Genomic DNA, 137,224 nt, shown 5'->3' with positions numbered 1-137,224 from the left:
GCGAGGACGCCAAGCAAAGGGCCCCACCAGGTCCCGGTTGATGAGCAGTCGGGGCACCGAGCTCCGCACGGCCTCAGACAAGCTGGCAAAAGGTTCTACCTGAAAAATTGCCCAAAAGTGAGGAGCACAGTGCCCACCCTCTGAGCCCCTCGGGACACAGACTGACAGTAAGACCTCGGGTACAGGGAAAACTCACCACCTATTTCATTTCTTCCCGTCACACTGTCAGCTTAGTCTCCATGCTCGGGTTCCTCCCTTCCCGAGCCTCCCTCCTGCCCGCGTCCCTCTTTCTGCCTCCCACATGTCTTGGCCTCTGTGGGTCTCTCTGCCCAGGCACATCTGAGCTCCAGCAGCTATGCTCCACCTTACCCTCCTCCCAGCAGCATCTGGTTGGGCCACCCACGCTCCCTGGGAGCAAGGACCTGGCCCCACAGAGGGCTCCTGACATGCCCAGCAGAGAGGGTGCCCCACTTTTCCACAGCCCTCACCATCCAGACCTCCAGAGAGTCCTAACTCGGTGACTTTAGGCTTCTTCATGCTGCTTCCAAGTGAAATTTCCATTAGAAATTAGAAACAGATTATTAAATGGTATTGAGACTGGATCATTATCTGGGACAAAAATGCTCAACTCCTGCCTTCATTGAAAAAATTTCAAATGAGTGAAAGGTTTAAATGTAAACAAAATAGTTCTTAAAGAAAGTTTAGGGTTCATAAGTAAAGGTAGGGAAGGACTTTTCAGGCCTGATAGTGAAGTCAGATCAGACAAAGGAAACTCATGACAGGCCTGACTATGTAATACTGTCACATTATCATCTACACAAAAATACTATGCAGAAAAATAATTTTTTAAACTTTATCATCGTAAACAAACTGCAAAAATATTTACAACATGTGACAAATAGTTTATATTTCTAATTGCTAAACTAATTTATAAACATTTTATTTAATGAATTTATATTGCTAATTTATAGACCAACTAAGAAAATAATTTAATGAAAAATGGACAAGAGATACAAATATGCAATCCAACGAGAACACAGTCATCAATAAACATGAAAAGACGAACTTCACTCTTAATTACAGACATGTTAAATATCCCCTCCCTTTCTCTCTCTCTCACATACACACTTACTTCTTTCTAGCCAATCAGATGGATGAAAACTTAAAGACAGGTAATGTTTGTTGTCAGTGAGGATGTGGGAAAATGGCCCACATCTGTTGGTGGCAATGTAATTAGTGTATCTTTCTGGAAAGCAACTTCTCAATATTTCTTTGCTACAAAAGTACTCACATGAATGTGCAAATGTGTATACATGTGGTTATTCACTACATCATTCTTAATATAAAATCTACTATTTTTGTTGCCCATCAACAATAAATTTTGCCATACATCTGTCATCCCTATCTTAAAACTCTCAGGGCTCAGGGGCACCTGGGTGGCTCAGTCAGTTGAGCATCCAACTCTTAATTTCGGCTCAGGTCACGATCTCACAGTTCATGGGATCGAGCCTCACGTCAGGATCTGCACTGAGCATGGAACCTGTTTGAGTCTCTCTCTCTCTCTCTCTCTCTCTCTCTCTCTCTCTCTCTCTCCCCCCCCCCCCCCCCGCCTCTGCCCCTCTCCCACTTGTGTGCACTCTCTCTCCCTAAAGTAAAAAAAAAAAAAAAAAAAAAAGAAAACCTCTTGGATCTGGGTGTGTTCCAGAATTCAGAATATTTCACATTTTAGAAAACGTCACATGATTTATATACCATATATTATGTCACACCTCAGTGACATCCGGAGGGGTGATCCATAACCAAGTGCATTAATATTTCCTCCACGCGGCATATGAGATAAAGTCTAAGCCACACTGCAGATCGCTCAGGGCTTACAGACAAGCACTCTGCTTTGGGGCTCCCGACTGGAACCTTGTATCGGCATTTGTCAGGGACACTAGGGGTGCTGACAAGCTAGGTCTCTCTGCACTTCTGGTTAAGATCACCACATCTGTGCAGCGCAGAAGCCTGTGAGGACACAGCAAAACACTCACGGTGCTGGTAGAACAGAAGAGATTCTTTAATTCACTCTGCATCTCTACCTAATGTGTAAATTTTTAAAAACGAGCATGTGGTACTTTTAGAATCAAAGAGAAAGGCTATTCTCATTTCACTTAAAAAATACGGGAGGGCTGGTGGCCCCAATGTCCATCGCCAGTAGCCAGCACAGGGCAGCCAGACTCAGCACCACATGCCGCTGGCACCATGGCCCTGGCCCTCTGCCTGTCCCCTAGGCCCAGCCCTCCAACCAGGCCCAGGGTGGGCATCCGGCTGCTCACTGTGCCACCCCAGGTCATACCTCTGCTCCTTCCTGGACTCCAGATGCAGCAATCCACCCGCCCACCGCCCTCTTCCACTCAACAGCCCAAAACAGCCCTCGAATCGGTGTGCCGGAGGCCAAGATCCCCCAACCTGCCCACTAGGCTTCTCAGTCTCAGGAAACCAGCTCCATCCTTGTGGTCACTCAGGTCACAAGCCCGGAGCCCTGCGGGGGTCCACACTCTCCCACCCAGTGTTCCTTTAAACACCTGGGCGCCAATGCCCTCTGCAGCGTTACCTGGCCAACCACCGTCGCCACGTGGACACCACCTGCAGGGCCTCTACTGGCTCTCCCACCACCTCACTGTGCACCATGGCACACTCACGACACAGCACCCACAGGGTCGGGAGGTCAGACCTTTGTCACTGCTGGTCACGGGCAGTTTCCACCGCCAGACACCCTCAGCTGACACCTGCATCTCCCTGGCCTCAGCTCCAAGGTCACCTTCCTGACTCGGCCGTGCAAACCAACCACGTTGATATCACGACCAGCTCACAGCCCTTCCCAGCCTTCCTGTCCCATTTGTTACTTCTCCAGCTGCCGTCATCTAAAACTGTGTCACTTGCTTACACCATCTTACTGTGTCTGTCCAAAGCACTGGAACAGTGGGCACACCACTCTAGGCCTCTGTGGCTGCCCGGGCCCTGAATACGGGCCTTTCTGGCCCTTCTGGCCCTTGCTGCCCACATCCAATTAGGCAGAGCTCATTGCAGGGTCTCATTCTTGCTCTTGATCCCTTTACAAAGTTCCTGAGCCCCAGATCCAGATGCAGAATAGCTTCTGGAATGTGTCCATGAGTCTCTCCCAGGCACCTCAAACACACACGTGCAGAACTGAGCTCGGCACCCTCCCTCTAAATTCCTCCTTACCAACAAATGCCCTGAGGACCCACAGACAGCCAGACCACTCCCTCCCCTGTCCCTGGTGCAGCCAGTCCCTCTCCCTGCCCTCTCTCAGTCACGTGGTCGGACTGTGCCCACAGCCCTGCCTTCTTGAGGACTAGCCCTCCTGGACATCTTGCTTCAATCCCCATCCCACTCATCAACGATCTCTCTCTGACCCAAGAGGCACAAGCTATGTCCCTGGTCCAATCCTTTCAAGTCTATCACTGCTTCTAGCACAAAATTGGCCTCTGTGATGTGGCCTGGGAAGTCTGTCCCTCTCTATCTGTCCACACCCCTCCCTTCTCCCTTCCCTTCACATGCTGTGCCCCACCCACACTGACAGCACCTCCAAAGCTAAGCATCCTCCCTCCTCCCATTCTGCCCAGGCTTCCACTCCCTAGGCCGGGAATACCTCTGCTTCCGCACCAGATGAACCCATTCATCTTCTGAATCTGGGACACCAGGGGGCTCTGAGAGCATCTGGAGCTGGCCCATCAGCCCCACCTCTTCCACCCTATCTTCCTAGCCTCCTCCCCACATACTCAGCCCACCACTGGGCCTGTGGACAAACCTCCAGGGAGGTCCCGAGGATAAGCAGCACATCTGCCATGGGGAAATCAACCACATGTAGCAAGAACCTCTGGGGCAGTGTCTCCCCAAAGAACACGATGTCGGGCTTCACGATGCCAGTGCAGACTGGACAGCGGGGGATCCTGTCCACCATCACTTCATCCTGTGTAACACAAATAGAAAATGAACCAAGGAAGATATCACAACACACTTTAAGAGATGGCTCTTGGAGCGCCTGGGTGGCTCCGTCGGTTGAGCGTCTGACTTCAGCTCAGGTCATGATCTCACAGTCCGTGAGTTCAAGCCCCACGTCAGGCTCTGTGCTGACAGCTCAGAGCCTGGAGCCTGCTTCTGATTCTGTGTCTCCCTCTGTCTCTGCCCCTCCCCTGCTCATGCTCTGTCTCCAAAATAAATAAATTTTAAATAAATAAATAAATAAATAAATAAATAAATAAATAAATAAATAAATAAATAAAAGATGGCTCTTAGGGTGTCTGGGTGGCTCAGTTGGTGAAGCATCTGACTCCTGTTTTCAGCTCAGGTCATGATCTCACAGTTTGTGAGTTTGAGCCCTGCATTGGGCTCTATGCTGACAGCGTGGAGCCTGCTTGGGACTCTCTCTCTCTCTCTCTCTCTCTCTCTCTCTCTCTGCCTGCCTCCCTCCCTCCCTCCCTCCCTCCCTCCCTCTCTCTGCCTCTCCCCCAGTCATGTGTGCTCTCTCAAAATAAATAAATACATTTAAAACAAATAAATAAAAGATGGCTCTTAATAAAGGGAGAAAGAGGGGGGAGCAAGCCAAGAAACAGACTCTTGACTACAGAGAACACACTGATGGTTACCAGAGGGGAGGGGTTTGAGAGATGGGCTAAATAGGGGATGGGAATTAAGGAGGACATTCGTGTTGAGCAACAGGCGATGTATTGAAGTGTTTCATCACTATATTGCACACCTGAAACTAATATAACTCTGTGTGTTACCTAACCTGGATTTAAATAAAAACTTAAAAAAAAAAAAAAAAAGGAATCAAGACTGTGGCACTAGTGAAGGACCAGACCAGAAACCCTAGAAGCAGACTCACATAAGCACAGTCAACCAAATTTCTCCTCTTCAACAAACAGCTGAACATTATGAAAATTAATACCGGGAGACCTTGCTAATGTGGACTCAGGAGGCTGGAAGGAGCCATACCACTCACCATCAATCACACAAAGAAGTGTCAACTGTAGACCCAACAGAAGAACCCTCAACAGGAGAGAACCACCAATGACAGGCCCAACCAGGGAAGAAATGCACCACCTCCCCTACATCTAATCAACCACTCCAGTGACTCAGCGAGCAAGACAACATCAACTCCATGACCTGGTTCTCCAGCCCCTCCAAACTCCCTCCCTCCTCTCCATCAAATAATGTCCCTCTCCTTTGTTGGCTGGACTTGCCTACAGTTTTGTCATAGCTTGCTTGTCCCAAATAGCAATTTTCTACTATTCCTGAATAAACAAACCCATTTCGCTGGTAAAATAACTGGCAGATCTATTTTTAAGGAAAACATTACTAGGTGTCAGAAGTGGGATGCAGGCAGGACGCACACACACACCGCCCCCCCCCCCCCCAACCCCACCCAGCGACTGAGGCTGGTGAGCAAATAGGTGCCAGCACCCTCAGCGCCAGCTGGGCTCACTGTTTCCTAGCCAACCCTGGGGTTTGAATGTGAGTTTTTGCCTGGATTTGTGCTTCATTCTCTGTTTTGAGCTCTCCAGACTTTATTCAGGACCTGCTCTAAGGCTTCATCCTTTCAGAGAGTACTCATGTGGCCTTTGTCTGACTCCTTTCTAGAGCCCAGCCATTCCTACTGGGGCTGTGCTGTTCAGGAATTTTCCTCTTGGCTCTGGAGAAAAGCCTCTGGGAAATGGGATCCCAGTGATCAAAATGCTTTGAGGGTGCCCCTGCCCCCACTCTTCTGGGAGCCCCACTGGTTCCATGATTAAAAACTGTGCTCCCTCCTCACGTGCATTCTTATATGGACTAACTTAACAAAAAACAATTTACAACTTCAATGGCCTTTATGGGGAACTTTCGAGCTCCCCAAAATTCCCTTCCTCACAACTCAATCGGACAGCCATGGGCTCTAAAATTGTCAAAACTGAATTGGATGCTTATTTTCATTGATACCTTGAGGCTTCCAAACAGTTTTTGGATTCAAAGTCTGCCTTTTTGCAAAGTACTATTTGTAAACTAACCGAGGCAGGCAAACAATTGAAAGATGTCCACGTGGCTTCTGAGGCCTTGTCCCCTCCCCATCTTCTTTATCTCCTGACAGGTGGGGCGGCCTTGCGCTCAGGCCCCACCTCTGGCAGTTTCCCTCTCTTCTCTCCTCACTGTCCCCAACCCCCCTCTACCTATCTCTCATTCTAACCCTTTTGCTGAGCTTCCTTTTCCCTCCAAACTTCTCCTCACCCCTCCTCTCCCAAGCCTATTAATACCTACCCCTCTACAGTAAACTCTGCTGGGGGTCCCGAAGAACACTACATTGCTTACGTTGCCTGGATTAAGGCTGAGTTTTGAGCCATAGTGAAAGAGTTTCCTAAAGTGACTGAGACCCCATAAATTTGCTGAAGAATTTAACATAGTTATTCAAATTTGCTAATCTGAGTGCTCAGATTTATATCAATGGGTCCACATGCGTGTTGGTGAGGGTCGGGCCAAACACTGGATGAAAGCATCCTAATAGGAACATCCTGGAAGGGATTTAAAGAAACAGATGCCTAAGTTTTGGCAAGATGCTAGAATACTTGCAAGAAATCACCACTGAGTATTGGGGAAGGTCATCAAAAGACGAAACTGCCAGTTGACCTGTGGCCTGGACCCAGCACCTGGGAGCTCCTCACTCCCCCCTCCCCCGTCCTTGGAACGCGGGTTCCACTTGCCTTCCCCGTCCCAGAGACTGTTCGAGGACACAGCCTGGAGGTGGTGATGTGCACAGTAGACGTGACCGAGCCCAGTTAAGGCCTCATTATAAACCTGTCAGATGTGGAGGTGGGTGCAGGGATCTGGTTGTCTTGCTGCTGCCCAGGAGGAGCCTCGCACATAAGTTCTCTTACTTACTAAACTGCCACCTACAAACCTAGAGTGGCCACCTCTTTGGTCTCTCCCTGTCCTCCACAGATAAAGAATATCCTCCTCTGATAAAGGACTGCTATACAAAATACACAAAAAATTCTTAAAACTCAACAATAAGAAAATCAGCAACCTAATTAAAACATGGGCCAAAGAACTAAATACACAGCTTGCCAAAGACGATATACAGGTAGCAAGTGAGCATTTGAAAAAATATCCCATGGGGCGCCTACGTGACTCAGTCGACTGAGCATCAGACTCTTGATTTCGGCTCAGGTCATGATCCCAGGGTCGTGGGATCAAGCCCCACATCAAGCTCCACACTGCTGAGCACGGAGTCTGCTTAATATTCGCTCTGCCCCTCTCCTCACTTCATGCTCTCTCTCCAAAACAAAAACAATTTTTTTTTAAAGAAGAAATTCCATTACTTACGTCATCATGGAATTGCATAAGACGATACCATCGCACACCTATCGCAACAGCTAAACTCTAGAACTCTGACGACACCAGATGCTGCTCTCACATTGCTGGTGGAAATGCAAAATGGTACAGCCACACTGGAAGGCACTAAGCTAACATGCTCTTACAATACAATCCAGCAATCAGATTCCTTGGTATTTACCCACATGAGTTGAAAAACTTATATCCACACAAAAACCTGCACACAGATGTTTATAGCAGCTTTATTAATAAATGCCAAAACCTAGGAGCAACCAAAGTGCCCTTCAGTACATAAATGGATAAACTGTGGTCCATCTAGACAAGGGAATATTATTCAGCACTAAAAAGAAATGAGCTATGAAGCCATGAAAAGACAAGGAGGAAATGTAAATGCATCTTAGTAAGTGCAGGAAGTCAGTCTGAAAAGGCTGCTCACTGTATGATTCCAACTCTGACATTCTGGAAAAGGCAAAACCACGGAGACAATAAACGGATCAGTGGTTGCCAGGGATTGTGCTGGGAAGCGTTGACTGAGTAGTGGGTAAAGGGTTTTCCTTTAGGGTGATGAAAATGTTCTGGAATCAGAGGTGGTGTTTGCACGACACTGTGAATATATTAAATGCCAATGAATTACATACTTTAAAATGTTTAATTTTACGGGGGCGCCTGGGTGGCTCAGTTGGTTAAACATCCAACTTCAGCTCAGGTCATGATCTCACAGTTTGTGAGTTCGAGCCCCACATCAGGTTCTGTGCACACAACTCAGAGCCTGGAGCCTGCTTTGGATTCTGTGTCTCCCTCTCCCTCTGCCCCTCCCCTGTTCTTGCTCTCTCTCTCTCTCTTAAAAAGAAATAAACTTAAAAAAAAAAAAACAGGTTTAAAAATGTTTAATTTTACGGTTATGTGAATTTCACATCATTGAAAAGTAAAAGACAAGGCCCTATACCTCATCAATATTTCAGACCTTCATCTTTATTTAAAATTTTCCAGCTTGTCCTATTGCACTTTGAGAAACCCATCCTACAGAAATATTGCCAGAAGTACACAAGGGTATAAGCATCAGTGTCACTGATGCATTATTTTTAATAGTAAAAATCACAAACATCAAAAAATGTCCCACAGTAGGTGAATGGCTAAATGTATTACTCTAGTTACTAAAAACAGTAAGCGGAGCTGTGGTTATTGACACGATAAATCCATGAAATTTTGTTCTGTAACAGAGCAGGTTGTAGATTAAGGTTAATAATCCTATAGCTAAAAAAAAAAAAAAAAAAAAAAAAAAAATTTGTCACTGTGTGTTGTAGGTACATAGATATGGTCATGTATGTTTATATATACCTTTTTTTTATTTTTTTAAAGCTTATTTATTTATTTTGTGAGAGAGAAAGAGGGAGAGAGAGGAGTGGGGGAGGGGCAGAGAGAAAGGGAGAGAGAGAATCCCAAGGAGGCTCCACACGGAGCCTGACAAGGGGCTTGAACTCATGAACCATGAGATCATGGCCTAAGCCCAAATCAAGAGTCAGTCTCTTAATCGACTGAGCCACCCAGGTGCCACGCCCCTCCCCTTTTTTTAAAAGGCTTGTCACATTACATACCAAACTGTTAAAGTGGGCTATAGGAATCGGCTGAAGGGAAATACATTTTCCCCATTTCCCTACATATGCCTTATCTCCCCACATATCTCCTAATTTTTGACAGGCATATATTACTTTTCCAATTTAAAAATAAAGAAAAACATTTCACACCATTACTGTTCTGTTGTTCTTCTAATACAATGCTTATAAAACGTCACTTCTCCAGATCACTCCCACCGCAGAGTGCAGAAGGGAGAGAACTGTGAGCATGACAACTCACCCAAACGTCCTTCCCTGGGAAGGGCCTTCGGCAGACAGTGCACGTGGCAGAGGCAAAGGATCCGTGAGCTTCAACCAGCTTGGAGGCAGGGATGCCAGCCGCTGAAATTCAAGCCAAAGCAAAGTGCTGCTGGCTCTGGGGTGGGTGCACAGGCCCCCAAGCATGGCTCCGAGCCTGGCAGGTCCCCAGAGGCAGTCACAGCCCTCGTGCAAGCCTGGTGTCCCTGCCTCCACCACCTCCAGATGACGCCCCACTGACCAGAATGAGCACCGATGGAGCCAAACCAAGGTTAAAATGAGGCCTGTCAACAAGCTTGATGTAAGTTCAGATAAAATTATATTTAATAACTAGGAAAACATTTTCTATTCTACAGATACCCAGTAAAAGTGAAAAAACAGTACAAAGACAGTTTCCAAAAAACTATAGAAAAACGGAGGTAACTTATCATGACAGTTGTCTGTTCCCACTGTCAGCTTCTGGGCTGTGGGTGGACAGACAGTCCCAGCTGCAAGTGGCTTCCGCTATCCCCGCCATGGTCATAAATCTCCATACGCTACAGCCCACAAGCCAGAGCTCGCGCCTTCGCACGGGCCTGCCTGCGGCAACTCCAGAAGAGGTCGCCCCCACAGGGGTTCCACTGCTGCCTGTGGGGCTGCAAGCTGCAGAATCCTTCTGGCAAGGAATTATTTTCCTGGAGTTGAGCAGACTACTTTCCTCAAATCACCAGATGTCTGCAGCCTGGCTGAGCGGATGCTGGCTTACTAAGAGTCAGCACTCGTTGGAATCTGCCCATAAGAGAAGGCTCAGCCATGCTTCTCTAAGATGCGGTCAGCAGCCAGCACGATCTGTGAATCACTGGTTGTGGCCGCCCTCGGGACACTCAGGAAATCATTACACACAGAGTTTGGTAATTCTAAGGCATTAATAGTGATTTCCTTGATATCGTAGTTATGATTTTTAAATCTTCATTTTCAAGAGTTACCCACTGAAGTACTTACAGATTGTTTACAGATTAAGTTTATGATGTGAGGGATCTGCTCAAAATAACGGGGTGAGAGAAAAGGTGGGGGAAAGAAGACACAGATGAAGTGAGGACTGGCTGTGAGGAGGACGTGAGGGCTCGTTACGTTCTCCCTACTTTTCTGTGCTCAAAACATCTCACAATAAATTTCTTGAAAAATAAATCATCACTGGAGCTCCTGGGTGGCTCAGTCGGTTGAGCGTCCGACTTCGGCTCAGGTCACGATCTCGGGGCTCATGAGTTTGAGCCCCGCGTCGGGCTCTGTGCTGCCAGCTCGGAGCCTGGAGCCCACTTCGGATTCTGTGTCTCCCGCTCTCTCTGCCCCTCCCCCACTCACGCTCTGTCTCTGTCTCAAAAATAAATAAACATTGACAAAAATTTTTTAATTAAAAAAAAAAGAAATCGTCATATCAGATTAGCAAACTAAAGCTCTCAATTGTCACCTTTAGCTCTGTCCAAAACTCATAGCCCAACAAGTATGCCAAGACATCAGGTCCACCAACGACGTCCCGACAGCGGCCCTTAAACACACAGTGGACATTTCTGTCAGGGATGAAGGCAAAACAAGCCGGCTTGAAACGAGTCACAGGGGAGGGGAGAAGCGGTCCCTGCAGAAGAAGGGGCGTGGACAGGTGGAGAGCTCACCTCTCTCGAGCCCATCGATGTTCTGTGTGTAGAGCCGCAGAAGCAGCCCCTTGTCGTGGAGCAGGCGGAGGAAATAGTGTATGACATTGGGCCTGTAGCTCCCGGGGTGCAGCTCCTTGGCCAGAGCGAAAAAGGGCTTGGGGTTGTGATGGAAGAAAGTGAGCTCGAAAATGGCCTCAGGGTATGGGAGGTCGTACCGCTGCAGGTTGCTGTACAGGCCGCTCCTTGGAGACCTGCAAGGAGGGGCGAGACGCCCTGAGCCCCGTGAGGCGGGCCGTGCAGCGGACCAGGGTGGTGAGGGAGGATCTAGCTAGGCACTGCAGGGCACCTGAAGTCCGGAATGCCGCTGGGCGTGCTGACGCCGGCCCCCACCATGACCACTGCCTTCCGGCAGGCTCCGGCTCGAATCAGCTCAGCTAGGTCCTGGAGAAAAAGCTTCTCCTTGCCGTTGCCTCCGCCTCCAAAGATGCTTGAGGCACTAGCAGAAGAAGATACAGGTCTTCTTCCACCTGTAATGCTGACAGAAAAGGAGAGTGGCCAGGTGACTGTGACAGTCAAGCTCATGCTAGCCCTGCCATGACCCCCACCATGGAGAATGACCATACACTTCCCTCCTGTCCCCCCAGATGGTCACTTCCTCATCATCGATGGCTACTGGGCTGAAAGAGAAAGAAGTCTCAACTTAAAAATCAAAACTTCTTTGGGAGCAAAAAAAATCAGGTCAGACCTGTGCAAACAAGGAATGCGTCACGTCTTAACTCCTGTTACCCAATGCCAGTGCGAAAAGAAGAGGGTTGCTCACCAGAGGTGTGGGGGCTCTGTGGGGGGCTCCGGACATGCTCTCTGCAGAGCCATACACTGTAGCACACCCGAGATGTGACAAACAGGCAGTGACCTTTAAAGAAGGCTAAATGTCCCAGGCTTTACACCGAATCTTATCAGGAGGAAAAGCGGTTCTAGAGACCATTCCAGAAAGAAACATGCCCTGGCAGCTAGGGATGCACACCGCCACAGAGACTTGATCTTCAACGTCTGCAGCTGTTCAGGAACCTGCTCATATTATGCAGCTGCCAAAGGAACCCCACAACCAAGGTAAGGGGGTGGGCACACTCAGCCCAGGCTCTCTCTGCAAAGCACCGGAAGACTTCTCAAGTCACCCGCAGAAGCCAGGAGCCAAAACACTCACAGGGCCAAGTCTCAGGAATAGGAGATGGTCTGCCATAGGAAAAAAGAGCCAGACACAATAAACAAATCACAGGCTCCAGCGAGGCCTCAGGACTTGGACGCTCAGAAAGCAACAGGAAGGAAAAAAAAAGCAATACAACTAACACAAAGCCGGTAGCACGGTCTGAACACATCCCACTGAGGCGAGGCTGCAGCTGTGGGAAATATGGGGCACCAGAGCCGCACCTCACATGGGCCTGGTGAGGCCTCCTGGGTTTACTGATCTGCCGCTCAGGCCCCTGCTTGGCGTCTAACAGAGCTGCATGACTCCTACATCTCCTGGCAACTCACCCAGAGTTCAGGGCTGCCAGCCCCACTGCACAGGACGCCTTTCTCACACCCCAAAGGCTGGCGGCCACCGCGTCTGTTCTTCCAGGGGAAGGCCCTTGATGACCCTTCCCCGGGACATCTCTGACTTCCGTATAGAGACTCCTCCACCCTGATGGGAAAAGAGATTCAACAGATGGAACCGACAACCCTCCCCAAACGAGTGATGAGTCTAAAGTGAATACAGACATAAAAACAGGAAACTGAGAGTGTTTCTTTTACTCTTTTGTGATACAGGCAAGAAATAAGCACCCTAAAAGCACATCTCAGATACACATCAGGACAATGCAGAGTGTATCTTCTAGGAGTGTGGCCCTAACTTACTCTCCTGCGTGTTGTCTTTGTGTTCTTTTGCCCCTTACGAAACCAATTCAGGTCTCCCCTGAAGCTCTGTTCCCCACCCTAGCACAGCATACCCACCCCAGTGACACTTTCAGCCCCCACTATGCCCTCTTATATACCACCCGCCCCCCCCGTTTCAGCCAAACAACCGACTCCCTAGCTCTTGTATATGCCCTAAAATCAGCTCCTGCCTGAATGACCTTTCTCCACCTCAGCATGTCCAAATCTCCCACAGCAAGGCCAGGACCAAATGTCAGGCTCCTTCATGAAGCCACTGCTGGACCCCAGTGAGCAATCACTTTGCCCTCGTCGGGCTCCTGCTCCTTTTAGGGAGACTGACACCCCTTCCTCTCCTGCAGTGACCCTGTGCTGCCTTGCACACTCCACTCTGGGGTCAGGGGTTTGTTTGCTGCTCACGGTCCACTTGCCTCTGTGTCGTTGCCTCTCCCAGCATACAAAGCATCATCTTGGTTTTCAAAAGAACACATTTCTAAAAGGTAAGTAAAGGGAACGAGGAACATGACAAAGGAAAGCGTGCAGAGCTGAGGGCACCCAAAGGAGAATCAGAGCCCTGGCTCTGATGTCCCATCATCACTCAAACACCCTGAGCCTCAGAGGCTCAAGTCAAGAGCAGGAAATGATTCTTTACAATCTTGCTTATTAAGAAGATCTATAGCAGATCTTTCCCGGCAGAAAGTACAGAAAATACAGTAGAGAACACAGTGCTTCCCCTCCTCCCCACACTCCTGCAGAGATGCCCACAGACCCTAAAGGACGGTCTGGTGCATCAGAGACTTGCATGAAAGCACCTGTCAAGCAGTTCTTCTGAGTGCAAGTTGAGGAGGTTTCCAAAGGAAATTTTCTAAAGAAAACTGGCCAGATGGTCAGGAGGAAAAGAAAATCATCTGGCTCAAGCTCTACCTATTAAACACCCCACTTTACACAGCATCTAAAACAATTCTTCCCCTACAGTCTTCCTTCAAAAAATTTACTACATTCCTCCCAAATGCAACTTATTATAAGAAATACGAAAGGAATTTAAAAAGTTGTAATATGGGGCGCCTGGGTGGCTCAGTCGGTTGGGCATCTGACTTTGGCTCAGGTCATGATCTCGCTGGGTTTGTAGCTTCGAGACCCACGTCGGGCTCTGTGCTAACAGCTCAGAGCCTGGAGCCTCCTTCAGGTTCTGTGTCTCCTCCTCTCTCTGCCCCTCCCATGCTCGTGCTCTGTCTCTCTCTGTCTCTCAATAATAAATAAACGTTAAAAAAATTTTTTTAAAGTTGTAACATTGTGATTTATAATAAATATGTTTTTTGGTCTTCATCCCCAAACTCTTGGAGTCTCTAAGAGAAAAGGGAACATCTTTTGTTACAACAGTTGGTCTCCCATCCTCAGTTCCTGAAGTCCCTTCGGAGCCATGAGGGTGAAGTGGGTGTCTTGTTCCGCATAAACAGCCCCTTTACACCACAACTGGGTTTGTGTCCATGAGGAGACTTTTGGAAGAGCCCTAAGGATGGGGGCTGGGTGCCAGGAGGAGCCAACTATGATTAGAGGGTTTGGAGCCTCCGTAAAAACGCAAAAGGAGGGGGTCCTGAGGGCTTCCAGGTTGGTGACTCACGCGCAGAAGGGTCCAGGGACCCTTGCACACCTCACCCTATGTATCTCTACATCTGGCCGTTCATTCATATCCTTTAATATTCTTTGTAATAGACTTGCAATCTAGTAAGTCAACTTGTCTTCCAAGTTCTGTGAGCTGCTCTAGCAAATTAACAGAACCAGAGGAGGGGGTCATGGAAACCAATTAATAGCTGGTGAGTCAGAAGCACAGGAGACAACCTGGATTGGCGTCTGAACTGGGGGCGGGCTGTGGGACCGAGTCCTTCACCTGTGGTGCTTTCTTCAGGCAGGTAGAGTCAGAACTGAGTTACTTTGGTGGAACACCTGGCCAGTACAATAAAGGTTTCTTGGATAAACGAAAAACCCCTGGGTATCTATTAAACTCCTCACCAACATTTAGTAGCTGTGTAAGGTTGCATCAAGTAGATGTACCATTACTTAAGTATTAATTCATTATTGGGCATTTAAGTTAGTTTCTTAACACCTGTGGGCCTTTAAGACATTCCCATATGTATATTCAATTTCTAGGCAATGATGTAAAGGAAACCTGACTGACACGCGGTGGAGACCAACAGGAGGAGCTCTCACACGCACCCCTCACTTCCCCCCTCCCCACCCCCTCACTTCCCCCCCACCCCACCCCCTCACTCCCCGCAGCCCTTTGCATTCCCAATGGGGAAAAAAAAAACTGGGCTTCACAGCCCCTGGTGAGGAAGGAGGGTTTTTCTCCCCTCCCTCTCCCCCAACAACCCAGCCAATGAGGGACCATCACAGCCCAGCCAATGAGAAGCACTACATTCCAGCTCCCAGTTTATTTCGGAGGACTTTTTGCTTGTAACAGACTTCCCAAGCCCCATCCCCCTTCCTCTGTAAAACACCATTTCTCTCCTCTGTGCCTAGGACTTGCCTATGGTTTTGCCACAGCTTTCTAGTCTTCATTTGGAGTTCTCTGCTATTCCTGAATAAATCCATTTTGCTGGCAATAACTAACATTTTATTTTTAAGGTTAACAGCAAAGATCCCAAAATGTACAATTACTGCATAGGGAACAATAAAAATGTATATATCTTTAGACCCAGGATTTCCACTACTAGGAGTTTATCCAAAAAGTGAGTACAAACAATGAACCTCGGCATTATTCCTAATAACTGAATATTACAAACTACTTAAATAAGAAAATTATTAAATACATTATGAAGCATCAATAGAATGGAATTCTACAGATCCCACCCCCAACCCAGCGCAGGGCGGTGCATCCTCAGTTTCCCCAGCAGGGACAGGCAGTGGGAGGAATCTGAATGGTCACCAAGAAGCGGAGGCTAGATCTTGACCTCCCTCTGTGGGGACAGGAGCAACAGTTCCCTCCTCCTTGACCCTAAGCCCTTTCTTGTAAGGCGCGACAGGGCCTGGGGAGCTCTTCGTTGGGGCAGATCTGGTGGTTCCAATAAAAAGTCATACAAAAAAACAGAAACAAAAACAAATAAAAAAAAGGAATTCTACAGATCAGTATAAAAGACTGAGAAAGCGTTTATGTGTGAGATGAAAGTAACTCCCAAGACATATTGCTAAATATAAAAGGCAAGGTACAAAGTGTCAACTATGAACATACAAGTGTTGCTTATACACATCAAAACTACCCAGGAGAAGGGGCGCCTGGGTGGTTCAGTTGGTTAAGCATCTGACTTTGGCAAAGGTCATGGTCTTGCCATTGGTGAGTTCGAGCCCGGCATCAGGCTCTGTGCTGACAGCTCCGAACCTGGCGCCTGCTTCGGATTCTGTGTCTCTATCTCTGCCCCTCCCCTAATCGCAAGCGCTCGCGCTCGCTCGCGCGCGCTCTCTCTCTCTCTCTCTCTCTCTCTCTCTCTCTCTCTCTCAAAAATAAATAAACATTAAAAAAGAATTTTTTTAATCCCGTGAGAAGAAACAAGAAACATGCCACGGCGGCCTCTGGAATATCCACTGAGCTGCGTGAACAGGAACTTGACATTTCAGGTTCTGCAGTGCCCCGCCGCGCACGCAGGGAAAGCACGACGCCCGCGCTCGCCGGGCACTGAACCGCAGCCACTCGCCTGCGCGGAGTGCTCGTCCCCACCCTGGGCCCTGCCCGCCGCGCCCCACCCCAGAGGCTGCCGGCCCGCGCCCACCGACCGACGCCCACTCACCTGCCGGGCCCCAGAGCCTGAGGGCGCAAAGAGCAGGCCGAACCCACCGTGCCATGTCCCAGCTGCTCCGCCGCCCGCTCGCGACCTTGTCCCCGAGGGCCACGTGTCCGCCTCCGCCGCGCGCCCCTCCCCGCGAGCCCAGGTTGGGATGGACGCCAGGTGGGGGCGGCTTCCTAGCCTGCTGAGCTCCCGCCTCTGGCCCTGGACACCAAACCAGGAGCCTGCATTTCTCTAACCTGCTGTCCCGCCGTTTTCAATCAGGAGAGTGATGGTAACACTTGGCGAGCGCTTACTACCTCCAGGAGTTACATTTACACTTAGTCCAGGAAGTTACTGTTATTATGGTCCCCGTTTGAGACGAGAAACTGCTGGTCACAAAGGCCGAGGCCACAAAGCCTGTCGATGGCCCTCCATCACAGGGCCACCAGGCCCTCGTACTCAAGGGCCACACAGCCAGCTGCGCGGGAAATCCGGCACAAACCCTGCAGAGAATTTCTTCCAAAGCAAGGGCGCGGTTACCCTGACAACCAGCGGGCGCCGCAGGCCGCGGGGACGCTCCCGGCCTGCCTCGCGCGACGCGGCGCCGGAAGTGAGTGAGCATTTCCGGTGGCCATCCCCGCGGCGCTGACACCTCCGAAGTGCGGCTGTCCCAGGGTCTTCCTGCCGTCATGAAGGACGTACCTGGCTTTCTGCAGCAGAGCCAGAGCTCCGGGCCCGGCCAGGCCGCCGTGTGGCACCGTCTGGAGGAGCTCTACACGAAGAAGTGAGCGCCCAGCCGAGGGGCCCCGGGCCCCAGTGCTGGGAGAGCGAGGGGGCTGCCGGGGAGGGGCGGGACCTTGTGGACTGAGGGTGCCCAGACCCGTGTGGGGAGAGTGGGGGCAGGCTAGGCCGGGGAGGTGCGCCGAGGAGCCCGGGGCGGCAAGGCTGTGGAGGAGGACGGAGTGACAGCCCCCGAGGACTGAGGAGCAGAGCCATAGGCACAGTGTTGGGGCCTAGGGTTCCCTGCCTTCCTGACTCAGGGGCTGGGACTTGGGTTTCTGAACTCCCTTCCCCTGCTCTTATGAAAAGGGTTCAGGGCTTTGAAGGCTTTCCGCCCTTGATTCCAGTCAAACAAGCAAACACCGTTTCAGGGTCAGGCTGCCATCCGTGCCGAATAACAGATCCTGGTGTCTTGCACTTGCCCCGTATAGTCGACGGCCTCCGTGCCGTTTCTCAGCGGTCTGCAGCGGATAAACCGGAAACAAGTGCACTTTTAGTTTTTTCCCCTTTTGATTCTGCAAGTGGTTACACTCTGCTTTCAGCCGCTTCTCCCCATTGTGCCATTGCACTTCATCTTGGGCTTTGTGCCCCTAAGAAGAGCTCTGAGTTTGAGTTTTATAACGAGATGAGTTTTATGACAAATTCTCTGTTGCTCAGCACTGACCTCTTAAGTGGCTAGAATAATTTGCTAGCATTGTTCCACAGGAGAGCACACTTGCTGTGATAACTTCCCTGTTAAGAACCCTAGCGTTGAGCATAATGCCTTTTACGTAGAAAATGAATACATGTTTGCATGATGTTCAGTGGCCTTCTGCTATTAGCGTTTTTGAGAGAAAATTCTTAGTGTTTGGCAAATAATTGCACTTTGTATTTTTCAAAGCTTTTTTTTTTCTTTTTTTCCTTTTTTTGTGCATTCTTAAAAATTAGAGTTTGGTTTCGAATGTACTGTCGTTTTTCCAGAGGGTTTATTGATTTGCCCATTTGCTTTTTAATTTTTTTTAAGTTTATTTATTTTGAGAGAGAGAGAGAACACAAGCGGGGGAGGAACAGAGGGAGAATCCCAAGCAGGCTCTGCATTGTCAGCACAGAGCCCAATGTGATGCTTGAACTCACGAACCCTGAGATCATGACCTGAGCCGAAATCCAGAGTCGGACGCTTAATCAGCTGAGCCACCCAGGTGCCCTTCAGTTGCCCATTTAATCCTTCATTCATCCCATTTACAGGGGAGGAAACAATTTCACCTAAACTCCTTCCCTGAGATGCTCAACTACTTAGTAGAAGAGCCAGGATTTCAGCTTATATATGTGTGATCCCAAATTCTTGTTTTCAGTCAAAGCTCACAATAACTCTTTGAGGTAATCTAAGATATTCTCCAGGGTGACATCACCATTGAACAGCAGAACCAAGAGAGGAACTCAGGTTTAGTAGCATCTGTGTTAGCTGTCTTCCTGTTACAAATAGAAACCAGTTAATATGTGTTATGTGATAGGACCATCAAGGCTGAAGGTGTCTGTGACTGGATATTGGTTCATAGGTCTTAAGAGCCTTATGTTTTTCAGGTTGTGGCATCAACTGACACTTCAGGTGCTTGATTTTGTGCAGGACCCATGCTTTGCCCAAGGAGATGGCCTCATTAAGGTAAATGATCTGCCATGCTAGGTCAGACTATGTAAACTTGCTCAAGGACTTTTAAAAATAATAGGTGGGCTTTGTAGTAATAACACACTATAACTATTCAGCAGTCACTGTACGTCGGGTAGTCTCATAAGGACTTTGTACGTTTACTCGTTTATTCCTCCTGACAACTTGGGAGATAATCCTACTTACTTGATGTAGAAGCTAACACTAAGGGATTGAGTAATTTGCCAGATATCACAGCTAACAAGTGGTAGAAGAGGCTTCAAACGCAGTCTCGCTTCTTCTGAAATCCCAGCTTAAAATGCCGTCTTATAGCATAGCATGCCCTGTATCTTACTGTGCTTTTGGAAACTTATTCAGAAATAGAAAGTTCCGAATCATTTGGGGGTAGGGTAGGACGTAGTGGAAGATAACCGCAGGAATCTTACGGGTAACGGTTGATTGCACCTCTTCCTCCACTCCCACTGATTCTGCTTGCTTGCCCAGAGGCTTTCTCTTGGGTAGTGTGGAAGATCGAGCCCCTTTCCTGCTTCACTTGGAGGTGGGGAGGTTTGGGGGGAATCCTCTGTAGTGTAGCACTTTTAGCATTTGACAACAGAAAAAGGAAAGAAAAATATTCTCTGCCCCAGCCTTCCCCACACTCCCTGACAAACCCCCACCAGTTGTTCACTGGTAGTTTCTTCCTCTTGGAAATCTCTCGCTGACATCTTTCTCTTTGATGCCTTTCTCTTGGATTCTGAAAGAATCCGAGATTTACGCCTGCATGGAAACCAAAAGGTAGTTCGTGATAACTTGAGTTATTTGCCCTGGATACATTACTTTATATGTGTTTACAGTGAAGCTTACCACCTTCTTACTCCACGACTGGGGATCTAAAGATTTTCCTGTGTTTTATATCTGCCAATTGGACATTTTACTACTCAAAGGAACTTATATTCATCTGTAAACCTAAAGATTTTGCTGGGCATTCTGTCTTCTGGATTATGTGGAAAAAATGATAAATTAGAGCTATCTTACAATTTGTTTCCTAAGGTTCGATATCATAGCAATGGACATTCATGATTATTCCTCTCCAACCTTTGCTTTCTTGTCTTTAAATCACTTTCTACCCGGAGCAAAATATTTCCTCAACCCCATGGTAACGTAACACTTAGGTCAGCAGATTTGAGTTTACTATTTCAGTGGGCAAGTAAACCTTTAAAAATTGTTGGGACCCAGCCCAGCTAATTTTCAGAGAGCTAGTATTCATGAATTTGCAGTCACCAGTAGTAATTTTGAGTTTCTTTTTTCTTTGGAGGGGTTTGTGGTTTAGGTGATTCCATAAATTAAAATGGGTATCAGAAAAGTTGAAAATACTCTCTTATTGGAGAAGATATCTTTAAAATAGTCCTTTGTAATGAAAAAGCCATTTTATTTAGATGGCTCTTTGCTGGGTGCCAGATTTGAATAACTCACTGGCTGCTTCAGGGACATTTCCCACCCACACACACATACCCCCCGCACCAGGTTTTATTGAGAAATAATTGGCATATTGCTCTTTATTATTAAGGTATACAACGTGATGATTTGGTATATGTTTATATGGAAAATAACCACAGTGAGTCTACTAAACATCCATCTCACACTTTTTTTCTCCTTGTGATGACATTTTTTAAGTTTATTTACTTTGAGAGCGAGAGAGCACAAACGAGGAAGGGGCAGAAAGAGGGAGAGAACCCCACGCAGGCTGCATGCTATCAGCACACAGCCTGACACGGGGCTCGATTCCACAAACTGTGAGATCAAGACCTAAGCCAAAATCGAGAGTTAGATGCTCAACCTGCTGAGCCACCCAGGCACCCCATGTGATGGCTGCTGTTGTGATCTGCTTTTCTTAGTAACTTTCAAACGTACAACACAGTGTTATTAACTATAGTTACAATACTATAAGTTATATCCCCAGGAATTCTCTTATAACTGGAAGTTTGTACCTTTTGACCACCTTCACACCCATTTCTTGCACCCCCCGACCCCCTGCCTCTGTCAACCACCAATCTGTTCTCTATCTATGAGGTCAGTTTTTTAATATTCCACTTAGAAGTGGGTCATACAGTATTTGTCTCTAATTTATTTCACTAAGCAAAACACCCTCCAGTTTCATTCATGTTGTCACAAATGGCAGGATTTCCTTCTTTTTATGGCTGAATAATATCCCACAGTGTGTGGGCATATACCCACATTTTCTTTCACGGGGACATTTCCATCTTTCTGTCTTCATAACCCAGAGGAACTGTGGACTCTACTTATCCAAGTTGACCTCATCTTGAGGCTCCCTCTTCCCACTTTGCCCACATGGGGTGCTCCGTTTGCCCAGTTACCCAGCCATAGATAGCTCAGAAGTCATTTAGCTCCCCTTCCCTGTGACCAGCAAACCTCTCAGACCCTCTGTCCACCCTAACTGCCGTTGCTCCCTCACTCTGTTCCCTCCCTCCCCCCGCCTTCCCCCCAGTCTTGTTATAAAGCAGAAGTGTGATCGTGTGTTTCCACTGGTTCAGGTTTGACCTCAGGGCAAGGACAAGCCCCAGTGCCTTCCATTCTGTGTCCATCAGAGTGCTGCTAACACATGCGCAGTGTTTTCTTCAGTGCTTCTACACGTTTGTTCCTGCTGGAATGTTCTCCCAACTGCCTCCTCCCCCGTACCAAATCCGTTCACCTGTCTAACTGCTCTTCCTTCCCTAAAACTCAGTTATCACCATTTCTGGAATAACTTTTGGAACCTCTCCTTTGGGTCGGTCCGCCTGTGTGCTGTTTTTTTCCTCGCTTGTAAACTCACAGTATTGCCAGTTCTTTGTTTACGAGTCTGCTCTCCTCAGCCAGAAATCCTTGAAAGCCTGTCTTTTATTTTACATATTCTGTGTTTGCAGTACCTGGCAAAAGGTCTGAGTAAGTGATCAAGTGTTTGCTGAATGGCTTGTAAATTTGGCAATATAGCCTAAAATCTTCTAAAATCTGAAAGTTAGTGAATCTTTTAAACAGATAGTTTGTTTTGCTTAGAGTACTTTGGAGAAAGAATATAGGAATTGGTCTTTATGAGATCCTTATAGGTCAGGTATCTAATGCCAAAAAAAAAAGCACAGCTGTCTTCAGTAATCCATTCGTGATTAATAAGCCCAAATATGGGTCTCCTATCAACTCGCAAACATTTCTGCAACGCCTGCTATATGGTGGGCATTTTGGTTGTTTGATTTTGCAGAATGAAAGACATCCTGTAATTACTCTGCATGTTTTGGTTCCACAGCTTTATGAAAACTTCATCAGTGAATTTGAACACAGGTAAAATACCTTTGTCAGTTTTTGACTTTGAACATGGAAACATTGATACTACTGACACTCAAAAACCGGTGGTTTTTATTTCAGGGTGAATCCTTTGTCCCTGGTAGAAATCATTCTTCATGTAGTTAGACAGATGACTGGTGAGTCTGACTTTATTTCATAAAGGAGCAGATCCAAGTGGTAATTCAAATTATTTTGAAATGTAAGTTAATTGAACTTTTACATTTTGATAGAAAATACCAGATTCTAAGTTAGGTTTTTATTATATTTATGGTCTAACCGTAAAGGTTATCCTACCTAAGTGTCCTCACTGGTAGGAACCGGTCTCTAAAGATACTATGATGGTGGTTCTTCTGACATTGTTCTGCCTTTTCTAGATCCCAACGTGGCTCTTACTTTTCTGGAAAAGACTCGTGAAAAGGTAAATGTGAAGCCTGGGCCAAGACTTTTAGAATACGTGTGACTTACAGCTTGTGTCTGTGGTCGCTGTGCACACCTTTTAGAGACTACTGTGTCTCTGATCATGTCAGTTAAGCCAGTACGCAGATGGCCTTGCTTTGTTAGTCTCCTGCCCACACTTCTCAGGTCCTTTTGTTTCTGACGTCTTCAGGTGAAAAGCAGTGATGAGGCAGTGATCCTGTGTAAAACCGCAATCGGAGCTCTGAAATTAAACATCGGGGACCTACAGGTTACAAAGGTAAGGTTGCCATAAGAGATTCCCTTGGGTTTAAAAAGTTGTTTAGAAGGGCACCAGGGTGGCTCAGTCGGTTGAGCGTCCGACTTGGGCTCAGGTCTCATGGTTCGTGAGTCTGAGCCCCACATCGGGCTGTCTGCTAAAAGCACGGAGCCTGCTTTGGATCCTCTGTCTCCCTCTCTTTCTGTCCCTGCTGTGCTCACCTTCTCTCAAAAATTAATAAACATTTAAAATAAATAAATAAAAAGTTGTTTGGAGCTATAGGAGAAAAATCCTTTTTTTCCATTTTAACTTTTAAAGTAACTTTAAATTCTAGAAAAGTTGCAAAAATAGCACGAAGAACTTTCCTATACCCCTCCCTCACACTCCCATTGTGGACATTTCACTTCTTTGCCCTATTACTCTGTGTGTGTAGTTTTTGTTTTTCAAAACTATTGAGGGTAACTTGCTGGTACGAGGCCTGTTCCCCTTGAAAGAGCACTGTCCTGGGTGAGCACAGCCGTCAGCAGGACGCATCCAGACAGCCTCAGACTGTCCCCGGCACCCAGGTTCTCACTATCCGGGTGTCGGCCCACTTACCATGACAGGTCATATCGTACGCTGCTCCTCCACCCTCTCTGCCTCCTCATCATTGTTAAGTTTCCCGTCTCTTTTTTATTTTAATTTTAGTGCAATTTGGGAGACAGATGTGGATAGGAGTGGCAGTAAGACCAACTTATGTTGTCAGTCCTCTTTGTTGAACCAGAGACTACATGTGTTTATTTTGGTCTTGGTTTGGGGTTTTTTGGTAACCACAATATTAAAGAAAATATCAGGGTAAGTGTTAATGTTCTCATTGCCCTAAAATAATACTACTTATTGTTTCTTTTTTTTTTTAATTTTTTTTCAATGTTTATTTATTATTGAGAGACAGAGAGTGAGCAGGGGAGGGGCAGAGAGAGAGGGAGACACAGAATCTGAAGCAGGTTCCAGGCTCTGAGCTGTCAGCACAGAGCCCGATGCGGGGCTCGAACCCACGAGCCACCAGATTGTGACCTGAGCCGAAGTCGGAGGCTTAACCGACTGAGCCACCCAGGTGTCTCTGTACTTACTGTTTCTTATTCCTGCCCAGTCCTAGCCTGCATTCATACTTACTACATTTTGCTTGGAAATATTTAAGGCATGTTGAAATCCATAAAGTACTATAAAGAATGCTGTCGTGGGCATCCACGTGCCCTGCCCAGCCAGGGAGTGAAGCAACCTGGGAATGGAGCTGCTGGGCCCCCGTGCACGCTCCTGCACCAGCAGTGCTCCCGCACACGTGCTTGGTGTTCCTCGTACTTGTGTGTTTCCTGATGCTCACTAGATGGGGATGTGCAGGTCTAAGTGATGTGTAGTATTGTTTTCAGTTGGTGGCTCAGTGTGAGGTTTGAGTCATCGTGTTGGTGCCTGGGACCAGTTCGTTTTTACTGTTTGGTATCTCACTGTGTAACTGTCTCATAGCCTGCATATCCAGTCTCCTTCCTATGGAAGGGATTCAAGGTTCTCTTTTCTACTGCGAATAGTGATGTTAATTATCAGCATTTCTATGCCTGGTTCCTTGTGTACATGGGCAGAATCTCACCGGGACATATGCCTGGAGGTGAGGCTACAGGTATAAGGTGTATACCCTCCACTTTTACTAGATGTTGCCAAACTTTTCTCCAAGATAGCTCGCACTCCCCTAGCACCGTATGAGCACTTGCAGAGCTCCGTATTTTCGACACTTGGTATTTTCAGACCACTTAATTCTCGGCGATCTGATGGAGGTGAAATGCCATCTCATTGGGGGTTTAATTTGCATTTCTTGATTGCTGGTAGTTTATTGACCACTCCATTCATGTCTCCACTTCTGTAAATTGCCATTAACATCTTTTCTTTTGCTCATTTTTTCTGTGTTGCTTGCCACTTGTTGTTTTGTAAGAGTTCTTTATATAACTTTGGCCATATGCCCTCGTGGGTTTCGCGTGCAGTAAATATCTTTTCCCAGTCTATAGCTTGTCTTTGTTCTTTTTTCTGTGTTTTAGGTGAACTGAAGTTTTCCATTTTAATGTACTCAAATCTATCGATCTTTGTGGCTTATGCTTTTCATCTCGTCATACATTTCTTTAAAAATGTCTTAAGTTACAAAGAAAGGTAATCTTGTTTCCTGCATGTAGGAGACAATTGAAGACGTTGAAGAGATGCTCAACAACCTCCCTGGCGTGACATCAGTTCACAGTCGTTTCTACGATCTCTCTAGTAAATACTATCAAACAATCGGAAACCACGCATCCTACTACAAAGATGCTCTGCGGTTTCTAGGCTGTGTCGACATCAAGGATCTTCCAGGTAACATGGGGCCGTTAGAGTCCGTGTCGTGGGAGCTCACTCTCGGGGCGTGGTAGCAGGCCTCAGAAATTCCTCCAGTGTATCTATCCCTCGTTGAGGAAAGCCCACGTGGTGATAGGCTGGAAAGAGCCATGAGAGCGTTAGTTTTTACAGGTGTCTGCCTTCAGCGTTGAGTTGAGATGAGCCTGCACCCTATAGCCCTTCACCGCCCCTTCCCCAGTCTTCCCGGCTCTCTGAGTCAGAGGCCTTGGTGAGAAGTGCAGCAATGCAAGTCCCTCGACCCCTACAGCACGAAGGGCGCGCTGCCACCCTGTACCTGAGAGTCGTGTTCCAAAAACCGCACAAGACCCAGGGGAATAACTTACTTACGAAAATCACTCGCAAAGCAAAATGAACAATGAGTTTTGGGAAAAGTGCGAGGAGTATGTGTTTAAAGAAGAAATTTGAGCCTCTTGGGTGTTTCTCACAGTACACCATTGAAGCTGTGGAGACCAGCGACGCCTAAAGATGTTAGTGCAGTTTTTAGATGCAGTTCCTGCAGCTCAAGAAAAATATATTGGAAAGCACAGCTAATGTGGTCAAGAGAATAGGGAGTTGTTGTATGGGAAAGGAAGATTGTAGTCTGAAAAGAGGCTGAATGAGGGGACTTTAAGATAAATGAGAGGTATCACTTCCATAGGAAACAAGAGGCATAAGGAACCTGCTACTCCAGGAAGTAGATGAGCTGAAAATGTAAATCGATTCACTTATTTAAGTAGAAATAAGTGAATGAATGTCTTTCCCACAAAACCTGTGTATGCGGTTCCAGGTATAACTTGAGTTGATACGGTACTTTAAAAGAGACGACTAACGTTAAGGCTTTGTGATATAACCATTACAGGGAATGGTTTCTTTACTTTTTCATGAGAGTTTTAAAGCCAAGCAGGACTGATTCTTGTAACTGGGGTGTCACTGGAGATGTGTTGTTGCCGTAGTGTCTGAGCAGCAGGAGAGAGCTTTCACGCTGGGACTAGCAGGACTTCTTGGCGAGGGAGTTTTTAACTTTGGAGAACTCGTAAGTGGACCCTGGTCACAGATTTCTTAACAAGGGGGAGACTGATTTCTTTGCCAGCTAACTGTCTCGTCCTCACAGCTCATGCACCCCGTGCTGGAATCACTGAGGAACACCGACCGCCAGTGGCTGATTGACACCCTTTATGCCTTTAACAGTGGCAACGTAGAGAGATTCCAGACCCTGAAGACCTCGTGGGGCCAGCAGGTCAGCCATGGGAAGGACAGCTGAGCACTCCTACATGCTCCTGGCTCTCCTTCCTTGCGTCTGTTTATTTAACAGATGTTGACTTGCACCTTCTACACGCCAGCCGCTGGGGAGACGGGAGACTAAGACGAGCCAGATGATTAAGCAGATGGTTAAGTGGCTAGTTAGAGTAGTAACTCAGCTACTCTGATAGAATAGGGGAGTGTCATCTGGGCGAAAGGGCTATCACAGAGGACTGCCCCGAAGAAGCCACGCTCTGTGTCTGACCTTAGGTGTGAGTGGAATTTAGCCAAGGGAAGAATATGAGAAGAGTATATTCAGCAGAGGAAAAGGAAGCTTTTAGCATGTTGCTGAATTGCAGTAGGGTATGTGAGGCTCAAGTGAGTGAATGATGAGAGTCGGGGAGAGCCCAGGGTGAGGGAAGGCAGGACGGTCTGCGCAGGGCAGAAGCAGTTGATGGGAGGAAGGGGTCAGTGCAGGGGATGGCGGGGCAGTCAATGCAGAGGAAAAGAGGTAGCAGGGGAGAGGGCGCCGGGCAAGGATTGGAGCCTCTGGGAGGTGTGAATTAGGGAGGAGAGGTGTTTAACAAGGACCTGAGCTTTAATAGTAAGTTTATTCTTTTTCAAATGAAACTGTGAGAAGCAAAATTACTAAAATGTTCATAGTGATAGGGATCATGGTTGTATTACTGTTCCGTACTTTTCTAAAGCTTCAGTTTTCTCAAAGTTCAAAATAAACTTGTAGAATTCACACATAACAGAGCCGAGTAGATACAAACGGACTGTGAAGAGGCAGAAAGCAAGTCCAGTCGATCCTAACTGTAGTCTGTATTTTGATCTCTGAAAGAAAAAATTGTGCCGCTTGGAAAGAAAGATGGCTAGCCGTAGAAAGTTAAGAAAACTAGAGCCGTGTGCCTGCGGCACCTGTCTAGGTAGCAAGAGCCCATCTGGGGCGAGTGGGCTCTTTCTGAAGAGCCTGACCTGTCCAGTTCCCTGCTGGCTCTGCCTGTGTTGGGGTGTGAGTTCCTAAATGTTTGAATCCGGTAACCCCTTCTCCTTTCTTGTCTCTGTGCTCAGCAGTGACCTGTGACCTACCTGTAGGGTGACTACAGGTCACGCAGAGGGCATGGTTCTCATGATAAGGCCGGTTTTCATTATAAATTAATAACCTGCTCTTTCAGTTCAGAGCAAGCCCCTGGAGCGTAAGGAGTGTGTTCCTCAGAGGCTCCCCTTACACAGAGCTGACGGAGCAGGCAGTACACTTGGACCTGCTCAGGCACAGGATGGGTCCTTCCCTGCCTTTCTTTGTGCCAAGTCACCTGGTGTCTGTAAACCAGGTGCCCCCTGGTGTCTGTAAACCTCGTAAATGCCTTGTGTGGGAGCATGACATTTCCGGGGTGCACCTTCTAATGGTTTCCTAAGAAAAGTGAGCCTCCGTGATCTTCAGCGTAAGGTGTTTGGACCTGCAAAGATTCTTTGTGTTCGCTCTGTTGTAGAATTTCAAAGCCCAGGTTGGGTAACTGATGCTTTCTACTTTACAGCCTGACTTGGCAGCCAATGAAGCCCAGCTTCTGAGGAAAATTCAGCTGTTGTGCCTCATGGAGGTAAGCAGGCTGTGTGAACGACTGCCGTAAGCTAAGTGTGGAAAGCGTGTTCTTAATGAGATACACAACTAACATAAAGGAAGAGTTTAGTGTGTGGTTCACTAATAAGATCTAGGTTTTCAGAGCAAGTATTGACAAAAACGTTCCTATCAATCAGTTCTCTGACAATTTCTATTTGGAAAAGTAGTTAACAAGCAAAAATTTTTTTTCAGATGACTTTCACACGACCTGCCAATCACAGACAACTCACTTTTGAAGAAATTGCCAAAAGTGCTAAAATCACCGTGAACGAGGTACAGGTTGTTGGACTCAGGATGGTCCAGTGGTACAGCTGCTACCTGGACGGGTCAGGGCTCCTGTGAGCACGGCTCCCTACACTCCAGACCACAAAAGACAGTATCTTGTTCCCCCATATTTCAGGGCCGGCTGGTGTGTACTCGCAGGCCTCGGGGTGTCTTACACGAGCCCCTCTCTGCACAGGTGGAGTTGCTGGTGATGAAGGCGCTCTCAGTGGGGCTGGTGAAAGGCAGTATTGATGAAGTGGATAAGCGGGTTCACATGACCTGGGTGCAGCCCCGCGTGTTGGATTTGCAACAGGTAATGTGATTGGAATACATAGTTCACCTTTGTGGGTGTTTTGGATTGTGTCTGTGCTGTCTTAGTTTCGCTTGGATGGCAGCCATTTAGGAAGAAAGCGGTATTGACAAAGGGATTTCAGAGAATATCTTACTGCTGTAGGGACTGAGGGTTTTTCAAAGAACCTAATTTAGTGCAAGCCTGGGGTTTGAACCCTGCACTTAAAAGCTTATCGTAATAACAGGGCTGGTTGTGCTGATGCTGCCTTTTAATCCTCAAATTGGTGCTCTGATCAAATGCGTTCCTAGTTCTGTGGTTTGAGCTCAGATCCATCTTGTTCGTATTTGCTTTAAATTTAATCCTGTGGATTTCCTCTATTCTTGCCTGTTTTCTTTCATGCAAGTTTTTTTTAATGTCCTGGTGATAAGAACTGACTGGGATAAGCCCGTCTCACGTAGCCCACTCCCCCAGCTTCGATGCCCTGTTTATTAGTGCTGCCCTAAAGAACTGGCTGGAAACGTACAGCTGCCCCATCGGGTGCTGTGATTCCCAAGTGTCCTAACACTGTGTGGTCCTGGTTTGCCTCAGATCGCGGGCATGAAGGACCGCCTGGAGTTCTGGTGCACCGACGTCAGGAGCATGGAGATGCTGGTGGAGCACCAGGCCCACGACATCCTCACCTAGCGCCCCCACCTGGCCCGTGTGTGGCAGCTGAGGCCATCTGCATTTAATGGGGGTGGGGGGTGGGGTTGTGTTTCTGGAACGGGAACTGTTCTTCCTGCTGTGAGAACAGGACTGTCACCGATGGGGTGCACGGCCACAGATAGAAGCCTCCTTTGTGGAGGTCTCCTGTAGCCCGCAGTGGGGAGGGGTCACCAGTCTCTGGTGACCAGGCAGGCGCGAGCGTGCACGTGCCCCGAGGAGCGAGAAGGCGCCACCCTGAGTGCGTGGGGACACCACTCAGAAGTTCGTCTCCATCCCATCCACCTGTGTGAATATCTCTGGTGTCGTTTGAGAATGTTCCTGTAATAAACGCACTTGTTTTGTCCTTTTTGTGGTTCTCTTTTCCTCGGTCTTAGCTTTGATGTCAAGCCTGGGCCTGGAGAGATTAAAACGCGGGAGATGGGAGATAGGGCTCGGTGGGGAGTGGGCCTCGGCCCCCCCACTCCTGCCCTGGGCAAGGGGCGTCTCTGCACACACAGGGCACAGGGCAGAGCCAGGTGCAGAGGGCTGTGGGCCCCGTGGCCAAGAGAGCAAGTCCTGTCTGCTGTGGCTCAGACATGGTGTTCACCCGATGCCCACCCAGCCAGCCCTCAGCCCCGTGCTGAGTGTGCAGGGGGCGGGGGTGCTCGTACACAAAGAAGAATCACCAGTGACCACTAGGTGAAGGGAAGGGTTTAATGCGATCTTTCATCCTGTGCCTGGAGCTGGAACCACAGAGCCTTCATGCTGCCGAGCTTCTCTTGTAGCTCTCCAGGTGGTGTAAGACCCAGCCTGCAGGAATCAGGAAGCTGAGGAACATCACCGAGAGCCCGATGGCTTGCTCCTGGGTGAGGGAAGCACGGGTGAGTGCACTGGGCCGTTACCAGGGTCGTTCCCAGGTCATCGAGGAAGGCCATTACCTGCCCGGGTCCTAACCAGAGCAGCAGGTCCAGAGTTACAGGCATCCTGCCCCGCCCCCTCTGCTCCGGTGGGACCCTTGGCCCAGCCCCAGACTTCCTGTGCGTCAGATGGAAAAAGCCTGCGGGGTGCCAGCAGTGACCACTGTAGTCATCAGTTTGGACAGCTGCTGCGGAGACCAGGCTAGCAGCCCTGGGCTCCAGTCTCTGTGGAGCGGGACCTCTCATCTTAGCCCCCTTCCCCCTCACCAAGAGCCTGCCTGGCCAGGCCATGTGTCCCTCGACCTTGAACTCCTTCTGACCTTGCGTGACAAGCACCCTCACTTCCAGTTACCAGGAGACAGGAGCATGTCCGGTGCTGTGCAGGATGGAAGAGGTTCGGATTGTGTAAACAACTGCAGGGCCCTTTTCCCTAAATGGTGGTCCTGCTCAGAAGCCTGGATGGAGGAGAGGGGACCCCTTGCGCTCAGTGTGCAGGTGTGTGCACGCACACCTGGAGCCAGGTTCTGGAGAACCAGCCATATGTCCCCTTCACTTGGTTTCCTCCGGAAGGAGAGCCTGAGCCCAGTCATCGCTCCCTGTTCCTAAAACAGAGTCAGATGCCGGGCTGGACTCTTCCCTCTTCGCTTCACTCCCAGCAGCCTCAGCGACGCTAGCCCAGAGCTGGGCCCTTAGGCTACACCCACGGTCTGACCTTGGGCAGATGACCTTCCAGACCTTGGTTTATTGACGCTGAAAACAGGTCGTTGTCTGCTCTCCTGCAGCCCCAGGGTGACTGGGGTGCATGTTTCCCCTTGTGCTTCCTGACCCTCCGGGCAGCCCACTCTTCCCCTTCAGTAGTGGTGAAGCCAGAGTAGACACTGAGCGCCCTTCAAGCTCAGCGGTTAGCACCCCTCATTTGACAGGAGGCGAGTTGGGGCCTGAGAACAAACCCTCCCCTAACTAACTCCGCTGACTGCTTTGGGAGCCTGGCCTTCAGGTAGTGACCGCAAGGACCCTTCCTGGAGTGGGGACACTGTCCCAGACACGGACTGAGTTCTAGCACCAGGATCACCTCCAGAAGCTGCACCCCTGAGAGGACATTCCCCCTCTCTTTTACCAGCCTGGCCTTCTGTGCCCTGCCCCCAAACCTATCTCATCTTCACAACAGCGCAGGACTGCCCACTCCACCTGCTCGGGTCAGCCCCCCTGCTGCCCTGGAGGTTCTTACCATGGGAGAAGTGGGTGTTCTGGCTGGCTTAGCGGAGACGTGTGCCTTGGGAAGCACCCAGCCGCTCCGGGGGGCTGGCAGCAGCCTGCTGGCGGAGGCTAACCTCAGCATGGCCGTTGAGCCGAGCTCCTCGTGTCCAGCAAAGTTCTGCACTTCTGCTCGGCGTGTCCTCTGCTCACTTGGGTGTTGGGGCTTTTTATAGCTCTGGGGGAGGGGGCAGGGAGCACTGCAGCTGTCCCCTCCCGTCGTGGTGCTTTGGCAGAAAGCACACCCGCTCAGAAGTGGGGAGAGCCAGCACGCAGACCGGCAGCTGCCAGCACTGCCCCTGCCGTGGCCCCCGAGGTCTTTGGGCCCTGTGTAGTGCAGGCAGACATCACCTGGAGAAGGCCTTCATTCCTCTGAGAAAGGTGCTCGGAGAAGCAGGGCCAGGGAAGTCAGGGAATTTGGGAGCGCAAGAATGGAAACGTGACATCATTTCAGAGTGAGCCTTAAATATCTGGGGTGTCAGCTGGCAGGACGGTGCATAGAGCTATTTTTAAGTTCTCTTAACTTGGGAGTTCCCGGCGGAGCTGCCCAGCCTCCTCGTCCGTGACCGATGCAGCCCCACTCCACCTGCGCGCGGCACTGGTGGGTCAGAGCAGCCTGGCTGCTGATTTCAGTGGCGTTGTCACTAATGCTGACAGCTTTGTTCCGAGACTAGACAGTCACCATTGCACCATCATTGCACTAGTCATGGCACACGGTAGATCAGCAGATACTTTGTGCACGCCAGTTCGGGGACGGGGAGGTGGCGTGGGGGCGGGGGGTGGGCAACACTCAGGCCCTTGCCTCCTGGCCCACATGCAGGTAAAGGCTCCCAGGGCCAAATGTCCTGGGTCCACGCTGCCCACCAACCCTGGGGTAGTGGGCCTGTAACCCACCCACAAGCCCTGTGTGAGCTCAGAGCCTCCCTGCCTCCCTTCCCTTCTACAGAGAATAGGTCACTCGTTTCTTCCCACAGCAAACATCTCCTGGCAAATCTGTTCTACTGAGAGATTGCTTCACACCTTCTCTCTGTACAAACCCTCCCCCCTCACTGGAGACCCTGCTGCTGATTCCGAGAGAACAGAAGTGACCAGATACGACCCGCTGCTCAACCCCACTTCCAGTCGCCCAGGAGTGCCGTGGCCCTGAGCCCCAGGGGGTCACATGCCAAGGTCAAGTCCCCAGCGGCCTCTCCAGCCCTTCTCTCCTAGGTTGCTGGATGCTGAGCCTCTGCTCTTCCTTCCACCTTGTCCGGATCTTGCGTGACCCCTGACAGCCCCAGGACTTTCGCTGTCTCTCCACCCACCTTCACGCCTCATCTGGCCTTGTACCCCGGCAGCTTATCAGTCACGATATTTAGGATGTACCGACACAAACCCTTACCCCCTCTTTGGTGGGGTTCCTGAGGCTCTACAGTGAGTGCCCCACCCTGTCCCTTCCCAGCTGCTCAGCCCAAATGTCTGAGCACCACCCTTGTTTCCCTCAGGTGCTCACGCTCCCACCAGGTCACCAACATCACCACACCCCACCCTCCCCCCGTACAAACTTGAATGTGTCCTCTGAGACTGTCCCACACAGTGGCCAGGACAGCCCTTCAGGAACAACCAGGGCCTGCCACTGCCACTGCTCAGCGCCGCCCCCCCCCCCAGAGACTCCACCCACTTCCTTCTCATGGCCTCCAAGGCCTGAAGGGTCTGACCACTGCCTGCCTGGTCCCAGCCACACCTCACTCCCACCCACACTGGTGCCTCAGCCTCATGTTTCCAAATTAGTCAGGCCCTGTTCAAACGACCTCTCCTCAGACACATCTTATTGGTTGGTGGTCTCCTTATGTAGCTGGAATACAAGCCCGATAAGGGCAAGGACTTTGTTGGGCTCATCACAGAACTGTTGGGGCCTGGCAGATTTCCAGTCAATGTTGGAAGGATAGGTTGGGGTGTGGAAAGGAGGGATGGGAGCGGGGCCTGGATGGATGGGGTCGGGAGGACAGGTGTAGTTCTCATGTCACAGCCGGCATCGGCTTGGATTGAGAGGGGAAACTGCAGGGCTTTACTCTACTGTCAGCAGGACCTTGATTACTGTGGACGGCAGTAAAGGTCACAGCCCAGACCTGATCAGTGTGGGCACAGGCCAGTCGCCGAGAAGCAGCAGGCCATCTGACCACATCGGTCCCTCAGCCCCCAGACTCGGCTGCGGTCACCGTCCTCACCAGGTATGATGACACCCCAATCCGCTTGTCTACAAACGGTGGGTTGATGATCCTAATACATCGCATGAGGATCCTAGTTTCGCTTTTGTCCTTCCCTGGAAACCACCCTCGTTCCAACTGTGGGGCTCTTTTCTGGGCGCCCCACCCCGCCTCCCACTGTCTCCCTGTGCCTTGGTTTCCAGTGAGGAGCCAAGTCCCTGGAGGCTGGAGGCGGGCGTGTGTCCTGAATGTTATCTCCAGCAGCTGGGTCCCGATGTCAGCCTTAGGCCGTGGGGGGCTCTGCCCCTCCTCTAGAGTAATCCCTTCCACCTAAACCTTTAATTATAGGTCCAGTCAGGAATAAGGCTGCGGGTCAGATGATCAATCATCCAGCCTACGGTGTTTCTTTTTTCACAGAAAAGACCTGCTGTCCCCAACCATCCAGGCGTGGTTGTAAGGAAGGCCTTCTCCGTCCTTCCCAGCTCAGGAGGCAGGGGTGTAAGGGCGGGGGGGGGGGGGGGAGAGGGGGCGTGTGCTACTGTGCTGCAGGACGGCAGCCCAGCACCAGATGAGAAAGGCCCTGGTGAGGGCTGGGACAGGGGAGCTGGGGCTACCCTCCAAGGGAGAGAGATGTCCTCAAACTTTTATGCTACACCAGCTTTCGCCGTCAGCTCCTTTCCATCCATACCCTCCATGCCTAACCTTCCCAGCCTTCCCGAGCACAAACCTGCCTCCCTCGCTTCTGTGTTCACGCAGCTTCCGGGGAGTCCACCACCTGTAGTGGTGGGCTTCAGGCCTCAACCTTACTGGGTTTTTAGTCCCAAGAACCACCTGTTCAAAACAAACCCTGCACAGATCCCTGCCGCCCCGACCCCACACAGATGCTACCAGAGGTGGGGAGCCTGGCATGGCCTCTACCTTCATTGCTCTGTGGCCACAGTGCTTCTGCAGAGCACTGCCCTGTGTCCTGGGCTGCCTTCTTCCACCTGGAAGGAAATGAGACAACCCATGGAGAAGGGCGTGGTGGCCAAGTGGGGGGTCGTATTGAACAACAAAGTAAAAGGCTCTGAGGGCTGGAGGGTTGGATGAATCCCCTGTAACAGCAGGAGAAACCATGGCTTGAAGAGGGAGCGGGCCCAGGGTTCGGGACAAGCCAGGCCTGTCCCTGGCCTGTCCTGGACAGAAGTAGCATCAGGAAGAGCTCCCGAAGGCAACACAGAAGTACCTCTGTCTCCCGAATCCTCAGCCTCGTGTCCTGCATCCAGCCACATCCAGCATGTACCTATCTCTGCCCTCCACCTGTCCCTGCTGCCCCGGGGACACCCGTGCACACCCTCCCTCTCAAAGCTGCCAGGCCACCTGCAAGGTCTGGGGTAGACACTGTGGGCGCATGGCACCACCCTGTGTCCATACTCGGAACCACAGCAGCTGCTGGAGAAACCAGAGAGGCACTGACAGCGAGACAAAGGTTCTTAGCCTCAGGGACCCAGAAAAAAATGCACATGCACGCAAACATTTGCATATTGTTTTTCTTGCATTGGAAATCTATTTCATCACATAAAACAGTGGTTCTCAAAGTAAGGTCCCTGGACCAGCAGCATCAGCATCACCTGGGAACTTGTTAGAAATTCTAGGGGCACCTGGGTGGCTCAGTTGGTTGAGCGTCCGACTTCGGCTCAGGTCACGATCTCACGATTCATGGGTTCAGGCCCCCTGTCAGGCTCTGTGCTGACAGCTCAGAGCCTGGAGCCCGCTTCCGATTCGGTGTCCCCCCCTCTCTCTGCCTCTCCCCCATTTGCTCTCTCTCTCTCTCTCTCTCTCTCTCTCTCTCTCTGTCTCTTTCAAAAATAAACATAAAAAAAAAAAATTCTGTGATGGTCCCAGTGGCCTGTTACAATAATCTTCCCAGGAAATTCTGATGCACAGACAAGTTTGAGAACCATTTTATGTTATATAAAAACTGGACGCTTCATGCTATTCATTCGAAACTAAATGTACACCCCGCCGCCTGAGAGGGCTCAGTGGGGTAAGCATTCGACTTCGGCTCAGGTCATGATCTCACAGTCCGTGAGTTCCAGCCCCGTGTCGGGCTCTGTGCTGAAAGCTCAGGGCCTGGAGCCTGCTTCAGATTCTGTGTCTCCCTCTCTCTCTGCCCCTCCCCTGCTCGTGCTCTGTCTCTCAAAAATAAATAAACATTAAAGATTTTTTTAAATAAATCTCACCCAGGCTGCAAAACTCAGAACCCTTTCCTTTTACCTACAAAAACACACTTCCACTAAGTAAGTAGAGCAGGATTTGCTGAAAACTTGTAGTTCAGGGGTAGAGAATCTTGCGGGGACGGGGGGGGGGGGCAGCTGCCTCTTCCTACATCCCACTCTTGCACTCACTCCCCGGAAGCTCAGCTCTCAGGCCCACCCAATGCGGGATACACGCACAGAGACACTGGTGCTCAGCAGTCAGCAGCTCACACCCCCACAGTCCTTGGTGTGATCGCTCATTTTATGTGTCAGCTCAAGTGGGCCATGACGCCCAGATACCTGGTCCAACATTATTCTGGATGTCCCTGTGAAGGTGATTTTTGAGCGAGATTAACATTTAAATGGGTGGACTTTACGTAAAGCAGATTACTCTCCGTGGTGTGGGTGGGCCTCATCCAATCAATTTAAGGCCATGACAACAAAAACTGACCTTCCCAAGCAAGAAGGAACTGCCAGCAGATGGCCTTGGGACTCAAACTGCCAGCCCACCAGCACCGTTTGGATTTACCAAGTCTCCACAATCACAGGAGCCAATTTCTTAAAGTAAATCCTCCCCACCCCATCTCTCCCCCTACACACACACAAACCCTGTTGGTCCTGATTCCCAGGTAGAACCCTGACTAACACAGTCGGCAAAACTGTGCCAGAAGAGAAGCCCTTTAGGTGTTCTGTCCTTTCACCTTTGGCAGCGAAAATAAAACTTTATCACACTTTCTTTTCTCTAATGCACACCATATTAAGCGATGCCTAATGCAGCCCAGACACGTCATTGATGATGACAGCAGGAACATTTCATACCATCGTCCCCTGACATGTAAGTTTCTCTTGCCGTGTAACGAATCGTCACCAACCTGGCAGCTCAGGACAGGGCGCTCACTGTCTCCGTGTTTGCGGGGCCAGCTGTCCAGGTGTGGGTTGCTGGTCCTTCGCGCGGGTCTCACCAGCTGACATCAAGGGGTCACAGGGCCACGATTCCCGTCTGAGGCCCAGGGTCCTCCGCCGGGGTCACTGCTTGTTGGCAGGATCCAGATCCTTGCGGGGGTAGGGCTGAGGTCCTGACTGCTGGCCGGCTGCCGGCCGGAGACTGTCCTCACCGCCTAGAGGCCTCCCTCAGATCCTTGCCACATGACTCCCTCTGTAAGTACTTCACAACATCCTGTTTGCTACTTCAAGGTCAGCAAGAGAATCTCTCATTTCAAAATTTTCTGGCATTTTATTTATTTATTTTAAATATTTATTTACTTTTGAGAAAGAGAGAACAAGTGGATGAGAGGCAGAGAGAGAGAGAGAGAGAGAGAGAGAGAGATTGAGTCCCAAGCAGGCTCCACACTGTCAGCACAGAGCCCAAGTGGGGCTCAAACCCAAGAACCGTGAGATCATGACCTGGGCCGAAATCAAGAGTCAGATGCTTACCTGGCTGAGCCACCCAGGAACCCCTCAAATTGTTCTGGCATTTTAAAAGTAATTTTTTAAGAACAGTTTTAGATTTACAGAAAAATTCTGAAGATAGTACAGAGTTCCCATATAACCCACATCCAAGTCCCCCTATTATTAACATCTTACATGATGGTTACTTTTATGTCTCAACTTGAATGAGCAGTACAGTGACCAGACATTCAATCAAAGGTTTTTCCAAATGTGTCTCTGAGGGTGTTTCTAGATGAGATTGACATGTGAATCAGTGGACTGAATGAAGATAACTCTTCCCAGTGTGGGTGGGCCTCATCCAATCAGTTGAAGCCTTGTTTTGCTGTTTGTGCCGGTTTGTTTGTTTTGTTTTCTTTTTTGAGAGACAGAGAGAGAGCGCGCGAGCAGGTGAGCAGCAAAAGAAGCCAAGAGAGAGGGAGACACAGAATACAAAGCAGGCTCCAGGCTCTGAGCTGTCAGCACAGAGCCCAGAACACTTCACCGACTGAGCCACCCAGGACCCCCTGTGGGTTTCTTATTAATGCTGTCCCTTCCCTCCTCCTGCCTGACTGTTTGATCTGGGACATGGGTCTTTTCTTGCCTTCAGATACAAACTGAAACATCAGCTCTCTTAGGGTTACAAGCCTGCCGCTTTCAGAATGGAACTTCACCACCAGGTCCTGGGTCTCCCGCTTGTCGGCTACAGATCTTGGGGATTCTGTTTCCACAATCATGTGAGCCGGTCCTTTATAATAAATCTATATCTATAACCATCTATATCCTGTTAATTCTGTTTCCCTGGAGAACCCTGACACGATTGGTGCATCATCAGAAACTAAGTAAAGTCCACACTTTATTCAGATTTACTCAGTTTCCCTCTAATGTCCTTTTCCTATTCCAGGACTTCACCCTGGACCCTACCCAGGACCCCCATGACATTCAGTCGTCATGTCTCCTGTGGCCCCCCGGGGCTGTGACATCTTCTCAGACTTTCTTTGTTTTTGATGACCTTGACAGATTGGAGGACGACTGGTCAGGCATATTGTAGGATGCCCCAGTATTGGAATTTGTCTGTTTTCCTCGTGGTTAGGCTGGGGCTACGGGGTCTGGGAGGATGACCACAGAGGCAAAGTTCCATTTTCATCACATCATGTCAGAGGTACACAAGATCCACCTGACTTGCCACCGTGATGCTGACCCGGATTGCTGGGCTGCAGTGTGCTTGTCAGTTTCTCTACCGCGGTTTGCTCAGTGTCCCCCTCCCATCCTGTGCTTTCTTTGGAAGGAGGTCCCTCTGCACAGCCTGCACGTAAAGAGCGCCACCTCCTGAGGGTGGAGTATCTGCAGAAGTTATTTTTAATTCTTTTGCCTGGGATATTGTCTCCCACTTATTATTACTTTTTATTTTTATTCACTTGTTATTGTTTATTCGGTTATTTATATCAGTATGAACTCATGGGCTTTGTTTTATGTGTTGGATTATAATCAATACTTCTTTATTATGTTGCTCAAATTTTTCCAGGTTTGGCATTGAGAGTTCCTTCTTTTGGCTCCTGTGTCCTTTTAGCATACATAGCCTTATCAGTATGGAGCTTGCTCGTTTTTTTTTTTTTTTAATTTGTTTGTTCTGGATACTTCCTTACTTGCTCGCATGATAAAATGCTCCAGGCTCATCTTGCATATTTTTGCCCCAGTCCTGAAATAAGCCAAGAGCCCTGATCCCTTTTATTGGTTGACTAGCACTAGAAACCAAGACCTGGGCAGTCAGTGGACACATGACATGTACTTGTCAAAATTCATAGAACTTCACAGTACAGAGTGAACATTAATGTATGCAAATTTTATTTTTTTAAGCTTATTTATTTATTTATTTATTTATTTTCAGGGAGAGAGCATGAGTAGGGTAGAGGCAGAGAGAGAGGGAGAGAGAATTCTACGCAGGTCAGTGCAGAGCCTGACGCAGGGCTCAAACTCACGAACCATGAGATCATGACCTGAGCAGAGATTGAGTCGGATGCTTAACTAACTGAGCCACCCAGGTGCCCCTAACGTATGCAAATTTTAAAGTATCATTAGGATGTCAGGGACTCCCAGGACGGAATGCAGTATGTGACAGAAGAATCTAATCATATTCTACATATATGAAACAATCTCACTGAAGGGAGTGGGGAAAGGCACTGACCCCAGTAGAGTCTGTAAGAATAAAGGCAAAGAAACGGCAAACAGCATGGTGCTCTAGCTGGAAAAGTAGTTCCTCAGAGGGGTGCATGGGAGACAGATGTATATCCCCAAAGTATATAGCAATAGAAAGCCAACTCAACAGAAAATTCTAATGAGTAACGTAGCAAACTGCCTTCCTGGGTACACGGCTGGACTGCATTTCTGCCGGAGTCCAGCCCCAGCAGGTCCAGGGGTTCCCGAAGGATGAACGGCATCGGCGAGAATAACAAATGGACACGACAGCAGCGTGTCCGACTGGCCGCTTTACTGTGGCAAGCCTGGCGTTCTATTTGTTAGCGATTTCCTTGTAGCGTGCGTCACCTACGCTTCTCGGCTTTACCTAATTCTAAACACGTTCCTTTGTGTAATCGCCCATCAAGGAACCTCATGGTTATTTTCTTGTAACGTTCCCTCCTGGCCTTTGCTTATCGATTAATTTCTTCATATTATTTTCATTATGTATCTACGTTTATTTATAGTCTATAAAGCATTTGCTTTGCTATTTTCGTGAAAGGTCATCTAGCTCTCAACACCTCGAGTGGAACACGTTTACAGGGACATGACTTCTTAATTGTTCCTTTGAACTGTTTGCGGTAGAAGGAACAAAAGTATTCGCTTTGGTCTGGGGTGCCTGGAGGGAGCCAAGAGGGCTGGGAACCCACGCCTTATGCGCTCCCAGAGAGACAACGTATACCTGGGAACTAATGAACCATTCTGTACCTTAACCCACCAGGTCCAGTTACCATTTGGAATGCCTCCTGGGGGCCAAGTGGGCCTAGGGGTTGGAGCAACTCGTAGCCATAGAGACACTGCTTTGTTGCCGGAGTGGGGCTTTCGAACCCGTGTGCGCCCCTCCCTGGCTGGGAACATATGGGGCTATCCTTCCTTTAGGTAGGGGACGGGCAGGCGGGGGTGGCACCGGCTGGATATAAGGTTTCTTTTTTGTCCTGGGGGTCATCCCCAGAAAATATCCCCCAGTTTGCCCCCATGGGTTTCTTTTGAATCATCAGTGCCAATTGGACCATGGGGATGGCCATGATGAGTAAGAGGAGGGATACCAGTAGCTTCCCATTCGGAGGGTCCCTGTGCGTTGCCCTTCCGCCGGCTGCCCGGGCTGTGCCATCAGGAAGGATGGATGGATCGGCTCCCGGCACATTTCCCACCCCTTCCTGCTGTTAGGGTTGGCCACATGATTCTGAGTGGAAGTGACATGAATAAGCTCTTGACCTGACTGTACACATTTTCATGCATCGGGTTGTTTCATAGAGCAATGTCATAGTAGGGGAAGATGGGAATAATCCAGTTTTCATTAGCAGGGCACCGGTTAGGTAACTTGTGGTCATCTCTACAATGATGACAGTGAAAAGAATGAACTATATTTACATACACCAGCATGGAAAGATGTCCAAAACACATTGGTTATTAAATGAATAAAGCAAGTTAAAAAGCATACACCATATCACATCACAATGGGATACTACTCAGCAATAGAAAAGGAACAAACTACCAAGCCGCATTACCGCATGGACGAGTCTCACACACTGAGGAAAGGAGCCCAGCTGGGCGCCATAGACTGCATGCCATCTCAAGGGCTGACAAACTATGTACGGCCTGAGAAAACTCAGCCCACATCTTATTCTGGTATCTCCTGTGAGTAAAGAATGTTTATTTACATTTTTAAATGGTTGAAAGGAAAGGGAAAAGGGAAAAGGGAAAAGGGAAAAGGGAAAAGGGAAAAGGGAAAAGGGAGGGGAGGGGAGGAGAGGGGAGGGGAGGGGAGAGGAGGGAAGGTGAAAAGAGGGACACCTTGGTGGCTCAGATAGTTAAGCCTCCGACTTTAGCTCAGGTCATGACCTCATGGTCCGTGAGTTCGAGTCCTGCGTCAGGCTCTGTGCTGACAGCTTGGAGCCTGGAGCCTGCTTTGGATTCTGGGTCTCCCTCTCTCTCTCTCTCTGCCCCTCCCACACTCATGCTGTCTCTCTGTCAAAAATAAAGTAAACATAAAGAAAAGAAAAAGGATATATGAAAAACACATTTAAAAATAAATAATAGGGGCGCCTGGGTGGCTCAGTCAGTTAAGCGGCCGACTTCAGCTCAGGTCACGATCTCGCGGTCCGTGAGTTCGAGCCCCGCGTCGGGCTCTGGGCTGATGGCTCAGAGCCTGGAGCCTGCTTCCGATTCTGTGTGTCCCTCTCTCTCTGCCCCTGCCCCGTTCATGCTCTGTCTCTCTCTGTCTCAAAAATAAATAAAACGTTAAAAATAAAAAATAATGAAAAATAAAATATAATGAAAATACAGTATATGAAAACTTGTGAGATGTAGCTAACTCATGCCTTGAAGGAAATTTATGGTTTTAAATATATACATTAGAAAGGGAGAAAAACTGGGGCGCCTGGGTGGCTCAGCTGGTTGAGTGTCCAACTTCAGCTCAGGTCACGATCTCATGGTTCGTGGGTTCCAGCCCCATGTCAGGCTCTGTGCTGAAAATTCAGAGCCTGCAGCCGGCTTCCAGTTCTGTCTCCGGCTCTCTCTGCCCCTCCCCCACTTGTGCTCTGTCTCACTGTCTCTAAAATAAGTAAACATTAAAAAAAACTTTTAAATAAAAAAAGAAAAGGAGAAAAACTGAAAACCAATGATCTAAGAATTCCTCTCAACAATTTAGGTGGAAAAATAGCAAATTAAGCTCCAAGAAAGTAAAAGGAATAAAGAAATATATAAGACTAAAAAAATAAATGGACAAGAGAGGGTTAACAAAGCTAAAAACAATTCAGGTATAACTATTCAAGACAAAAGAAGACACAAATAATCAATTTCCATAATGAAAAATGATGAACACAGAAGCCTAAATCCTTCAAAACATAAATGCTAAGAAAATATTAGCAAACCAAAGTCAACAATACATTAAAAGGGCCACACACCACAACCAAGTGGGATTTATTCCAGGGCTGCCATGGTGGTTCACCATCCAAAATAAGCAGTACGGTACACCACTTTAACAAAATGAAAGATAAAAATTATATGATTATCTCAAAAAATGCAGAAAAAGCACTTGACAAAATTTAACCCCCACTTGAGATAAAAATTCTCAACACAGTGAGTAGCGAGGAAACATACCAACAGAAGAAAAATAAGAACAATTTTGAGGTTCCAATGGGTTCACCAGTGAATTCTACCTAAACCTTCGCGCAAGGACAACTCAAGTCCCAGCCCAATTCACTGGTGAATTTTGCCAAACTTCTGGGAAAGAAATAGTACTAACCTTGCTCAAACTTTCCCAGAGAATGCAAAAGCCATTTTTTTTTAGTGAAGCAAACACATCCTTGTTCATCAAACTCGACAAGGACATTGATTTAAAAACTTAAAAAGCACAGGCAAACCTCTCCCATGAACATAGACACGAAAATTCTCGGGAAAATACCAGCAAGTCACACCCAGCAATGGAGGACTAATCAGCTCTGAGAAGGACCGAGCTGCAGGTCACAGACACACGCGGACGAGCCGCGAAAGCGAAAGCGACAGCCGCCAACTCGGTAGACCGCAGCCCTCCCCCCACCGCGGCCTCCGCCTGCTGGAAACCACGGCGTGCGCGCTCCCGCGCTCGGACACGCGGCGTGCGCGCCTACTGCGTCTCGGGCCCCGTTCCAGACGCTCAGCACGCGTGCGCGGGACGGACCGTCCCAACGCGGGGCGACGAACGGAAGTGATTGCAGCAGTACTGAGGGATGCGGCGTGCTAGAGGGGGGTGTGGTCTGTGGGGGACACGTGGGGGACAGCGCCAGTGACCAGGGCCGGCCCGCAGGCAGGGTTTGGTCACTGAGAACGGGCGCTTGAGCAAAGGCGGAAGGAAGCGGGGGGGGGGGGGGGGGCGAGGGCGCGTACCCGTCTGAGAGGCCCGCTCGGGTGGGACTGCAGCGCGCAGGTCCGCGGAGGCGCCCGTAGATTCCATTCTGGGGCACGTGGGGGACCACGCCGAAGGGTATGGCCTCACGTGGGCTTTCACGAGCCCACTGTGGCTGGTGTGCGGGGGCTCCGGCAACAGGCCGCTGGAGTTAGGAAGGGCAGCGTGGGGGTCGGGCGGGGGGGGGGGGTCCTGGAACCGACAGAACGTCACGATGGGTTGGACACCGAGAGGGGTCCAGGGCGAAGCCGGGGCTCTGGCCCAGCGACCGGAACATCTGAGATGGCGAGGGTTACAGGTGAAGCACACTTTGGGAGGAAGACTCAGAATTCGCTTTGGGACACGACTGAAATTGCGGGACGCGGGGGTGGGCTGAGGTTGGAGTTTAGGAGAGAGGGTGGAGTTTGGGCGGAAACTCACGGGGGGGGGGGGGGGGGGGTCTGAGGAGTGAAAGTGGGGAGGGGCAGCCAGGGGAGAGGGCACAAAGCTGGAGGGGGGGCGAGCCTGGGGAGGTGGCCGGGAGGTACACAGAAGCTCCGCCTAGAGACTGGGGTGCAGGTGGGGTGCGGGGGGGGGGGGTTTGCAGCAGGGGGAGGAGCGAATCAGCAGAGCATCTGCCTGCTAGTGGGTGGCCCAGAAGAGCAAGGGGGTCAGAAAGGCTGCGGGAGCCCAGCCCTGGGGCAGGTGGGGATGTGACCACCGCAGCGGGTGAGGGTCGCAGGTGCACAGGGTCAGCACAAGTGAGGAGCCAGGGGCCAGTGAGCCACGAAGTGAGCTTTGTGGCCCTCAAGGCTCCTGGTCACTACGGTGAGTGGGGTCTATCCGAGCTTTAAACTAGATTACTTTTCAATAATTGCTCGGTGCTCAGTGGCACTGGCCAGACATGGGGTCAGTTACAGCTTTGCCGAATGAGAACCATGGGAGAAGAGGTCCAGGACTGTCGTGGGGTGTGAGCGTGGGGGGCGGGGAACACGAGGGGCAAGGGCTAGTGGCATAGGATTCATGGCACGGAGGTCCTGGTAGGTGAAGTAGTCCGTGGGGGGTGAACTGGCAGTGGGGACAGGGCTGGGAGGAGCCACCTGGGGATGGGGGAGGGCAGTGTGAGGGCCGTGGGGATAGGGGGTATTGTGAGGGTTGTGAAAAGGTGGGGGGGGGGGTGAGGGGTGCATTGTGAGGGTTGGGGGGTGGGGGAGGGACTGTGGGAGCAGCTGTGGGTTCCGTCTGAAGGTTACCAGGGACCTGAGGGCTGAGGGCCAAAGATGGGACCGTGGGAAGAGAGGTCAAAATGGTGGAGGAAAAGGCACTGGAAAGATGGTGTGCATTGACTTTGAAACAAAAGCTACACAGGAGTGAATTTGAGAAGACAGTGATCCAGCAGTTAAAATGTCAAAGAAGCAAAGGGGAAGGGCCTGAGATTAGTGGACCCTGGAAATAGGGTGGCAGGTGGTGTGCTGTGATGCACAAGTTCAGAGCTGGGCTATTTGGGAGAAGAGAGAAGCAAGGAGGTGGGTGTGGGACAGCAGACAGGCCCAGCTGTGCTATAGGGTGGCTGCTGAGGGTTCGGGGAGGGCTTCTGGGGACTGTCCCCCACCTCCACCAAGCTCCTGAGGAGAAGACATGCCCCTGTCATGCCCCTGTCATGCATGGCAGGTGTCAACTGAGAGCAGTGACAGCTCCTAGGGAAGCTAGGACCCTGCCATTCGCCCCCACAAGCGTTATGTCAAGCTTCACTTTCTGGGGTTTGCCAGATGGGTGGTTTTCCCCTGTTATGAATAGCATGGTGAAATGTTGACATAGCTTCTTCAAACTGCACATGTCCCCTTTCCCTGAGATTCTGCCCCTGACTTGGGAGAGCCAGACCCTCCTGGCAGGGGGTGGTAGCTGGGAAGGGCCTGTGGCCTCTGGGGAGTGTCATTTGAGCAGAGGAGGCAGAGAGTGCTGTACCTCTGTCCGCTGTGTGCTTGCTCGAGTCACATCGTGGGTCTTGTCGTGGGAGAGGAGAGGGTGAGCCATCCGCCCTTCACCGCAGGCAACATGTAATCCTTAGGTGGGGGCAGGGGCCCCTCACGGGAGGAGGCCAAGAGCTAGGCCTTGGGTGGGCTCCCCACGTGCAGCAGCTAAGCCCCAGGAACTTCCCTGTGTCTACCCCCTCCATGGCCTCAGCAGCCATGAAAGCTCTCAAGGAAGGGGTTCTTGCCTCTATGTTTCAGGGGTCACCCAGCTCTTTGCTTCTGCCAGGCCTCCTGTTCTCTTGGCAAAGGTGGGCACCCCCTCTCATCCCTCTGGTGAGGCAACGAAGTGGGGTCTGTCCCCTAGAACTGTGGGTCCAGGCCACCTTTCATAAGAAAGCTGTACCCCATCCATAACCCTCCACTCTCCACCAAACCCTGCCCACAGAAGGCCCCAGGGCAAGACCTCTCCGCCAGCAGAGATCAGCAGGAAACTGGGAGCCAGGCAAGAGTAGAAAGCTGCCTTTCCCTCCCCGAGGGGGGTGCTGTGGCCAAAGGTTGGGAGCCCCAGGCTGGTGGAAGGCGCCCCACTAGCTGTCAGCAAGGCAATGATTAATTAGGCCTGGGGAGGATTCCAGGGTTCTGACCAGCCCAGGCTCTGATGGGGGGGGGGGGGGTTGTGGGCGCGGGGCGGGTCTGGGGCAGGCACCTGGCAGACACCTGCTCTCTGAAGGTGGTAAGGGTCAGTGCGTGAAAAACCTGATAACATTTTATGGGCCCTATTCTGCCAAGGAGAGATAGCATTGCTATTCTCAAGGACCTGCTAACAGCCCTTCCCAGATCAACAGAGACCATGTTTCCTGACCCATCTGGGAGAATGTGCTAATAATTAATCGGATTATAGATACATTCACTTTCTTTGTCTTACTAAACTGTGATAAAATACACACAACATAAAAAGTACCGTCTTCACCGACTCCAGGCACCCAGCTCAGTGGCACTAAGCACATTCACACTGTTGTGACTCACCCACACAAAATGGGGCTCTGTTGATGGGGAAGAAGGGCAGAATGGGTCTTGAGCCAGCAGCTGGCAGGGCCTGCCACATCTGACTCCCTTTGGGGCTCCAGGAGGTCAATTGTGTCGGAAAGGTTGCTGGGAGGGGCGTCTGGAGGTGTGGTGATGCTGCGGCTTCTGTGCCGCCCCTCAAGAGAAATGTAGTCCAAGGACAGAGAGACCTAGCAGGGAAGGAGTGTGGGTATCAGCATGCAGGGGAGGGGGCAGTGAGAGGAGGGAGGGAGGGGCCGCAGAAGTGAACGGGACAGAACGGGTTCTGGGAGCCTCGGACAGGAGAGTGGAGGAGAGAGGACCAGAGGGGAATTTTCAGCTACTGCCCTGAGCTTAGAACTTCAGGCAGAGAGAGAAATTACCCAAAGAGTTTCTTCAAGAAAAAGGTTGCTCAGTGATGGGCATAAACCCTTGTGTTGCTCCTCCGGAGAAGCTGAAACACGGAACAACACTGTTTCTTGGAGGCTTCCAGGCTGAACTGATGGTTTCTGGACTGGGTGTGAGCCCTGAATCAGGAGGCTATTCAGATGAATGTGGGTCTTGTTAGGGGATTCTTGGAGAATTGAACCTAACTTAGATAACCCGAGGTACCTCGACCTGAAATCGTCCTGCACCTGAGCCAGGGAACACGGCACCAGCACGACCAGCTGCTGGATCTGGAGGCAATTCACCCAGCGTGAGCCATATCGGTCCCTGGATTACACTCAAGGTTGAGGGGAATAGTGGGTTGGAATCATAACTTTTTGGGAGAACAAACTTAGGATGGAGTGTGTTCAGTCATGAGATTTAGGCCGGGCACATGGCCCAAACTCCCCTATAGCTGAGTGTGGCCCCACGAGAAAGTGGCCCAGAGAGTGAGTGGCAGTGACACGTGCAAACCCTGGCCTCCCCCTTGGAGGGAGGGGACGTGCCCTCATGTTTCTCACTTCCCATGGGCTTGTGGTGACATGGTCTTTTAAGGTGGCTGTGGGAGGGGGCAGCCCTGCCACTCACTGCTCAGGCCTTGTTGGGATCCAACAAGCTGACGGGGTCCAGACAGAGCCAGGCTCACCCACACCACATGTGCTCACCAAACTAAGGCTGCTTAGAAGACCCCTTATGAGGTTGCAAACTGGAATTAATGTTTTTAAAACTTCTTCAGTGACATATAATTTATATACCATAAAATCCACCCATTTAACATGTATATAATCCAGTGGTCCTTAGTATGTTCATAGAGTTGTGCAAGCATCACCACAGTCCATTCTAGAACATTCTGTTGCTCCAAAAAGAAGTCCTTACCCATTAGCAGTCACTCCCAGTCTCCCCTAGCCCCTGGCCACCTCTAATCTACTTCTTATCTCTGTGGGTTTGCCTGTTCTGGACACTTCGTACAAGTAGAATCATACAATACTTGTCATTCTGTGTCTGGATTCTTTCACTGAGCAAGCAACATGTTTTCAAGGCACCTCCGTGTTGTAACATGAGATCATGACCTGAGCCAAAATCAAGAGTCGGATGCTTAACTGACTGAGCCACCCAGGTGCCCCTATGGTTCACTCTTGGCTGAAGATTCTGTGGGTTTGGATAAATGCATAATGTCATGTGTCTACCACGATAGTGTCACGCACCATAAAAATCTGTTCCCTCCTATTCATCCCTCCCTCCCCCCAACTCCTGGCAACCACTGGTCTTTTTACTGTCTCCATAGCTTTGCCTTTCCTAGAATGTCATAGAGTTGAAGTCATACTATGTAGCCTTTTCAGACTGACTGTTTTCACTTAGAAATACCCTTGAAGGTTCTCCCATGTCTTTTTATGGCTTGATATCTTGTTTCTTTTTATCACTGATTAACACTCAATTGTGTGGATGTCCCAGTGTTTGTTTATTCATTAGCCTATTGAAGAACAGATACTTCCACGTTTGGGCAATTATGAATAAAGATGCTATAAACATCTGTGTGCAGCTTCTGTGTGCACATAATCTTTCAACTCATACAGATCTTGTACATATTTTGTTAGATTTATACCTAAGTAGTTTACCTTTTTTGGTACTAATGTAAATGTTATGTTTTAATTTCAAATTCCAATTGTTCATTGCCGGTGTATAGGAAAGAAAGTGACTCATATATATTAACCTTGCATCCTGAAACCTCACAATAATTGCTTACTAGGTCCAGCAGTTTTGTTTTTTTTTTTTTAATTTTTTTTTTCAACGTTTATTTATTTTGGGGACAGAGAGAGACAGAGCATGAACGGGGGAGGGGCAGAAAGAGAGGGAGACACAGAATCGGAAACAGGCTCCAGGCTCCAAGCCATCAGCCCAGAGCCTGACGCGGGGCTCGAACTCACAGACCGCGAGATCGTGACCTGGCTGAAGTCGGACGCTTAACCGACTGCGCCACCCAGGCGCCCCCCAGCAGTTTTTTTTAATCTTTGGAATTTTCTACGTAATAATGTCATGTGTGGGGGAAAAAAAGAGTATATTTCTTCCTTCCCAATCTGTATACCCTTATTTTCTTTTGTGGTCTTATTGCATAAGCTAAGACTTCCTTGGTGGATTAGGAGTGGTGAGAGTTTCCTTGTCTCATTCCCAGTCTTAGAGGGAAAGCATCTGCTTTCTTACCATTAAGTAGGATATCAGTGGTAGGGTTTTTGGCAGATCTTTTTTTATTAAGTGAGGAAGTTCCCCTGTATTCCTAGTTTGCTGAAACTTTTTCTCATGAATTGGTGTTGGGTTTTATCAGATATTTTTTCCGTATTTGATGATGTGACATGATGATGTGATTTTTCTTTCTTAGCCTGTTGATGTAATAGATTACACTAATTGATTTTTTAATATTAAATCAGCCTTGCGTATGTGGATAAATCTTACTTGGTTGTGGTGTATAATTAATTTTACACATGTTGGATTAAATTTGATAATATTTAGTTGAAGATTTTTGCATCTATGTCTATGAGAGATTTGTTCAAAAAATATTTTTTGCAATGTCTTTGTCTGGTCTTGGTATTAAAACAATGCTGGCTTCATAGTATGGGCTAGGAAGTATTCCCTCTGCTTGTATTATCTGGAAGAGATTGTAGACCTGTTATCATTTCCTCTTTAAATGTTTAATAGATCACCAGTGAACACATCTGGGCCTTGCACTTTCTGTTTTGGAACATTCAACTTTTTTAGTAGATACACACATTAAAACAGTAGATACACACTAAAAAACTTTTTTAGTAGATACACACATTAAAACAGTAGATACACACTAAAAAACATTCAACTTTTTTAGTAGATACACACATAGTCATACTATCTACTTCTCCTTGTGTGAGTTCTGGTATATTGTGTCTTTCAAGGAATTGATCCATGTTATCTAAAATGGCAAATTTGTGAGCATAGAGTTGTTCATAATATTCCTTTATTATCCTTTTAATGTCCATAGGATCTGTAGTGATGGCCCTTTTTTATTTCTGATATTAATAATTTGTACATTATCTCTCTTTTTCTTCCTGGTTAGTCTTACTAGAGGCTTATGAGTTTTATTGACCTTTTCTAAGAAATAGCTTTTCATGGGGCGCCTGGGTGGCGCAGTCGGTTAAGTGTCTGACTTCAGCCATCATGGGGCGCCTGGGTGGCGCAGTCGGTTAAGCGTCTGACTTCAGCCAGGTCACGATCTCGCGGTCTGTGAGTTCGAGCCCCGCGTCAGGCTCTGGGCTGATGGCTCAGAGCCTGGAGCCTGCCTCCAATTCTGTGTCTCCCTCTCTCTGCCCCTCCCCCATTCATGCTCTGTCTCTCTCTGTCCCAAAAATAAATAAACATTGAAAAAAAAAAAAAAGAAATAGCTTCTCATTCTTTGATTGTTTTCCTACTAACTTCCTGCTTTCAGTTTCATTGATTTCTGCTCTAATTTTTACTATTTCTTTTTTTTTTCTGCTTACCTTGCATCTAATTTGCTTTTCTTTTTCTATTTTCTCAGGGTAGCAGCTTATATTATTGATTTTGGAACATTTTTCTTTTCTAATATATGCATGCAATGCTATAAATTTTCCTCTAAGCATGGATTTAGATGAATCTTGCAAATTTTAATAAGTTTTTTTTTTCATTTTCATTTAGGCAGCAATATTTTAAACACTCTCTTAAGACTTCTTGTTTGACCACTGTGTTATTGGGCAGTGTGTTGTTTAATTTCCAAATATTTGGAGATTTTATGGATAACTTTGTCTTATTGATTGCTATTTTAATTCCATTAAGGTATGTTTTATGGCCCAGAATGTGGTCTGTCTAGATGAATGTTTCACATGAGCTTGAGGAGAATGTGTGTTCTGTTGTTGTTGGTGGAAGCAGTCAATAGATGTCTACTATATCCAGTTGATTGATGGTGTTGAGTTCAACTATGGGTCTGTCCATTTCTGAGAGAGGGGTGTTGAAGTTTCCAAATGTAAAACTGGATTCATCTATTTCTCCTGAAATTCATTAGTTTCTTCCTCAGGTATCTGACACTCTTGTTAGGTGCCTACCCATCAAGGATTGTTATGTTTACTTGGAGAATTAACCCTTTTATCATTATGTATGTCCCTCTTTATCTCTGATGATTTTTCTTGTCCTAAAATCTGCTTTGTCTTAAGTTAATAAAACTACTCCAGTTTTCTCTCAGTTTTATTGAGATATAATTGACACACTTATAAACTGTATGTTAAAGGTGTACAGCATGATCATGTGATTTACATATATTGTGAAATGATCACCACATAAGTTTAGTTAAGATCCATCATCTCACATACATACAAAATAAGGGGGAAAAAAAGGAAAGAAAGAAAAGGGAAAAGAAAAGAAAAAAGAAAAGAAACCTTTTTCTTTGTGATGAGATCTCTTAGGGATTTATTCTCACCATTTTTTATATATGACATCCAGAAGTGTTCATGGTCACCATGTTGTACATTATACCCCTAGTGCTTGTTTATCTCATAACTGGAAATTTGGACCTTTGGCCACCTTCACCCACCCAGTTTCCTTTTGATTAGTGTTAGCCTGGTGTGCCTTTCTCTTTCCCTTTACTTTTAACCTATCTGTGTCTTTATATTTAATGTGGGCTTTTTGTGGACAACACAGGGTTGGGTCATGTTTTTTATCTACTCTGATAGTCTCTCTTTTAATAGGCATTTAGGTCATTTACATTTAAACTGATTATTGATATAGTTGAATTCGTATTTACCATATTTCTGACTGTCTGCTATTTTGATGCCTTTGTCTCTCTTTCTTGTTCTTTTTTCCTTCCACTCTCTTTCTGGCTTCTCAGGTTTTGAGTACTTTTATATTATTCTGATTTTTCTCTTCCTTTAGCATATCAATTATACTCTTTTAAAATGCTTTTGTGGTGGCCCTAGATTTTGCAATTTACCTTTACAGTTTATCTAAATCTGCTCTCATATATTTTCACAATACCACTTCACCAGTAGTGCAAGTATCTTACAACAAGGTATCCCTAATTCCGACCCACTCCCATCCCCTATAACGTTGCCATCACACATTTCCCTTACTCGAGAGCTATTTTCATCCAATATATTGCTATTGTTATCTTGAATAAACTGATAGATCAGTTAAGTATAAGAAAAATAAAATATTTTATTTTACCTTCATTTGTCCCTTCACCAATAGTCTTCATTTCTTTACGTAGAGCTGAATTGTGACCCATGTCCTTTTTCTTCTCTCTAAAGAACTTCTATTAACATTTCTTTCAAGGCTGGCCTTCTGGTGACAAATTTCCACAATTTTTGTTTATATGAGAAAGTCTTTATTTCTCCCTCACTTTTGAAATATAATGTCACTGGATACAGAATTCTAGGTAGGTGGATTTTTTTTTCTTTAAACAATTTAAATATTTCATTCCACTCTCCTCTTGCTTGCATGATTTCTAAGAGAGATCTGATGTAATTCATATCTTTGTTCTTCTTTTGGTAAGGTGAGTGTTTTCTTGCCCTCTGCCTTCTTTCAAAATTCTTCTTTGAGTGAGACAGGAAGGCTAGAGAGGGCTGGGGCTGGATATCTTCCTTCCCTCAGTAGGTGAGGATGTATTAAAATCTGTATTGGATTTTGCACATGGGAGACCATGTGAACACCCTGGAAGAAGACCACCACCTACAACCACCTACAAGTCTGAGAGAAATGCCTTAGAAGAAACCAGCCCTGCTGACTCCTTGGTCTTGATCTCGTAGCCACTAGACCTTCTGAAGGCTAAGAGACAGGACACCGCCAGAACCCCCAGCATCCAAGGGTATAAAAGGAACAGACTCACTGCAATGAGAACCCTCATCAGACAAAAGGGGAGTGAGAACCATCCAGGCTGCCTGGCCAGCTCCTATTGGGTGGGTACAGAGAGGACTCCCCTGTTACACTAATTGACTTTGGAATGTCAAGACAACCTCACACTACTGGGATAAGTTCCGCTTGGCCATGGTTTATAATTATTTTTATACATTGATGGTTCTATTTGCGAGGAGTTTGTTGGAGATTTTTTTTGTGTCTATATTTATCAGGGATATTGGTCTTTTAGTTTTCTTGCAATGTGTTTGCCTGGTTTGGTATCAGAGTAGTATGGCCTCACAGGATGGATTGGGAGGTATTCTTTTCTTTTCCTTATTTTATTTATTGGGGGGGGAGGGATATTCTTTTCATTTACATGTTTTGTTAGGGTTTGTGAAGGAGTGTTAGTAATGCTTTAAATATTTGACAGAATCGTTAGTGATGCCATCTGGGCCTGGCCTTCTCTTCGTGGGAATTTTTCTATATTATTAATTCAATCTCTTTACTTCTTATAGATCTATTCAGATTGTTTCTTTTGAGTCAGTGTGTTTGTGACTTTCTAAGAATCTGTCCATTTCATCCAAGTTATCTAATTTGTTGGCACAAGAGGAGGGGGTCAGCTATAGGTTCATTTTTTCCTCATCTTACCCATTCCTCCAGAAATGGTTCTTTCTGTGAGGTCAAGATATGAAGGGGAATGCTGAGAACAGGGAAGGAGGAAGCATTCTGCTGAGGGCACCAGTGCTCTAGAGCGAGGCTTTTCAAAGGCAGGAGAACTAAGGGGACAGGAGGCCCCGAAGAAGGAGTGGGCAGTGTGGGCAACTCCTGAGAGACCTCGTTCGCAGCTGCCGTGAGGACAAAATGTGGGAGTGAGGAAGAAATGATCAAAGGTTTCCTGGGTGGCAAAATCCCTGTGCGAGAGACCTTTGAGGAATTTCACAATGCAGTCTTAATTACTTGTTCAAGAGTTCAAAACTTGTGCCCTTGGGAGTGGCCCTGCTCAGCAGCTGAAGCTGGGGTGACACAGTCCAGTATCACTGCTGGCCACGCTGCCACCTGTATCTCCTTTTCTCACCTGCTTCTCCCTTTCTCTCTTGGCCTTCTCCACCCCCCATCTGCACCCGTACACCTGCTCCCAATGTCCCCTCCTCATCCCCATACTTCCGTGGCTCAGTTCGTGGCAAGGCTCCCTGATACCGGCTCCCATCATCAAAGCTTTTTCCAGGGCTGTTAGCAGCAGCAGCTGAGAGTTTATGGGGTACAGAGTGCACTCACGGAGGGTCCATCTTAGGGTATGGGGATGACCTTGACATCCCCAAATCAGCGGCCTCAGGGCCCTTCCCGTGCTGGTTATGGCAGATGCACACCCTCCCTCTGTCTGACATGCCCCCTCAGTTCCTCTGACAAAAGGAAAAGAGCATGCCTTTCAAGGAAGAGTTCACGGTCAGAACTGGAGTGGATTTAGAAATCGGGATGCTCTTGGTGACACAGAAAACTGTGAGGGGCCTTCCACAGAGGTGGTGATAGCCAGTGCCTAGAATGGGCTAGGCACCTGCCTTACAGCTTTCTCCTCTCTGCCCTCAGCACTGACGTGCCTTTACCATGCCATTCTACAGATGAGGAAACGGAAGCACAGAGAGGTTACGTAGTGTCCAAGGTCACCCAGCTATGGGATGGTGGAAGCAGGATTTGATCCTGACAGTCTGGCTAGGAGATTGTGCTCTTGATGGTGACACTTTCTGTCTGAAGTAATAATGAAAAGGAGAGAGTGCAGTTGTAGAGAACTTGCTTTTGAGAAATTATACTGTGGAGAGGGAAAGTGAATGTGCGTTTAGGGGAAACACAGCATGGGCCGATGTGGGACATCTCTCTCTGCCTGGAGGAACGTGTATGCAGTGCCTCAGGGTTGGAGTGGGGCTCAGTGAGGCGTCCACGAGGGGCACACTGGGGTCTTTGCCGGTGAGGCTGCAACCCAGGGCCCTGCAATGCCCACCGAGCTGTGCGGGGCCCGCAGTCTGTCCACAGGCCGGGACACACCCACACCTGCTGCTGTTTTGCCTGTGCAGAATCCCAGCACACTGCAGAAGCTAAGTCAGGAGCCCGCAGGTCAAGGGAGCTGGGACCCCATACAGAACTCATGACAGTCACACACACACACACACACACACACACACACACACACACCAACCTCTCCCAGAGCTGAGGCCGAACTCTGCTAAGGGCTTGTTCCCAGGACCCTGACCCCCAGGAGACCCAGTCCACTCCTCTGCTTTGCTGGCTGTTACCCACACCATGGTCCGGAGTGAGGGTCTTGTCCCTGCTTTGGGCTGGACCCGGTTGAGGCTGCTTCAACACAGAAGGCCTGGACACTGGCCCCACCTCTCTGGCTCTGTGGGAACAGTGAGATGTATTCATGTTCACAAACATCCTTTAAAAGCACAAAGTGCCACCCTCGTGTGCTGGCGGCAGCCCCTCCAGCCTCTCTGCTGCCAACCTCGCCCTGTCCAGGCAGCTGCCTGGTGTGGAGGGCAGTCAAAGGGGGAATTCAGGGAGTAGAAGAGAGGGAGGGGGTTACCTGGGGTAGATGTGAGTGTGGCTAAACAGATCCATACCTCTGAAAGCCTGAGCCCTCCTCATGGAGACGTGGGATCTATTTGTCTTAAATAGACCAAAAAAAAAAAAGTTAGGGCTAAATGGGCGCCTCTGTGGGTCCCCTCCTGGTGGAGGGGGCAGGGCAATAGAGGCTCCCAGGACTCTGGGCTCTCTCCCCAGGGAGCAGCTCTCAAGGCTCCTGTGGAAGCAGGACTGAACACAGGGATGGCTTATGGCAAATAAACATTAAAAAAAATTTTTTTTAAAGCGTGGCTTGGTTGGTCACGTGTCTGACTTCGACTCAGGTCGTGATCTTGTGGTTCTTGAGTTCAAGCCCTGCGTCAGGCTCTGTGCTGACAGCTCAGAGCCTGAAGCCTGTTTCAGATTCTGTCTCTCTCTCTACCCCCCTCCACTTGCCCTCTGCCTCTCTCTCTCTCTCTCTCTCTCTCTCTCTCTCTCTCTCTCTCTCCCCACCCCCCGCCAGAAATAAATAAACATTAAAAATTTTTTTTAATTAAAAACAATGGGTGGAAGGCAGTGAATATTCCAGAACACCTGTTCTTGCAGACAGTTTCACAGAAATGCTCAGAGAGATACTGTGTTCATTTTCTATGACTGCTCTAACAAGATACTACAAAGTTGGTGGCTTAAAACAACACACATTTATTCTCTCACAGCTCCAGAGTTCAGAAGTCCAAAATCAGTGTCACTGGGCTGAGTTCCCCGTGTTGGTTCAGCCACACTCCCTGTGGAGGCTCTAGAGGGTGTGTCCTCACCTCGAATTTCCAGCCTCCAGTGCTCTGTTCCTGGCGCTCCTAGGCTCATGGCGTCTTCCTCCAATTTCCAAGCCAGCAGTCCAGCATCTCGGTTCACAGTCACGTTGCCTTCTCCTGGGCCAAATCTCCCTCCGCCTCTATCGTGTGACACCTGAGATGACATTTACAGCCCACCTGGGTAGCCCAGGACGATCTTCCCATCTCTAGCCCCCGAGTTCAATCTGCAAAGCTGCTTTCGGCACGTGAGGGGACCTTCACAGATTCCGGGGGTTACGGCCTGATATCTTTGGGGCCTATTATTCAGCTGACCACAGATACATTCACTCAAACACAGTATAAAGTGGCCACATAGACAGACCCAGACACACACACACACACACACACACACTCCTCACCTCCAAACCTCTTCCCATCAGCCTGCTCAAGCCAGGCTTGGGAAGCCACACAACTCTTCCCTTTCCCCCATGACAGCTTCCTTTCCGATAACATTGTGCAAGTCCCTCCCTCGTTCCCAGTGTCCCTTCCATCTAAGAAGCCCTTCCTCACTCCTGCCTTCAGAATTTAACCTACCTTGAGCCCTCCAAGCTGAAGGCCTAGTTCTGAGCCAGCCCCTTTCTTCACACCATCCACCCTACTCTGCAGGTACCTGCTCACAGCCGTGCCTCACTGCCACGCCCTATGGGTTCTCAGAGAACACCAACTGAAACAAGGATTAGAGGAAAATCAAAGGTCAGCACGCAGAACTCTTAAAGGGGGAGTGCGTCCAGTGCCTGAGTCTGGGAGCTTGGTGACTGGTGGACTGACATCTGGGCGCTGGCTGAGCTAGGCCACTCGGGTCTGGGGCATGGGTGGGGCTGGACAGCTCCCCTAGAACACGGCTCTAATCAACCTAGGGAGAGATAAATAACCTCTCTGATCCCCACACCTGCCCCTCAGTGCCAGTCCTAAGGGCCGGACTCCATGGAGCAGCCAGAGGACTTCCAGTCCGGGTGAGTGCTGGCTTTCAGGGTGGTCACACGGGAAGCGGCTGGCCCCAGCCTGTGGGGGCCTCACCTCATTCTGCCCACTCCCTGGGGCTTCACACAGCTGGTCCACAGCTTTCCCCCAGTATCTCCCAGGCTCAGGATTCTAGGGACTCTATTCGCACAGAAGGCACCCTTGGTGTCTGTTCCCCACCAGGGACTCAGACTCAGCCCCTGCCTGGTGCAAGGCGCCCAGCCTGGGCCACCAAAGGGTGCAGTGAGATGGGTGTGATGGGGAACTCAGGCACGCAGAGTGGGCGGTGTGGGCGGTGAGTGTGGCTCTCCGCCCAGGCTCCCAAGGAAGGGAAGGGACAGAAGGGAGGAAAGGGCAGAGCACGGGCCCTTGTAGGCACCCTCATCTGAGGCTTTTGAGCCGGCCTGGCCAGGTGTGTGGAAGAACACAGGAAGGAGGGTGCAGGGCGGGAAGGCGGTCCCCCAGCGCTTGGGTCGGCGGTGGCCAGCGCCTGCCCCCAGTGACCTCTATCACAACCAGGGGCAGCGCCGTCAGAGGCAAAGCCTTGGGGCAGAGCACCGCCCGCCCCCACACTGCCCCCCCCCCCCCGCCCCCCGACCGAGGTCCTGGGAGGGAAGAACTTCTCTCCCGGCTGGGGGCCACCAAACGTGGGCCTGGAGTCAGCTGGGGAGATGGGGGCTCATCTGAGCCTTTGCCCGTCGTGGGTGCCCCGACGCCCGGGCCGAGGCTGTGGGGGGCGGCGGGGCAAGGCCGGGGTCACCGGCGCCGCAGATGTGCTGACCCCGCCCGACCGCGCCCAGCGCGGAGTTCCGTGCCGCCACAGCCCGAGAGCTGCTCCAGCGCGCGCTGGAGAGCCTGAGCCAGGAGCACCTGAAGCGCTTCCGCCACAAGCTGCGGGACGCGCAGCAGGATGGCCGCAGCATCCCGTGGGGGCGGCTGCAGGGCGCGGACGCGTTGAACCTCGTGGAGGAGCTGATCCAATTCTACGGGCCGGAGCCTGCGCTGGACGTGACCCGAAAGACTCTGAAGAGGGCTGACATCCGCGACGTGGCGGAGCGGCTCAAGGAGGACCGGCTGAAGCGTGAGCGCGGGGCGGAGGGTCGCCAGGGTCCCCGCGCCTCCGTTCGCTCCCGCCGGAGGCAGAGTCTGGGCCTCGGCCGCCATCCTTCCCGCTTCCCCAGAAAAGTCCCGGCGCGCCCCCCTCCCCCGCGCCCGAGAGCACGCCACCCACACATCCAGGGGCCGCAGGGCTCGGATCCGGGCGCTCTTGAGGGGTAGCCCCAACTCCCTACTGCGCCCCCCCCCCCAGCCCCCTGCACATTCGGCAGGGCCTCACCACAGCTCTCCCTTCCAGGGCTCGGCCCCAGCTCCTCCTCGCTGCTCTCCGTGTCCGGTAGGTCTCTGTCTGCGGGAAGCACAAGACCCAAGCTGTCGGCGGGCGGGGGCGGGGGTGGGGGGTGACCCCCAGGTTTGCAGCACGAGGGTGTTTTACACCGCTCAGAGATTCCCGACAGCCGGTCCCGGGGGAGAGTTGTGTGGCAAGGCTGGCTGGGGTGGGGGGGGGCGGTTGGGGGGGCTGAGACCTGAGCCCAGGGGGTTGGGGCGGCGGGCGGGCTGACACGCCCCCCCCCCCCCCCCCGCGCCAGAGTACAAGAAGAAGTACAGAGAGCACGTCCTGCAGCAGCATGCCAAGGTGAAGGAGAGGAACGCGCGCTCCGTGAAGATCAACAAGCGCTTCACCAAACTGCTCATCGCGCGCGAAGGCGCCGCGTCGGTGGACGGGGCGCTGGGGCCCGCGGACGAGCGGGAGACGCAGCGCGCGCGGCGCTCCGACACGCACACCTTCAACCGCCTGTTCGGCCGCGACGGAGAGGGCCAGCGGCCTCTGACGGTGCTGCTGCAGGGCCCGGCGGGCATCGGCAAGACCATGGCGGCCAAGAAAATCCTGTACGACTGGGCGGCGGGCAAGCTGTACCACGGCCAGGTGGACTTCGCCTTCTTCCTGCCCTGCCGCGAGCTGCTGGAGCGCCCGGGCACGTGCAGCCTGGCCGGCCTGATCCTCGACCAGTGCCCGGGTCGCAGCGCCCCCGTGCGGCTCCTGCTCGCCCGCGCCGAGCGCCTGCTCTTCATCCTGGACGGCGCGGACGAGCTGCCCCCGCCCGCGCCCGCCGACGCGGCGCCCTGCACCGACCCCTTCGAGGAGGCGGAGGGCGCGCGCGTGCTGAGCGGGCTGATGGGCAAGACGCTGCTGCCCGGGGCCCGCCTGCTGGTGACCGCCCGCGCCACGGCCCCCGGGAGGCTGCAGAGCCGCCTGTGCTCGCCGCAGTGCGCCGAGGTGTGCGGCTTCTCCGACAAAGACAAGAAGAAGTACTTCCACAAGTTCTTCCGGGAGGAGTGGCTGGCGGAGCAGGCCTACCGCTCGGTGAAGGAGAACGAGACGCTGTTCGCGCTGTGCTTCGTGCCCTTCGTGTGCTGGATCGTGTGCACGGTTCTGCGCCAGCAGCTCGACCTCGGCCAGGACCTGTCGCGCACCTCCAAGACCACCACGTCCGTGTACCTGTTCTTCGTCGCCAGCTTCCTGAGCTCGGCGCCCGCCGCCGACGGGCCCCAGGTGCAGGGCGAGCTGCGGAAGCTGTGCCGCCTGGCCCGCGAAGGCCTCCTCGGGCACAGGGCGCAGTTCGCGGAGAAGGACCTGGAAAGACTGCAACTTCGCGGCTCTAAAATCCAGAGGCTGTTTCTCAGCAAGAAAGAGCTGCCGGGCGTGCTGGAGACCGAGGTCACCTACCAGTTCATGGACCAGAGCTTCCAGGAATTCTTCGCCGCGCTGTCCTACCTGCTGGATGACAAGGGAGACCGGGCACCGGCTGACAGCGTCGGGGCGCTTCTGCGGGGCAACGCCGAGCTGCGCGGCCACCTCGCGCTCACCACGCGCTTCCTCTTCGGGCTGCTGAACACAGAGCGGATGCGCGACGTCGAGCGCCACTTCGGCTGCGTGGTTTCAGAGCGCGTGAAGCAGGACGTCCTGCGGTGGGTGCAGGACCAGGGCCACCAGAGGGCGGCACCGGAGGGGACCCAAGAGACGGAAGCGCCGGAGGGCAGGGAGGAGCTGGAAGAGGATGAGGGCGAGCTCAACTACGTGCTGGAGCTGCTGTACTGCCTGTACGAGACTCAGGAGGGCGCCTTTGTGAGCCAGGCCCTGCGTGGCCTCCCTGAGCTGGCGCTGGAGCGGGTGTGCTTAAGCCGCATGGATGTGGTGGTCCTGAGCTACTGCATAAGGTGCTGCCCCGAGGGGCAGGCCCTGCGGCTGGTTAGCTGTGGACTGGCCCCCGCACACGAGAAGAAAAAGAAGAAGAACCTGATGAAACGACTGCATGGCAGCCTGGGCGGAAGCTCGTGAGTCTACAGGGCAAGACTGTCCTGGTTCCCAGGCCCTGGGGGAGGGGGCGGGGCGGGGGCCGGGGGGCGCGTGTGCCAGTGCACCCGAGTCTCCGTCTGAGCAGGGGAAGCCTGTCCCCCAGAGGAGAGCAGGACTTCAGGGCTGGTTACGCCCACCCCCTTGCAAGGCGGCTCCCTATGTCCATCTTCCCCCGCCTGTCCTGCCATGCCAACCCCCAGCCATCCACATCCACACTCCTAGCATGGAATACACCACGCCGGCTGTGCCCTGAGCTTTTGCACCTGCTGTGTCGTGCACCCAGAACACTCTGTTTGCTGCCTATCCTCAATGCTTTCCCAGCCTCCCTCAGCTGGCCTGGGACCCCTTTGGCCCCAGAAGTGCCCCACTGACCACTGTATGCCATGATGTCTACCCTTCGCCAGATCCTGAGCTCCTTCAGGGCTAAGTCTTCTGTGTACTTAACTCCAACTCAGCACTTGACCCAGAGCTCAGCATCTGTTGAAATAATGAATGTCAGGATGCCGACGGGCCGGGGCTGGGGACGCCCACTGCAGGCGCAATCAGACCCACATGGGATGTGGGTGACATGCCCCCCACTGGACTCAGGCAGACTGCTTCAGCGGGGAGCTGCATGGGGCCACAGATGAGTGGTTTCACTCTGGGTTTGGAGCAAAGAGGGTGGAGGGGTCCTGGCTCAGCTTGAGGTGGAGAGCGGAGGCAGCTCTGACACTCAGGGCCACAGGAAAGAGGTGGGGACTGGGAGGGGACGAGTGGGCTTCACCTTGCTGTCTCTCCTGGCAGTTCACAAGCCACCATGAAAAAAACCCAGGCCTCTCCACTGCGTTCGCTCTTTGAGGCCATGACTGACCAACACTGCGGTCTGAGCAGCCTGACGTGAGTGACCAGGCCCCCACGGCCCCCCCTGGAGGGATGCAGAGCAGGGTACTTTGGGCAGGGGCAGAGGGGTAGCCCTGTCTGGACATGGCAGAGGGGACAGGCTGAGAGCCTGTGGCCTCTGGCGTCCTGTGCTGGGGCCAATGGGCTCTGCCCACGTAGCGCGGAGGAGCGAGGAGGCGGTGTGGCCCGGGGCTAGGAAGGAGGGTGTGAAGCAGGGTGCTGCTGAGTGTTCTGGGGGTGGGGAGGTAAAGAAGACCAGAATAAATTTTCCTTCCGAAGGAAGGCTACTAGTTGCTACTGGAAAGTGATGGGCAGTCCCTCTGGGCTCTTACAAGCAGTGGAGGGAGGTGTTGAGGGCACAGGCTCTGAAGTCCAGGCTGCCTGCCTCCGAGCCCTTGGGCGAGTCAGTCTGTCTGAACTCGTTTCCTCCTCTGTGGAATGGAAGGTTCCGCCTCAGAGGGCTGGTATGAGAGTTAACGTAGCGGTGGGTGCACAACACTGAGTATGTGACCTTATCACCAAGTAAGCAGAAGGTAAGAGAAATTGTAGGAGCTAGTGCCGGTGGGGCACAGTGAGATGGGCACAGCCTATGGCCACGGTGACACGGTCACCTCGCTTGGTATGACGTTCCAGCAACCTGGAGATAAACATTGGGAGCCAAGAAGGTGATCAGCGCGTTTGGCCCATCAATGCTGCCACTAAACTGAACGCGTGGTGTTCATCACAGCAGTATTTATAATGGCAACAAAGGTGGAAACAACACCCACTTCCCCATCGTCAGGGACCAGCTGGATGAACAAACCATGGCCACCTTAACCCGATGCTCAGCTACATGCAGTTAAACACGCTGACAGTAAGATCCGCATTGGCTCATCCAACAGCTGGTAGAGAATAGTGCCCTAAGGAAAAGTGGAGTGCAGTCCAGCATGCACAGGCACATGTGGCCAAGGCTCCCCAGGGACACGTGTGGTGGGTAACAAAGGACAGGGGAAACTTCCTGTCGAGCCAGCGCCTCTCCAGACAGAGCCTCAGCCGCCCAAGGAGCGGGCAGTTTGCAGAGGTGGGGACGGTAAAGCGGCCAAGGGGGCTGAAGACAGACACATGTGCTCTTGACCACAGGCTGTGCCGCTGCAAACTGTCTGACTCTGTCTGCCGAGACCTCTCTGAGGCCCTGCGGGCGGCCCCCGCCCTGACTGAGCTGGGCCTCCTGCAAAACGGGCTCAGTGAGGCCGGCCTGCGTGTGCTGAGTGAGGGCCTGGCCTGGCCCCAGTGCCGGGTGCGGAAGCTCAGGTGAGGGCCTGGCCTGGGGGGGGGGGGGGGCTAGGGGGAGGAACACGGTACGGTAGGGGGGCGGTTGGCAGCAGCCTCTGAGGGTGGCCGTCCCCCCCAGGGTGCAGCAGCCCACCCTCCAGGAGGCGCTTCATTACCTCATCGGCGCACTCAGCCAGAGCTCCGCGTTGACCGCCCTGGATCTAAGTGACTGCCAGCTGCCGGAACCCGTGGTAACCTACCTGTGTAGAGTCCTACAGCAGTCAGGATGCCGCCTACAGACCCTCAGGTAGACACAGGGGCGGAAAGGGGGATGGGGACTCGGCCTCTCAACGACTGGGCTGGGTGCCTGGGGACTTCCCCTAGACCCTGAAGAGTAACTCCTCCCGGGGCTCCCCGAGTGCCCACACTCAAACCCAGCCCCTGGAGACCCATGCTCCAAAAAGTCCTAGCCCCAGCCCTCGGCTTCAACCATTTTGCCAGACCAAATGTCCATCTGTCATCCGGGGCCCATGGCAAGTCTGGGCCAATGATCCCAACGCCTTTTTTACTCCCCCAAGGGCTCTGGCCCCCACCGCCTAACCTCTTTCCCCAACCTCTGACACCCCTGACTAACCACCTCCGTCACTGTGTGCCTTTGGCACAGCCCAGGCTGACAGCCCCATCACTGCCCCCACACTGCTCTCCTGTCACTGTCCCCCCAGCCCTGACCTCAGCTTCCCCAACCGACTCCCACTTCTGTCCATACACATGGCCGCAGTCTGACCTCTGTGAAGCTGAGTGCGCAGTCGCTGCAGGAGCTGCGGGAGGTGAAGAAGGCAAAGCCGGGTCTGGTCATCACACACCCACTGCTGGAAAGTCACCCCTAAGCCTCCCACGGGATTCAGCTGTGTCCTCTGAGGCCCTGAATGCCAGGGGGAGGACTGTGGTCAGCCCTGTGGAATAGATGTCCTCATCCCAAGGGCAGGAGGATGTTGCTCTCTGCTCCGGGCCGCCCTTTTGAGCCTGAGGGGCCCTGGGCAGGCAGGTGAGAGGCAAGGACACACATGGTCCCTTACCTGGTCGGGGACGGGTGTCCCAGAACATGCCTCTCCCCCCATACCCTGGGCACAGGTTCTGTCTCTGTTCTCTACACCCAGGGAGCCCTCTTGCCCCACCCCACCCCCCACCAACTGCTCCACCCGCCTACCTCTCCTGGGGCCCCCTAGCCATCAGATACCCCCGGCAACAATAATGCTGACAGCTCCCAGTCATCAAGTCTCTGCCACGTATTGGCCTTGACCTGGTGTGCTCAGTGCAGAGCCACTCCTTCACTGATCCCATCCCCATCTGCACTGTGGGCCTCACAGCCCCACAACTCTGCCCTTGGCCACAAGGGATCAAGCAGAAGCTGACCCCTGACCAAAGGCAGGCAGGTCACCATTCCTCCCCAGGAACTTGGGTCTTGGCATCGGAAGTGAAGCCATCCCCGAGGCTGTGTGGTGCCAGCCCAGTGGTGTCCATTCACTGCCTAGGTCTTCAGAGATGGAGACCAGGGGAGGGGGGAGACCACAGCAGACTGGACTCCAGGTAGGAGCTGTGGTGGAAGGGGCAGCAAGCAGCCTGTCCCCACGTCCATGTGCTGATAATACATTCTCCTTTGGATTCTTTGGTGTTGATTTGTGTTGCATGCGGCCAAGCATCCTAACGGGGGCTCACAATCTTTCCTTTGGTCCCAATCCATCTGTGTGGGGTGGGGTTGTGTTCCCCATTTCCCAGATGAGGAAACTGAGACTCAGGGCTACAGCCTACTACAGGGAGCTCTGAGGTGAGGCCTGTCTTTGATGGACAGGGCGAGCAGCAGACAGGCCCTGAATCTTCAGGTCTTCCCTGCTCAACACTGCAGGGCTTAGCCAGCTCCTGGGACCCCAGTCCAGGTGGGAAAGAAGCATGGGAGTCAGCCCCTTCACTTCTAGGGGAAATTTCCTTCCATAATCATAGTTCAAGTCCAGTCATTCATTCCACAAAACAGACAAAAATCCCTGCCTTCCTGAAACTGGCAGGAAGACAGATAGTAAACAGGTATAGATGGCCACCAACAAATGCTTGGAGGAAAGCAAAGCAGGGCAAAGTGGGAGGAGACCATGGAGTCAAGGGTTTCCCGTTACAAGGGAGGGATCTCTTATGGACAGGACAGGACAGGACAGGACGGAAGTGAGGCATCAAGCCCTGAGGGTACCTCGAAGGGAAGTGTTCCCGGCAAAGGAACAGTACAAAAGCCATGAAGAGGAGTGTCTTGGCCGACTCAGGCTGCTGGAAGACACCACAAACCGGGGGGCCTCCCAAACACAGAAATTCATTTCTCGGGAGGCTGGGATGTCCAAGGCCAAGGTGCCAGTCAACCCAGTGTCTGACAAGGACCCTCCTCCCGTCTGCAGAGCGCTCTCCTCTTGCTGTGTCCCCACATGGTGGAAAGAGCGGGCTAGGTCTCAGGCCTTTGCCCGTAGGGGCTCTAATCCCACTCTTGACAGCTCTTGATCTAATAATCTCCCCAAGGCCCCACTTCCAAAATGGTCGCACTGGGAATTAGATTTCAATGGATGATCTGGGGGCACGCAAACATTCAGTCCATAACAGGGCACATGCTTGGACTGTTGCAGAGGCAGCAAGGAAGCCACAGTGGCAGCAGTGGCCTAGCAGAGGTGTGAGGGGGGCCGGTGGGGAGCAGGTGGTCAGGGATGCTAGCTGGCCTGCCCTCTGGGTGGGGGCGGGCACCATTGCAGGCTTCTGAGCAGAAGGCACTCTCAGGGTGGCTGCGGCTGTGTTAACAAGGGCCATATAGGGCGGAGCATAAGTAGGGCATGTGGACTGTCCATCCAAGAGGAGGGCTTGCTCTCAGAGGTGGCCGGGTGGCAGTGGGGATGATGGAGCTGACAAGCCGTGAAAGTGGTGAACAACAGGATTTGTGGACAGAAGTGGAGAGGGTGGACCACGGGGCCTGAGCACCTGGACAGGTGGAGTCCCCATCGCCGACACTGGGGGAGGCCACAGGAAGAGCAGACTTCCAGGCACACGTTGGCTCTGAGTGTCTCCTGCTGGGCCCAGGGGTGGAGCACAGACATCTGGGTCAGGCGCGGGGCCAGAGAGGCTAGGAGACAGACCCGTGGCCCAGCCGCCTTAGAGCGCCCAGGCGGGGGATGCAGACTGGGGGTACGACGGGCTGGGCAGGGCATGAGGAAGAGCCGGAGCGAAGAGAAGGACTTCTGCAGGAGGAGGACCACCCGCGCCACTCCCCGGAAGGGGAGACCCGGGAGGGAGGAAGCCGCGGCCGCGAGGGGCGATCGCACACCAGAGGCCCCTGCCCCTCTCACAGCCGTCCCTCTACGCGTCCTTGAGGTCAGGGTTCAAACTGTGCGGGCTCGCGCGGCTTCCCCGGGAGGCCCGCCGGCGCGCCGGGGGCACCGGGTCGGCACACCGGCTGCTCCGCCCTGGGGCCCGGGGGCGGGGATCGCGGGGCCTTCCGGCCGAGACGGCTGCGCCCGCGACTTCTCCCTCCGGCCTGGAAGGGGCGGCGCCGAGCGAGCTGGGGCCTGGGGATACGCCGGCTGCGGTGTGGCCCAGAGACCCTCCTCCCCAGCCCGCTCCGCAGAGCTCTGGCCGCCTCCCCGCCCGGCGACGGCGCCCCTCCCCCAGGTCCGGAAGACTGAGGCCTCCGAGCTCCCCACTAACAGGTCCGGGCTTGTGGGGGCGCGGCTTGGAGAGAGCTGGCAGGGTTCGAATTGAAGTCTGAAGGTGGGAATCTGGGGACTCACTGGGTCTCTGGAGATCAGCATCAGGGATTTGAGCCTCTCTCAGGGTTGGAGGTGTTTCCAGGGGTGGCTCAAAAGTAAGGGCTATGGAAAATCAGGGCTGAGTGCGGGTGGCCCACACCCCTCCCACCAGCTGGAGGCATCCGCCAAGTTCCAGCGGGTGCCGGGGGGTTTACAGTCAGAAGAGGGAACAAGGCCGGCCAATTGTGGGGGCCCCTGACTCCCCCTTTTCCAGGCCAATCTGCTGAGCAAGCCTTTCCATGGAGGATGCCAGCGAGGACCCCACCGTATTCAGTGCCCATTCTCTGCCCGGTGACCCCCGGCTCTTCGCCACCGTGACCAACACATACTTGGGCACGCGTGTGTATCATGACACGCTGCATGTGAGCGGCGTGTACAATGGGGCTTGTGGGGACACACACCGGGCCATTCTGCCTAGTCCCCTCAACGTCCAGCTGGAGGCCCCTGCAGAGACCGGAAATCAGCTGACCAAGACCTTTGCCCTGGACACTAATACAGGTAGCCACCACTGTCCCGCTCCCCCACACCCGAGGTGAGTGCGGCCACCGACAGCAGTCCCATCCCAGCACCTCCTAACTCAGGATGCAGGCTCACAGAGAAGACGAGGGCTTCAGCCCTGCAGGCCTCCCGACCTGGCTGGCACTGGTGCCTGGGGCCGTCTGTGCAGCTGTAGCTTCCCAGATGGGGCAGCTGGGGCTCAGAGGGCGGATCCACCTTGCCGAGGGGCTGGTAGCTTGGTAACTGTCCTCGGGGGTCCTAAGTGGGGCGTGTGAGTTGCCCTGACCCCCTCTGGCCCTCCCCAGGCTCCTTTCTGCACACTCTAGAGGGCCCCAGCTTCCGGGCCTCCCAGCGCCTCTACGCCCACCGCACGCTGCCTCACGTCCTGGCTTTCAGTGTGTCCATCACCCGCATGGCCGGGGAGAGCCGACCCATTACGGTGCTGCTGCAGTCGACCTTCTCCCCAGAAAGCCCGGACCTTCACCTGCATCTGGGTCCTGACTTCCAGGGAGCCCGGTGAGGAGGCCGTCGGGGCTGGCCAGGTAGACCGAGGAGGGAGCTGGTCCCTTAGACATGGCCGCACTCTTGCAGGTACCTTTGTGGCCACACACTCACCCCAGAGCAACCTGGGGGGCCGCAGCAGGAGGTACACATGCTATGGACACCAGTGCCCCCAGCTCTGACCCTCGGGGAAAGCGAAGAAGACCGGACCTGGGAGTTCCTGACCGTGGTGGGAGGCAGCCAGGCGGAGGCCCAAGCCTGCCTCACGGAGGCCCTGCAGCTGCAGGCGGGGGCCGCTCTGTACCCTGCCCACGCCCAGGCCTGGGCCCAGCTCTGGGCTGGCTGTGGCCTGGACGTGGTGGGGCCCCTACCTCTGCGCCAGGCCCTGCGTGGTGCCCTCTATTACCTGCTCAGTGCGCTGCCCCAGCCGGGGGCCCCAGGGTACGCCAGCCATGGCCTCAGCCCTGGGGGCCTGTCCAATGGGAGCCGAGAGGAATGCTACTGGGGCCATGTCTTCTGGGACCAGGTATGTACTGTTCTACCTCCCAACACACAGCATGCACAGGTGGGGCAGCACACGGGTGCGGGGGATCCCGTGGCTGCGGGCACAGGTGTGGCTGCTGTCTCTGCCCTACCTGGGATGGGGACTGTGACTGGAGAGGCACAGAGGCCAGGGCAGAAGGGGAGCCTTCCTGGAGGAGGTGGGACGTACAGGACTTTGGTGGAAAAGAGTGACTCGGGCAGAGGGACCAGAAGGTACAAACACCAGAGCTCAGAGGGTGTGTGCCATCTGGCCAGGGCAACAGGGGCTCTCACCACGGCAAGAGGAGCAGCTGCAGGGCCGGGGGGGGGGGGGGATTAGGGTTAGCCATGGAGACTTTAACTTGGGAGTGACACTGACAGAGGTGTAGTCTAGCTGCTGAGTGGAGCATGGGTAGAAGAGGGTGAGGCCTCAGACAGGAGTGGGAGCCAGGAGAGGCTGGGACTTGGCGGACGTTGGGCACGGGAGGGACCCAGGGTGCTAACCCCTCAGCAGCCAATGCTGTGGCCCACTCTGGTGAGGCTTAGAGAAGCTGAGTCACTCACTAGGTCAGGCAGCTAGTGAGCCACAGAGCAGGCTCCCGTCCAGGCTGCCCATGCCCAGATTCTGGCCTGAGCTCTGGGGCAGACCCAGAGGCCTGCTGGGGAGGGGAAGTGCTGCGCCGGGGACCGGGCCCGGGGAGCGTTCGGCCTGGAGACTGGGCCGTGGGATGGGCAGGTGTGGATGGCCCAGGATGGAGCCAGGGTGGGCAGCAGAGGAAGAAGCTGGAAGGAGACAGAGGGGCTGCTGGGGAGGCGGCGTGGAGCAGTGCTGACTCTGGCCAGGGCAGAGTGTGGGCAGACGGGAGAGAGAAGGGAGCGAGAGCTCCTGAACCAGGGGCCCTTGGCTGTGCTCTTAGGATCTCTGGATGTTCCCAAATATCCTGATGTTCCACCCAGAGGCCGCCAGGGCCCTCCTGGAGTACCGCATCCGGACGCTGGGTGGGGCCCTAGACAATGCCCGGAGGCTGGGCTACCAGGTGAGGGGGACCTGGGTGCCCACCCTACAGGGCCCCCTGAAGGGCCTGATGTCCCCGCATCCCTCCTAGGCCTGCACCCCTCACCTCAGGTTCCTCTCTGGGTGGGGCTGGGTTTCCCAGATTCTTACACAGGCTCACGGCACCCCTCAGCCTGTGCCGTAGAGGCAGCAAGGACAGCCTGGCCGGGGCTCACCTAGAGTCCCCTTACTGCCCTGGCCCAGGGTCAGCACAAAGGGAAACTGGGCAAAGCCACCTGGCCTGTGATAGGGGCACACACTGGGCACTCAGAGCCTGCAGGCCCCCATGAGGGCACCCGGACAGTCAGTGCCCCCCTGTTCTCCTTGGCTGAAAGCTGAGTATTGGGAATGGTGGACTACCCCTGTGCCGCCACGCCCATAACAGTCAAGCCTGTTCCATCCCCCCAACTCCTCAGGGAGCCAAGTTTGCCTGGGAGAGTGCGGGCTCTGGTCTGGAGGTGTGTCCGGAGGACATTTATGGGACCGAGGAAATTCATATAAACGGAGCTGTGGTGTTGGCTTTCCAGCTTTACTACCACGCCACCCAGGTGAGGCGTCAGCATGTATGACCAGCCCCCCGACGTGGCCATGACTTCCTGCCTGGAGCCGGGCCTTCACTGCTGGGCACTCAGAAGGGTGGGCACTGACAAGACATGCAGGGACCAGTGAGGACCACAGTCGTGGATGGCGTGGCCTCTGTCCCACCCTCTCCCGCTCTCCCAGGACTTGCAGCTCTTCCAAGAGGCCGGTGGCTGGGACGTTGTCAGGGCTGTGGCTGAGTTTTGGTGTAGCCGTGTGGAGTGGAGCCCTGAGGAGGAGAAGTACCACCTGAAGGGTGAGGGCACGGCGGGGGTGGGGGGGGACGGTCACGGGGAGGGGTTGCTTATGGGGGAGGGGAGGCGTGGATGTCCACGGCAGGGAGAGTGGGTGGCCACAGACCGGTGGGCCAGGGGGATGCTCTTCAGTTCAGCGTGTGATCTCTGGCGGCCGATGGTGCCAACCGCACCCTGGCCACCGGCATCGGGGGCAGATCCCCGAGACCCTGCGCTGAGCACCTCCTTGCACTCATGTGCCCAGGAGTCATGCCCCCCGACGAGTACCATCCGGGGGTCGACAACTCGGCGTACACCAACGTCCTGGTCCAGAACAGGTCAGACCCAAGACCCCTGCCCAAGTTCCACGTGCAGGGAGCCAGCCTGGAGGGCCAAGGCTAGAGCCCCTCCTTCCTACGTCTACCCCCTAGCCTGCGCTTTGCGGCTGCCCTGGCCCAGGACCTGGCTCAGCCTGTCCCTGGTGAATGGCTGGCGGTGGCCGATAAGATCAAGGTGCCCTTCGACCCAAGGCGGAACTTCCACCCTGAGTTTGACGGGTACCAGCCTGGTGAGTGTACTTGGAGCTGCCTTGGGGCCCCTTCCCCACCCCCTCCACAGGACTGGATGCCCCCAACCTGACTGAGCAGCCCCCACCAGCTTGTCTCCCCGTGAGCAGCACCTGTCCCTCCACAGGAGAAGAGGTGAAGCAGGCAGATGTCGTGCTCCTGGGATACCCCATCCCTTTCCACTTGAGTCCTCATACCCGCAGGAAAAACCTAGAGATTTATGAGGCCGTGACATCCCCAAAGGGCCCTGCCATGACCTGGGTAAGGAGACTGCAGGGTGTGGGGGAGGGGCGGTCCTCACTAGCTTCTGTCTTCCCTCCCCACGCAGTGGGCTTCAACCCAGTGTGTTCTCTGACCTCTGGCCCCAGAGCATGTTTGCAGTGGGCTGGATGGAGCTGAAGGAGCCACGGCGGGCGCAGGACCTCCTGGAGAGGAGCTTTGCCAACATCACGGAGCCCTTCAAGGTCAATTCACAAGCTGACCCCACTTGCCTCCCACCCGGGCCCCTTGGCGGTAGGAGTGGGAGCCCAGCCTTGGGACGGGGGAGTCACCGCAGGGTCAGGACCCTTCTGGAACAGGGGCAGCAGCCTCGTGGCGCCCATGTCCTGGGAGTCAGTGCACTAACTGCCTTCCACGGGCAGGTGTGGACAGAGAATGCAGATGGGTCCGGCGCTGTGAACTTCCTGACGGGCATGGGGGGCTTCCTGCAGGCAGCACTGTTCGGATTCACGGGGTTCAGGTGAGTGCGGCTCTGACAGGACATTCGCAAGCCCCCTACCTTCCCGCTCCTCATGAAACTCTTCCCTCCCCCCAGGATCACAGGGGCTGGCATGACCTTCGACCCCATGTGTCTGGCAGAGGTCTCTGGGGTACGCATCTACGGCATCTCTTACCAAGGGAACAAGCTTGACTTCTCCTTCTCCGAGGACTCAGTGACGATCGAGGTTAAAACCCGGGCAGGGCCCTGGGCCCCCCTGCTGGAGGCTGAGCTGTGGCCATCACACACTCGACTCCCCCTGCTCCCAGGTAGGCCGCCACCCCCAGACTCACCCAAGGGTGCAGAGCACGTCACCTCCCCAGGGTAACCCCCCCATTCAAAATGCCCTCCTCCCCCTGCAGGGTACAGAGTCTCCTTTCCCTCCTCAGCTGGACGGATACAGAGGTCACTCTCATAGGAAGCAGAGGCAGCAAGTTGTTCTCTTAAGAGTTTCCTAGGAGAATTTTTGGAAGACGTTAGACACCTGCCCCAGAACCCACAGGACCCCCTGTGGGACACCATTGGGTCCTCCAACCCCCACCAGTTCCCTTGCCCTGGCGCTGTCTTGGCCACTGCACCTGACTGATCAGGGCTTCAGGGATGTCTCGGGTCCTCTCATCTGCCCGCTCCCTCTGTGGGCGCCCCCAGCTGGCTGCACCCTCATCAACACCCTCCTGGTCGGCTGAGTCCCTCCCTCCTGCCCATTCTCCAACCAGCAGTCAGGCTCACAGGCTCCAGGGAAAGTCTGAATTCGTTGGCCCAAAGTTTAAGAAGGTCTGCCTCCAGCCTGAGCCCCTCCCCCAATGGCCTCCTCAGCCACATCTGTGCCTGCCTTTGTGGCTGACACCTGCCGCACCTGTCCCTTCCCCAGGATGCCTCAGGGTGGGTTGGGGGCGTGGCTTCCTCTCTGCCGAGGAGACAGAGACAGGTGCAGGCCTCAGTGTGAGGGATGGCAGGGGTGGGGCATGAGGCAGAATTGCTCAGTCCCCTGCAGAATCCCTCAGGATTCTCATTTGCGGACCAAAAAGGAGGAACCTGGTGTGTCCGACAGATGGGGTCGGGCACGGTGGGGTCGAGGGGCTCTCAGGCTGTCGTGGACCCTCCGCATCCTCAGTCCTTGGCTGCTCCAGCCCCTGGGCCACTTCGGTCAGGTTGGATGGTCTCCATCACAGGCCTTTCCTCAGCCAAGAAGAGAGGGGGATGGGCTGCAGAGCGAGACCTTACATCTTCCCTCTGACCAGCCAGAAGAACTGAGGCCAAGTGTGCATGGCTTCAAGGCCACAGGCCTGGGCCCATCTGTGCTGACGGGCTGCCCATGGCCCGAGGCTCTGTTCAGCCTCTCCCCCTGGGGCCTCAGCCCCCCAGCTGGCACTCCCACGTTGGGTCCTTGGGAATTTCTCAAGAGTGAGATGAGATCTGCCACCACAGTCTTGGTGAGAGCCCGAGGAATTAAAGTTGCGTGCCGAGGAAAGTTTGCCCTCAGAAGCTGGTACGCTCCTTCCTTCTGGAAGCAAGGGCTGCATGATGGATGGGTCGGATCGAGAGGCGCAGGGACCTGCTCACTTAGAGCAAGCAGTTGGGCCAGCCACTTCCCTTCACTCTCACTTCGCTCTGGCAAACCCCTGTGCGCTCTCTGTTCTCGGTGGAGAGTTAGTGCAGGTTCTCCAAGAAGCAGACACCGGGCAGACAAGCTGTGAGGGACAGAGCCGCGTGAGGGAGAGGGGGGGAAGGCAGGTGGCCAGAGGCGTCGGGGATCCCGAGGCTCATCTCTGGGTTACTGCAGGGAGCAGCACATGGGGAGAAGCGTGGCCTCCAAGCTGTAGAGCTGCACGCACGGCAGTGCTGATTCCCCAGGGTACGTGACCTCAGAGAACAGAGCCAGCACCTTGGTGGGGCTCGCTTGGCTGCCCACAGGCTCTCCCTCGACTGCTGGCTGTGTGGCAAAGGCCAGAGTGGATCTGCTGATGTCGGGTGGCTGGGGACTGTCCCAGCAGAGCAGATGCTTATCTTTGCGGCCCTGGAGCCAGATGTGGGCGCAGACATCAGGTGGGGCGGTAGGTGGCCCTGTGTGTATAAGCCATGTATGTATGCAGTCCCCTGTACACATAGTGAGGTGACCCTCTGAGGGGACCGTGGCAGGGCGACAGTACCCATGTGCTGGCATGGCTGGTCAAGGGTCCGTGGCAGCCAACTGCCTAAACTTGGTCAGGGTCCCTCAGCCTCGCCAGGAGACAGTCTGGGGTTAGGGAGGGCTGCTGGTGACCTTCCCCCATGACCAAAGGGGACAGCAGACCATCCCATGCTTAGGGACGTCAACCTGGCCACATGCAAGCTGATGCCAACTCCCAACCTGTGCACCCAGCACAGGTCACTCCCTTCTTGGGCCAAACCTGGTACTCAGGGTCGGCACGCTCTCTCCATCCTGGTCCAATCACTGGCACACTGCCCTTGTCCTTGGCACAACCTGGGACCGGCACCCAGCAGGGGCCAGGCCCCAGGCTGCTCACACCCCTACTGCAGGGGCCGGCTCAGAGCAGCACATGCTCCAGCTTACAGCTGGGCTACTGTTGGCATGCCGCCAGGACACCATCCCTACGGGCACACTGTGGAGACAGCTAGGTAAGTCGTCGGCTGTCACGGGAGAAGAGGGGACTCCGAGGCTCCCAGTACAGCAGCTAGACAGACCCGTACCCCCAACCCAGGCAGATGGGTAGGCAAAGGGGGCTCCCTGGGTGGGGAAGGAACCCTGGGTGGGGTGCTCAAAACCCTGAGCCGCCCGGCAATTAAGGCCCCTGCAATTAGCCTGCCCTGTCATTGGACCGGCCACAGTGAGGCCTAAGGGACTTCATCCCCAGCCACACAGGGTGTGTGCATGTGCTTAGCAACCTCCTCTTGCCAGGCTCCGCTGGTTTCCGGGAAGGGGGGAACACCAAGGATGCCCAGAAAATGTCCTCACTCCCAGTTTCCTCCCTTCACGCAAGTGTGTGTCTGTGTGATAAGTGTGTGCATGGGTGACAAGGACATGCCTGTGTACTTGTGTGTCTTTGTGTCCAGCCCCACTGACCCAGGAGGGAGGAAACCCACCGTGGGGACTAAGCTTTCTCAGAGTGCGAGGAGTGCAAGGGCCACAGGGACAGACAGAGTGACTCCCCCCAACCCACTGACAGAAACATGCAGGGCGAGGACCCAAGATGTCCCCCCAGGGACTCCCACTTAACACACGTGCACACACATGGGTAAGGGCACACGTGTTCTGGAAGGGGGGCCGCTAAACCACAGTGCCCGGCAGGGCAGCAGAGATCAAAAGCCTGAGTTCCCAAACTTCATTCTAAAATACTCTGGGGCCTCCACCCCAGAAGCCACAAGCCACCCAGTGCCTGAGTGAAGGGGACAGTTGGGGCCCAGCAGACAGAACAGGTCACCCTGCCATCGTGCTGGGGTCAGTCCAGGGCGGAGGGTGGCTTGGGTGGTCCCTGGGGTAGCTCCCCTCAGGAAGAAACCCTCTCTCTCCCCTGCAAGAAACCCAGGAGGCACTGTCCAGAGCCAGGCGCTTTAATTGGGAAATCCAGGCTGAGTCTGGTGAGTGGGGCAGGAGGTTCCGGCCTGGGGGCAAGGAGTCAGGGGGGCGGGGACCACTGGGGTTAGAGTGAGGCCACTGGGGTCCAAATGAGGGCTCTTCAGGGTCAGCATTAGGTGCCCAGGCTGGGGTGGGAGGAGTGGGCCTCAGGCCCTGTGGCGGAGTCAGGTTTCCAGGGGGTCAGGGTGGAGCCCCTGGGGCAGCCCCCGGGGGGGTGGTCCTGGCGTCAGGATCGGTGGGTCAGCAGGAGGACAAGGCCCAGCCTGTCAGTCATAGTCCGAGTCGTCGAACTTGGTGCTAAAGAAGGCAGCAGAGTCCTTGGCCAGCCGGGACAGGTGCAGGGCCCCGGTCACCACCAGCGCCAGGAGCAGGAGAGGCGGTACCAACGCCCACATCGTGGCCAGGATGTTGTAGCACTTGGCCTTGGAGCCAAAACGCCGGGCTGCCTCCAGGTCTCCAGCCACCTTCTGGTCTCGGGCCTGTGGACCAGTGAGTGGCAGGGCCGGGTCTCTACACGCGCTGGGGGCCCTGCCTCCTGCCCCTCCCACCGCAGCTGTGGACCCAGAAGCCATCCCAGGCCCGCGTGGGGCTCCAAGGACCCTCTGTGGGTGGGGAGTCCCTGGACGCCGAGAACCCCCCCCCCCCGAGGGAAGCGGGGGGGGGGGGGGGGGGGAGGGTGCTCACAGGAGCCCTCAGCGTGGGGAAAGCACTGATGAAAGAGAAGCCCTTGGGAAGCCCCCACCCATTCATTCTGTGTTCTTTTGCGTGGACTAGACCCTCCCCCCCCCCCCCCCCCCCCCGCAGGACAGACTCTTACTGAGGGACCTCAAAGGAGAAGCCCTCACGAGGTGGAGAGCTTGTCCAGCGCCTCGCTCATGGAGTGGCCCTTTGACAAGCGGCTCCCCCTCCGCCAACCCCCTCCCCCCACGAGCCCCTCAGGCCCTCCGGAGAGCGCCCCCCCCCCAGCCCCACCCCTCCCCGCCAGCCCACCTTGATGGAGTAGGCCAGCGCCAGGAAGCCGAGGCAGCACAGGTTCAGGTAGAGGGTGCTGAACACCGACCAGATCAGGTGGTCTCGAGGTGGGGGTCGCGGCGCCCCCACAGTGAGGGCCGTGTGGGCGGCGCCGTCCTTACGGGGCGTCGGGGCCCGGGGGTCCTCGCGGGGGTACGACGTGTCCATGGGTTCCAGCGCCGTCTCCTCCTCGCTCGGGCTCCCGCTTCGAGGGTGGGCGCCCAGGGCCGCTTATAGCCCCGCCGCCACCCTCCCGCGGCCCGGCCCGGCGCCGCCCGCTAAATATAACGACAAATTACAGCCCGGCGCAGCCGGGAGCGCGGCCCCGCCCCGCCCCCGCCCCCCGCCGTCCCCCACCCCCCCCACACCGCGCGAGTCCCGTCCCCCCGCCCCCGGGAGCCCCTCGGGGCTACGGAAAGGAAGGGGCGAGCGCCGGCTGCAGACCGCCCCCCCCCACCCCGCCCCTCGGAGCTGCTGCCACCTCGGGGCTGTGGGTGGGCGCGATGCCGCCTCAGCTGCAGAGCCGGGCTGGAGACCCCCGGGCTTGGATTCTATTCCCAGAACCCAGAGCTCAGGCGCTGCCCTGTCACCTCGGGCCGCCAGTGTCCAGCGGCGCGGGGGGGGGGGGGGGGGGGGGGGGGATACAGAAGTTGCTGCCCATGTACCCGCGGGAGGAGACGAGCCACAGAGGGACGGAAGAGGGGCTGTGCCATGCTAGGGGGTCAGGCATGCAGGAGGCCCCAGCACCGGCCGTATGGTTGCGTCACGTGCCACAGTGAACCCTCTCCCCTGGTGGGCACGCAGCTGCTTCTCAGCCTCCTCCACTGGTGTCCTCATGAGTCCTCAGAAGTTTGGAGGACTGTTTTGCTCTCCCTCTGGAGGGTCCAGCAGCCCCCCGAATGCCATCTGTGTACCAATGACCTGCATTTTCATCACAGGACCAGACTTCACTGCTGAACTCCCCCCCCCCCCCCATTCCAATGCTTAAGTGCTGACCCTGGGAACAGGGCTTTCAGAAAGGTCTCCAACCTAACTTTTCCTCAAGAGACCACAGGTTCCTGTCCCCCAACCTCCTGTCTTCATCAGTGGGAGTCCTTACAACAAAGTACCACCAACTGAGTGGCTCATAAACACCAGATTTGTTCCTCATGCTTCTGGAGGCTGGAGGTCAGATCAGGGTGCCGGTGTGGACAGATTCTGGGGAGACCACCCTCCCGGTTACAATATGGCCAACTTCTCACGGTGTGCTCCTGTGTTGGAAGGGGCTAGGGACTCTGTAGGGTCTCTTTTATAACAACATCAATCCCATCATGAGGCCCCACCCTCGTGACCCAATTACCTCCCAAAGCCCCGGCTTCGTGATATCATCACTTTGGGCACTGGGATTTCAGCAAATAAATTGTGGGGGACACCTTCAGTCCATTGCTCCCCCTCTGCCCAGTCTCCCAGCACAGGTGACGGGAGCTCTGCCTAGCCAGCTATTCAGGCAAAAAGCATTGGCTTACCCCCCTTCTCCCTCTGTCACCCACACCAAGTCCATGTGGCCTGTCTCCCAGGGCAGGCCGAGTGTCATCACCCTGTGATGAATGACCTCTGAGACCAGGTCACACTCGCCCCCCCCCCCCCCCCCACCTTCTCAGTACTGAAACCAGACTGATCCTGTTACAACAGAAGACAGGTCACATCCTCCCTCTGCTCAGAACACTGCAGTGGCTCCCACCTCACTCCCAGTGAGATCTGAAGTCATTGCAACGGCTAATGGTCATTGGCTGATTAATAGCTAATGGCTAAGGCCCTACGAGGTTGTTCCAGGCAGACCCCAAGGAGATCTGTGTGTAGGATGCTTCACAGGAACGTTGTTGGGGTCGAGCCCTTGGAAGGGAGGGGCTGAAGCAGGGTAGGGCAGAAGGAGAAGGGGAAGCCAAGCCACAGTGAAGCCCAGAGCTAACCCTCAGGCTCTCTGGAGCTCGGGTGGCCCTTGCGAGATGTCCGGAGCAGGGCAAAGGGCCCCGTGTGTACACCACTGTGTTGATTGGACATGGGAAGCAGGGTACCTCTCAGAGGAGGTGTGACCCCCCCCCAGAAGCTGGGGCAGTGAGCCCTTCCTTCCCCATAGTGGGTCTGAATGTGCATCATGGTGTTGGTACAGGCTCTGGGGCGGTCTTTCCAGGGTCTCAGTAGTCCCCTCATCCTGGGGGGGACTCAGAAGGAGGTGAGTGGAAAGGGCTGTCTTCTGCCGCTGCCGCTGGTCTCGGGGCCACGCAGAAGCCATCGTCTCTCTCCGCTGGAATCCGTCCCACGTTCACCTCACCCTCGGCCACCACCTCTGCTAGGCCCAGCAGATGACTGTGTGATGTGAGCCCTTCTGTGGCAGACCTGGGGCCTGGTCACCACACTCTTCCTGGGGCAGGAGTGCTGCACATGCCCATTTACCATCAAAACTGGGCAAGAGGGGGCCTGCTCCCCACCCCCATGTAGAGCAGCAGCCCTCCCTCGTCTCCGGGACCTTGTCCGTGGCCCTGCTGGGAGAAAGCCGGTGTCCATGTGGCATCTAGAGCCAGTAGGCCAACAGCACCCGGTTGGGTCACGTGATGGAAGCTTTCCCACTTTAGGAAACGGAACCTCTGAACTCACAGAGCCCACGGTAGCAAGATGGAGGCTGCGTACGCGTGGAAAGGCAGAACCGCCAGGCCTGCCCTTGGGCCCTGTATCCTACCCCGTGTAGTCTACCCACGGCAACACAGCACTTCCTACCCTTCTTTGATCTGGTGGCTACCTTCTGGGTCATCACCTCCGCTCTGCTTGCTCAAGTGGGCAGCTTGGGGAGAGGTGTGTTACTGGTAGACCCGAGCCTGCATACCCAATGTGGAGTGTGATGCACATTATGGGACCCTGTATCGGGGTCAACACTCTGAGACCTCGGGAGGTGCCAGCTGAAGACTGAGAACAGGGAAGGAAACCACACCGGGAATACGTTGAACCCTCTGAGCGAAGGGCCCAAAGAAAGTAACTGGCTTGCAGCTGTGCTCCCAGGAACCATTCCCTTCCCGTGGATCCTCAGGACACCCTTGAGCGAGGGGGTATGTAGAGCATTAGACCGCAGGACACCCTGGGTGGGTGTGGGTACAAGCCCCAGCTCTGTCCAGATCTCTGCTCACACCGAGCTGACCCCTGGAGCACCGGGCTGGGAAATCTTCCTTTTCCATCATCTGGTTCACAGGGGCTCTCCCCGCAGCCCTGGTGGGAGCAGAGGGACAGGCGTGCACAGCAGTGGTGGGTGACACAGGGGTGCAAACTGTCCGTTTGATCTGGAACGTTCCACCTCCACCCTCTCACGCATCCCTGCTGACTTGGCGGGGCTGAGACAGCCCTGCTCGTGGTAGGCAGGTCTGCCACCTGGTGGCCCGTGTCCGTCTTTAGAGATCTGGGCAGGTCACTGTCCACACACCCCAGGCCTGAGGACCACTGGGTCTACATCTGGCACAGCAGCTGACGACGCGGGGCTCCCGCCGGGCCAGTCTGCAGCACTCCACTGTCTCTGCCAAGGTCCTGGGTCCGGGGATCAGACTGGTGAATGAAATGGGGCTCTGGTGGGCGCCAGCACCGCTGCACCCGTTAGGTTCGAGGGTGGCACTGATTTCTGCTGCCCTTCGGGATGAGACACTGTTCTTTATTTCTCTCCCGGTGTGTGTGTGGGGGGGCAATTGCAGACGTCTCCACCTGGCTGGCCCCACCACCACGGCTCTGACCCCGAGGGCCACTGATCCAATGTGAGGATGAGCCAACCACCCTTTCTTTCTTTTCCGGTAACTCGTCTGAGGAGTGGAAACTGCCTCCGTCCTGGGGAGTTCCAGGGGCCCCCCTGAGAGTTTGATTTGGGCCTGGAGCCCCTGATTCTTTGGACCCGATGTGCCCGACCTGAAAAAGAAGGCAGGATGAGGCCTCGTTCTGGATCTTAGGGGAAAAGCTTTCAGTCTTTCACCATGGGGTGTAACGTCAGCTGTGAGTTGTCCATAGACGTCCTTTATCAGGTTGACAAATTTCCTTTCTATTTCTAGTTTTGTGTGTGTGTGTGTGTTATCATGAAAGGTTGTTGGATTTTGTCAAATACTTTTTCTGCAGGAACTGAGATGATCACGTGGTGTTTTTTCTTCATTCTTTTAATATGGAGTATTATACTGATTGATTTTTTTTAATTGAAGGAGAGTTGACACGCAATGTTAACTGGTTTCAGGTGTACAACGTAGTGATTTCACAAGCCTGTCCGTTATGCTGGGCTCAGCACAAGTGTAGCTGCCATCTGTCACCACTCAACATATGACAACGTCATTGACTGTATCCGCTCTCCTGTGCTTTTCATCCTCGTGACTCACTCATTCCATAAGTGGAAGCCTGTAGCCCCCACCTCCCTTCCCTCTTCTTGCTCACCCCCACCTCCCTTCCCTCTGACAATCATCAGTTTGTTCTCTGTATTTATGAGTCTGTTTCTGCTCTTTGCTTATTTGTTCATTCATATGTTATCTTATTTTATTATTTTATTTCTTTAAAGATTTTCTTTTATTTGGGTGCCTGGGTCGCTCAGTCAGTTAAGTGTCCCACTTCGGCTCAGGTCGTGATCTGGTGGCTCATGAGTTGGAGTCTGGGGTTGGGCTGTGTGCTGACGGCTCAGAGCCTGGAGCCTGCTTCGGATTCTGTGTCTCTCTCTCTCTCTGCCCCTCCCCTGGTCACGCTCCATCTCTCAAAAAAATGAATAAAAAAATATTTTTTTATTTATTTTTTAAAATGTTTATTTATTTTGAGAGAGAGAGAGCAGGGGAGGGGCAGAGAGAGAGGGAAAGACAGAATCCCAAGCAGGCTCTGCTCTGTCAGTACAGGGCTTGACACAAACTCTCACAAACTGTGAGATAATGACCTGAGCTGAAATCGAGAGTCAGAGGCCTAACCAACTGAGCCACCCAGGTGCCCCTCCTTTGTTTTTCAGCTGCTACATGTAAGTGAAATTGAAATCAGATGCTATTTGTCTTTGTCTGATTATTTCATTTGTATAATGCCCTCTAGATCACCCATGTTCACAGATGGCAAGATTTCTTTTTTCTTATGGCTGCGGAATGTTCCATCATCTATACACACCACATCTTCCTTATCCGTTCACCTACAGATGGACACTTGGGCTACTTCCGTAACTTGGCTACTGTAAATAATGCTGCAATGAACGTAGCGGTGCATGTATCTTTTTGAATTAGTGTTTTCATTTTCTTTGGGTTAGTACCCAGTGGGATCCCAGGGGACTTGCTGGATCACATGCTATTACTGTTTTAATTTTTTGAGGAATATAATAATCGCTTTTTACTTCTTAAACTATCATTACATTTCTGGGAGAAATCCCATTTGGTCTCAGTGTATACTCTTTCTGATATGTTGCTGGATTCAGAGTGCTAGAAATTCATTGAGTATTTTCCATCTATAGTCATAAGGGATATATCAGTTATATCTTAGTGCAGAGCCTGCTTCAGATCCCCTGTCTCCCTCTCTCTCTGCCTCTACCCCACTTGTGCTTTGTCTCTCTCTCTTGCTCTCTCAAAAGTGAATAAAAACATTTAAAAATTAAAAAAAAAACTGAGCAGCTAAGACTTGTGCATGTCAGTGTAAACACCAGCCAAAACACGTAAAAGCAACAAAATGGGGGCTAAGAAGGACCAAAAAAATGACAAAAAGAATGACAGATGATAAACTGGCAGAATGTTACTGCATGAGGGCACATGGAAGCCAAGTTCTAAAGGGGTCTTGACCCAAATCAAAACTCTCAGTGGGCCCCCAGGCCATCCCAACAGGCTGCTTCCACTCCTCAGGCCAGGAAAGGGAATAGAAGTAAACGGTGATTGGCTCATCCTTGCACTGGATCAGTGGCCTTCTGGGTAAGAGCCATCGTGTGGTGGGGCCAGCCAGGTGGGGACGTGGGCCACCAGGTCACCTGGCGGCAGAGTTGCCCACGTGAGCAGGGTTGTACAAGACCTGCCAAGTCAGAGCTCTGAGTGGGCCCAGCACCAATGCATTAGAGGATGGAGCGGAACATTCCAGATCAAACAGTTTACACTACCCCATGTCATCTACCCACCGATGCCCGACACCCATCCTTCTGCTCCCGCCCGGGATCTAGGGGCAAGCACAAAGATGTCAATGTGTTGGCCCCTGAATATGAGTCTTCTATGGTCTGATGAATGTCCTGTAGCGAAGTGTGTTGCATTTAGCTCCTACCAACTTGTAAGAGCTGATTGTTAAATATCAAGGGATTTTTTTGTCCCAATTGTGAAACACAGTTGTTGTTAAAATTAAATCATGCGGGAAAATTGTTAGGAACTCCAAAATCTATCGCCCCACTGAATCAATGAATAAACTGCCAAAGTCAACTGAATTTTTTTTATTGTGGTAAAGTGTATATAACATAAAATGTACCTTATTTCCGTTTAAAATTTTAACTTTGGTTAAGCATACGGCTAAGTGTCTCTACCTACAGGCTAATTATCCAAAATGCAGGTGAACATGGGAGGAGGCGTACCAGCAGAATCGGCAAAAACAGACTCTCTGTGAGATTTCGCTATTTTTCTCCTTCCCACTCATTGGTGCTTGGGGAAGCTGGGGCTCCGGAAGCCCGCCCTGTGCCCAGTGGCAGTCTGAGATCTTCACCTCCACTCAGGAACCAGAGCGAGCTTCCGGCTGGCGGCTCTGGGAACTCGGGGGGTAGAGCCGCCTCATGCTAAGGCCACACGGTACGCAGGATTAAAATGCTTCCACAGGTTCAATTACATCAGCTCATCTGGAGCACAGAGGAGAGAATGTAGGAGCCAGCTTCATGTCAAGGCCCAAACAAAACGGGAAACACCTCAGATCTCAGCAGTCCAAGGCCTCTTCCACACGCTGAGAAAATGTAGGTGAAACACGCCTGTGCTCTCCTTGTGGATGGAAATGTGAGGAAGCCCAGCTATTCCCTCTCCAAGTGACTGCTCGACGCCCGTGGGTCATGGCTCCTGTGGGTCCTTCTTCACATTGGGTCCAGATCCCGTCAGGAGGGAGGCTGAAGCTCCTTCAGCCCTTCACAGTTGGATCAGTTCCCGTGTGGACCCTCGTTTCTCTCAGCTCCGGCCGGAGCCACTGTGTCCACAAACACCACCTGAGCCCTTTCCGCACTATGTGCAGCCTGCTCACTGCTGCTGACACAGACTCCCCACGCCCACAAGTGCCGTCCCCTGGCCCGCAGTCTGGGCACACAGGGCTGGGCGCTGCAGGTGTGAGGGCAAGGATGAGAGCGGGACCTGGGAGTTGCTCTGGTGCCCAGATTGTTCCCATGCTTGTCCCCGGGGCCTTTCTCAGGCCCATGTCGGTCCTGTCTGAGGCTTGAAGGGTCTCCCAGCCGCTCCTGCCCCAGCCGCTCCGGCTTAAGTGTGGCCCCACGCTGTGCTGTGTAGTAAACTGCTCCCTTAACACGGCCACTCCTCAGACGTTGTCCTGTGGGCCACAGCAGCCTTCCTACCTGGAAACACCTCAGAAACTCTTCTCACCATGTGGCTTTTCCATTGGTGTAGGATTAGTCGATCTATGCACTAGTCAGGGCTGAAGGATGGGAAAAAGGAAAAAAATGACTGAAACCAGCTCCTAAGCCAAAGTCTAAACTGTCGCATAATACAATTCTTTGTCTTTAGAAAACCCTTCTCTTTAGCCCCCATAATGTTATTTTTGACAGATTCTCCACTAAGCTTCAGTAAACAGGAGGGACAGAGTGGACTTGACCCTATCCAAGTAGACCTGGAGGTTGCGCTGGTAGGTGGCAAATGACATTAGCAGAGAGCCTCCAGCAAGGAGCAGGCAGCACGTCACGCAGGACCCCGGTCGGTGCTCAGGGTCCACCAGTGGCCCAAGGACACATCTGGCAGAAGCACATGGACAGAGACCTGACCACGTGCCCCTCAGTCCTCGGCTGGTGGCCTTCCTGATGGGAGTCCACTCTGGGGAGAGAAAACGCCGACAAGGGTTTATACAACAAAGTGGCGTTCATTCCATAATTGCCAGACATGGCGATGGCAGGACTGTGGGACAGAAAGGCCAGGGGACCCTTGGGGCTCGAGTGAGCTGCCAACCAGCTGGCCCGAGCCTCATGGCCTGGGGTACCTAGTTGGGTGCTCTGTCCCGGACATTAGGCCTGGCTACAGGGCACGCTTTGGCCAATGAAAAATCAAAAGATGTGAAGTGAGCAGTGTTTTGAAAGTGTTTATGTATGGGGTTTGCCCTCTTGCAACTCTGCTGTGGCCACAAACATGCTTTAGGAAGGCGGCCTGCCCCTGGCCGGCACCAACCCTAAGGCAAAGCCATGACTACTGACCTACGGTGTGGTACACCAGAAGTGAATGTGTCTTCCTGCGCTACTGAGGCTTTTGTTAGTGGCATTATTTTGCAATAGCTAAAATCATATTTAAAAATACAAGCTAAAATGAAACGATACACATAATGTGAAAAGGCAGACCATAAGGAACATAACCCAAAATAATAATAATTATATTAAATGTAAATGGAGGGAGTACTCCATTTAAAAGTCGAGGGGCACCTGGGTGGCTCAGTCAGTTGAGCATCCGACTTGGGCTCAGGTCAAGATCTCTCGGCTCGTGGGTTCGAGCCCCATGTCGGGCTCTGTGCTGCCAGCTCGGAGCCTGGAGCCTACTTCGGACTCTGTGTCTCCCTCTCTGTCCCTCCCCCACTTGTACTCTGTCTCTCTCTGCCTCTCAAAAATAAATAAATGTAAAAAATAAAATAAAAAAATTATACTAATATTGGACAACATAGACTTTAAGGGGAGAAGCATTACAAGGGGATATTTCAGGATGGGAAAAAAAAAAAAAACCACCCCAAGACATATCATATTCAAAGTGCAAAGGTACTGAAAGCAGCCAGATAAACAACCAATACACCTTATCTATAGAAAAGACAACATTGAAAGAAGAAAAAAAAATCCGTTTACCTGGAGTATTCCACATATAGTGAAATTATTCCTCGAAAGTGAAGGTGAAATGTATTTTCTCAAACAAAAACAAGGAATTTGTTAGCAGACCCTGTAAGAAACGTTAAAAGAAAATTTTCAGGCAGAAATAAAACTATATAGGTTAGAAACTTTAATCTCCATGAAGAAAGTACCTCAGAGAAGGAATAAACAAAGGTAAAATAAAACATTAATTCTTGTTCTTAGTTGAATGAAAATTGAGAGTAGCTACTGTTGGGGGGGGCGTCTGGTGGCTCAGTCGGTTGAGCATCTGACTCTTGGTTTCGGCTCTGCTCTTGATCTTGCAGCTCGTGAATTCGAGCCCCGCGTGGGGCTCCGTGCTGATGGTGTAGGGCCTGCTTGGGATTCTCTCTCTCCCCGTCTCTCTACCCTTCCCCTGCTCACGTGCACGTTCTCTCTCAAAATAAATGAATAAACTTAAAACCAAGAGTAGCTCCTAGGTTATGGTGACCATGGTGACAATAGTTGGTTATTATTGCATAAACAAGGCAAAATGAATGATGGCAATGTTTTGAGGGATGGGAGGGAGGAGTTAGGAACACATCGTATGAGTTCCCTGCACCATCAGTGAAGTTGTACCTGTTATTTGAAGGTGGACACGGTTACAAACGTATAGAGGGTGCTTTCAGCTAGAATGCTTAAAACACACTTTCCACTCCAAATCCTCTCTGCCATAAAAGGAGGAGCAAAAGCAAAACTTGTAAGAATAAAACTTTTTAGAACTCTGGAAATTAGCAAAATGTTTGCACTATCTGGGTATGATTTAATCAAGAAAAAAACTGAATCTGGGGCACCTGGGAGGCTCAGTCAGTTAGGTGTCCAACTTCAGCTCAGGCCACAATCTCACAGTTTGTGGGTTCAAGCCCCCACATTGAGCTCTGTGCTGACAGGGCAGAGCCTGCTTGGGATTCTCTCTCCCTCTCTCTCTGCCCCTCCCATGCTAGTGCACTCTCCCTCTCCCTCTCAAAATAAATAAATAAACAAAAATAGAAGAAAATCTGAATCTTTATAAGAACAGTGAACTTTGTGGTGTTTTAACTCTCCATAATCCCGTCAACCACTCCTACCAACCCTTTGGTAACTTAAAACTGCTGACCCTAAAAATAAAACTAGCAGTATTTTACCAGCAAAATAGCAGAGAATTGCAATCTAGGACAGCTAGTTATGTCAAAACCACTAGCAAGGTGCCCTTCTTCCTCTGGGAATGCCAAGGGCGCCCAGAGTGGGGGTGGTGGCGAGAGCTCCCCCTGCTGGCCAGGTTAGTGAGGTTGCCTTTGCCCAGTTTCACAAAATCCAACAGCCCCCAAACCTCCCAGGTGACCATAGCACCTGGAAAGAAGTCTGGAGTTTCTTTCCAGAGACTTGGCACTATTTGAGCACTGTGATGACGCCCTGGGATACACTAGTCACAGTGGTCTTCTCTTCTGGCCTAACTCAGAGTTTGCACAGTGTGAACACTTTTTCTCCCTGGACGTTTGTTTAAAAACTTCAAGAGCAATCGATTGTTTAACATCATGGCTGCTTGAGGCAGCACAGAGTATTAGGGGGCAGACAGTAAGGTAACCAGAGAGCTTCAGAGGAGAAGCTGGGGGACGAGATGTCTATAGGAGATCTTTTGAAAACTTCCAACAATTCTAAAGTGGGCAAAGAACTTGAACCAACACTTCTCCCCAGAAGATAAACAAATGACCAGCAAGCACATGAAAAGATATTCAGCATCACTGCTCACTAAGGAAATGCAAATCAAAACTACAATGAGATACCACCTCATACCCATTAGGATGACTTTTACCAGTAAAACTGAAAATAGCATGTGTTGATGAGGATGTGAAAGAACAAGAACTTTCATGTCCTGTGGGTGGGAATGTAAAGTGGTACTCCTGCCATTAACCCTAACATAGAGTCACCATGTGACCCAGCAGTTCCAGCCCTAGGTAATTACCCAAGAGGAAGCTTATACACCCGTGACAATGGCAGCATTATCCTAAAGGTGGAGACAACCCAAATGCCCAAAAACAGATGAAGGGATAAACAAATCATGATACATATACCCACTGGAATATTATTCAGCATGAAAAGGGACAAATCCTGACACGTACTACAACTTGGATGGACCTCAAAAACATGATGCTCGACACAAAAGGTTGCATATTGTATGATTTCTTTTATGTGCTGTCTCTGGAACAGGCAACTCCATGGAGACCTTTCTAGCAGGTTAGTGGTTATCAGGGGATGGGAGAAAAGGGGAGTGGATACTGAATACTTAATGGGTATAAGATGTTTTTCTGGAGTTGATGAAAAGTTTTGAAACTAGAGAGGTGGTGGTTACACAACCTTGTGAATACACTAAATGCTGCTAGATTGTTCACTTTCAAAGGTTATTGTATGTTATGTGAATTTCACCTCAATGGGGGGGAAAAAACAGAAAGAAATCAACAAAATCTCCAACATATTCCAAGGATTTTAGAAGCCAGGAACATGGGTAGGGTTATGTTCATGTTCAAGAAAGACCTGGCAGGGTTCCACACTCTCATCTGTGTTCAAGGAGGAAGTGAAGGTGGAGCCAGGCAGGCCCCAGCATGCTCCCAGGGCCCCTGACAAAGACAGGGGCCCTACTGGCTCCAGAAGTGTCAGAAATCTCTGTCCAAACATTACCTCACCACAGATTTCATCAGGGACATCTATGGTTGTAGAGGACAAAGCAAATAGACTTAACAGAATTGCTTCAGACAATAGTACCAACAGCAATAATAACAACTAAAAGGGGGAGATAGCCCCCCTGGGGAAGGGGTGAATCTGGTTTCCAAAGTTACCACATTATATTAGTTTAAAAGTCCAATAAAATCCAGTGAAAAAGAAATAATAAAATCCAGTTTTCAACCAAAGCATCACGATAAATGCAAATAAACAAGAAACTATGGCTGATACACAGGGGAAAAAAGTAGTCAATAGAAACTGTCTCTGAGCAGGGTGCCTGGGTCGCTCAGTTAGTTAACCATCTGACTTTGGCTATAAGGTCATGATATCACAGTTTGTGGGTTTGAGCCCCACATCAGGCTCTGTGATGACAGCTCAGAGCCTGGAGCCTGCTTCAGATTCTGTGCCTCCCCATCTCTCTGCCCATCCCCTGCTCATGCTATCTCTCTCTCTCAAAAATAAATAAACATTAAAAAAATATTTAGGGGCACCTCGGTAGCTCAGTTGGTTAAACATCTGACTTCGGCTCAGGTCATGATCTCCCGGTTTGTGGGTTCGAGCCCTGGGTTGGGCTCTGTGCTGACAGCTCAGAGCCTGGAGTCTGCTTTGGACTCTGTGTCTCCTCTCTCTGTCCCTCCACTGCTCACTCTCTGTCTCTCTCTCAAAATAAACACGTAAAAAATTAAAATAAAATATTTTCAAAAAGAAAGACACTGTCTCTGAGGAACTCCACATATTGTAATTACTAAAAAAAAAGACTATAAATCAGCTATCTGAAATCTGTTTAAAGAACTACAAGAAACCATATCAAACAAAGTATAGTATGGACAGGAACTCTCACCAAATAGAAAATATCAGTAAAGAGATACAAGTCATCAAAAAAGAAACAAATAGAAATTATGGAGTGGAAAAGTATCCTCCAAAATGAAAATTTCACAGAAGAGGTCAGCAGCATAATAGAGGCAGTAGACAAAGAGTCAGTGAACTTGAAAGTAAGTCAATGGAGATTATCCAGCCTGAGAAACAGGAAGAAGGAGGGAAGGAGAAAGAGAAGGAAAAGGAGAAGGAGAAGAGAAGGAGAAGGAGAAGAAAAAGGGGAGGAGGGAGGAGGAGGGGGAGGAGAAGGAGGAGGGGAAGAAGGGAGGAAGAGGGGGACAGGGCAGGAGGAGGGGAGGGGGAGGAGGAGGAGAGGGAGGAGGGGAAGAAGGAGGAGGAGGGAGGAGTAGGGGGAGGAGGAGGAGTGGGAGGAGGAGAAGGAGGAGGAGAGAGATGGGGAGGAGGAGGAGGAGGAGGAGAAGGAAGAAGAGGAGTAGAAGGAGGAGGGGGAGGAGGGAGATGGGGAGGAGAAGGAGAAAGAGGAAGAGGGGAGGATGGGGGGAAGGAGGAGGAGGAGGGAGATGGGGAGGAGGAGAAGGAGGAGGGCTCCGTAAAGCATACTAACACATGCATAAGGGTATCCCCTAAGGAGAGGAGTGATAGAAGAGAGGCAGAAGTAAGGACTGAACACTTACCAAATGTGGTAAAAAACATATCCAATAAGTGCAACAAGCCCACAAAGGGCAAGTGCAAAGAAATCTGGCCTGGACACAACACAATCAACTCCTGACAGAAAAATCAGAGAATTTTGAAAGCCCCAAGAAAGAAGTAACCCATCCTGTATAAGGATCCCCAGGAAGACCAGAAGTGATGTCCCACCCAAACAACAGGGACCGGCAGGCAATGGCATGATGCATCACAGTCAATCAAGAATTCTATGTCCAGCCAAAGTAGCCACACAAGTGAAGGAGAATTCAGACATTTCCATATAAACAAAACCAGAAAGAATTCTAGGCTAGCAGAACTGGCCTACAAAAATACTAAAAGGAGTTCTTTAGGCTGAAATTAAAGAACAGTAGACACTAACTCAAATTCACAGGAAGAAGTATAGGCATCCATAGAAGTAACTATATTTGGAAATGTAAAAAAACGGTATAAATGTATTTTTGTTTATATTTTTTTTCTGATTTAAAAGGCACTTTCATTAAGAAACATGATAACCTCTGGGACACAGCAAAAGCGGTCATAAGAGGAAAGTATATAGCAATCCAAGCCTTTCTAAAGAAGGAAGAAAGATCTCAGATATACAACCTACCCTTACACCTTAAGGATCTGGAAAAAGAACAGCAAATAAAACCCCAAACCAGCAGAAAACAGGAAATAATAAAGATTAGAGCCGAAATTAATGCTATCGAAACCAAAAAAACAGTAGAACAGATCAATGAAACCAGAAGCTGGTTCTTTGAAAGAATTAACAAAATTGATAAACCACTAGCCAGTTTGATCAAAAAGAAAAAGGAAAGGACCCAAATAAATAAAATCAAGAATGAAAGAAGAGAGATCACAACCAACACAGCAGAAATAAAAACAATAATAAGGGAATATTATGAGCAATTATATGCCAATAAAAATGGGCAATCTGGAAGAAATGGACAAATTCCTAGAAACATATACACTACCAAAACTGAAACAGGAAGAAATAGAAAATTTGAACAGACCCATAACCAGTAAGGGAATCAAATTAGTAATCAAAAATCTGCCAAAAAAAAAAAAAACAAGAGCCCAGGGCCAGATGGCTTTCCAGGGGAATTCTACCAAATATTTAAGGAAGAGTTAACACCTACTCTCTTGAAACTGTTCCAAAAAATAGAAACGGAAGGAAAACTTCCAAACTCTTTCTATGAAGCCAGCATTACCTTGATCCCAAAACCAGACAGAGACCCCACTAAAAAGGAGAACTATAGACCAATTTCCCTGGATGAACATGGATGCAAAATCCTCAACAAGATATTAGCCAACCGGTTCCAACAATACATTTAAAAAAATTATTCACCACAACCAAGTGGGATATATACCTTGGAATGCAGGGATAGTTCAATATCCACAAAACAATTAACGTGATTCATCACATCAATAAAAGAAAGGACAAAAACCTCATGATCTTCTCAATAGATGCAGAGAAAGCATTTGACAAAATACAGCATCCTTTCTTTATAAAAACCCTAAGAAAGTAGGGATAGAAGGAGCATACCTCGAGATCATAAAAGCCATATATGAAAGACCCAACGCTAATATCATCCTCAATGGGGAAAAACTGAAGTCTTTCCCCCTAAGGTCAGGAACAAGACAGCGATGTCCACTCTCACCACTGTTATGCAACATAGTATTGGAAGTCTTAGACGCTGCAATCAGACAACACAAAGAAATAAAAGGTATCCAAATCGTCCAGGAGGAGGCCAAACTTTCACTCTTCGCAGATAACATTATACTCTATATGGAAAACCCAAAAGATTCCGCCAAAAACCTGCTACAATTGATTAATGAGTTCAGCAAAGTTGCAGGATATAAAATCAATGCACAGAAACCTGTTGCATTCCTATACACCAACAATGAAGCGACAGACAGAGAAATCATGGAATCGACCCCATTTACATTTGCACCAAAAACCATAAAACACCTAGGAATAAATCTAACCAAAGAGGTGAAAAATCTATACACTGAAAACTATAGAAAGCTTATGAAAGAAATTGAAGAAGACACAAAAAAATGGAAAAAGATTCCATGCTCCTGGATAGGAAGAACAAATATTGTTAAAATGTCAATACCACCCAAAGCAATCCACATATTCAATGCAATCCCTATCAAAATAACACCAGCATTCTTCACACAGCTAGAACAAACAATCTTAAAATTTGTATGGAACCAGAAAAGACCCCGAATAGCCAAAGCAATCTTGAAAAAGAAAACCAAACCAGGAGGCATCACTGTAATCATCAAGACAGTATGGTACTGGCACAAGAACAGACACTCAGGTCAATGGAACACAATACAGACCCCAGAAACATATGGTCAACTAATCTTTGACAAAGCAGGAAAGAATATCCGGTGGAATAAAGACGGTCTGTTCAGCAAGTGGTGCTGGGAAAACTGGACAGCGACATTCAGAAGAATGAACCTGGACCACTTTCTTACACCATACACAAAAATAAACTCAAAATGGATGAAAGACCTAAATGTAAGACAGGAAGCCATCAAAATTCTAGGGGAGAAAGCAGGCAAAAACCTCTTTGATCTTGGCCACAGCAACTTCTTACTCAACACGTCTCCGGAGGCAAGGGAAACAAAAGCAAAAGTGAACTACTGAGACCTCATCAAAATAAAAAGCTTCTGCACAGCCAAGGAAGCAATCAGCAAAACAAAAAGGTAACCAACAGAATGGGAGAAGATATTTGCAAATGACATATCAGATAAAGGGTTACTATCCAAAATCTATAAAGAACTTATCAAACTCAACACCCAAAAAACAAATAATCCAGTGAAGAAATGGGCAAAAGACATGAATAGACACTTCTCCAAAGAAGACATCCAGATGGCCAGCCGACATATGAAAACATGCTCAACATCACTCATCATCAGGGAAATACAAATCAAAACCACAATGATATACCACCTCACACCTGTCAGAATGGCCAGCATTAACAACTCAGGCAACAACAGATGTTGACAAGGATGGGGAGAAAGAGGATCTCTTTTGCATTGTTGGTGGGAATGCAAGCTGATGCAGCCACTCTAGAAAACAGTATGGAGGTTCCTCAAAAAACTAAAAATAGAACTACCCTATGACCCAGCAATGGCACTACTAGGCATTTATCCAAGGGATACAGGTGTGCTGTTTCTTTTTTTTTTTTTTTAATTTTTTTTTCAACGTTTATTTATTTTGGGGACAGAGAGAGACAGAGCATGAACGGGGGAGGAGCAGAGAGAGAGGGAGACACAGAATCGGAAACAGGCTCCAGGCTCTGAGCCATCAGCCCAGAGCCCGACGCGGGGCTCGAACTCACGGGCCGCGAGATCGTGACCTGGCTGAAGTCGGACGCTTAACCGACTGCGCCACCCAGGCGCCCCCAGGTGTGCTGTTTCGAAGGGACACAGGCACCCCAATGTTTATACCAGCACTATCGACAATAGCCAAAGTATGGAAAGAGCCCAAATGTCCATCGACAGATGAATGGATAAAGAAGGTGTGGTATATATAGACAATGGAGTATTACTCGGCAATCAGAAAGAATGAAATCTTGCCATTGGCAACTACGTGGATGGAACTGGAGGGTATTATGCTAAGTGAAATTAGAGAAAGACAAAAATCATATGACTTCACTCATATGAGGACTTTAAGAGACAAAACTGATGAACATGAGGGAAGGGAAACAAAAAGAATATCAAAACAGGGAGGGGGACAAAACAGAAGAGACTCATAAATATGGAGAACAAACTGAGGGTTACTGAAGGGGTTGTAGGAGGGGGGATGGGCTAAATGGGTAAGGGGCACTAAGGAATCTACTCCTGAAATCATTGTTGCACTATGTGCTAACTAATTTGGATGTAAATTTAAAAAAAAAGAAAAGAAGACAAGAAAAGAAACATGATAAATCTGGTGTTTATATCAGATAACATTATATGCAATGAATAAAGATATCATGTGTGTGATGAAAATGTCACAAAAGGTGGAGGACTGAATGCAGGTGGAGGGGGGTAAAAGTTTTGGATATTATTGAAATTAAGTGGGATTATTTCAAGCCAGTTTATTATAAATTAAAATGCTAATATTAATCCCCACAGCAACCACTAAGAAAGTAACTTGCAAAAAATATAGTAAAAAAAAAAGTGTGGGGCAAGGAAATTAAAAGACAAATGATCTATTTTATACAAATAAGGCTATTACTGGGGTGCCTAGGTTGCTCAGTCGGTTAAGTGTCCGACTTCAGCTCAGGTCGTGATCTCATGACTGACGGGTTTGAGCCCCACGTCGGGCTCTGTGCTGACAGCTCGGAGCCTGGAGCCTGCTTCGGATTCTGTGTCTCCCTCTCTCTCTGCCCCTCCCCTGCTCATGCTCTGTCTCTCTTTGTCTCTCAAAAATAAATAAATGTTTAAAAAAATTAACAAATAAGGCTATTACTGAGTAATAAGAAAAATAGAAAATAAGACACAGGGATGCCTGGGTGGCTCAGTCTGTTGAGCATCTGACTTCATCTCAGGTCATGATTTCACATTCATGGGTTCAAGCTCCACATCAAGCTCTGTGCTGACAGCTCAGAGCCTGGAGCCTGCTTCGGATTCTGTGTCCCCTTCTCTCTCTGCCCCTCCCCTGTTCATGCTCTGTCAATCTCCGTCTCTCCAAAAAAATAAAATAAAACGTTTTAAAAAAAGAAAATAAGACATAGTACACATAGAAAAACTGGCAATTTCAAGTCACACTTACCTTAGTGATCATATTAAATGTAAATGGGTAAATGCTCAATCAAAAGACAGAATGGTGGAAAGAGTTAGAAAAACATATGTGCCAAGTCATGCCCCACCCAATCCCTAAGCCACCGCAAACATCTCGAGCAGCCTCCTTGCTCTGCTCTATCAAACCATTTTTGGACCTGCTGGGGACCACCCCATTCTCCCCATAATTCATCATTATGGGAGAGATACACCTTGGCCCAGCCTCTTGGTGGATGTGTGGACTCATCACATTCAACATTTGAATCAGAAGTTTTGGTGTATGGGGGGACCATTCTGATACTGTTGGGCTAGCCTCTCACAAGTACACACCTACTAGACTTAACATAAGAAAACACGTTGTTCTTATGGGCACACGACATATTCTCCAGCTGGAACACATTAGGTCATAAAACAATTCTCCATAGATGCAAAAGGATTGAAATTGTACAAAATATATTATCTGACCACAATGAAATATAATTACAATTCTATAGCAGAAGATAAATAGGGAAATTCACAAATGTGTAAGTTAGACAACATATCCGGGGTAATAAATCACCAGTTAGACTAGAAAGTACTTTGAGATGCATGAAAATGAAACCCAAATGTACAGACATTTTGGGAGGCAGGACGAGCAACTTCTGGGGGGAACTCCTCTAGGCAGAGACTACTACTTCCAGAGGAGAAGGATGTCAAATCTATACATGGCCTTTCACCTTAAGAAAGTAGGGGGTAAGAGAGCAAAAGAAAAGGAAAGCTGGCAGAAGGAAGGAAATGGTAAAGGTTAGAGCCGGCATAAAGAAAATCAACAAAACCAGGGCACCCGGGCAGCTCAGTTGGTTGAGCATCCGAATTTGGCTCCGGTCACGATCTCGTGGTTCGTGGGTCCAAGCCCCGCGTCAGGCTCTGTGCTGACGGCTCAGAGCCTGGAGTCTGCTTCAGATTCTGTGCCTCCCTCTCTCTCTGCCCCTGCCCCATGTGCTCTGTCTCTCTCTCCAAAATAAATAAATACTAAAAAGAAGAAAGAAAGAAAGCCAACAAAACCCAAAGTGGATCGTTGAAAAGATCAACAAAATTGACAAACCTTCAGCTAGATGCACGAAGGAGAAGAAAGGCTCAGATTTCTAAAACCAGACATGCAAGTAGGGACATTACAACCGATCTCCAGAAATAAAGGAATTATGGGAACGCTATGAACCGTTGTTCACCAACAAGGTGGATAATCTAGATGAAATGGAGTCCCACGAACACACAATCCACAAACTGACTCAAAGGGACATGGAGTACAACTCAGCAGGAAAAAGACAAATGACCCCTTTCAAAGTGGCAAAGGCTTGGAATAGACCCTTCTCCAGGGAGAACGGACAAGTGCCAGTGAGCACATGAGAAGATGTTGAGCCTGTTAAGTCACATGGTAACACAAGTAAACATCACAATGAGATGCCATTTTTCATTAGGATGAGAATTTAAGTTTGCCTTTGACTTTTGATGGATTGACTATGATGTGTCCAGGGTGTGAGTCTCTTTGGGGTCATTCTTTGAATTTGTGTAGCTTCTTGGACATGTAGACTAATGTGGATTTTTTTCATCAAATTATGTAAGTTTTGAGCCATCCTTTCTTCCAATGCTTGCTCTGTGCTTTCTCTCGCCTCTGCCCTGGGATCCCTTCATGCCCATGTTGTACCGAAGATTCTGTCCCACAGCCTCTGAGGACCAATTCATCTGTCTTTATTATTTCTCTTCCTGTGCTTCAGGCAGGATAACCCCAATTACCTGCCTTCGTGCTCAGTCATTCTTTCTCCTTATGGGTCCAATGTGCTCTCACCCCCACCGGCTGACTTTTCATGTCACTTATAGCACTTTCCAATGTCAGAATTTCCATTTGGGTCTTTTAAAAATGTTTTCTCTTTACATAGCCTCTGTTTAGTAAAACACTATTCTCATATTTCCCTTTAACTTATTAGACAAGAGTTCTTTGGGGTTTCTCAGTCATATTTTATTCATTAAAAAAAATTTTAGCGTTTAGTTTTAAGGGAGAGAGATACAGAGCGAGTGGGGGAGGGGCAGAGAGAGAGGGAGACACAGAATCTGAAGCAGGCTCTGAGCTGTCAGCAGAGAGCCCAACGTGGGGCTCAAACTCACGAACCGTGGTATCATGACCTAAGCCAAAACTGGATGCTCAACCAACCGAGCCACCCAGGTACTGCATCTTGATATTTTAAATCTTTGTTGAGTTACCCAATGTCTCAGAGACATTGTCTCAGGGCCCCTCAGAGACAGCTTCTGCTGAATGCTTCCCTCAGCATGTAGGCCGCGTATTCATGCTTCTTTGAATATCTGACAATTTCAGTTTGAAAACAGGACGTTTGGGGTTTTTTTTATGTTTATTTAGTTTTGAGAGACAGAGAGAGATCACAAGCAGGGGAGGGACAGAGAGGGGTACAGAGGATCTGAAGCAGGTCGATGCTGACAGCAGGGAGCCTAACACAGGGCTCGAACCCATGACCGTGAGATCATGACCTGAGCTGAAGTCGGAGGAGGCTCAGCTGACTGAGCCCCCCAGATGCCCCTAAAAACAGACATTTTCAATAACATAATGTGACAGCCCTGGATATCAGGCCCTCTGCCCAGCCGGCTTTGCGGCCCACACTCTTGTCGATGTCACAGTTGCTGTTTGTTTAGAGATGTTCTTGCACTGAATGGGGAGGCCTTTGTGTCTGTGCTGAGTGTAGACACTGAGTTTCTGTGCAGTTACTTTGGTGGTGAGCTAATGTGTGCACAAAGATTAAATGCCTGCAACCAATAAATCTCCCAGTGTTTGCCGAAGGGTTTGGGGGCTGGGGGAGACACACCTTCAATTCTCTAGCAATTCATAAGCCTTCCCTGGTTTTCACTTCCTGCTCATGCAGGACTTCAAGGTCAGCCTGAGGTGAGAAATGTGTGTGTGTGTGTGTGTGTGTGTGTGTGTGTGTGATTAAAATTTATAATCCCTATGGAAAAGGATGTCCCGAGAGAGATGCTAAGCTAACATGGCAAAATATTAAAGAAGTGAATGGGAATGACTCACGGGTGAATGAGTACAAGGAAGACCCCAGGCCCCAACAGGAAATGCCTTTGTCACCCTCCATGTCTGCCCCGAGGCTGAGCTTTGTGCTCAGGGGGTCCGGAGTGTCCACAGCCCGGCATCCACCCGGCCACCTTGCAGAGGAGGTCTGTCCCTGGAGCTGCATCTCAGGAAGGCTGGGCAGCATTGTCTGACTCCAGGAGAACGTAAGTCACCTACCCACTGCAACCCCTTCCCCGGGACTAGCAGACCCAGTACCGGTAGGAGCCACTGGCTGTGATGGAGAGTCCAGAGGCAGGAAGGTGGCAGATGGCGTCTGTAAGAGGCTTTCATCGGCCTGGGCCAGTTTCCACCAGTTTCATGCAAATCAACCATTTTGGAAATCTCTGAGATGCTCACAGGCAGCTGTAACCACTGGACAGAAAAAGCTGATGATTTCCAGAACAAGGTCCATGATTCCTAGAGAGCCCCACCTACAGGATGGAAATTCTCACCAGATTCTGAAATCTAACCTGAGGACGAAGAACCCAAGGTACACCGCAGGAAAGGGTCAGGGCGGCCTCAGCCTCTATCTCAGAATCTGGGGAGAGGAAGCATGCCCCACCCCACCCCCGCAGGGCGGCCCTCCCTTCACTGGGCCCAGGAGTCTGCAGCCGCAGCTCAGGGCGGCCACCAGACCACAGAGAAATCCCTCTGATAAACTCCCGGGGGAAAGGCTTCCAGCATGGCAGCAGGAGCTGGCATACTCGCCAGGGAAACTGCTGGTAATTGTTCAAAATAACCACGTAAAACCTCTGGCAACGGCCCTAAAGATAGGCAGCAAGTGAACAAAGATCTATTCGAGAACATCTATGAAAATGTAGACAGAAAGGTAAACCTGTGCCATAGCAACCAAGAGTACGCCCTCCCTCTCCTTCCCTCTCCCCACCAGGTCCTAAGGAGCAGACTTTTCTGGAGCAGCCAAGCACAGGGTTCTTTACCTGGCACTCAGCTGGAGGGAGGAGGAGGAGGAGGACTTCATGGCCTCTTATCCAGCCCAGCTGCCTGAGGCTGAGCCCCAGTTGGGTCAAATGGGAGACTGGGGCTCCCTTCTTCTGCCCAGCTCCCAATTATGGAACAGAGGCTTTTCCTGGGGCTTGAAGCACTGATTGTCCTTGCTTTGGGTCATGAGATAGAGGCTCTCCATGCCAGGAGAGGACGCTGCTTTCCCTCCACTGAGCACTCAGCTCCTAGATGGCTGGTGGGGGAGGGGGTCCCTCAGATAGAAGCCGACCTTTGTTCCCACCTGCAGCTCCAGGGAACAGGCTCAAAATCTAGCTGAGGAAGAGGAGCAAGCCATAAACAGACACTAAACATTAAACAAGCAAATAGCAGTCCTGGAAGGTGGGGGCTGGTACCCAGGGCTACCACCACATACTTTCTGAACTGTACAGGTTCCAACAGACACTGAGGAGGTGAGCAAAGAAACGTGAAAATATGGCCCATACCCCAGAGAGAGAGTAGGTAGCAGGGATTGCGTGTGACAGAATCAAATGTTGGCTTTAACAGGAAAAGACTCAAAACAGCCCTTACAAATATCACAGAGCTAAAGGAAAGATGCTTAAGGAGGTGAAGAAAGGTGCGAGGCAACATTATACAACACAGAGAACACCAATGAAGAAAAGGTATAAATTATTTTTTAAAAATATGAAAAATCAGTAGCTGAAAAGGGCAGTAACTGAAGTTTAAAAATCCAACACAAACAGACGTGTGGTCTGTGGTGACGAAAAGACCCTGGAGGTTTTCTTGAGGTTTTCACTCTGGGCTTCACAACAGGAAATAAGATGCAGAAACTGGAAACCAAGATCTCGCCTTGGCTGTTTCAGAAATCGCAGCCACAGCCCCCAAACTGGAGGCACAGGTGAGAAGAGGGGCTCACTTACCAGAACCCCCCAAGGTACTGACTCCCGAGGGGACTGAGGACCAAGTCGAGGGAGTAAAACTCCTACAGCTCCAGGGGGCTGAGAAAACCACATTCTCAGAGCGAAGAGTACAGAAAAGTCCCTGATGCTTCTGGCGGGGAAGAGAACATGAACATTTTAAAATACGCCCAGAGTATTCTGTCCTCCTTAGCAAAGACCTGGCCTCAGGAAAAGCCTGACCAACGTGGAGAAGGGAAATACCCCTCCAAGCCCTGCTGCTCCTTCCCACCTACGCGGGAAAAGAAAGGTCACAGGCGGGGGCAGCCTCCTAAAAACCTGAGACCTGGTCACGGGGGCAGCGTGGGGGGCGGGATGCCTCCCCCACAGCAAGCACGGGCGTCCTGGACACTGGGGCCGAGCACTGGGAAGCCGACAGCCTTGTCGGGGACGTGCACCGATGGGAATCCTTGTACCCGCAGCTGTGAGATAGAACCGTGCAGCCAGTAGGGAAAACACTATGGCAGAGTTCTTCAGATAATGAGACAGAATCCACTACTGGGCACTGAGTGAATGAAACACTCATTATTAATAGTAGACAAATAGCGGAGACAGTTTAAATGTCCAGCAAGTTACTACTGGATGCAAAATGTGGTATATCCATATGACAGAGTATTACTTGGCCATCAAAAGGAAAGAGGTAGTGACAGATGCTAAAACAAAATTCAGCTTCCAAACAATATTTGAAGTGGAAGAAGGCATTCAGAGGACCACACATTACACAAAGCCATACACATGACACTCCAGACGAGGAAAATCAAGAGAGATGCCAAAGAGATCACTGAATGCCAGGAGCTGGGAGAGGAGGAAATCAGGAAGGACTGAATGATCCATATGGGATTCGGTTTCTGTGTGACAAAAATGTTCTGTGATTAACTATGAGTAATGTTTGCACATCAAGAGTGTACAAGAAGCCACTAAATGATACCGTAAAATGGGGAAAGCAGCAAGTTCTGTTATGCATTTTACATGAATAAAAATACAAGGGGCGCCTGGGTGGCTCAGTCGGTTAAGCGTCCGACTTCGGCTCAGGTCTTGATCTCGAAGTCTGTGAGTTCGAGCCCTGCGACAGGCTCTGGGCTGACAGCTCGGAGCCTGGAGCCTGCTTCGGATTCTGTCTCCCTCGCTCTCTGCCCCTCCCCCACTCATGCTCTGTCTCTCTCTCCTTCAAAAATAAATAAAAACATTCAAAAAAATTTTAATCAAGTCATATAGAATACGAGTTACATAAATTATAGTAACAGAAAGTAAAGACGAGGTAAACACAGCCCTTTGTCCCACCATGCTCTGGTGGAAACTGACACTCAGTAGCTGGCCGACTTCCTTAGTGCCCGCCAGTTTCACCCACATGCAAAACAGGAAAGAGAAACTTCTGAGAAATTAAATGTACCCTGGAGAAGGAGGGGCCCTAAGCTCCCTATCAGGGTCCAGACCACACCTGCTCCCTCTCTGCATCAGAAACTCATTTCCCAACGCTTGTTCACCTGGGACGGCTGCTCATTCCAAAGCTGGAGATGTTAAAGGACAATAAGGTGGACATCCTGGAGGGGCCCCAGAGCTCAGCTCCCATGGCCACCACCGTGATCAACATCCAGACTGAGACGTCCGTGCCCGACCACATCGTCTGGTCCCTGTTCAACACAATCTTCATGAACTGGTGCTGCCTGGGCTTCGTGGCCTTTGCCTACTCCGTGAAGGTGGGTGTGTGTGCTGGGGGGGTTCTCCCAGAAAGTGCAGGTGAGCCTGGGGAGGTCCGCCTGCCCCGAGGGCATGTGGTGGGGGGGGATGGGGAGTCCATGTGTGGTAGCAGTGAGGCTGCAGGAGGGGCCCGGGGATGGCCAAGAGTGGCCTTTGTCCCCAGTTCCCAAGGACATCCCTCAGACTGAGATGTGGCTCCAGGGCTCTCCCAGAAAGAACAAAGGAACTCACCGGAAGCCTCCTCTCAGTGGGAGAGGCCAGTGACTGGACCTATGCAGAGGGAGGGGGCGCCCTGGGGTCTCCAGGAGAGGCCGAGAGTCTGAAGAAGGAACTAGAGGCCCCAGGAGGGACGGGACCCAAGGGCCACTGTCCTGCTCAGGCTCTGGGAAAGGGGGGTGGGTCCCCGACCGGGGCGAAGGGCATGTGGAGGCTGCTGTGGACGGGGACCAGCCTGGCTCTCGCCAGAACCCGCCCCTGATCCCCCTCTCCATCTCCTTTCCCCAGTCTAGGGACCGGAAGATGGTGGGTGACCTGATCGGGGCCCAGACCTATGCCTCCACCGCCAAGTGCCTGAACATCTGGGCCCTGGTCCTGGGCATCCTTCTGACCATTGGATTCATTGTTCTTCTGGTGATTGCCTACTTGACGGCCTACAGTATCATTTTAAGGGTTATGCAGAATAGCAGAGGCCACCACTAGCTGCTCATGGCAGGAGACACCAGTCCTCCAGCATCCATTGTGGCTGTGCTTCCCATGCTTCCTGGGCTGTTGTGTTGGGCCCGTCCCTCAGCACCCACCCCTGTACCCTGTGCTTGAGCAGACTTCCCTGACCACAACTGAACGCAATAAAGTACCCTTGTGTGTGACGGTGCGGTGACGTCTCCTGGGTGGGGGGCCCTGCCGGGAGTCGCCAGCCTGCCCCTGAGACCGAGCCCACCGCCCCCCTTGCCCAGCTGTGCAGCTCTGGCTGGGGCAGGGCATGTCCTCAGCTGGTGCTGGTTTCTGGCCTCCTGCTGGGAACAACAGCTGCACCGGGGTCCTAGGATAGGGGACCCTGGCGCCAGGAGGTCCCGTGTGCAGAGCACCCTTGGGCCTGAGGGTGAGGGTCCCTCCCCAGGTGTGTGGCAGGGTGGTGCTGGAGAGAACGGGAACGGGCAGCTCGGGCCCTCTGGGATGGCCGTGGGGTTTGGCACCTGTGGGCGCAGCGGACGGACGGAGCCGCGGGCTCCCAGCCCCTCCTGGGAGTTCTAGACTTCGCCGCACTCGGCAAGCCCCCCAGCTCTGTCTTTGCTCCTCTGGGGCTGGGGGTGGGGATAGAGCTCTCCACCGTGGGCTGACTGCAGAAGCCAATCATCAGACCTGGCGAGGAGGCCCCGATGGACAGGAAGCCTGAGGGGAAGGACTCACTCCCTCAACCCAAACGGAACCGGCCCTGCAGGGGGAGCGACTGCCCCTGCAGGGGGAGCGACTGCCCGGTGCCCCAGGAAGGGTCTCCCAGCCGCTGGGGCCTCAGGCCTTGGTGTGAGCTTTTGCCAGAGCCCAGGCTGCACCTGGGGACCCAGAGGCCATCCTCAGCCCTGCAGGAAGAGCTTGCCCCAGGCAGGCATTCCTGTCCCAGGCCCCAGAGGGACTGGGTGGGGTCGCACTGTGGTGGCCAAGCCCCCAGGCCCTGCACAGCCACCCCGGAGAGGCTGGCTGGCGAGTCCCGGTGGCCACAGGCGGCGGTCAGGGAGGGAGCCCCTCGTCTCCGTGCGCTTCGCCCGCTGGGACAGCCAGGCTCGCCTGGGTTCCTGCGGTGGGGCCAGGTCAGGCCCTGCGGCTCCCCTCCTGTTGACGTCTGCAGCTCTTCACACTGGGTTCCCGGTTCAGTCCCCGCACAAGGTCCACACCCCCGGTGTCCACCTGTGCACACCCTGTCCCTGGGCGGGACTCTGGTTGGGGTGCCCTGGGTGGGCCGTGAAGCGCGCAGGGGTCCCAGGGGTGTGAGCGGCAGTGGGACGGCCCCAGGCAGGTGGGGGGTGGAGAGGGGACGCTGGTGGATCCGGCCCTCTGGGTCCCGGAAGGGCTTGCTCCAGATGGCCCAGGGGCCAGCCAGGGTCAGGGGAAGGGCCGGCCATGTGCTTCAGGCCCCCATTCCCCAGCCGGATGGGCTGCGTGGGTCTCACATTCCCAGATCAGGCAGCTCTCAAAAAGGACGGTCATATTGGGCATAACCCCATCTGAGCTGCAGTGACCTGGGTCTACGGTCCTGCTAGACAGGTGACCCTCTCTTGTAGCCAACAAACACTCATGATGTCCAGCTTTTGCAAATCACAGGTGAGAGCCGAGGCATCATGCAGTAAGGTCCTGGGTACTGACCGTGGGCTTGCAGGGGCCCAGCCCTGCACAGCCCTGGTCCTCAGAGCCCCCCTCCAGCTCTGGCACCGACCTGGCCAAGGCGTCCTGGGTCTCCTGGAGGTAGGCAGTGCTTGGGTGGGGGTGGGCAGTGGGAGGTGGGGGTGGTGTCGGCTGGCCAGCTGGTGGGGTAGAGGGAGATGGGCAGGGCCGCGCAGGTGGGAGGCATCCCAAGTTTTTCCAAAGAGCACTTGGGAGGGAATATTCTCTTCCGGCTTTGCGTGGACTGATCCCAGGAGGGAGACAGACTGGCAGGACTCCTGAGATGCCCTGTTCAGTCCTGACTGGGGATGAGGGTAGGGAGGACAGATGTGCTCCCAGAAGCTCCCAGCCACGAACCCCTGGGTCCCTTGGTGGAGGAGCCACGCACATGGACAGTGAGGCCTTCCATGCCAGGAGCCGATCCATCCAGCCTTCCTGATAGCACACCCCGGGCAGCCGGCGGAAGGGCAACGCACAGCGACCCTCCGAATGGGAAGCTACTGGTATCCCTCCTCTTACTCATCATGGCCATCCCCATGGTCCAATTGGCACTGATGATTCAAAAGAAACCCGTGGGGGCAAACTCAGGGATATTTTCTGGGGATGACCCCCAGGACAAAAAAGAAACCTTATATCCAGCCGGTGCCACCCCCGCCTGCCCGTCCCCTACCTAAAGGAAGGATAGCCCCATATGTTCCCAGCCAGGGAGGGGCGCACACGGGTTCGAAAGCCCCACTCCGGCAACAAAGCAGTGTCTCTATGGCTACGAGTTGCTCCAACCCCTAGGCCCACTTGGCCCCCAGGAGGCATTCCAGATGGTAACTGGACCTGGTGGGTTAAGGTACAGAATGGTTCATTAGTTCCCAGGTATACGTTGTCTCTCTGGGAGCGCATAAGGCGTGGGTTCCCAGCCCTCTTGGCTCCCTCCAGGCACCCCAGACCAAAGCGAATACTTTTGTTCCTTCTACCGCAAACAGTTCAAAGGAACAATTAAGAAGTCATGTCCCTGTAAACGTTCCACTCGAGGTGTTGAGAGCTAGATGACCTTTCACGAAAATAGCAAAGCAAATGCTTTATAGACCATAAATAAACGTAGATACATAATGAAAATAATATGAAGAAATTAATCGATAAGCAAAGGCCAGGAGGGAACGTTACAAGAAAATAACCATGAGGTTCCTTGATGGGCGATTACACAAAGGAACGTGTTTAGAATTAGGTAAAGCCGAGAAGCGTAGGTGACGCACGCTACAAGGAAATCGCTAACAAATAGAACGCCAGGCTTGCCACAGTAAAGCGGCCAGTCGGACACACTGCTGTCGTGTCCATTTGTTATTCTCGCCGATGCCGTTCATCCTTCGGGAACCCCTGGACCTGCTGGGGCTGGACTCCGGCACCTTCCGGAAGGCTTGGGTCTGGTGTGGGGGAATGAAGGTAAGCCCTTGATGGGTTTTTTTCCTTCCTCCCTTCCTGCCTTCCTTCCTGCCTTCCTTCCTTCCTCCCTTCCTGCCTTCCTGCCTTTTTTCCTTCCTTCTTTCCTGTCTTTGTTCCACCCTTCCTTCCTTCCTCCTTTCCTTCCTTCCTTCCTTATCCTTCCTTCCTCCCTTCCTGCCTTCCTTCCTCCCTTCCTACCTTCCTTCCTCCCTTCATGCCTTCTTTCCTCCCTTCCTCCCTTCCTTCCTTTCTTCTTTCCTTCTTTCTTGCTCCTTTCCTTCCTTCCTACTTTCCTTCCTTCCTACTTTCCTTCCTTCCTTCCTTCTTTCTTGCCTGCCTTTCTTCCTTCCTTCTTTCATCCCTTCCTGCCTTTCTTCCTCCCTTCCTGCCTGCCTTCCTTCCTCTATTCCTTCCCTCCTCCTTTCCCTCCTCCTTTCCTTCCTTCCCTCCTACCTTCCTTTCTTCCTGCCTGCCTTCCTTCCTCCCTTCCTTCCCTCCTCCTTTCCTTCCTGCCTTCCTTCCTCCCTTCCTGCCTCCCTTCCTGCCTCCCTTCCTCCCTTCCTGCCTTCCTTCCTCCCTTCCTGTCTTCCTGCCTCCCTTCCTCCCTCCCTTCCTCCCTTCCTGCCTCCCTTCCTCCCTTCCTGCCTCCCTTCCTGCCTTCCTTCCTCCCTTCCTGCCTCCCTTCCTGCCTTCCTTCCTCCCTTCCTGCCTCCCTTCCTGTCTTCCTGCCTCCCTTCCTCCCTTCCTGCCTCCCTTCCTCCCTTCCTGCCTTCCTTCCTCCCTTCCTGCCTTCCTTCCTCCCTTCCTGTCTTCCTGCCTCCCTTCCTCCCTCCCTTCCTCCCTTCCTGCCTCCCTTCCTCCCTTCCTTCCTCCCTTCCTGCCTCCCTTCCTGTCTTCCTGCCTCCCTTCCTCCCTCCCTTCCTCCCTTCCTGCCTCCCTTCCTCCCTTCCTGCCTCCCTTCCTCCCTTCCTGCCTCCCTTCCTACCTCCCTTCCTCCCTTCCTGCCTTCCTTCCTCCCTTCCTGTCTCCCTTCCTCCCTTCCTCCCTCCCTTCCTGCCTGCCTGCCTTCCTTCCTCCCTTCCTGCCTGCTTTCCTTCCTTCCTGCCTGCCTGCCTTCCTCCCTTCTATGTAATAATACAAGTGCCTGACTCAGTCATTTATTGCAGAGGTGCCCATTTCGAAGATGGCTGTCTCCAGTGAACACACTGAGAGCACGCAAACAACATGATGTGCATGGCCAGCTGCGACACATCTTGATTGGTTCTGATAATGGACTATTTGGGCCGCTTGTCTTTTCTTTTCCTGTGCTTTAACTTCCTGGGGTTCTGTTTTGGCAGCTCACATGCGCTCTCTCCTTCTCCCTCTTCCCTTCCCCCTCTACATCCCCCTCCCTCCAACCCACACCCTGAACTTGTTTTGTGGCCACACCTGTGCTGTGTGATTTCCAGGCCTGATATTTTTAAAGTTTTTCAGAGTTTCCTGAGAGTCATAGCTGGAGGGTTTCTTGCAATCCTAGGAACCACCAGGGCAGGTCCAGGCACAACACTGGTTGTTAAAAAGCTGAGACCCAACAAAGCAGGTAGACGGTGGGGAGAGCCCAGGGCTGAGGGAAAGTCTCCAGGCCCCCCCCACACACACACACACCCCTCAATAGGGAAGTGGGATAGCAGCTGACCCGGCCTGACTTGAGTGCCAGGACAGGAAGCTCCCCCTACCTCCTCAGCGTCAAGCCCTGCCCTCGTGTAACCTGACACTCTGTCCCTCATCCACCCTCCTGGTACCCAGCCAGTTTACAACTTTTGAAAGCTAGGAAATAGAAACTTTGGAGAAATCGAAACTGCCAGGGGAGGGAGGAGTCAGAGCACCCTTCAGCATCCTGACCGCAGCCGCTCATCTCAGATGGTGAACCCCAAAACTCTTGCCTCTCTGGTAACTGCCTAAAAGAACCCAAGTTGAAGGTTTTTCACAGAATGAGAGCATTTACCGAGGATGAATGTTATCTGAGTGACCCCTCTGTATGCCAGGGCAAACATATCTACACTTACTGCTCTTCTCTTGAAGCCAAAGCCCCTAACCCTAACCCTCACCCACACCCTGACCCTCACCCCTAACCCTGACCCTGACCCTGATCCTGACCCTAACCCATTCCCGTGCTCTAGATGGCATAGACCTTCCTGTTTTTGAACCTCTCGTGTATGTGGGGTTTCTAAACATACAAAATTAAATTTTATTTTCTCCTGTTAATCGTTCTCATGTCAACTTAGCCAAAATAGTTTTTGAAGGGTAGAGGGAAGTTTTTCCACGCTGATGCTGAGTGTCTGCCCCACAGAAGCCTCTGCCTTCTCCAAAGGGTCCCAGGAGAGAGAATGTTGGGAGCTCCGGCACATGCGGGGATAAAAAGGGCCTCTCTGATCTGGAACGTTCCACTGTGTCCTCTAATGCATTGGTACTGGGCCCACTCAGAGCTCTGACTTGGTGATCTTATACAACCCTGCTTACGTGGGCAGGTCTGCCACCAGGTCAGCTGATGTCCATGTCCGCACCTGGCTGGCCCCACCACAAAGGTTCTCACGCAGAAGGCCAATGACGCCAAAATCGTTGTCAGAGGGAAGGGAGGTGGGGGGTACAGGCTTCCACTTATGGAATGAGTGAGTCACGAGGATGAAAAGCACAGGAGAGCGGATACAGTCAATGACGTTGTCATATGTTGTGTGGTGACAGATGGCAGCTACACTTGTGCTGAGCCCAGCATAACAGACAGGCTTGTGGAATCACTACGTTGTACACCTGAAACCAGTTAACATTGCGTGTCAACTCTCCTTCAATTTAAAAAAATCAATCACTATAATACTCCATATTAAAAGAATGAAGAAAAAACACCATGTGATCATCTCAGTTCCTGCAGAAAAAGTATTTGACAAAATCCAACAACCTTTCATGATAACACACACACACACACACACACACACACACACACACACCTAGAAATAGAAGGGAAATTCGTCAACCTGATAAAGGACGTCTATGGACAACTCACAGCTGATGTTACACTCCATGATGAAAGACTGAAAGCTTTTCCCCTAAGATCCAGAACGAGGCGATAATGTGTGCTCACTCCACGTGCAGCCGACATTGGACTAAAGGTTCCAATCAGGGCAACAAGGCAAGAAAATGTAAAGTGGGGGCATCCAGATTGAAAAGGAAAAACTAAAACTATCTCTACATGCAGATGACATGACCTTATAATAGACAATCTTAACAAAATCACTAAAAAAATTGAAGAGATTAGCAAAATTGCAGGGGACAAAAGCAACACATGCAAATCACCAACAACGAGCAACCCTATGATGTAACCAAGGAAACAGTTCCATTTACAACAGCATCATAACCCTAAGATGCTTGGTAAGAAATTTACCCACAGACTTGCAAGACTGGTGTGCTGGAAGCTACAGATGATTGCTGAGAGGAATTAAAGAAGCATAAATAAACAAAAGCCAACCCACGTGCGCACCCCTGAATTCTTGATATGGTTAATATGGCAATACTGCCCAAATTTATCTACAGTTTTGATGTAATCACCATCAAAATTCCCACTGCGTTCTTTGTTGTTCTTTTTTTTTTTTTCTTTCCAGAAATGGTCAAGTGGATCCTAAAATTCACATGGAATCATCAGGCCAAGACAATCTGGACAAATCAGAACAAAGTTGGAGGCCTGCACTTGGTGATTTCAAAACTTCCTATGAAGCCGTAGTAATCCAGACAGTGTGGCACTGGCGTGAGGACAGGCACACAGGCCAACGGAATACAATTTAGAGTCCAGTAATAACCCTGTACTTTGTGGTCAACTGACATTCAACAAGGGGGCCAATACCTTTCCAAAATGGCGCTGGGCAACTGACATCCACGCGGAAAGGAACGGAGATGGACCTTTATCTTGCGAAGTATACAAACATTAACTCAAAATGTTTCAAAGACCCAATATAAGAGCTAAAACTACAAAACGGTTACACAGACAAAACGGTTCGATTAGGCAACGGGCTTCTTAAACATGAGACAAGCAACAAACAAAAATGGATAAATCGCACGGCGTCAGTGAATTAACACGTTTGTGCCTCAGAGGACTCTCTCAAGAAAGTGAGAAGGCGACCAGAAAACTAGGAGAGAATTCTTGCAATTCCCATATCCGATAAGGGGCTGGTGTTCAGAATGTAAAAGAACTGTTACAATTCAACCAGGAGACAAACAGCCCGATGAGTAAAAGGACAAAGGCTCGACCAGACGTTCTGCAGGCCCATGAACGACCCCCAAGCAGGTGAGAAGGGGTCTCGTGGCAGCACTCACCAAGGACACGCGCCAGACCACAAGGACACAGCACTGACAGTCAATGGAGCGGCTCTAACTTGTTTACGGTACCCCAAGTGTTGGTGAGGATGGGAGAAGTAGAAGCTGTCATACATGCTGTGGAAACAGTCTGGCAGCTCCTCAGAAAGTTCTGACATGACTCAGTCCTTCCACGCCTGGGAATGCACTGAAGGGCAGAAAAACGTGTTCACACAAAACTTGCACACAAGTGTTTCCAACAGCATTATTCATAAGAACCAAAAATGTCTGTAAATTGATGACTGAAGAAGCAAATACATGGTACCCTTACCGTACAATACCTGTCACCCATCAGAAGGAAGGCAGTTCTGATTTGTGTGGCCACGTGGGTGAGCACTGGAAGCATGAGCTCAGTGAGATAAGGCCAACGAGAAGGCCGCGGCCCGTAGGCTTACAGGCCTGCACGGAATGCGTGACAGAAGGGAAATCCAACCACACAGAAGGCGGAGAGGCCCTTCTAGGAAGTAAGGTTCAGCAGATGTGGGCACTGCATCATGGGTACCTGGTTTCGTTTGCCACGGGGAAAACGCTCAGGGCCACGTGGTTGTGAGAGCTGCACAGACCGAGAAATAGGAAAAGCCACGTAAATTGTGCACTTTTGATGGGTAAAATGGCAAACTTTTGTGTTATGCAAATTTTACCTGATTAAAAATTAAATCATATACCCTTTAAATTAAATAAAGTAAATGGGGCACCTGGGAGGCTCAGTCGGTTAAGCATCCGACTTCAGCTCAGGTCATGATCTCATGGTTCGTGGGTTCGAGCCCCATGTGGCGCTCTGTGCTGACAGCTCGGAGCCCGGAGCAGCTTCGGATTCTGTGTCTCCCTCTCTCTCTACCCCTCTCCTGCTCACACTTTGTGTCTCTCTGTCTCAAAAATAAACAAACATTAAAAAATTTTTTAAACGGACAAATGAGAGTCAAAATACATATGATTAGGCAGAACACATCCCTCGGCAAGCTGTCAGCACGTTTTACCTTCGTGCACGAGAGGGGACGTCTTTAGCAGCCACGTGGTGGAAAGGGACACACAGGTGAGCTACTGCCCACCGTCTCCGCTCCACAAGCAGGGGCAGCGTGTGGGTGGCTCCGAATGACCTCGGTGGGGGTTGCATCCCACAGACACCGGAGAGGGCAGCGCATCGGGGCTCAGACTGGTGGCACCCCGCTGGGGCCTGCAGGCATCCGTCCCAGCCCCTCACCGCCCTCACCCCACGCGGGGCCCCGGGGCCAGCTTCTCTCCCTCTCCGCCCTCTGACTGCCCATGTGCACACGGGCTCGCTTAGTGGGGACAGCCCTGAGGGCAGTGGAGCCACACAGGGCCCTCGACAGGCAGGGTTCAACGCAGGCGTGGGTTCCAGGGGACACCAGACGTGGTAAGTGCAGGAAGCAGCTGACACACGGGGAGGGGACCCAGGGAGGGGCCCCAGTGCCCGAGACCCAGACTTGAGGCTGGTCTGGGGGCCTGGACGCCACAGGGCCTCCAGGGTGAAGGCAAGAGCTCCTGGCAGGCCAGGACCCGGCCATCGGCACCCACAGCGCGCGGGCCAGGACCACAGGCAGTGAGAGAGCAACTTGACCCTTTACTCTTAGAAAGAGCGGTGTCCTGGCGACAAAGCTGACCTGAGTCTGTCCTGAGAAGGGGGGCATGGGCCTGACAGTGGAAGAAGATGACCGGGACTTCCTACCATGACCCCCAGACAACACCTATGTGACACGATGGGGCAGGAGGGAGGGAGGAAGGATGGGGCGTTCAGGAAAGCTGGCCCTGTGCTCCCAGCAGCTGCCAAATGGCCCGGATCCTCCTTTCTCCCACCACAGCCGGCTCCTGGTTTCCGGCACCCTTGGGAGATGCTAGAGGCTCCCTCCAGGGCAGGCGACACAGGCTGCTGGGTCCTGACCTGCCAGCGCTCCCTCCCACCCCCCGCCCTGCCGCCCCACCGCTGGAACGTGGACTTCAGAGCCAGGAAAAGTCAACAGAGTCCAGACAGAGAGGAGGCCTGTGACTGCTGAGGTGTGGGCTTTGGGGCTTCGGGGGCTCTCTCTGGGGGCTGCAGTGTGGAGTCCGTATGGGAGCCTGCAGCAGGCTTGGGGCTGGGGTGGGGGCAGGGTGGGGAGACTCACATCTGAGGAAAAGTCCCCAGGGCCCACACACACCCCTGACAGAGGCTGTGGTAGGGGAGCGGAGACAGGACCCAGGACCCGAAGTGAGAGCCGGGGACAGGAAGCCCCCCTGAGACCACAGCCCTTCCTCCCGCCCCGCCCTGGTGTAACCTGACACCAAGTGCTTGGTCACGCCCTCCTAGTGCCCAACCAATTCCCAATTCCCCAAACCACCATGAAAAGGAAATCTTTGAAGAAATCGAAACTACCCGGGAGGGGAGAGCCCTGAGCAGCCCCAGCATTCGGACCGCAGCACCTCCGTCTCGCACCATGAACCGCAATGCCCAGCCCTTCCTTCCTGGCACCCACACTGGTGTCCCCCCAACTTATGAGATGCTCAAGGAGGAGCATGAGGTGGCGGTACTCGGGGGGCCCCAGAGCCCAGCTCCCATGGCCACCACCGTGATCAACATCCAGACTGAGACGTCCGTGCCCGACCACATCGTCTGGTCCCTGTTCAACACAATCTTCATGAACTGGTGCTGCCTGGGCTTCGTGGCCTTTGCCTACTCCGTGAAGGTGGGTGTGTGTGTTGGGGGGGTTCTCCCAGAAAGTGCAGGTGAGCCTGGGGAGGTCCGCCTGCCCCGAGGGCATGTGGGGGGGGATGGGGAGTCCATGTGTGGTAGCAGTGAGGCTGCAGGAGGGGCCCGGGGATGGCCAAGAGTGGCCTTTGTCCCCAGTTCCCAAGGACATCCCTCAGACTGAGATGTGGCTCCAGGGCTCTCCCAGAAAGAACAAAGGAACTCACCAGAAGCCTCCTCTCAGTGGGAGAGGCCAGTGACTGGACCTACGCAGAGGGAGGGGGCGCCCTGGGGTCTCCAGGAGAGGCCGAGAGTCTGAAGAAGGAGCTGGAGGCCCCAGGAGGGACGGGACCCAAGGGCCACTGTCCTGCTCAGGCTCTGGGAAAGGGGGGTGGGTCCCCGACCGGGGCGAAGGGCATGTGGAGGCTGCTGTGGACGGGGACCGGCCTGGCTCTCGCCAGGACCCGCCCCTGATCCCCCTCTCCATCTCCTCTCCCCAGTCTAGGGACCGGAAGATGGTGGGTGACGTGATCGGGGCCCAGACCTATGCCTCCACCGCCAAGTGCCTGAACATCTGGGCCCTGGTCCTGGGCATCCTTCTCACCCTTACGTTCATCATTCTTTTCTTCACTGGCTCACTGGTGGTTTTCCAAGCAATTTCAGAAATGATGAAAGGTTATGGAGGGTACTAGCAGTTGTCCATGGCCTGAGGCCATCACTCCTGTCACAGCATTTTGTGTACACGTCAGTCTACAACTGAATTCAATAAAGCATGTGTGTGTGTGTGTGTGTGTGTGTGTGTGTGTGCTGTGTTTGTACCTGGGAGGGGCCCCATTGAGACTCTTCAGCCTGCCCCTAGGCCCATGTCCCCCAGTGCCCCCCTGCACCCAGCCCTGTGTCCTTTGTGTGGTCCCAGGCACATCCTCAGGCCTTGCGGGTATCTGGCTTCAGGCTGGGGGCAACTAATAGACAATAGTTGTATGTAGGGGCCCCTACTTCCCAGAGGTCTGAGCCCTAAGCAGAATGGGTTCATTTGTGGCAAGGCGGCACTGAGGCCAGAACGTTCTTAGCTTCCAGGAATGCACCGGCTGGGGAGAGTCGCAGGGCACCTGATACAGGGAGTCCACAGTCCACTTCTGGAGCTGCAGCCCCAGCCGGCCGTGCCCTCGCCCTGACTGGAAGTCAGCTCCCTAACCTCCTCTGTCATGGCCTCCACATTGTGGGCGATGTGCATGGCCCAGTGCCCACCCAGCCCACACCAGCTGGACAAGTGAGGTGGAACTGGGGTGGTGATAGCCTCCCCTTTCCTCCCTTGTACACCCAGACCCCCGCTGGGGCTCCCCCACACCTCTGTCCCTGCTCCCACAGTGCCCTAACTCGAGGATGCATCAGGCCGGTTGGGGTACCCTGGGCGGAGGAGGGCACCTGGGCAGATCTGCCCCTCCGGGGTGGGGAAAGACTTGCTTCGGCCGCCAAGGGGTAGGCCCCAAATCCCTGCCCAAAGGGCAGGGCGACTGCGACCTTCCCTGACCCCAGAGCCCGGAAAGGGATCCAAGGCCTTGGCCAGGAGCTGCCCAGACCCTCTTGTGCCGTGAGCACATCTGTCCTTCCTACCCTCATCCCCCCTCAGGACTGAATCTGGGCACCTCAGGAGCCCTGGCCGTCCAGCTTCCTCCTGGGATCACTCCATGCAAAGCCAGAAGAGACTATTCCCTCCCAGGTGCTCTGTGGAAACACTTGGGATGCGTACCCCACCAGCCGGCCCCGCCACCCCCACCCCCCCACCTCCCCACCTCCCAGCACAGCCCAACATGGGGTAGGGCCCCTCAAGTTGTTCTCTCGCCGCCTGCGGTCCTGGCCCGCGCGCTGTGGGTGCCGATGGCCGGGTCCTGGCCTGCCAGGAGCTCTTGCCTTCACCCTGGAGGCCCTGTGGCGTCCAGGCCCCCAGACCAGCCTCAAGTCTGGGTCTCGGGCACTGGGGCCCCTCCCTGGGTCCCCTCCCCGTGTGTCAGCTGCTTCCTGCACTTACCACGTCTGGTGTCCCCTGGAACCCACGCCTGCGTTGAACCCTGCCTGTCGAGGGCCCTGTGTGGCTCCACTGCCCTCAGGGCTGTCCCCACTAAGCGAGCCCGTGTGCTCATGGGCAGTCAGAGGGCGGAGAGGGAGAGAAGCTGGCCCCGGGGCCCCGCGTGGGGTGAGGGCGGTGAGGGGCTGGGACGGATGCCTGCAGGCCCCAGCGGGGTGCCACCAGTCTGAGCCCCGATGCGCTGCCCTCTCCGGTGTCTGTGGGATGCAACCCCCACCGAGGTCATTCGGAGCCACCCACACGCTGCCCCTGCTTGCGGAGCGGAGACGGCGGGCAGTAGCTCACCTGTGTGTCCCTTTCCACCACGTGGCTGCTAAAGACGTCCCCTCTCGTGCACGAAGGTAAAACGTGCTGACAGCTTGCCAATCTGTTTTCAGAATGATGGCTTTCGTGGTACGTAATTTATGTGATTGATAATTACAAGATTTAATCTTAGTTGTGGAGCCCCTCTCCTACAGGACATCTCTCAGGCTACCGAGCCTGGATTTCATCCTGAAAGTGACATGTAACCTGTGTGCCCAGTTGTGCATCCACATGCACAGACCTCTATCCAAGCCCCCGGTCCCACCTTCCCCTCTGTCTCCTGCCGCCCCTGGAGCGCTGGGACACTTTCTCCATGTCTATTCTATGAGCGTCCACTTCTCCCCACACCCACAGGGTGGCCAGTGCCTGCCTGCAGCTGTGCTCCCAGGAACCATTCCCTTCCCGTGGATCCTCAGGACACCCTTGAGCGAGGGGGTATGTAGAGCATTAGACCGCAGGACACCCTGGGTGGGTGTGGGTACAAGCCCCAGCTCTGTCCAGATCTCTGCTCACACCGAGCTGACCCCTGGAGCACCGGGCTGGGAAATCTTTCTTTTCCATCATCTGGTTCGCAGGGGCTCTCCCCGCAGCCCTGGTGGGAGCAGAGGGACAGGCGTGCACAGCAGTGGTGGGTGACACGGGGGTGCAAACTGCCCGTTTGATCTGGAACGTTCCACCTCCACCCTCTCACGCATCCCTGCTGACTTGGCGGGGCTGAGACAGCCCTGCTCGTGGTAGGCAGGTCTGCCACCTGGTGGCCCGTGTCCGTCTTTAGAGATCTGGGCAGGTCACTGTCCACACACCCCAGGCCTGAGGACCACTGGGTCTACATCTGGCACAGCAGCTGGCGACGCGGGGCTCCCGCCGGGCCGGTCTGCAGCACTCCACTGTCTCTGCCAAGGTCCTGGGTCCGGGGATCAGACTGGTGAATGAAATGGGGCTCTGGTGGGCGCCAGCACCGCTGCACCCGTTAGGTTCGAGGGTGGCACTGATTTCTGCTGCCCTTCGGGATGAGACACTGTTCTTTATTTCTCTCCCGGTGGGGGCAGGGGGGCAATTGCAGACGTCTCCACCTGGCTGGCCCCACCACCACGGCTCTGACCCCGAGGGCCACTGATCCAATGTGAGGATGAGCCAACCACCCTTTCTTTCTTTTCCGGTAACTCGTCTGAGGAGTGGAAACTGCCTCCGTCCTGGGGAGTTCCAGGGGCCCCCCTGAGAGTTTGATTTGGGCCTGGAGCCCCTGATTCTTTGGACCCGATGTGCCCGACCTGAAAAAGAGGCCAGGGTGAGGCTTTGGCTGTTGAGATACTTACCTGGGCCCTGAGTCCAACAGTATTTAAGAAGTGCGAGTCTCGTGTCTTCAGGGTCCGGTACAAAGAACCCAGCCTGTGCTGCCGTGCGGACGCTGAGGGATGTGCTTTGGCCCAGAAACCTCGGGCGGCAGCATCCTTCCCCCGGGGTTCCACGCTCTTTCAGTCCCTGGATCTGTTCTGAGACCAGCTCACAGTGCGGGCTCAGGGACCTGCTTTCCCATCCCAGCCTCCTTGGCTGGAAGAAGCTGAGGAACATCGTTTGCCTGTCCTCATGGCCACCGGGCCATCCCAGCAGGCAGTTATTAAGCCCACTTGACCTTCACATCCTACCGTCATTGCTGTTTCCCTGTCAGCCATGTCCCACCGTCCACAGCACCGAGTGACACGGCTGGCCCTCACCCTCCATCTGTGACAGCGGTGTCCGGCCGTCCTGCCTGGCACAGCCATATGGCGGCTTCTCCAGCTTCACCTGCTCTGTCCTGGGATTCAGGACGTAAGTCCGGGCAGGAAAGTGGGAGACCGGGAATGAACTGAGGAGGCTCCGGGGAACGTGGGGTGTGAGGCCCAGTAGGTGCAGGGACAAGCAGGAGAGCTCTGAGCAAGACAGGCAGGAACTGGAGGTCGGGATACAAATGGGCACAGCTGGCCAGGTTCCACCCGCTGCGCGTCCCAAAGGCTGAGCCCCCTGTCCAGCTGGGCAGGGGCCTGGGGCACGTGGCCGGCCCTTCCCCTGACCCTGGCTGGCCCCTGGGCCATCTGGAGCAAGCCCTTCCGGGACCCAGAGGGCCGGATCCACCAGCGTCCCCTCTCCACCCCCCACCTGCCTGGGGCCGTCCCACTGCCGCTCACACCCCTGGGACCCTGCGCGCTTCACGGCCCACCCAGGGCACCCCAACCAGAGTCCCGCCCAGGGACAGGGTGTGCACAGGTGGACACCGGGGGTGTGGACCTTGTGCGGGGACTGAACCGGGAACCCAGTGTGAAGAGCTGCAGACGTCAACAGGAGGGGAGCCGCAGGGCCTGACCTGGCCCCACCGCAGGAACCCAGGCGAGCCTGGCTGTCCCAGCGGGCGAAGCGCACGGAGACGAGAGGCTCCCTCCCTGACCGCCGCCTGTGGCCACCGGGACTCGCCAGCCAGCCTCTCCGGGGTGGCTGTGCAGGGCCTGGGGGCTTGGCCACCACAGTGCGACCCCACCCAGTCCCTCTGGGGCCTGGGACAGGAATGCCTGCCTGGGGCAAGCTCTTCCTGCAGGGCTGAGGATGGCCTCTGGGTCCCCAGGTGCAGCCTGGGCTCTGGCAAAAGCTCACACCAAGGCCTGAGGCCCCAGCGGCTGGGAGACCCTTCCTGGGGCACCGGGCAGTCGCTCCCCCTGCAGGGGCAGTCGCTCCCCCTGCAGGGCCGGTTCCGTTTGGGTTGAGGGAGTGAGTCCTTCCCCTCAGGCTTCCTGTCCATCGGGGCCTCCTCGCCAGGTCTGATGATTGGCTTCTGCAGTCAGCCCACGGTGGAGAGCTCTGTCCCCACCCCCAGCCCCAGAGGAGCAAAGACAGAGCTGGGGGGCTTGCCGAGTGCGGCGAAGTCTAGAACTCCCAGGAGGGGCTGGGAGCCCGCGGCTCCGTCCGTCCGCTGCGCCCACAGGTGCCAAACCCCACGGCCATCCCAGAGGGCCCGAGCTGCCCGTTCCCGTTCTCTCCAGCACCACCCTGCCACACACCTGGGGAGGGACCCTCACCCTCAGGCCCAAGGGTGCTCTGCACACGGGACCTCCTCGCGCCAGGGTCCCCTATCCTAGGACCCCGGTGCAGCTGTTGTTCCCAGTAGGAGGCCAGAAACCAGCACCAGCTGAGGACATGCCCTGCCCCAGCCAGAGCTGCACAGCTGGGCAAGGGGGGCGGTGGGCTCGGTCTCAGGGGCAGGCTGGCGACTCCCGGCAGGGCCCCCCACCCAGGAGACGTCACCGCACCGTCACACACAAGGGTACTTTATTGCGTTCAGTTGTGGTCAGGGAAGTCTGCTCAAGCACAGGGTACAGGGGTGGGTGCTGAGGGACGGGCCCAACACAACAGCCCAGGAAGCATGGGAAGCACAGCCACAATGGATGCTGGAGGACTGGCGTCTCCTGCCATGAGCAGCTAGTGGTAGCCTCTCTGTTGCCTTATAGTATGCATTGTGTTTACTGAAAACACCAGTGCTCCAGTGAAGAAAAGAATGATGAATATAATGGTCAGAAGGATGCCCAGGACCAGGGCGCAGATGTTCAGGCACTTGGCGGTGGAGGCATAGGTCTGGGCCCCGATAACGTCACCCACCATCTTCCGGTCCCTAGACTGGGGAGAAGAGATGGAGAGGGGGATCAGGGGCGGGTCCTGGCGAGAGCCAGGCTGGTCCCCGTCCACAGCAGCCTCCACATGCCCTTCGCCCCGGTCGGGGACCCACCCCCCTTTCCCAGAGCCTGAGCAGGACAGTGGCCCTTGGGTCCCATCCCTCCTGGGGCCTCTAGTTCCTTCTTCAGACTCTCGGCCTCTCCTGGAGACCCCAGGGCGCCCCCTCCCTCTGCGTAGGTCCAGTCACTGGCCTCACACCCCATCAGGGCCGAACAGCCTTCTACTACCTCGTGTCCATTCTGGACCAGACTTGAGTTTGGAGTCCAAAGTGTGGAGGATGTAATTTCCCTAATTATTCTGGGAAGGAGACCTTCTTGGGGAGGGTGGGGACATAGGGTGACCCTGCCATTCCCATGCCCTCCCATGCGGCCTCACCCTGTTCTCTCCCTGGGAATAGTCACACACACTCACACACACAGGGGCTCCCCGCACACCAGGTACCCTCGGGGCAGGCGGACCTCCCCAGGCTCACCTGCACTTTCTGGGAGAACCCCCCCCAACACACACACACACCTTCACGGAGTAGGCAAAGGCCACGAAGCCCAGGCAACACCAGTTCATGTAGACTGTGTTGAACAGGGACCAGATGATGTGGTCGGGCACGGACGTCTCAGTCTGGATGTTGATCACGGTGGTGGCCATGGGAGCTGGGCCTTGGGATGCCCCCATTACAGGAAGATCATGCTCCTCCTTGATCATGTTTCAGTTGGGGAAAAGCCTTGTGGGCACCAGGGAAGAGGGACAGGAAGTGCTGTTGGGATGTCAGAGCCTTGACCTTTTGTAGGGTGAGGCCCGGATGTGGGTAGTCCCTGCTAGAGCTCAGCCCCATATCAGGGTCTCTCTCCCTGTCTCAACTCAGTACTTCTGCTTTCTCAGAAGTTTCTTTTTCCTGGTGTTTTGTAACTGGGTGACTTGGTCGGGCACTAGGGACATGGAAGGAGCACTGGGTGTCAGGTTACACCAGGACGGGGCAGGAGGAAGGGCTGTGGTCTCAGGGGGGCTTCCTGTCCCAGGCTCTCAGGTCGGGTCCTGTCTCTGCTCCCCTACCACATCCTCCGTCAGGGGTGTGTGGGCCCTGAGGACTTTTCCTCAGATGTGAGTCTCCCCCCACTCCCCCCACCCCAGCCCCAAGCCTGCTGCAGGCTGCCATATGGACTCCACACTCCAGCCCCCAGAGAGAGCCCCCCGAAGCCCACACCTCAGCAGCCTCCAGCATCTCCCAAGCGTCCCGGAAACCGGGAGCCAGCTGTGGTGGGAGAAAGGAGGATCCGGGCCATTTGGCAGCTGCTGGGAGCACAGGGCCAGCATTCCTGAGCACCCCACCCTTCCTCCCTCCCTCCTGCCCCATCACGTCACCTAAGGCGCAGGATCTTAAGGGAAAGATGTACGGGTTAAATTGTAGTGTAAGGGGAACGTGTAGCTCAAGAGATAACAGCTTTGTGTTGACACTGAAGGTTAAGAGATAACAGCCTTGCTTTACTCTTGTAAATTAGGCTTCACCAATTAAGGAAACAAGTTCAAAGAAAAGAGCATCAGAGGCAGGGTCAAGGAGATCCACTGGTTGCAATTTACAGGCAGAAAGTCTAAAATAATCACCTCATCTGGGAACTGTTTCTAACTCATCTGGGAACTTTCTTTTATCTGTTCCCAGGTGATGATCAAACGATGTGATCGGCTATAAAAACTCTGTACCCCGGCTGTTGGGGGCCGCACTCCGATCAAAAGTGTTGGTCCCGATCTGTCGGCCTTGCCTCTCATTGCAATAAACTTTGTTGTGACTGTCACTGGTGCCCATAGCATTCTGTTTCAGGAGTCGTGTGGATGCAACAAAGGGTGGAGAGAAAACACACAGAGAGCCGACTCCTCAAGGGGCTTGCCCCACTGCTGGTCCTTCCTGAACTTACACACTTTCCTCTTCCGCCTCAATCCACCCCCACGGAAAGATGGGGTCATCAGAGAAAGAGAAATGTCTTACCTGAGGTAAAGCAATTCCTGTAACTCGGCTGCTAGATGGCCACACTGTCCCCCGCCCTCCCCACCCCCAGCCCACCTCTGCACACCAAGAACAGGGCGGATGGAGGCCTCGCGCCCCCCCCCACCCCGCCCCAATCCTGGCTCAATGCCACTGAGCCACCAGTGCCCCTGCTCTGCTCTCTGTGGCCTCAGGCCAGGCCCATCCCCTGTCTCCTCTGGAGCTTCCAAGGCCCTCGGTGCCTCCTCCCTGTCCTGTCGTGTGACCACATTTGGCGGCCCTGTTGTCCTCACTGCCCTACTGGTGGTCCCCGACCCAGGTTGGCTCCCACCCCTCTGCGGCTTCGAGGCTGGCCTCACTGTGGCCACAGAGTGAGTTCCAGTGCAGAGCTGCAGTAACTATAAAACACACGTCCTTTTGAAGCCTTGGTGAGAAAAAACCTATTTATGAGATATGTATTTCATTGATAGCATTTTATATTGGTCATATGTTGAGATATTTTAGATTTATTTCTTCAAATAAAATAGATCATTAAAATAACTCTTACGCAGGGGCACCTAGATGGCTCAGTCGGTTAAGCGTCTGACTTGGGCCCAGGTCATGATCTCCTGGATCATGAGTTCGAGCCCCGTGTCGGGCTCTGTGCTGACAGCTCAGAGCCTGGAGCCTGCTTCGGATTCTGTGTCTCCCTCTCTCTCTGCCCCTCCCCTGCTCGCACTCTCTCTCTCTCTCTTTCTCTCTCTCTCTCTCTCTCTCTCTCTCTCTCTCTCTCTCAAAAATAAATAAACATTAGGGGCGCCTGGGTGGCTCAGTTGGTTAAGCATCCGACTTCGGCTCAGGTCACGATCTCACGGTTTGTGGGTTCGAGCCCCGCGTCGGGCTCCGTGCTGACAGCTCAGAGCCTGGAGCCTGCTTCGGATTCTGTCTCCCTCTTTCCCTGTCCCTCCCCCACTCACACGCTGTCTCTCTCTCAAAAATAAATACACATTGGAAAAAAAAACTCACTCATTTCCTTTTGCCTTTTTGTCTATTTTTATTTTTTTTAATGTTTTATTTATTTTTGAGAGAGAGAGAGAGAGAGAGAGAGAGAGAGAGAGAGAGAAACGGGGTGTTACGGAACCAGGCTGGAACGCTGGCGGAAAAACCAAGCGGCACTCAGAGAGATCTGGGTGGATCGGAGATTTATTTAACACTGGCGGGCTCAGAGGAGACCATTTCTCCAAAGATCTGAGCCCCAAATGCAGGTGGGAAGGGTAATTTATAGCGTAATCTTCCGAATTCGTGGCGGCTTTCACACGCACGGCAAACAGGGCAGGAAGAACCCGGGAGAGGAGTCTCAAGCTGGGAACTGGAGCTTGTTTTAGTCCCTTCAGCTATCTTATGGTGCAGAACTTTACTTATTTTCCCAACATTCCCCACTTTGATGCCTTTTTAAAAATCTTTTATCAGGCATCACTTTTTAGCTCTAGGGGTTGGTACCCTCGGAGGGCTAAGATGCGTGCTGCACTTTGGCGAGCAAGAGCGTCTTCAATGAAACATACCAGGGTGTTTAGCATACAGGGGCCAATGGTCACAAGCAAAATTATGAAAAGGAGGGGCCCTGCCCGGGCAGGGAGCCAGGATGCCCAGTCTGTGAGATCCCATCCTCTCCATTGAATGATATTTTCCTGTTGTCTACATTGAATTCTTTCCTTGAGTTCCTTAACCCTTAGTCGTGACTATTCCTGACTGGTTTACAAAGTAACAGCATTCTTTTCCAAGAAAGATGCAGGCGCCCCCTTTCTCAACAGTGAGGAGGTCAAGCGCCCATCTGTTCTAGAGGGCAACTCCCGCCAGGGAACTTATTTGGCTTTGTAAGGACACTAGGGAGTTGGAGTCGGCCACTGTTGGTCCCACAGAAGAGCCTTTGTCTATGTTAATGCCTATCCCCGTGGCTATTCCTGCCCCAGGCGGATGGTAGTAACACAGCTCATTTAGCCTAGGCCTTAAGGCTGAAGGTCATTCTAAACACCAACTTTTATCCTGAGAATTATTAGTCTCTTCCCCCCCCCCCAAGCTAGACGCACATACATCATTGTAAACATCATTGAAAACACTTCCCCAAAATGGCATTGGCAACCTCCTTCCTGGCAGGCAAACCAGCAGACCGAAAGAGGTTACAACAGTATGAGCTTTTAAGCCTCTGATTTCTTCCATTCAATGTGCCCCACACTTACAAATGGGGCCCAGATTAGAGGAAATCAATACCAACAAAACATCCTATCCATAAGAGGAAAGTGAGCGCGAACAGGAACATCTCTCTATTTCCCCAGCTTTCTGGGGCAGCCTCTGCCAACCTGATGGCAAGGAGTAACAGTCTACTTATCTTAACAGGCCGGTGATTCCTCAAGCTTCTGCCACGCGTAGACCAGCCAGCTTCCGGGGTGTGGCTGGAGCAGGGCTGAAGATCAGACTTGGGCCGGTCTTCCCAAGTGTGGGGCTCCTCAGGCCTGGCCCTCTTGACTCTGGAGCGGTGGACCCCTGGAGTGATACCTGTACGAGGCCCAGTCCACAGTCTTTGACCTCGACAAGTCCCCTGGTGAGAGGGGGTGTAGACATGCAGACAGCCCCTCAGCACAAAGTGCAGGCTTACATCCTGGTCACTTTGGCCGGTGATGACGGTGCCAGCTTTGGCACGATGGGGCAAGACCAGGCCGTTCAGGAGGGAGCGGTCACCGGTCCTCTCCAGGTCCAGGGAGTGGGGCCCCGATGCGGTCAGGTGGCTGGCCAAGAGTCCCCCTTGGCTCCTCGATAGCTGAGGTGTTGACCACCCGCTCGGAGCCACACCCGGGGCTGGTGCGGTCCGGGAGGCGGGGCTGGGGAAGCGGCTAGGGGTTGGATCTCGCGGCTGAAGGACCCACTGCAGCCTCCCCATGGTGATCCGTACCACCCCAAGCTCTCGGGGTACTTGGGGGACACGGCAGAGAAGGCCTCCACTGGCAGCTGCAGCACCGTGGAGTCTCGGGCCGTCCGGGCAGACACAGTGCCCCTGGGCGTGCCGGTGGCCGGTGATGACGTCCAAGACGCTCAGGAGGCTGTTGGCGCTGTCCCCGAGGACCACTTCCTTCCCATCAGGCCCTGGCAGACCCAGCTCCAGCAGCCCATCCCGCACCACATAGGTCCTGGCATCCGGCTGGCCTGGCCGGAAGACGCAGTCACCCTGGCTGAGCCGCTGGAAGACCATGTGTCGGCAGAGCTCCAGGAAGAGCAGCTTCTCGACGCGGCCCAGCACCCGGACGTCCCTGAGCATGTAGAGCGTCTCGGAGGGCAGGTGGGAGTGATTCGGGTCACCCTCACCAAGTCAGCTTCAAGCACCGCGGGCGGGTGCTCCTTCTGTGGCAGCGATGGCGCCTCCTTCTGGATGCCGGGATCCATGACACCTGGGGCCAGCCGGGGCTGGGGATTCCTGAACTCGTTCGCAGTCTGCATTCCAGCAGGAGGATGAATCCGGCTGTGACCATTACCTCGACTCCATTCCCAGTCATCGTGTCCAGCACCTCCTTATTAGCTGCTTTCTCAGCGGCTCTGTCGGCTAGACGGTTTCCTTGTGCTGTAATGTTGTCTCCATTCTGGTGTCCTTTGCAGTGTAGAACTGTTAACTTCGGAAGCCACACAGCCTCGAGGAGCTTTCTTCCCTGCCTCGGCAAAGGCCCTTTCCTTCGTAGTTTGCCTTCTCTTTGTGTGTCTACAGCAGCAAAGGCGTACTGGGACTCGGTTGAGTCACTTGTCCTTGAGAATGGTGAGGGCGCGGATCAAGGCGTGTCCCTGCGTACCCTGCCTTTCGAACGCCCTCTGTGATGAAATTGCTACCATCACTGAACAAGGTGAGTGAGGTCTGGGTTCTGTCCAGCCTGGTCACGCAGATCTGGGCAGCTTGCAAATATTTTATTGGTCACCTCAGAACAGCCGTGAGCTGGTTTCCACTCCTCACAAGGTAGGGAAGCCGCAGGGTTCAGCATCTGCAGGGTTTAAGAGTGACCAGTGGATTCTCACGGAGGAGCCCCTGGTATCGTGCGACCGAGAGTTGGAGAAGCATGAGGGTTTCTTCTCGTGCACAAAGAGATTCCACGCTGGAACGGTGTGTGGCCAGCCAAAACCTGCTGGCAAGGGGCCCTCAAGGATGCCCGGTGGTACATCGACCTCATCACCTGGAATCTGAAAGCAGTAACCCCCCCACCAACCTACCACACAGCTGTCTATCGACTCTCCTCCCCCCCCCCCCCCCCAGGACGAGCCCAGTTCTGGCTCTGCAGGCATTGGCAACGAGAGGTGAGAGTCCCTGGGCCTCTGCGGCCTTCCTTTTTCACTCAGGGCTGAGAGCTGCCACCTCTCCCAGGCTGAGACACAGCAAAGTTCTCTTAAATGAACACCAAAGCATAAAGCCACTCCACCATCAAGAATCACCTTAGGGCGCAGTCTCAGCCTCCTCCTTGGGGCTTCTGAAACACACATCTTTCTGACCCAAGCAGGTACTGAGATATGACTTCACGGAATGAATCAAACCCTCAGCCCTCCATCACACTGTGCGCCTATGGGCGGAGAGGCATCCACACCCCTAGCTGTATCTGGAGATGCAGGAAAATGCGGGAGTAAGGGGCAGGGGACAGAGACAGAAGTGGCTGCGCCACCTTTTCTCAAAGTCACTTTAAAAGGCTTCTCAGGGCGCCTGGGTGGCGCAGTCGGTTGAGCGTCCGACTTCGGCTCAGGTCACGATCTCACGGTCTGTGAGTTCGAGCCCCGCGTCGGGCTCTGGGCTGATGGCTCAGAGCCTGGAGCCTGCTTCCGACTCTGTGTCTCCCTCTCTCTCTGCCCCTCCCCCGTTCATGCTCTGTCTCTCTCTGTCTCAAAAATAAATAAATGTTAAAAAAAAATTTTTTTTTAAATAAAAGGCTTCTCTATATTCGGCAGACCAAGGGCTGATGCCTGCCCTGAGGCAGCCTTTATCTCTAGAAAGGCGGCTTTGGCTTCTGTCCGGAGGGTTCTCGATCTGGTCCTACCAAGAGATCATAGAGGGGTCTTGCTGTTGCTGAGAATCTGGGAATCCAGATTTGGCAGAATCCCACAGCCCCCAGGAATTCTCATAGCCCCCTCTTAGTTTGGGGCTAGGGTAGGGAGGTGATGACCTTCTTTTTTGTCTAGCCTAGTGTTCTTTGTCCATGAGACCCAATATCCTGAGTCTGACAGTACTTGGAGAGGGCTCTTGTGCCCTCTGTGCAGTTCTCTCGGGTATTGCTGGCAAAGAGGAGGTCCTCCACATGTTGGAGAAGGGTGCAGCGTGTGGCTTCCCTTGGAAAGCCAGCGAGGTCTCCGGCCAGTGCCTCCCCACAGAGGGCAGGAGAGTTTTAAACCCCCGTGGGAGGTGTGTCCAAGTCAGTTGCATCTGACGCCCTGTGTCTGGTGTGGTCTAGCTGCAGAGGGTGTACGGGTTTGGGACCACCGAGTGCAAGACTTGAACTGGTCGGTACCCTCCTCCTGGCTTCCTGACTGGCAAGAGCAGGGTGTTCAGGATGATTGGCATTCAACCAGAATGCCTGATTTCTTCCATGCCTGCCCTTGCCTCTTGTTGGGGGGCATTGCCGCTGTCTCTGCAGTTGAGCCCCTGGGATTTACTCTACAATGATGGGCCCGGTTGTGGGCAAGTGGCGGGGGTGGGGGAGAGGGGTTGTCCTCGGCCCACACAGTGGGGAAGGCAGACCTGAAGGGGGGGACTTCATATGTGTGGCCCCTGAATTCACAGAATCTATTCCTACTTTGATGTCCTTTCTCCTTGCAGAAGGTACATTGTTCTCTTGCTAAGGAGGTTTTGAGCTTCCCCCCTCTTGGAGGCTGGACCTTCCTGTCTTTTAGTTGTGGCCCTCTTGTGCCTTGTGGTCAAATGGGGTATAAAACTCACATAGCCTCTCATAACAATCCCCAGGGGATTCCCCTTGGGCTGGGCATATTCATGGGCTTCTTCGCCCCTGCTAAGATCCCCCAGAGGAGAGCCTCTTGGTATCTGCGGCTATGGACCGGCATCTGGAGACCACCTGCACCTGGCGGAGGGTGCAATCTGGCCACTGGTTCCAGAGGAGAGAGAATCTGCCAAACCTGGAAGCGGTGGGGAGACGAAAGGCGGCAGAGTATTGGGAAGCAGGAGGTTCATACAGCGGGGACGAGATTGGTTCTTCCTCCGGCTCACCGGTGAGAATTTGTGGAGGTCGGGACTTACACAGGAACTGATCAGGGTGACCTGGGTCTCTGGAGACAACATGGCAGATGCAGCAGACCATTGGGACGTCCAAGGTTCTCTCAGAGGGCCCTCCTCCACCAAAAGTGGGCCATTCTAACTCACATAGGGTCCTTAACTTGCCGGGGGTTATCTTAATTCCATAGTCTCCCGAAAACTCCTTCTTTGCTCTGTCCCGACCCCATGACGTTCCCATGAGGCAGAGTTGCAAAGACAGACAGAGGGATAGGGGTGCCCCCTCTAATGAGGAGACCAGTCAGATGCACATCTGGCCATGTCCTGAAAGAACTTAGGTGACGCTTAGCCGTGTTGGTCTCAGCTTTGTGACTTATAATCGGAAACTATTCCCATGCCGCCATAGACTGTATGCCATTCACCACGGATTCGCAGACGGGCCCACTCAGACTCCGTGGGCTTTTGGGGACCTTAAGGGTGTCCATCTGTGGAGCCACAGAATCAAATTCGGCAGGCAAGCCAGACCGAGTCGCACATTCACACTCACATACACACCAGAGGTTATGACATTCCTTCCCGTGGAATGTCTACAGATGAGACCACTGAGGTCTCGAGGGAGTGATCAGGTCCCCCTTCCACCCCTGTGAGTGGGCAGGACAGGACAGAATTGGGCCCCGGCCTTACCGATATCCGACGTCGGGTCCAGATCCTCACCTGCCAAGTCTCCTCGAGTCCGGTGGGAACGGCGGAGGGGGGCCGACCCAAGGTGACCAAGTGGGAGACTGCCAAAATCCAGGCAGGGCGCGCCTTCTCCCTTGCGATCCCTCATTCTGTCACCGCCTCGCTGTTCTCCCAAACTGGTGGCAACAACGGGCCAGTGAGGTTGGGTTTCCCAGTCAGGGAACCAAATATGTTACAGAACCAGGCTGGAACGCTGGCGGAAAAACCAAGCGGCACTCGAAGATCTTGGTGGATCGGAGATTTATTTAACCCTGGCGGGCTCAGAGGAGACCATTTCTCCAAAGATCTGAGCCCCAAATACAGGTGGGAAGGGTAATTTATAGCGTAATCTTCCGAATTCGTGGCGGCTTTCACACGCACGGCAAACAGGGCAGGAAGAACCCGGGAGAGGAGTCTCTAAGCTGGGAACTGGAGCTTGTTTTAGTCCCTTCAGCTATCTTATGGTGCAGAACTTTACTTATTTTCCCAACACGGGGAGGGGCAGAGAGAGAGGGAGACACAGAATCCAAAGCAGTTTCCAGGCTCCAAGCTGTCAGCACAAAGCCTGATGCAGGGCCCTAACTCATGAACCATGAGATCATACCTGAACCGAAGTTGGATGCTTAACCGACTGAGCCACCCAGGTGCCCCTCCTTTTGCTTTTTTAAAATGTGGTTACTGGAATATTTAAAATTGGGTTTGTGGAAAATAAATTCAAAATGAATTAAAGACTTAAGTGTGAGACAGGGAATCATTAAAATCCTAGAGGAGAACACAGGTGGTAACCTCTTTGACCTTGGCCACAGCAACTGTCTTCTAGAGATGTCTCCTGAGACAAGGAAAACAAAGGCAAAAATAAACTATTGGGACCTCTTCAAGGTAAAAAGCTTCTGCAGTCAAGGAAACAATCAACAAAACTAAAACGCAGCCTATGGAATGGGAGAAGATATTTGCAAATCACATGTCTGATAAAGGGTTAGTAACAAAAATCTATAAAGAACTTATCAAACTCAACACCCAAGACACAAATAATCCAGTGAAGAAATGGGCAGAAGACACGAGTAGACATTTTTACCAAGAAGACATCCAGATGGCCAACAGACACATGAGAACATGCTCAACATCATTCAGCATCAGAGAAATACAAATGAAAACCACAATGGGAAACCACCTCACACCTGTCAGAATGGCTAACACCAACAACACAGGAAACAACACGTGTTGGTGAGGACGTGGAGAAAGGGGAACCCTCTTGCACTGTTGGTGGGAATGCAAGCTGGTACAGCTGCTCTGGAGAACAGCGTGGAGGCTTCTCAAAAAACTAAAAACAGAACTACCCTACGGCCCAGCAGTTGCACTACTAGGTATTTATCCAAAGTTTACAAAACCACTAACTCAAAGGGATACGTGCCCCACGCCCCCGTGCTGATAATAGCCGAAGTATGGACAGAGCCCAAATATCCATCCGCTGATGAATGGGTAAAGAAGATGTGTGTATATACAATGGAGTATTACTCAGCCGTAAAAAAGGAAGAAGCTTTGCCATTTGCAATGACATGGATGGAGCTAGAGTATTATTCTAAGGGAAATAAGTCAGTCAGACAAAGACAAGTATCATATGATTTCACTCAGATGTGGAATTTAAGAAACAAAACAAATGGGCAGAGGGGGGAAAAGAGAGAGGGGCAAACCAAGAAACTGTCTCTTAAATACAGAGAACACACTGATGGTCACCAGAGGGGAGGTGGGTGGGGGATGGGTTAGACAGGTGACGGGAATCATGGAGGGCACTTGGATGAGCACCGGGTGATGTATGGAAGTGTTGAATCACTACATTGTGCACCTGGAACTGATATTAAACTGTATGTTAACTAATTGGAATTTAAATAACAACTTTAAACAATAAAATAGGTTTGTGGCCTCCACCCTACCAAAGTCACGCCGTGGACGGTCTGTTGGTGGCAGATAAGAGGACGTGGTCCTGGCAAGGTGTCATCAGGCCAGGTACCAAGAGGAGGGCATTTGGGAGAGACTCGCACTTCCCTGCTCTCACGCGTCTTTCACGGATGGGCCAGAGTGTCTCCCCGCATCTGACTCTGGCCCAGGGCACAGAGGTCACACAGCTGCCCATCTGCCCCCCAGTCCTGGCAGCAACTTGTCAGATTGCCTTGGAAGCTTGCTCACAACAGGACGTGCTCTTCCTATTTAAAGTCTTGGGAATTTTGCAAGACTTTTTCTAATGAATTTCCAAGAGCAGATAAGCAGAGGGAAATAACAAACCCGTAACAGAAAAATCACCTGGCTTTCTAACTGCATAGGAAAAGAAGACTGATACTTCTGCGAACCTACCCAAATGACTACTCTGTCAAACCAAATATCTCACATGTGCGGGGTGCAGGAAGACGTCTCTTCTTCCTCTTGTGAAGCCCACATTCTGGAACTTCATGAATTAGCGTTTTAAGGGAAAAGGTCTCTTACTGGCCAAACAAGCAGGGAACAAATAGGGTTTCACCTCACAAGGAAATAAGCAGCAGATGGCATTCGGCCTCCACAAAAGCAACCTCAAACACTCTCCTTAGCAGGCTCCCGGTCTCCCTGGAGGCGCGGAGTCCAGAATACGGCATCATCCAAGGCCACAGCCCCGCCCGTCCCCAGCCCGGGCTGCGGTGCTGGCTGCACAAGAGGGGCCTTCCAAAGCTGCGGTTGTGCAGTGCGCCTCAGGGTCAGCTGGACAGGCAGAGCTTGGAGACGAGGCCTGGACAAGCATAGAAGATTGGGACAGACATGACAGACGACCTGGAGACCAGGGCAGAGGGTGGAGAGTGTTCCTCGGTGAGTTTCTTGCACACCCACACACCCGGCCCTGGAGGCTGGGGGTGCTGGTGGTTCGGCCCTCCGGAGCCCCCCTCCTGTCCCCCGAAACCTGCCAGGTCCTTGGAGCCCCATCAGCTCCACTCTGCAGAGGTCATCTGTGCCAGCCACCAAGACGGCAGCTGTCTTTGCGCTTCGCGATGGCAGGAAAGCCCTTCCCCACCCCCCGGAAGTTAGTCGAGACCGGGACTCTGCTGCCAGAGAAACAGGGTTCTAAGTGAAAGGGCGTGTCTTCCAGGCAAGAAGGATGGCGCGCGGTTCACCACGTTCCCGGGGCGCTGGGGCGCTCGCGGAAGCAGAAGCTCCACCCTCGGTCCCTGAGGGCAGCCCACGGACCCCCTGGCAGTGCAGCCCCACATTTGAGGGGCAGCGCGAGCAGGAAACAAAGCTTTCTCTGAAGTCCCTGAGACTTGGGATTGTTCGATACCGCAGCACAGTCTAGCCCACCCTGACTTTCACAGGGACTTGATGCCATCTCCTAAAACTTTGAAAATGCGGCCTCGGCCCCCCGCAACAAAGACACTGTTCCTGGGGCTGGAAAGACTGACCCACGTAAAGCCGTGTGCAGCTTGACTGGGCCGCAGGGCCCAGATGGCAAACCTTGCCCCTGGGTGTGTTGTGAGTGTATTTCTGGATGCAATTAACATGTGAATCGATGGACCGAGTGAGGCAGGAGCACCCCCCCCCACCCTGCTCCGGTGTCGAGGCGGGGTTGGGGGGTGCTCCTCCAATGTGTTGGAGGCCTGACTAGAACACGAATGTGGAGTAAGGGAGAATTCACACCGCCCGCCTCTCTCTGAGCTGGGACTTCCGTCTCCTCCTGCCGCGGGACTCCGACTCGGGCCGGAGGGCACGCTGGCTCCCGTGGGTCTCCAGCTTGCAGGCGGCACACGGTGAGCCTTCCGAGCCACACGAGCCGACTCCCTGTGTGACTCATTTCTCTGGGGAAGCCAGACTAACACAAGCAGTGAGGAGAGCAGACGGTGAGTCGCCCGCCCTGTGCTGTTCGGAGGAAGGACTGCAATATAATGATTTATAAGAAATAGATATTTGTCATCAGACCGCCAAATACAGTTCTCAGGCACATCTGGTCTTCATGCACAGCTCCCGAGAAAAGGTGACACAGGGTCTTTTATTAGTGACGGTGCTGCTGGACCCACCCACGGGCTGGACGGTCGGAGCTTTCCATGCCCCCAGAGGTTGAATCAGCAACGGCCAATGACTTAGTCAATCGTGACTATACATTAAAGCCCAAGAGGACAGATTTCTGGTCCTTTTTCTCTTTTCAGACGTCCTCCACACGGGGGGCCAGAACTCTCCCACGTGCCACCAAGCTCCACAAGTGTGGACGCTCCTCTGGGAGACTGTTGATTCGTGCCCTCGGTCACACCCTTCAACCCACTGGTCACCATAAGGAAGTGTTTCCCTGAGTTCCGTGAGTCGCTCTAGTACAGTAAAAGAACGTGAGGTGAGGGTTGGAGCCTCCGGTCCGTCAGGATCTCTGGCGACGGCCTGGGGCTTGTGACTGGCATCTGACGTGGGGCCGGGAGCTGTCTTGCAGGACTGATTCCTCAACTGTGGGCCCTGACACTATCTCTGGGCAGACAGTGTCAGAACAGAGTTCTCTGACACCCAGCTGGCGTCCAAGAATTGGTTGGCGCTCTGGGTGGGGGAGCACCCCCATGTCGGAATTCGGTCCGGGAACCGGGACAGACAGACCAAGAGCCCAAGAAGCGGGCAGCCCCAGGGTAAGATGGGGCACAGCCCTGTGCACCGCTCACCGCTGCCTGCATCTCTGGCCTCGTGCGCTCAGGACAGGACCGGCTGCTGACTGAGCAGGAACAGAGAAACCGAGAAAGCCCAGACCACCGTTAGAAGAGGCGACAGCTTTTCTCCCTTAACCAGGAAAAGATGAAATGGCAGACTCCTGAGTTCTAAGGCCGAGCGTTGCTGCGAGAATCCGATCAGCGGTGTGGCCCGGGCACCCGAGCCTCACAAGCCGGGCGCCTGCAGTCCGGGTTGAGGGCGGAGGGTGATAAAGGGAAGAGACACAGCACAGCTGAGCACCAGGAAAGAGGGAGCTAACGGTGTGACTCTTGGCACATGAACCTGACTGAAATTAAACCGACATCTTAAAAGTTGATTACATACATGGAGGACTTCTATCGCCCGAGGAAGCTGTGACCCCAGTTGCGCAGCACCCTGCTTTGAGAGGGTGCGGACGAGGGGTGTGGGAGCCCCTCCCGGGGGCATCCCCTCCTGGGGGCACACTCCAGGTCCGGGCTAGGACCGTGCCCACCTGGGGTCAGGGGTTCTCACCACAGCCACCTGGAGGGATTTCAGAATTCCTGCCCTGGTCCCCCCTCCAACCAGTGCCATCCCTGCTCTTCGGCTGAGTGCCGGGGGGGGGGGGGGGGGCAGGTGACCGGTTCGTCTTTTCAGTTCTGAGTTCTCCCACTTGAGAGGAGACACATCTGGGCTGGAAATGGCGACTTTGATCACTTTTGATCTTCATAAAACTGGCGACTTCGGGAAGGTGCTGTCAGAATGTGATGGTCCTTAGTCCTGTCCGCCAAACGCCTCTGGCTCTCCTGGGCTGGGGTAGGGTTGTATCTCCCCGTCCCCTGGAATCCAGGCTGTGACTCCCTGGGTTCCCTTCCTCCTGCCCCAGTGACCACGGAGACACATGTCAAGGTAGAACCTTATCTGGTCCCTGCGTGACTCTGCAAGAATGCAACGAGGGCGGGACAGAGGTCCTCCAGGCTGTGTGCTGCACAGCCTCGCGCAGCCGACCCTAACTGAGGCACCTGCCTTGGGGTGGTCGTCAGCAGCCCTCAGATTCTCTCCTGTTCCTTGGAGATTTTAGTCTTGGCCTCACACGTTCCCCAGATCTTTCCCAGGCAGAATTTGGGGACTTCAGAAACACAGTCTGTGACGAATCTGCCCCTGAGATACCGAATCCGGGCTCTTGGGTGCACACACTGTTAGCTTTTCTCACTGTGACACTTAGCAAATATTCAGCAAAGTGAATAAAACATAAAAGTGGGGGGCGCCTGGGTGGCTCAATCGGTTGAGCGTCCGACTCCGGCTCAGGTCATGATCTCACGGCTTGTGAGTTCGAGCCCCGCGTCGGGCTCTGTGCTGACAGCTCGCGGAGACTGCAGCCTGCTTCGATTTCTGTGTCTCCCTCTCTCTCTGCCCCTCCCCTGCTCACACTCTGCCTCTCTCTGTCTCTCAAAACTAAATAAACTTTAAAAAAAAATTTTTTTGTTTAAAAAAAATAAAACATAAAAGTGCACCTAACGAGCTGCTGGACTGTGGTGCCCGTGCAACTACGGCCCAAGTGAAAACCATTGATGCCCCAGCAGGCACCTGACCCCTGCGGTAACCTCCCCGCCTTCCCGCCAGGGTCACCACTCTCCGGACTTTATGGTGAACCCGTTCTTGCTTTTCATCCAAGTTCTAACCCCCAAGTGTGGGTTACACTGAACCTAAGTGAGTTCAGGATAACCCCAAACACTGTGCTTTAATTTTGCTCGTTTGGACTCGTGAATGAACCCTTGCTGAACCTCCCTTCACCCAGTGTTACAGCCACGAGCCTCGCCCATGTGCGGCTGTCGTCCATTTCTTCGAGTTTCCATGTCGTGCTCCATGATCTAAATAAGCCACGGCTTGTCTTCTCTCCTGTGGATGGCCAGTGGTACTGGCGGCCGTGGCTGTGTATTTGTGTTCAAGTGCCTTTCCTGCACGTGGATCCGCATTTCCGTGGTATGTGTGGCAGATCAAGGGATATAAATGTCTCCCACTTCAGTGGACCAGGCCACGTTGTTTTCCACGGTGGCTGCTGTGACACACATTCCCACAGCTGGCCCTGGGGGTCCCTGGACCCTCCCAGTTCTACAACAGTAGCCACTCAGGGCGTCGTGAAGCGATATCTCTTTGTGGCTTTAATTTGTGTGTCCCCGATGATGCGTCAGGTTGTAGCAAGTATCTATATGCAATAAGGTTCCATAATACATGGCCACAAAACCTCAGTGGTATACACCAATATACGTCTGTTCTTACTCAAGGGTCTGTGAGATCTCAGGACTCCGGGCTGGCCTAGACTAGCCTCCCTTGGCCTTGCCTCGGCTCCCCCGTCACTCTGGTCAGCTGCAGATGGGAGGGGACAGCTCCTCTCTCACAGGATTTTTGTAAAGTAGGCTCTACACCCAACATGGGCTTGAACTCACAACCCTTAGGTCAAGGGTCTCGTGCTCTACTGACTGAGCCGGCCGGGCGCCCCAGCACGGGCTTGTTCTTACGGCCAGGTCAGGGTCCCCACAGAAGTCTTGGCACTGGCCTACCTCATGCCGTGTTGTGTTAACCACAGCGCGTGGGGAAGGCCGTGGCTGCAGTGACCCCCAGCCTGTTGGGGGAGGGGGATGGAGACTTGGGGCACGGGCTGCAAGCCACCTACCAAAGAAGCCTGGCCACTTTACGTGTGCTCCGTGGCCAGCTGCCATAGAGACACAGGCAACTGTCCGTGGACTTTGTACCCAGAACCCTCCCCAGACTCTTGCTAATTCTCACGGTATCTCTGCGTTGTCTGGCATTTATTAGTTCATTATTTTGTGTCTTCCTTTGAAAGCTTGAATTTTCCCACACTCTTCCTATTATTTTAGTGGTTACTTCATAAATGATGACATAACTCTGGTTTCTCAGAATCTGAGGCCATAAGGTGTTTTTATCTGCTGGACACACGAGGACCTTGGGATCTCTCAGTCCCACTGACCTCCTTCCGGATCATGCGTCGTTGTGCCTTTTTTTTAATTTTCTGACATACCAAGATGTGTCCTTGTTTGGTGTGGCGGATACTGAGTCCGCATGGACACACACTTCGTGTCCCTGCCCTTCACCAGGCCCTCGGTGTTTTCCATCCAGACTGGTTTCCTTCTGGGTGAACAGCTCCCTTAGCGGGAGCTGGTGACCAAAGCCCCTTGACTTCTGTTTTCCGGAAAGTATCTTCATTTCGCCTTCTTTCTTGCGCATTTGTAGTTGGCGTGGAGCTTCAGACTGGCACTGAGGATGCCGTTTCGCGGCCTCCTTTCCCAGCTGTCACTGATACTATAAAATCAGCTACAGTGTAAGTTTTACCCCTTATTTGAAAATCTGTTTTTATCAGGCTGCTTATAATTTTATGTCTTTGGTTTTCTGCAGTTTTGCTATGATGTTTTGAGGTGTGGCTTCGTTTCTATTTATCCTGGGAGAGACTTGAGTTTCTTAAACCTGGGGTTGACTGTCTTCCCCAGTTTTGGAAAGTTCTCCGCCATTAATTATTCGAACATGGATTCCCCGCCCCCTTGTTCTCCAGTCCTCCTTCTCCTGAAACTCCAATTAAACACACGTGGGAAGCTCTCACTCTGTCCTCAATATCTCTTACACACCCATCGTGTTTCCTGCACATCGTGTCTGTGCTTCTGTCTGGATGGTCTCTTCCTCCGTCTTCTTGAGGCGAGGCCCTTGAACCTCCAGTATTCACCCCAACAAGCTCCCCGGGACTCATGCGACCCAAGAGCAACAAACCCACCCACTGAGTTCTTAATTCTGGTTACTGAATCTTCCCATTCTAGAACTTCTGATTAGTTCTTTGCAGATTTGCAACATCACTTTCTATGGTTCTCCATTCCCTGCTAATGTGTTTCAGTTCCCCTTTTGTCCCCGGGAGCTCAGTGAGCTCGCCGTCTAGAAGTCCAGCACCCAGGGTTTCCGTTGTCTTTTGCTGCTGACCCTCGGCCGTGTTTTCTGGTCTCCCTGGGTGCTCCCTGCAGAGCTGATTTTAGGCCTGGGATGATTACCTGCCCCCCCCACCACCACCACCCAGAGAGGGTCCTGATGACCCTGGAAAGCACCTGCAGTTACCAAAATCCGATTTCAGAGGTTGTGATTTCTCCGTATTTCTGGATCTTTTCTTCAATTGCATCTCCTGTGGGCTCTCTGTCTTTTAGTTCATATTTGTTGTGATGATTCTTCTAACAGGAGTTACTTCTATCATAGTTTTCATATTTACTACTTACTTCTCCGCTTTTTTCCTTCGTTGTTGATATTCATGGGATGAATCATTTTTATGACTTTTTTAAAAGACTTTTTATGTCTTTTTTGACTTTTTATGACAATTTTATGACTTTCATAAAAAGTATACACATATATTTATTCAGCAAATATTTACTGAGCACCTACTTCGTGCCCAGAATTGTGAGCAGTGGACACACACCACGTGCTGGCCGTGGATGGCTGTTCTCCAGACCCGCACTGCCCTGAGCACAGGGGTCCAGCCGCACTCACTCTTGCGGTGCCTTCTCAGGTCCTGGCTGTCACCCTCCTTCCTGGAGGCGTCGCCCAGAATTTTATCTGGGGCTTATATGGCCAACTCCCCTTCACTTCTGCCCCTTGCTCCTTCCTTTCTGTGGGTGGTTGTTCCCAGGACAGACCTTGCAAAGGCATTCGGTCCACTCACTTCGACGGCTCCCACTCTTCCTGTGTTGTTTTCTCTTTCAGTCCCTCAACCAAGAACATTTTCTATGTCTGTGTTCTACGGCCTCCTGGAAATATCTTTCTTATGCTTTTGCATTGGAATGCCAACTTAGCTGGATGTCAAATTCTAGATTTGTTTCTTTTGATTCTTTAAAATAACACTTCTCATATGGTTTGAGGAGAAATCTGGTATCAATGATTCTTGTTCCCTTACAGGTGATCTGTTCTTTCTCTACGGAACTTTCTCTTTCTGGAAAGTTTGCTTTTGCTGCAGGCTGGCCAGGCCCAAGGACCTGGGGGGCCCTCAGGACCGGCTTCGTGCAGGATGGAAATGAAATGCGAGCGGAGAGGAAGGGAGGAAGTGAGAGCAGAGTTTGTTGAAGACAGAGAGCGTGGGGGCGCCGGTGTGGCTCAGTTGCTTAATCGTCCAACTCTTGGCTTCAGCTCAGGTCATGATCGCACAGTTCATGAGTTCAAACCCCACATCGGGCTCCATGCTGACAGGATGGAGGCTGCTTGGGATTTTCTCTCTCTCCTTTCTCTCCCCCTTCCCCCGCTCGCACACACACACTCTCTCTCTCTCTCTCTCTCTCTCTCTCCACACTCTCTCTCTCTCTCTCGAATAAATAAACATAAAATAAAATAAACGCTTAAAAAAAAAGACAAAGAGTGTAGATATGACAGAGTGTCCAGAAGACTTGGAAAGGAAAAGGAGTGTGAGTGTCTTGGAGTTTGGGGCTGTCGTTGAGGGTGGCGGCCTGGCATACAGCCCTCTCAACACTGGGAGCCGGGCAAACCAGGGCCAGGGCTGTGTCCTCCATAAGCTGCTTAGGCCCTGGAGTCAGGGGTCTTGGACAATGTTTGTGAGGACATTGCCTGCCCAGCCACTCCTTAGATGTCACCTGCTGTGCTGGAAGACTCCAGAGAAGTCCCTAAGTCCCAGAACTTCTCAAGGACATTCGTTACCTGCACGAGAAGGCGTGTGTAGGGTGGGGGTGCAGGTGCTAACAAGAATAGAAGTGGGAGAAGGAGCGAGAAAGCGGTTTTTCACGGAGTCTCTTACTGTTCCTGTCTCACGTCGATACTCTAAATTTCATTGGTGTGTGAACTGAGTGTGGTTATTTCTTTGCAGACCTTTAGCCTGAAGCCCTTCGTCTTCCTTCAATTCTGGGACCTTTGGCTTCCTCGTTTCCTCACGTACTTCGTCTCCATTCTCCTTTTCCTCCGGTCTGGGGACTCATAGCATCGACACGCAGGCTCCCCTGCGTCTCTGTTCTCCCGTGTTTCCTCCAGGAGAGCTCTCCAT

General features: G+C 52.4%; 8 protein-coding genes and 5 long non-coding RNA genes across 24 annotated transcripts in view; 6 read left to right on the top strand and 7 right to left on the bottom strand.

Moving 5' to 3' along the window:
• SIRT3 (sirtuin 3) overlaps positions 1-17,084 on the bottom strand; it is a 19,169-nt gene extending 2,085 nt beyond the window's left edge. Inside the window, 7 exon segments of one of the 7 annotated variants that reach the window (NM_001290245.1) lie at positions 1-99; positions 3,815-3,976; positions 9,223-9,323; positions 10,889-11,121; positions 11,217-11,405; positions 12,404-12,551; positions 16,561-16,669. The exon segment at positions 1-99 is cut by the window's left edge and continues 111 nt beyond it. In NM_001290245.1, the coding sequence (NP_001277174.1) occupies positions 1-99; positions 3,815-3,976; positions 9,223-9,323; positions 10,889-11,121; positions 11,217-11,405; positions 12,404-12,551; positions 16,561-16,615 (987 nt within the window). In that variant the 5' untranslated portion in view covers positions 16,616-16,669. 7 annotated transcript variants of the gene reach the window in all.
• A 64-nt stretch (positions 17,085-17,148) lies between these two features.
• Positions 17,149-29,798, top strand: PSMD13 (proteasome 26S subunit, non-ATPase 13). 2 transcript variants are annotated; one of them, XM_045039793.1, is made up of 13 exons: positions 17,149-17,323; positions 18,880-18,958; positions 22,191-22,270; positions 22,355-22,410; positions 22,648-22,691; positions 22,881-22,967; positions 25,142-25,313; positions 26,288-26,367; positions 26,446-26,571; positions 28,112-28,174; positions 28,387-28,467; positions 28,655-28,771; positions 29,339-29,798. In XM_045039793.1, the coding sequence occupies exons 1-13, from the start codon at positions 17,229-17,231 to the stop codon at positions 29,432-29,434; spliced, it is 1,176 nt and encodes a 391-aa protein (XP_044895728.1). In that variant the 5' UTR covers positions 17,149-17,228; the 3' UTR covers positions 29,435-29,798. The 2 variants fall into 2 exon arrangements, with proteins under 2 accessions (XP_044895728.1, XP_003993868.1); XM_003993819.6 differs by having other exon boundaries at positions 17,150-17,323; positions 22,236-22,270.
• A 336-nt stretch (positions 29,799-30,134) lies between these two features.
• Positions 30,135-32,376, bottom strand: LOC101101339. The gene is made up of 2 exons (XR_441384.5): positions 31,580-32,376; positions 30,135-30,296 (listed from the first exon to the last, which is right to left on the bottom strand). It is a non-coding gene; the product is annotated as an uncharacterized LOC101101339 (long non-coding RNA).
• Positions 32,377-55,944: 23,568 nt separating this feature from the next.
• LOC109492267 lies at positions 55,945-57,769 on the bottom strand. The gene is made up of 2 exons (XR_002146122.3): positions 56,800-57,769; positions 55,945-56,380 (listed from the first exon to the last, which is right to left on the bottom strand). It is a non-coding gene; the product is annotated as an uncharacterized LOC109492267 (long non-coding RNA).
• Positions 57,770-58,008: 239 nt separating this feature from the next.
• Positions 58,009-64,435, top strand: NLRP6 (NLR family pyrin domain containing 6; the record flags this gene model as incomplete). The annotated part of the gene is made up of 7 exons (XM_023239763.2): positions 58,009-58,306; positions 58,580-58,618; positions 58,872-60,618; positions 61,424-61,516; positions 62,639-62,809; positions 62,910-63,077; positions 63,549-64,435. Coding segments are annotated over 7 exons (2,625 nt in total), but the record flags the coding sequence as incomplete, so codon positions are not given.
• Positions 64,436-65,892: 1,457 nt separating this feature from the next.
• On the top strand, positions 65,893-72,789 carry PGGHG (protein-glucosylgalactosylhydroxylysine glucosidase). Of its 5 annotated transcripts, none has more exons than XM_006937695.5 (14): positions 65,893-66,163; positions 66,812-67,095; positions 67,401-67,611; positions 67,687-68,122; positions 69,036-69,155; positions 69,589-69,720; positions 69,896-70,007; positions 70,250-70,322; positions 70,416-70,552; positions 70,678-70,811; positions 70,919-71,014; positions 71,192-71,289; positions 71,365-71,576; positions 71,670-72,789. In XM_006937695.5, the coding sequence occupies exons 2-14, from the start codon at positions 66,837-66,839 to the stop codon at positions 71,723-71,725; spliced, it is 2,076 nt and encodes a 691-aa protein (XP_006937757.1). In that variant the 5' UTR covers positions 65,893-66,163; positions 66,812-66,836; the 3' UTR covers positions 71,726-72,789. The 5 variants fall into 5 exon arrangements, with proteins under 5 accessions (XP_006937757.1, XP_019668466.1, XP_044895725.1 ...); XM_019812907.3 differs by lacking the exon at positions 65,893-66,163 and adding an exon at positions 66,186-66,559; XM_006937694.5 differs by lacking the exon at positions 65,893-66,163 and adding an exon at positions 66,187-66,498.
• A 2,054-nt stretch (positions 72,790-74,843) lies between these two features.
• IFITM5 (interferon induced transmembrane protein 5) lies at positions 74,844-76,202 on the bottom strand. Its single transcript, XM_003993817.5, has 2 exons — positions 75,875-76,202; positions 74,844-75,363 (listed from the first exon to the last, which is right to left on the bottom strand). Exons 1-2 carry the CDS (start codon positions 76,061-76,063, stop codon positions 75,151-75,153), a joined length of 402 nt encoding a protein of 133 aa, XP_003993866.1. The 5' UTR covers positions 76,064-76,202; the 3' UTR covers positions 74,844-75,150.
• Positions 76,203-76,523: 321 nt separating this feature from the next.
• LOC109492265 lies at positions 76,524-82,307 on the top strand. The gene is made up of 2 exons (XR_002146120.2): positions 76,524-79,926; positions 80,954-82,307. It is a non-coding gene; the product is annotated as an uncharacterized LOC109492265 (long non-coding RNA).
• Positions 82,299-99,052, bottom strand: LOC109492264. Its single transcript, XR_002736489.2, has 4 exons — positions 97,986-99,052; positions 97,264-97,419; positions 84,903-84,993; positions 82,299-83,503 (listed from the first exon to the last, which is right to left on the bottom strand). It is a non-coding gene; the product is annotated as an uncharacterized LOC109492264 (long non-coding RNA).
• A 1,310-nt stretch (positions 99,053-100,362) lies between these two features.
• On the top strand, positions 100,363-101,527 carry LOC101086846 (interferon-induced transmembrane protein 1). Its single transcript, XM_003993844.6, has 2 exons — positions 100,363-100,660; positions 101,166-101,527. Exons 1-2 carry the CDS (start codon positions 100,478-100,480, stop codon positions 101,358-101,360), a joined length of 378 nt encoding a protein of 125 aa, XP_003993893.1. The 5' UTR covers positions 100,363-100,477; the 3' UTR covers positions 101,361-101,527.
• Positions 101,528-106,669: 5,142 nt separating this feature from the next.
• On the bottom strand, positions 106,670-109,608 carry LOC102900859. Its single transcript, XR_441383.5, has 4 exons — positions 109,547-109,608; positions 109,123-109,404; positions 108,813-108,999; positions 106,670-107,258 (listed from the first exon to the last, which is right to left on the bottom strand). It is a non-coding gene; the product is annotated as an uncharacterized LOC102900859 (long non-coding RNA).
• Positions 109,609-111,173: 1,565 nt separating this feature from the next.
• On the top strand, positions 111,174-112,323 carry LOC101100838 (interferon-induced transmembrane protein 3). The gene is made up of 2 exons (XM_003993816.6): positions 111,174-111,532; positions 112,035-112,323. Exons 1-2 carry the CDS (start codon positions 111,284-111,286, stop codon positions 112,224-112,226), a joined length of 441 nt encoding a protein of 146 aa, XP_003993865.1. The 5' UTR covers positions 111,174-111,283; the 3' UTR covers positions 112,227-112,323.
• A 4,880-nt stretch (positions 112,324-117,203) lies between these two features.
• Positions 117,204-118,408, bottom strand: LOC101086599 (interferon-induced transmembrane protein 1-like). The gene is made up of 2 exons (XM_006937693.5): positions 118,136-118,408; positions 117,204-117,565 (listed from the first exon to the last, which is right to left on the bottom strand). The coding sequence occupies exons 1-2, from the start codon at positions 118,319-118,321 to the stop codon at positions 117,371-117,373; spliced, it is 381 nt and encodes a 126-aa protein (XP_006937755.1). The 5' UTR covers positions 118,322-118,408; the 3' UTR covers positions 117,204-117,370.
• Between the last annotated feature and the right edge of the window lie 18,816 nt (positions 118,409-137,224).

This window comes from Felis catus, chromosome D1 (assembly GCF_018350175.1).
Source record: "Felis catus isolate Fca126 chromosome D1, F.catus_Fca126_mat1.0, whole genome shotgun sequence".
NCBI classification, from domain to species: Eukaryota; Metazoa; Chordata; class Mammalia; order Carnivora; family Felidae; genus Felis; species Felis catus.
The sequence above is the reverse complement of the archived record's forward strand: the minus strand, read 5'-3'. Positions and strand labels throughout refer to the sequence as shown.

What these genes read in the sequence shown, in the direction of transcription:
- LOC101086599 (XM_006937693.5), bottom strand. Translation starts at nt 118,321, where the DNA reads ATGATCAAGGAGGAGCATGATCTTCCTGTAATGGGGGCATCCCAAGGC. An exon ending in CCTTTGCCTACTCCGTGAAG is followed by an intron (nt 117,566 to 118,135) that starts GTGTGTGTGTGT and finishes TCTTCTCCCCAG; the next exon opens with TCTAGGGACCGGAAGATGGT.
- IFITM5 (XM_003993817.5), bottom strand. Translation starts at nt 76,063, where the DNA reads ATGGACACGTCGTACCCCCGCGAGGACCCCCGGGCCCCGACGCCCCGT. An exon ending in CGCTGGCCTACTCCATCAAG is followed by an intron (nt 75,364 to 75,874) that starts GTGGGCTGGCGG and finishes ACTGGTCCACAG; the next exon opens with GCCCGAGACCAGAAGGTGGC.
- LOC101086846 (XM_003993844.6), top strand. Translation starts at nt 100,478, where the DNA reads ATGTTAAAGGACAATAAGGTGGACATCCTGGAGGGGCCCCAGAGCTCA. An exon ending in CCTTTGCCTACTCCGTGAAG is followed by an intron (nt 100,661 to 101,165) that starts GTGGGTGTGTGT and finishes TCCTTTCCCCAG; the next exon opens with TCTAGGGACCGGAAGATGGT.
- LOC101100838 (XM_003993816.6), top strand. Translation starts at nt 111,284, where the DNA reads ATGAACCGCAATGCCCAGCCCTTCCTTCCTGGCACCCACACTGGTGTC. An exon ending in CCTTTGCCTACTCCGTGAAG is followed by an intron (nt 111,533 to 112,034) that starts GTGGGTGTGTGT and finishes TCCTCTCCCCAG; the next exon opens with TCTAGGGACCGGAAGATGGT.
- PGGHG (XM_006937695.5), top strand. Translation starts at nt 66,837, where the DNA reads ATGGAGGATGCCAGCGAGGACCCCACCGTATTCAGTGCCCATTCTCTG. An exon ending in TGCCCTGGACACTAATACAG is followed by an intron (nt 67,096 to 67,400) that starts GTAGCCACCACT and finishes GGCCCTCCCCAG; the next exon opens with GCTCCTTTCTGCACACTCTA. An exon ending in AACGTCCTGGTCCAGAACAG is followed by an intron (nt 70,323 to 70,415) that starts GTCAGACCCAAG and finishes TCTACCCCCTAG; the next exon opens with CCTGCGCTTTGCGGCTGCCC.
- PSMD13 (XM_045039793.1), top strand. Translation starts at nt 17,229, where the DNA reads ATGAAGGACGTACCTGGCTTTCTGCAGCAGAGCCAGAGCTCCGGGCCC. An exon ending in TTTTTAACTTTGGAGAACTC is followed by an intron (nt 26,368 to 26,445) that starts GTAAGTGGACCC and finishes TCGTCCTCACAG; the next exon opens with CTCATGCACCCCGTGCTGGA. An exon ending in GCGTGTTGGATTTGCAACAG is followed by an intron (nt 28,772 to 29,338) that starts GTAATGTGATTG and finishes GGTTTGCCTCAG; the next exon opens with ATCGCGGGCATGAAGGACCG.